A 144,179-nucleotide genomic window follows, 5' to 3' on the forward strand; every position below is an offset into this window, starting at 1 on the left:
AATAGACATTTACACACCGGTTTTGGAAAGTGAAATTTGCATAACTATACTGGATTTTAAAACAAAAAATATTTATCCTTGCTACGCGAAGAATGAATGTCCGCCAATACAGCAATACATCGGTATAAGAGAGAGCACGAAGATAAAACTCATAAAAAAGAAGACAGATACACTGTTCTGTGGCCGGTGTTGTGTGAAACAGATTCAGTCGGTTAATGACAGTGATGGGGGACGGAGTTATGAAATATTAGCGGCGTATTTATGAGTGTTGGAAGGCCACAGAAATGATAGGTTGATGATATTGCCTCTATAACCGGTAAAATATGGATGATGAAAGCGGGTGATAGGAAGGAATGAAGGTGTTTGGAAGAGACCTGCATCCAGCAGTGAAGAGAACAAGGCTGAAGAAGATTAATGATTCTTATTTCATTTTGCTTTAACAGGGCTAAATGATATGTTTATTGTTATAAATTGTGGAAAAGAATGTATTAAGCAGTACGTCTCCATGTTTTTTTTTTAAATGTCTGAACTTAAGAATATTCCGTCTTTTGCTTGTGGTAAAACGATTTTATATCGCGGCGCGCAAAGAAATTATTTACCACCGTCTTTTAAGAATTAAAAAGTTTTTTTGCCATATGCCGATATGCACGATATAATACATTTGAAATATAACGCATTCAAACTTCAACTCCTCTATAACTTATCACTTCTTCACTCGAGTCTCAAGTCTTCCTTAAACCCAAGTGGGCGAGGTTCATAATTTCTCGCCACTAAGACTAGCGACGTTGTAGTAAGAATGGTCGGGGAACCGCTCCAGCTCTATGTAGTCGGTCTCCGTCATCAGGAGCCTTTCGAGGAGCGACACGCACTCGCTGAAGGTGGGTCGCTGCGCCGGGTTCTTGTCCCAGCAGTAGAACATGATGTTGTATAGTTCCCTGCGACAGTGTTCCGGCTTCTCCAGGCGGTGACCGTCGCGAACCTGGAAGAGATTTTTTCAAATAAGTATGCATTAAAATATATATATTACGAATGTAACAACCATGGTCAGTTCATATGTTATATGCAATAACAAACGTAATGAACATTATCAGTTTGTATCTCAATTTGTTGCAACAGAGAGGGAAAACATTTTGAAAAGGGAATATGGAAGTCCAGGCATTTACAGAGTTTATTATCTATCATTGGCTGGTTAGAGTGACGTTTACGTAGGTGAATTGGTTCAGCCGGACGAATCTCACCCATATGATAAAGTTTTTAGCTATTTTACTTCACAAAAGTCAACAGATGGAACAGTTGAGGAAACGTGGATGTTCAAACATAGGCAAAATAGTTAATGTTACACAGTGTATAAAGTGGTTACTTAAACTAGCCAATGACAAGTCATGAGCCCTGTAAATGATAAGACTTCTATATTTCCTCCTAAAAATATTTTCCCTCTCGGTTACAACAAATTAAGATATGAATAACTCCCAAGGGAGGAAATCAAGCCAGTCTGCAAGCATTTGGACATACTCAAAACATTGTTCGATAATCAGTTTGTATTATTTTGAATTATGAAACTCAGTGATATTCATTTATTTGTTTAGCATAGCTAAGAATAAACATTTTATTTATTTACTTTTTGTACATGATGTTATTTGTACATTGGCGGGTTTATTGCCAAATGGTAATTTCTTCCAACCAACCAATAAAATAAAAGTGGTTAGGCCGATTGAAAATGTGTCACAGCGTAAATAAATTCCTATGCCTGTCTCCTTTTCTCTCGCCCACTTGAATCCTGTCCCTTTTGCACCTTTATAATAACTATGTGTTGATGATTTTGCCACCTGGGGTCAGTGTCCGATTTGACCGCGATCGAAGTGCATGTTCGGTTTGAAGTTTTGCCGCTCGCTCCGCCTTATCGCCGCCTCAGCTAAGTTTGGAGAAAACAAGAAAATCAACTAAAAAGGTCAGTCCATTCACTCCATTTCCTTGCATCCATTTGCGCTGTGACATTTGCAAAATTTTATATACCTACTGCCGAGAACCAGCTCACGCATCGTCAAAAAGTTTTATTTTTGTGCAAACAGGTCATCATACCTCCTTTAAGTTTTATTCAATACAATGATTATTTATCTGATAAATTATTAAATGAGCTTTCTTAAATATTCTGTATTGTCGATAATAAAGAAGAGACATATACTCGTATCTCAACAAAGATGAAGGAATAAGCATTGATAGTCTCAAGAATTGGTAAATGTTAACGTATTGCATGCTTTAAAACGTATTAGACAATGATTCCAAGCAAAATTTACTATGAAATACTACATAAAATATCTTTGTTTTTTAAAAATAAGATCTTAATAGTCTCAACATAAATAAAATAAACTTGGCTAGAAAATTACTTATTTTATTTCCGATCTAAAACCTTAAGATATTTTTCTATTAAAAAATTCTTTGATGTTTGAAGTATAAGGCACAATTATTAAGTCGGTACAGGTAACAAGTTAGTCATTCTTTGAAACTTTTCAATGAAATTTCGAAGATCACAGAAGAAAAACCTTTCAAAGGTGATTTTTATCGTTATTTTTAACCTTTATTGGGAAAATCGAGAATACTTCTAAAACAAATGAAATTATTGTTTAATTTATTGATTATTTTAAATTGATGAGCTTACATTTTTAACGTGAATTAAAATTACAATAAATTAAAAATTAGAAATTTACATTAAAAATAAAACAAAGCTTTACTTATTTCATTCACTCTTAACCACTCCTATTGGTGTACCTACACCGATGTTTGTCAACCTTTCCGTCGCGAAGCCTTACTGGGAGGATCGCAGTTACAAGCAATCCAAAAGAAAAAGGTCAGGGGTTTAGGTCCCACTCTACAGCAAAAATACACAAATTTCTGGGAGAAATCTGTACCTTTTTATTTTAAACAATTGGTCGAATCGTGGTTCCATTTTTGACACGCAAATAACACACGTTAGTTCAAATAAGTAGGATGTGAAGAATAGCACCAATAATTTCAAAGCTTCCCTCGCCAGCTCTGAATAATATTCTTTCTCTTTATCCAAAATACGTAAATCTTAAGTGAATTTCCTACGTTGCATTTGATTTCTCCATTAATTATAATATAATCTCAATATAAAGAAAAATAAATACGCTATCGTTGGAATTGCTTACATACGAGTAATATAATACATTTAAGGTACTGGAGGGTTGTTATTTTTTTTTATTGCAAAGGCGTCGCGTATTCAAAAACGTAAAAGAATACTGGCTTACACGTTTCAGTCTCAGTAATTGTAACCATTTTTCAAAGTTCAGTGGCCTTTAAATATGTGTAAAAAAAATACCCTTGAATTAGTTATTTTGTCAACCTTGTCTGGAATAAAACTGAGGATCTAATGAATGGTAAGTAAACAAACTAACCACTATACGACTAGTTAGACAATAACAGATTACATTAAAAATTAACTCAACTGTGTTCAGGACAAATGTTTCAAACCACAATTAATTACGGAAAAGCGGTTCCATTATTTTTAACGTCCTTTCAATATATTATGTAGGTCTTATACACATTTAAACTAGTTATACTTAAACCGTAAACACATATTATGAAGTATTGCCTTAAGGCGACTTTTCTATATCTACCGGTATTATAAGGGTGTTATAATCTATACAGCAACTCAATCGGAACAGGATAAGCTCATGAAAGCTCCAGTTCTCGCGTCTCTAAGCAAACTGAGTGCACGGTTACCGATGAAAAGATTACCAAGGGTTTTATTTTAATATCCCTGGGGAAATAATTGATGATGACATTATTAAAAATGCTCTCTCGGATATTGCCCGTCAAACTGGCGTTGAAGTAGCTAGCCTGATTGAAGGATGTTGACTTAGTCATCTAGCAGATCCTCGTACAGTTGCTGCCGAATTCCAAAGTACCTGCCAACGTGAGACATCATCTCGTTGCTCAAGCTTCCCTCTCCTTGGTAGTCTTCCGGGCAGACGGCAAACGGCCGGGATTTCGTGGGCAACGGTGTAGGGGATTTTAGAGCTGTCGATTAATGGAATTATTGACGTAATCTCTCCATAATCTATTTACTATGCAATGGGTATCGCAAATCCGTCTAACTTCTTGACTCCAGATTTTGCATCTTTTGGATTTCCCTGCGATTGCCTTTAGTACTTTCATCTCTGACGTTCTGAGCAGTTATTTGATTTTGCTATTTAGTTTTTCTACATGTTTTTTTTTATTTTTTCTCTATCTATCCTTGCCTTTGTTGTATACACCATGATTTGGTCTGACACGCGTTTTGTTTATCTGAATTAAGTTTCCAATATTCATGTGTTCATTCTACAATACGACATTTCTTAGGCATCCAGATGTTTACTAACTGAGATGGATATGTTCTCATCATCACTATGGCAGCATCATCTGCATGGCATGTGATGTTAATGACCTTATCTATCTTAGTGGATTCACAACTTTTTTATTCTTAAAAGCGTTTTTTCATGTATTTTTATTCTACTTGTGTAAGAAAAGGTTTAAGGCGTATATATTGTTGTTGTATATTTAGTTATAAAGGTGCTAAACTTGATCGTTTCTTTTTTGTTTTCAATATGTGTTATTTACGTCCCAAATTGAGTTGTTGTAACTCCTGGGAATGTAGTCCAACGTATTATACTTGTTAAATACTTTGTGTTATATGATTTATAAATAAAAAAATATAACTTTTTAAAAAAAAAAACTTTATGTAGACTGGGCTGTTTGTCGTGTACGTGACTTATTGGGACTCAAAATCTGTTCAAAGCGTCAAATGATTAGACACTATTTTTAGTTTTGCAAAGAAGCAAGTCGATGTTTCCACTGCACCACAAAAGGACACGATCGTGATGATTGTCATGAAAATAATGACGCCCCGATTTGTGCTAAATGCTTAAATCACCCAACTGGAGATAAGACTGTCCAGCATACAAAGCGAACTTACTAAGGGACTTAGCAACAATCGATTATGCTTGTTAAATTTGGTCAGCTGAACGTGGGCGTGCCTAAGCCGTTACCGCTGAAGTGAGAGAAGTTGCGGTTACTTATAAACTAGATTTGGTTATTTTAGAAGAACCATATGCATTTGGTGCGTCTATTAAAAGACTTAGCCCAAACGCGCGTTTTTTTAAATGCATTTCCGCCTCCTTAAACTTCACTTAAACCCTCCGTTAGTTTCGATTGCATTGTTTAATCAACTTATATAATATTTATTCTTTAACGATTTGCAGTCACAAACATTTTCTGTGGCCGAAATATCTCTCCGAGACATGTCTTATTATATTCTATCAGCATATTTTAAATACAGTGACCCCATTGCACCCTATCTGGACCAACAAAATATAATATTCATGGTTTTATCAGAGAAATCTATTATTTCCGTGCAAATATCAATGCAGAGTCCACCATTTGGAGCCCTAGAGTTGGCATGGATCTTAAATCGAAGCAAGGAGAAGTTTGTGAGTATATCATATTCCGATTCAACTTAAGCGTTTTAAATTACCCCCTTTGTCTTCTTACTTTCTCTTTTGCTATGGAATTGTCATATATTGGTATTACTCTGGTATCTGGAAATCTTCGCTCAAAATTATCTTACTGGGCTGTGTACGATAAAGTATCTTGCAATGATCACAACCAAATCACATTCGATTATTGCGACATTCCTAACACACCAATATCATTGAAATTTTGATCAAACCTGAAAACTGGTCAAATTTTGACGCCCAATTCAATTATCAATTCAAGAAATACCGTCATACATAACTCGCACAATAATTGATTGTGCATATGTTCAACTTCCCGAAGAACTTCCTTTTCTCCCGTGACCCGTCACAAATGGTGGAATTCCAATTTTTCAGCATTAAAAACTCTCAAAAGAGATCGACAAAACGGCTGTTATCATATAGCTTTGTTTTTACTTCATGCAAATTTTAGAATAACAGATTACAAACGCAAAATTGCAATAGATAAAACCAAAAGACTAAGTTGGCGCTATCTAGTAAATTAACTTTCCGAATCTGATCCCTGAGGTGTTCTATACAAATTAATTTTCAATAATAATTTGCAAGATAAGCCCATGAATGGGATTAAACATCTTTTGAACGGTATCATCACACTCACTACCGTGGACACGGCTTTAGCTCTGTTTGATGCATTTATCTCTACTCATGACATTGCTTCTGATTCTTTTCATCATAAACATATTAGATAACATGGATTAATAATTACATTAACTTTCGCATCACCACCTATCCCCGCATTAGAAGTTTGATATGTTGTCTCTAATCTTAATCTATATAAAGCATTTGATCTTGATCAAATTGCTCCTGCGCTTGTAAAAAGGTGCTGATCTTAAGCCCCATTTGAACTACTTACCATGTGTAATACTTGTCTTTCCGTAGGTGTCTTTCCAGATTGCAGGAAAACGGGATTGATTAAAATTATTCCTGAGTGCTACGATTGGCCAAGTACTGATGCTTAAGCATATAGACCAACAATATTTTGAGTTTGTCAAATTTTTTTTAGACAAGGACTGGATTCAACTCCCTGGGGAGCTGTTTATATTAACATATTATAACAGAGATGAAGAACATTTAAGAGAGAAGAACATTTTACGAATCTCACCCGCATAAATAAAGGTTTCAGCTCTTTAAATTCACAAACATCAACAGATGAAAGAATTGAAGGAATAAAGATGTTCAAATATAAGCAAAATGGTAATTGTTACACAGTGTGTAAAGTGGCCACTTAAACCAGCCATTGACAGGTCATAAACCCTGTAGATGCCTGGACTTCTATATTACCTTCTCTTAAATGTTCTTCATCTCTGTTGTAATATGTTCATATAGACCAATACTGGAAATACTAATATGTAACAGACTTGAGTCTCATTTAAATCCAACTCAACCAATAAGTGATAAGCAATTTGGGTTTAGATGCAATATTTATACCGAAGGTACCACCATTTCGATAAACAATTTTGTTTAAAACACAAACAAAAAATATATCCTTATTACGTGATATCTCAGATGCCTTAGATCATGCTTGGTGGCTGATGATTTTATCCAAGCTAATACTTTGACAAATACCTGCAAACTTATTTGAAATTATAATAAGCTATTTTTCAAATCAAAACTTTCTTTACCTCGGTGGTAGTACACTTTTATCACGCGAGATTTAATGTGGCTGTCTTCAAGGCTTTGTTTTGAGACCACAAACTTCCCCCTTCTTCATCATGTATGATTTTGGCGTTTGCCGATGAAAGATGTATTTTGATTGAAGAGAATAGCCGCCGGTCCCTAGAGGATGTCACAGCTAGTGCATTAAATAAAGAAGCCAAAGTTTTGCTCCTCAAAAACTCAATGTTCAGTATTAAGGTCAATCTTGTATGTCCTTCTTCTATCAAATTCCTAGGCACTTCTATTCGAGCTTCAAATTCGATTTAAAACCTCGGTATAATTCTTAAAAGAAATTTGTCTTTAATTTTCTTATAAAATATTCTGCATGCTAGGAAAGCTGTGAATTTAGGAAAGATGGCTGACAAAGTTGCACGCTTGGCCAGAGCCAGCTGGGGGTTGTCTTTTAAAACTTCAACGGTCTGTTATAAATCCATTTTCTTAGGCATCGTGTACTATGCAGCTAGCTGTTAGGCACACTGATGTGAGTTGCAATATTTTAGGCAAATTATTTCAAGCGAACAAAGGTAACCTCTCCCGCATATAGGGCATGCTCAACCGATGCACTCTCGGTTGAAATAGACGTGTTTCTTCTGGATCTGAAAGCACAGCGACGATACGCGAACTTCAACTTTCAAAAAAGTGTTTATTTATTATTGGCTGCGTCAGTCTACTTCCAAATGAAGGAACGTATCAATCGGATATAAAAACAATTGTCTTTAAATGCTCTTTTTGATGCTTGGCAATGACAATGGGAACCTTTCCCTTCTGGGAGGGTTACCTCTCTTTTTTTCCCTTTAATTCATTAGCGCTTAAGATCTTGTTGGGTTTTCTCCGATCACTGGACTACGCACTTTTTATCAGGTCGTGGTAAATTTAATGACAAATTATTTGTTTTTTATATTGATGATTCCTCTTCGTGCTGCTGCAGACATTCTAATCAATCTTCTGAACACATCTTGTGGTCTTGTTCTTTTACACTTATGATTACCGTACGGAGCCTTTTTGCTACTATCTGTGTCCCTGTTACAATTTTTTAATCATTTCGGAGAATTGATCATGTTCAATCAATTTAATCCCAGTCGGTAAAAAACTCACTTGCCACTTTTTTTTAATCCAACAAAGTGCATATTGTGTACTTCTGGACTTTATTTCTACACAAAAGTGCTAAGGCTATTATATTACAGAAGGCTCCTTTGAGCAGTTTTACTTGTTTGGCAACGAGCAACCTTTTCGTGTATGTGGGCACCTTCAAGGAGACTTATGTCCTCAAATGTGGTGTGCGGCATGTGATGGGCAAGTTCTATATCTACCGGATTTGAGACGTATACGTTTCTTTGACAGGACCCTAATTTACCTGTTTTTTTTTTATATTTCTTCCCTAATCCAGAAACATGAAATATTACCGTGTGAAACCACTTATCTCCGCTTGATTTCCTTATTCAGGATTTTTACCAGAGAGCATCCATAGAGTCGAATTCACTCGTCCAGGACAATAAAGAGAAAATAACATAACTGTATTTTAATATGTATCTTTACCTACATGAATAAATCAATTTAAAAAAGAAAATAATGTACTTAAATGTTTTGTTTACATAATTTAATTAATTTGAAATAGATAATGCAAACTAACCTACTTACGAACTTTCTGACAAACCGAATTCTTTCATCAATGAAAATTATCACCTTTTTTATATATTCGGCAACGAGACATATTAATATTGTATACATTTGTTATTACATTTATTAGGCAACAGAACCATCAACAAGTGTGTTAGTCAAGAAGGTAGGTTATGTTGTTATTTGAGATGATATTGCGTCTCTTAGATTAGTTCGTTGTTATGTATTATATTTACTAAATAAATAATATCCTACGTCTTATTGGCCACCGTAAAGTTTATGTTTGTTATATTACCATAAAGGAAACCTCGTTATAAGGGTGTATACTAGTGAAGAAAAATTTCTTTCTAAGGAAGTCGTTTTTAAGGTAGCTGTTAAGATTTATTAGGGAATACTTAAGATTGATGGTAGAAGAAAAAGGGCGGACAAATTTGTTTTATAAAAAAGTGTTTTCGCGTAACGTTTAAAAATTCACGATACTGCATGAAATATTTTTTTTTTAGTATTTTCAGTTTGTAAAAATCTTTGAAGCCATACAATAGATTCAACCCATCATTAGATTGACAAATATTTCGACAGAAATATGGAACCATCTAGGTGAAAATTTACAAAGGAAAAAATAAATAACATTATGGAATGGTAAATGTTTTACAGCGCGCAGAATGACAACAATTCAGTTAATTAAGGTTGTCAATCTTTTCAATGTTCCAGATTAGAGAAAATTGACTTATTCGCTTTCTTTCCATACTTTTAATTGTTTGTTATAAATCTTGATATTTTTATGTTTTTTCATTATAATATCACTTACTCACTGTTATTTGGCACATTTTTTGTTACTCTTTTTATACTATAGTGAGAAATTGTAACTCGTTAAAAACATATTTGAAAAATATTGCTTTCCCTTTAAAATGAATATTTTAATGAAAAAAATAAGTTTGAGAGTGATTCTTCATAATCAAAATACAACAATTTGTATAAAAGATTTAACATAAATGTACATAAATTATTTTAAAAACATATCCAAGAAATTAATTTCACATTACTTAGGTGCTATTATTATCAGAACTAAAACAACTTTTACGTTAGACAAGTTGTTCACCCTTTGCTCTGCTCAAAATTTGATTTACTTGACTACTCACCCCTTTTCAATAAAGGGGAAAAATTTATTTCCTATGTAAAATTTACTCTTCTGTTAAAATCCAAAAAATACCTTTTGATATTAAGATGGAAATGTACATAAATTCTTTGAAAAACATATCTAAGAAATTAATATCAAATTATAAAACTGGTAGCAGATGTAATATAATATATTTAAAACCAAAATCTTACTTTGAGAACTTACCCACCTTAACACGCTTAAAAAAAAGAGAAAGTACCTATTTTATTTTTTTTAAACCTGGAATTTAAATAAAATATTATTCAGAAATGTAAACAGATATGAATAACCCTTATGAAAATAAATATGAAAGCCTCAGTATTTACAAAGCTAATAACCTGTCATTGGCTGGTTCAAGTAGTTATTTTATACACTGTGTGACATTTTCCTGATGAATGAATTTAAACGTTCGCTCTTTCATACATTTTTAATTCTTACATTTGACGATTTGTAAGTATTTTTCTTCCCAAAATTTTAATAAATGTATCCCAGAGAGTTAAGCCCAATATGTCTGCGAATGTTTAAACATACTTAGAATTTTTTCGCTCAAATGTTATTATATATTATGATCGCTCGAATTAGATGAAGATTTAAGCTAATGATTTTTATTCTTTTAATTGCAAACATTCTAAAATCGAGTTATCAAATGGAGTTAGTAGAGCATCTGTTTTATTATAAGACATTTACAAAAAACGAAGTACAAAAAGGGACACCTTAACCATTTGCTCCCCGATGGTACAAATTTGTTCTGATGTAAATAACTTATAAATCTCTTACTTGAAAATGCATTTATTGTAAATCGCTGCTGGTATATAAGACATTTTCGAGTAGTTACGGCCATTTTGAAGAAATTATTCCAAAAAAATAACTCAAAAGGATAAGTTTTGCTTAGAGATGTCACCCATTTGGTTGTATAAAATAACTACTTCTTTACAAACTTCAATGTTAATATTATGATTAAAGATAAGTTAAATATTTATACTGCATCTAATTAAACATGACTTGTAAACTATTATTTTCAGAACAAAAATAACTTTTTCCTTAGACAAGTTGTTCATTTTTGTTCTGCTCGAAATTTAATTTACTTGACTACTCACCCTTTTTCAATAAAAGGTAAAAGTTTATTTTCTTGGTAAAATTTACTCTTCTGTAAATATCCAGAAAATACCTTTTTACATTATGATGGACCAAAGGTATTAAATTTTCAATAAAACCCGTTCTTACAGAATAAATACTTATTTTATATACCTATTTTATAAGCGTAAGGTCCTCTTAATGAGGTCGAAAATTCAGCGATTAACTGCTTAATGTTGAGAGAAAAACCACATTTCATGAAGGGTACTGTTTAATGCTTAGCATGGTGTATGGTGGTTATGTAAATCGATCGTCCAGTCAGACATTTTCTAAATTCAAGCTTAGAGAAACTGGGAAAATAACTACGTCGTCGTCTAAAATCTAATACTGTTGATTTGGGTGTAAATATTTTAATACAATTTTCTCAGCCGGTGTTTAGTAAATAAAAACATAAACAACATGTTTGTTTTAATAAAGGAACATGTTTTTAAATAAACCCAAGCAACATCGCCATTTAATTTGATAGATGTTTTTGTCATTAGATTTTTTTTGTCGCATTAAGCTGGATTGTGAATCAGAAAGAATAGACATTTTTTTACGTAAAACTAATTTTTAAACTTAAGATCGGTTCGAATGAACTTGTCTGATTTATCAAAGCAGGTTAAGGTCTTTTAAGTAGTTGAGAATAGTAGCATGCAAAGGGAGCTCGCAACCCGCCTAGGAATTGCTCTAGCAATTTTTAACGCGATGCGTTCTGTCTGAAACTCTAGTCTATACGCAGTCAAAACATAATGGTAGTTATTCAACTCTTTGACAATGACAGTACCAATATATGTGAATGAATTCCAGTACCTCACCAAAACTGAAAATCGTAAACTTTTGAGTTTTGAAAGTAAATGCTAGAGCAGAATTTCAGGTGGTTCGATTTCATTACTAAAATTTAAGTTCAAGAACGGACGCTGCAGCCTCCTGTAATGATCATTTTAAGAGCGCAGTGGTAGACCTGGCTTGGACGTGTACTGCGAATGCCTTGGCAGAGCCTTAACTTAAGTCACCTCTTCTTTACACCTACGGGCCCCGCCGTCTTGGAAAGCCGACAATTATGATCATTCGGCTTCATTTGGTGAAACTTAGGGAGGCGGGAAGAGCGTAGGAGCAGGTGAGAGTGATGGCTGGCAATAGGCTCTCCTGGACGCATTTTATAATGTCCACATGCCCCACTTAAGAGCAAATAGGGAAAAGAAGAAAAACGATGTCTTGTCGATGACTAATGGATCAGAGAACGAAGGATCAAACCCTGCTCCACCACACATTTTATAATTGCGAGTTGTTTACAATTCATTGAAAATACCCTTAAAACCGAAATATTTGCAAAAATCAGTAAATCATAAGAACGTAAATATTTGTTGAAAAATCAGCGTGGTTTAAATAAATATCGATGTGCATAGTAAAAAAGATATGCAAGCAGGTTTGAAAGACATCGGACCCGCCCGTCATAATAAAATCTACACATAAAAGTATTTAAAAAAAGTTTTACAAAAATATCTCACTTTTCTCATGACATCTCCTGCAGAAAGGCCAGGGTAAGGAGTTGACCCAAGGGTGACTACTTCCCAGATCAGAACTCCGAAACTCCATACATCCGACTTCACTGAGAAAATATCGTCGTACAAAGATTCAGGAGCCATCCATCTGAAATCGAAATGGTTGCATTATTTTCGTAATCACAGAAAGACTAGCTTAATCGCAATCAACCACGTCACGAGCAGACTCGATCGAAGAGCACATAGGATAATTGCCGTCATGCATATAAAAAAAAAATATATATTATATCGAGATATTGTCTCGTACTATTTATACAGTTTTTTCAATTGAAATCATAGTCGATTGATGCCTTTGATATTTATCCTGTGGACGCGAGTCGACAAATACTATTTATTTATTTGATTTTTTCATTTTATATTTACACACCCTACGGGCTTTTACATTTATTAGAAATACATTCAAGTGCAGCAGTGAAACATAAGTATGTACATTTAGTTAAAATTAAAAATAACATAAGAAAAACCAAAAGATACAATAATAAGTAAAAATAAGGAAATGTACCAACATAAGTATATGGGTATATAGAAAAATGTTTAATAAATTTACATACAAAACATACACACATATATAAACATGCATATGCATACATACTTCTTCCATAATAACACCCACTCACCCACCCTCTCACACACCTACACTAACACAAACACACTTTCATGTTTTGTACGAGTATTTAATGTATTTCTGTGGATATCTGTCATTGGTTTTATTATCTGTATATTTTATTCGTTTAATTATTTTACATGTATTACATATATACATACACATAAGTATTGACATTATTTAAAAGATGAAAACATTTTTCATGGATTTTACGTAATTTAATTTTTTAAAATTTTAAAAAGTTATCCATGTTTCGAAAATGATAACAATTTTCTAAAAAAAAGGTTCATCAAGTATGGTGGGTAACAGAGTCTCCAGCTTGAGCTCTTGTAGGATAGAAATAGTCCACCGTAAAATTTATGACCGGGCGATGTCGTGAAGCAACAGTCGCGATGAGAGTTTGACCAGGTTTGGTTGTTTTACTGCGAGCTTCTCCGTCATTGTTTCAAATTTTTACAGCATTTATGTACAGTCACAGTTAAGTCAGATCTCATGAAAATGTAGTGAATAACGTTGCTCTGGGTGATCTTTCATATCGGGTGTTGTTTGGCTGGAGCCCTTTTATCCAACCACTGCTATGAACGCTGACGGCTATCGTACAATAGAGTATTTGTTTAAATTTATAATTTTAGAGATCAAGCACTGATTTGAGTCTACTGAACACTTTATTTTATTTTTACAAATATAAAAAACTAAAATTTCGTGACAATTGCTTCGCCTTGTTAGGGCATTTTCAAACGAATGTGAAGATTATATGGATTGAATGTCCTTATATAGTTATATAATTCAAGGTACTTAAGTAGAAACATTCGTTTAAAAATGCCATAACAAGGCGAAACAATTGTCACGAAATTTTTGTTTTTACATTTTTTATATTTGTAAAAATAAAATAAAGTGTTCAGTAAACTCAAATCAGTGTTTGATTTCTAATATTATAAGTTTAAATATGGAGTTCTACAAAATAAACACCAAATCAATCAATGAGTTTTTATTTATTTGGATCTAAATTTGAAGCCCTCAGTATAGAAAATGACCAAACGACCCCATACCAATCTCCGAAAAATTTGGAATATCTGTAATTGCACTTTTCATTTTAAATATTTACAAAAAATATTTATCATTTGATAATATTTGGTGCTACTAACACATTGGACAATTAACCTAAAGGTTAACATAACAAAAAACGCTTTTAGTAATTAATATACAGTTGGACGCTTTTGACAGTATTTTTAACATTTGGCCATCTTTGATACTTAGGGCCTCATTTGTTGCAACAGAGAGGGAAAATATTTTGAGAAAGAAATATTAAAATCTAAGAATTTATAAGGCTTATGACCTGAGCTGTTTTATGTGGCCACTTAACACAATGTGTAACATTCACCATTTTGCCAAAGTTTGAACATCCAAATTTCCTCGATTTTTCCATCTGTTGACTTTTGTGAAGTAAAAGAGATTAAACCTTTATGAATGTTTTCCTTCTCTGTTGCAACCAATTAAGATCGAAATAACTCCGCAGGGAGGAAATCCAGTCTGACTAAAAACATTTGGACATATTCAAAACATTGTTGAATTAACTAACTGGTATAAGAAGTATAAAAATTATTTCCAGGCGTTGCCTAATAGGTGAATTTTCACCCACATGATAAAGGTTTTAGCTACTTTACTTAAAGCTATCTGATTGTTAGCAAATTATTTTAAAAAAATCATAGATTACAGTTCCTATATTATATTGTCGACTTTACAATGCTTATGTATTTAAGGCATAATTCAATAATTAATCAATTTGCAATTATAATAAGAGTGTACATGCAAAAACGTTTTTTCTACAAACCTGATGGGTAATCTGCCTTCACTTTTTCTCTCGTACACGTGTGATGTAATGACGTCTCTGGCAAAACCGAAGTCTGCCACCTTACACACGTGCTCATCTGTTATCAAAATATTTCTGGCAGCAAGGTCACGATGAATTATCTAAAAAAACAAATAATTAACATTAGATAATCAAATAAATAAGAACCGCTTGGATGATTTGTTTAAAGGAAGACAATAACATTTTTTAAATTTTACTCTTGTTTTTTTTACAATATACATAACAGGTTAAACAGAGTATTAAAATAATAAAGCATAATTACATAGCAAAGAACAAATACACAATTATAGTAAAACTAGTAAACAAAAAATCCCACAAAGGCATGGTCTGTTCGTGGGTAGACAAGAAAATGTTAATGAATTTTTGCTCCTATAATAAATAATGGAGAGTTACAATATTTTGTGTAACATAAGAAAGAGAAAATAAAACATTCTTTAAAAGATTTTTTTTTTTTAAACTGTAATTAAAAAAGGAAAACAAAAATATTTAAAAAAAAAACATAACAATATTCTTTATTATTAAAGGGCAACAAAATATATCATAGAAAATAAGAGTTCATATCTTTAGTTTGAATCCAGGATAGTGCGTGCCTTTTAAAAGAAGGAAAATTTTGAATGTTTGGAATCAATGAAATATTATCAGTAAAAAAAAAATTAAACATTTTTGGGCCTATAAAATATGCATGTCTCTCTCATAAAATTGTCATCATCATTCCATGTCCGCTCTCTAGTTGGAGCATATGGTAACCAAAGCTAAGTTTTTAGCTCTTATACATCCTCCTAAGTCAGGTTTGCATCCCATAGTTCTGACATAAACAGTTAACGAACAATTGTCACTAAAGTTAAATCAAATTATGTACAAAAATGTGTATATTAGTACAAAAAAATTTAAGTGTCTTTGTGTGTTAACTGTAATCAGTCAAGTGTATTTGTTTTTTAAATATGAATATTTATTTTTATGCAAAAAAATATATATTTTACTTTGATGAATGTTAACGTTCATGCAATATGTTTTGACATAATATAAGAGTTTAAAATTAATCAAATAAAAATAAAAATGTTTTTTACTTTGACTATTATTGTGAAGATGTGAAAATATTGATTTTAAAGCAGGATTAAATTTTATATAGGTTAATCCATCAAGCCAGACTGGCTTGGTGAGATTTTTGTTTTTACTAATAATATTTCTTGTTTCGTATCATTATTTATTCATTTGAATCTTGAAGTAAATATTATAAGTTCTTTGGCGGACTTGTTTCTAGAAGCAAAATCTTACTGCCAATCAAAAAGTATGTTGAGTAGTCAAAAGATGAATTGGTCAGAAATTTGTTCCTAAAAAATACATATTTTGAAAAATAGCTTAATTGATCTACCATCGTTATTGGAACAAGTGGCATTCAATGTTCCGATTCGCCGTTTGCAAATTAATAATATTATGTTCTTTGATCAGCACAGCACAAACTTTTTGCTTGCTGCTTCGGCTTGCATGCATCAATTTTCCGATTGTGTCGCATTGTTAACGCAATGCAAGATCTGGTGTTAGTCTTTCTATATTTAAACAATTACAAATCTAGACCACATCTTGTCTTGAGGTAGTAATTTTTTTTCCTAGCTTTGATCTGATATGTATATATTAACTTCCCATTATAATCAAAAAACTATTTGGTTCTGAAACAAAATATATCATGAATATATTTTAACAAAATTTAATTATTTACTTTTCAAAATTTGCTATAATCATCAAAAGTTATGATTTTTATGTGCTTACAATTATTCCAGGATTTATGTTTACTTTGTTACGAACCATTGTAATTTATTTTGAGGAAGGCTTTTGTTCAAATAAGACATCAAATAGGATACGGCATAATACCTGTGTTTATATACTTTTCATGGCATTTTGGTATTCCGGTACCCGACACAGGATAGTAAAATATTTATGCCAATTACTCCCTAACGGGCCAATAAGAAAGGAGATAAAAACAAGAGAAACACCTTCGAACTTATTATTTTCACGCAGCAATATTATTATTTCAAATTGTTTCAGGTAGGAATGTATTTTGATTGAACAATTTAATTGGTTTTTTTAAAACTCAATCAATTATTAAATTGACGGCTTAAAATTATTATCACCATCGTAATTTCTCTGAGGTGCATATGGTACTGAATTGGTGCTGCAATTGCAGGGTATCTTGATCATTTTTGTTACATTTTATGTAAGGTGACCAGTCTTATTTTATTTTATTAACACAAACGGCAAATCTACCTTTTACAAACATTTATAATACTTACATATTTGGCTTAATTTTTTTTTTTAAACGTAAATTTCTTAATACCCAAGATTTATTAAAAAAAATTAAACCTAAAAATTTTACAAGATTTATATTTAAAAAATTATACAGTATATTCAGCAGAAAGTTTAAATAATAAATCATTCTACAGTAATACAACAAAAAACTCATAAGTACTATTTCATACAGCTGGGCAAAGTGAACAAAAAATTGTATATATTATGAAATGCATGAATAAATAAGTATAATTACTATTCACCATCTTTGAAAAAGTTCAAAGGGTTTGTTCTATAAGAACAATACCCTACACTAAATATATCAGATACGTGGGAATAACTATTGCCGAGTTTATGAAGTCTATTTAATACGTCATAACAAGTATACACTGTCCGTGAATTGTTGCTACAAAGCGGTGGCACCTCTCTAGTCATTCTTCCAGGCACCCTGATGAGAGATAAGTAGATAGTTCAGGGCAATCCCATATTGAATTTACAATTTTCAATAAATTTAAAAGGTCTATAATTTTTCTTCTATCGTTAAGTTTTAACAAATTTAATGTTTATAGTAGTAAAAAATCGTAATTTAAAAATTTATGACTGATTCTAAGTTTAAAATTTATATACCGTAAGAATTTTTTTTTGACTCTTTCACGTAAATTACCGTGACATCATCGTACTATTTTGTTATTTGGTTGAGTAGAAATAAAAATAGATAATACTTCTATTTGTCACTTATTTTTTTTCTTATAACACACATACAAAGACATTGAAAGTTACGTAGAAATGGGCCAAATGTAAATCTTAACTTATAAATTAATGTAACCTCGTAGATAGTGGATTCGGTAATGCCGACAAAGGGGTATTTTGTGTTTATAAAGTGAAATATTTTTAGCTGCAAGGATTGTTACAAAAATTCTTGAGAATCTGCACATTCAAGTTGGTGGAATTTAGACAAGATGGTTTCCCTTATCAGGACAGATGTATATCTGGGAAAAATACCACCCTTATTTTATAGATTTAAAGTTGTGTGAAGCAAATAAGGTACAATATATATTCCATAATCAAATATCTTTATTTATTAGCCAAAAAGACCCATATTGAGATGCAATTTTAACATTTTCTAGTTGTCACAAAAGTGTGAAATGCACTTTAATTTGAAAAAAGACTATTCTTAAAGATGCAATAAACTTCACGGACTTGTAAAATCCTACAGAACAGTACGTTATCCTTTTTACCAAGTTGTTGTACACAATAATAATGGTATAATTGCGTGTATTTTGTACATTTATCTCCTCAATGAATTTAAAATTTTGAAATGTAAAATATCACTAAATGTAAATGTAAAATATCAACCCGAGTATAAACAGCATTCCTACGTTAATAAATTAGTATTACAGTACTATTATTTTCTTATTTTTCTCTTTATTTAAAATTTTTAATTTTAATTTTGATTTTTATTCTCATGTTTACCTTAACATACGAGTACATTAGAGTTAGATTTAAATTTATTTCAACAGAGGTGGAAAACACTTTTGAGAAGGGAATATGGAAGTTTAGGCATTTGCAGGGCTTATGACCTGTCATTAGCTGGTTTAAGTGTCCACTTTACCCACTGTGTAACATTCACCATTCTGCCCATGTTCGAACATCCACATTTTCTCAACTCTTCCATCTGTTTTCCAATTCAATTGAATGAACTACCTGGTAAAAGAAGAGGTATAAAAATTGGAAAATTGTTTTCAGGCGTTGTCAAGTAGGTGATTTGGTTCAACCGGATGAATCTCATAACTCGAATCTCCCACGTGATAAAGGTTTCAGCTCTATTACTTTGTTGATGTTCGAACATGGGCAAATTTCTCTCTGTTGAAATAAATTTACATATGAATGGTTACCAAGGGAGGAAATCCAGCCAGTCTGCAAGCAATTGGACATACTCAAACATTGTTGAATTAAAGTTAGAATTGATTTTTTTTCGATTTTGTTTATTTCAAAATTGCTTCACTATATTTATCTGTCTATACAATATGTGTGGATATATGTATGTATCATCTGTCATCGCTCTTATTTTCTTACCTCCTCTTTCACAGTAGTAGCCGCTCAATTGTGGAATAATCTACCCACTAATGTTAGAGACGCCCCTTCTTTATTTACATTTAAGTCAAGATTGAAATGTCACTATCTAAATATTTAAATTGTTCCTTTTTTCTTTTTTTTTCTTTTCCATCCTCTCTCCTCTTTTCATAGTATAGTGTTAATTTTTTAAAATATGTTTTTAATTTTGTTAATCTTTGTTTTTAATTTTTGTATAAAATTGTAAGATTTAATATGCCTATGTATAAATAATTTTCTCAAACTGAACGGTTTGGGTAGGTAGGAAGAAATTGCTTTAAGGCAATATGCCCGCCCTTATATGTATTTAAATATTGTTTATGTATATAAAGTGTATGCAAATATGTATGCATATATGTGTGTATGTATGTATGCATGAATATGTGTATGTATGTACGAATATATGTGTACATGTATGTATCAAATAAAATTTGTTTTACTTTTTTATATTTATTTTAAATTATATAACTTCAAATAAACAAAATAACTAAAACATTGCAAGCCACTTACTCTCCAAGCATAAGAGCTAGTCTCTTTTTTGGAAAGTTACAGTTCAAAGAATAACTAAATACATAAAAACAGGATTGTAATAGGAAAAAAAAAACAATATTTTAAGGAACAACGTTAATTTTAAGTGTAATCATACAATTAAATACTTGTATAAAAAAAAGTATTAAAATAGCATAAAACACTTCCAAAATAAAATTGACGATATTACTAAACTATCTTTATACTAAAATATTCACTGTGACCATTTTTTCTTAAGGTTTTACTAAATACATAATTTAAAACATTTAGAATCGTTTAGCAAACGTTTAAATTAGTCGGTTAATCTGATAAACTTGAATTAAATGATCACATTCAAGTGGGTTTTCATTAATAATTTAGAACTGCCTCAGCCAATATTAATTTAGGGTTTATTGCATAACTTGGGTAGTTGACTTAAAAGGGTTCTCTTAGGAGGAATACTGTTAGAGTGTTAATGAGGTGGCATCTACAGAGAGTTCACAAAAACGATACTTGAAAAATATTCGTTTTATGAAATAAGCGTTTCTAAACATTTTAGTAATCTTAACAACTTTTCTCCTTGAGGGTGAAATCCAGTTATTTATCAGTTAAAATTGTAAGTTTAGTACAAACATTATTTATGACAAGTACAAAAAAATTTTTTTTACTCGATTGTGTTTCATTAACATATTGTATTTCCGTATTGCAGGGGTAAACCGTGTATAAAAGCGATTATGCGCAATTTACTATTATATTTTACTAACCATAATAATGTTTTACTGTCACTTTATTTACAGAAAAACAAATAAATAATTACCATTTAATTTAAATCATTTCCACCGTTCGTATTTTGATCCTAATTTAAATATAAATATTAATAAAGCGCGCCCAGCGCCTGCGGTGTGCCTAGACACTAGCCGATTATTCCATCTTATTTTTCATACAAATAAGCATACTATATTTTGAATGTCTTAACCCCAGTGCTTGTTTTTTCTCCTAGATTAAACTTGTAGATCACACAAATTATTTGAAAATTCTTGATTTGGAAAACAGTATTTCAAACACTATTTTTTAAGGGATATTTTTTTTTGAGATGGTACTTTTGACATAAGACCATAATTACTTTCATGCGTCATATTGCAGAAAGTTTTTAGCACCATTAATTTTGAGAACAATTCGGCCAGTTGACATTACAATTGAATACCTAATATCGCGAATTGTCAATCCATCATTTAAATTCAATTATTTACATTTCATTAATTTATTCAATTGCATATTTCAAATATTCGTTTATGCCTAGCATAGAAACATTTATTTATTAGAAACACTTTTAACACTCTCGAAATTTTTTTAACAAAATTTATTTCTTTGATATTTTTGAGAAAATAACTAAAAAATTTAGCCGCCATGCATATGAGCTCTCTTTGTATAATTTTTAGGACTTTGAATAATCTCAATGTGTGTAAAGCTTGTACATCCGTACAGCGCTGCATTAAATAAATACTTCGCGACAACTCGCTACTAAAGTAAGAACTGTTTTTATTTCCCCTGAAAAATGTTAGTTTGGGATTTACGAGTTTTACACGTTTTGCCGACGGTATGTTCTTCATATTTATTTGCAGTATGCATAATATATCAAAATCAGCATTTTTCATTCAAGCTTATTTCCGTATGTTTTCATTTTAAGGAAGAATTTTAGAGTGCCTTGTAGTAAGCATGTTATGATTTTACCTGATATAATCCCCTATACCCAAAGAACTTTCGGGGGTGGAAAGGATTGAGCAGTTTTTTTATGGAAAAAGGGTAATATCGTGTTATCGAAGATTCCACATTTTATTTTATTAGGAAAGGTAAAGATTGCTTACGAAAATTGATTTGAATGATATTTAAGTTTAAAAACCAATGAAAATATTATTATTTTTTAAGGAAACAGCTGTTTTTAATTTTGTTAATATTTCGGGTTCGAATTTCATTTCCAGGTGAGTTATTAAGATTAAAAAATAACAACAGAGATTAGGAACATTTAAGAGACGCACGCATTTACATGGTTTATGACCTGTCATTGCCATCTAAACAACCACGTCTTAACAAAATGGTCCTCAAAGAAGTATATAAAATGGAAAATGGCTTTGCCTGATATGTAAAATAATTCAATCGAGTGAACGCAACAATAATGTTTGTTTTTTTTTTATGTTTTCAGGCGTTGCCTAGCAGGCAAATTGATTCTTTTAAGATATTTAATTGCAGAAAAATCCACTTTTTGAAATATAAACCTTGTATATTATAAGCAAGCAATAAAGCAACTCCCATATAAAAAAAAGTTAAATTGATTCAGCCAGTTGAATCTCACCCACATAATAAAGGTTTCAGCTCTTTTACTTCACAAAAGTCAACAGATGGAAGAGTTGAAAAAATTTGATGTTTAAACACTGACAAAATGATGAATGTTTCAATGTGTGTAAAGGATTTACTTAAACCCACCAATGTTATGTTGAAAGCCCTGTAAATGCTTATGCTTCCATATTTCTTATCTGAAATGTTCTCCATATTTGTTATATTTTTTTTAAACCCCCTTTGATGTTTGTAGGTTCTAATTATTTTTTTGTTTTTCATTTATTTTTGCACTGAAGCAGGCCAGAAGGCCCCATTTCAGTAGTGAGTTATAGCACAGAACGCCCAGGCTTGAGGATAATCTCATTTCATGTTTGTGATCTCACCGGGAATAAACCCAAAATCTTTCGGTTTCTACACCGCGGAGGCCACCAAATTAGTTGGATACAAAGTTATTATAAATTTGTTCGGTGAGGCCCTTTAAAAGGACATTATATTGCCGATTTTGGACCCCTCTGCGCACTCTGTAGCTACAAGATGTGTTAAAAATGTACATATTTTTATTCATTTGATTATAAAACAATTCACAAAAAAAACAAGTGAAGAAAAAGTTCATCAATTTTTATGTATTTATTTATTCATTCAAAATTATCAAAGTTAATCCTAATTTTTATTATTTTGTTTTTTTAATGTTTTATTTCTAGCCTTACTAGGGTATTACTACCTACGAAGACTGGCAAGTGTTTTGTTTATTTTAAAAATTTAACATTAAATATGTAGTTGGAAACGGGGAACTAGATTTCAAACCGCCTATGCGCTCTGTATTGGGATGTTTATTGTACAGTGCGCCTGAGCAATGACGCTATAAAAATTATTCAAAATAAAAACATTTAAAATGAGATTCACTCACCCCTTTAGCTGATAGGAACTCCATTCCTCTCGCAACTTGGTAGACGAAAGCTGTAAGGTCCCGTGACGTCAGAGTTTCACTTCCAGCATGCACGTTCCCGTAATGTCTCTCGGCCCGTGAAGCTCGCAAGAAGGCCTGCAGCTTACCCAAACTGATATACTCCATTATCACGAATATTGGATCCTGAAACGAGATCGGGATTCGTGAAATAATATAAAAATGCATTGACTCAGAAATAATGTACGATCATATCTTTGGCTTACAGTGGAATCACATCATGTCATTGTAAAATGAGTCGGAAGAGGTGACATTTTCAATATATTGAATGAGTGTTTTTCTTTTTTTACTTGAAGTTCCCGCTTTTCCCGAGCCCGATTTTCAAGTTCTTTTCTTCAAACTTCGTTATCATCATTCATTTATTCACCCCAAAAGGTGCATAGGGCGCTGAGTTTGTACCTCAAACGTTTTTTTAAAAAACATTATTCGCCCATAAGGCTTTTATAATACAAGTTTGCTTTTATATAATACAAAATAAGTGTAAATATTGAAGTTTCTCTCAATAACCCGGGAGCCTACTTGCAATAAATATATATTTTCTTTTGAAAAATTCAAACTAGAAATTATTTGTAATAGTTTGTAAAACAACAATGTTTGAAAAAATATGAATGGAAAGTTTTTTTTTCTTTACCCAAATATATAAACTTTGGTGGCCATTTTCAACGAGTTGTAAATAAATATCTATTATAAAATGGAAATCAAGTTGGGGGAAAGTGGGGTTTGAACCTCGGATCTCTGTTCCGTGAGTCCGCAACACTAGCTACGGGACCACAACCTGATTATGACATTTTAATTTACGTTTCAATCTCTAAAGGACATTTGTCGCAATACACTGACAGCCAGAATCGTAGCTATGGAAACGATTTACACAGAAATATTAGCTATGGAAATACGTTTATCTCTTTTTCACACGAATATTAGCGTGTGCATCATGATTTAATATCTCTGTTTTTTTCATTGTTAAGTGTAACGAAATATTCCATAAATCTGAGATAAGACTAGTAGAGAAGAATATACAACTAACCCTTCATGAACATGAGTAATGAAGTATTATTAAAATAATAGGTTTTTAAAAAAATATTCTAACAATTTTCCTGGAAATTAAAGACAAGATAACTAGTATTTTTATCTGTATTTTTTTATTTTCTTTTACTATATTTCAATTTCAAATTTAATTTATTGTTTAATAAAAAAATACTTTAATTCAAAACTAAGTTGAACTTTGTTATGCTAAAAGCAGCCAGTCCTCAATTTTGGAAAAAAATATGTATTGATGTTATCGGGTGAAGTAAGGTCAATTCTATGTTATGCTAAAATCCACCGTCGCAAGACCGCTTTCATACAAAAAAATTATCTATCACAGAAACGGCATTTCTCAATTTGCAGAAAACACCCACAGCATTAGAAAAATCTTAGGGTACTTTAAACTGATCAAATACATAATTAGATTCTTGTTTGTAATTTAAAAAAAACTGATGTATTAATTGTTCATCATTAGTCAAAGTCAAAAACATTCCAACTATTGTGTAGATTATTTTCACAAAGGTGCTATTATCTCATTTTCACTTTTCTATGGCTGGCTGCTTTCTGCAAATTTACGTTCAATTTTTCTTACGTTTTTGAATAGCAGACGTATTTTGGTTAAGTTTAATGAGATATAAATTCTCATAATCAGAGTCAAATTATTGCTCATTAAAAATATATATTTATACATGAGAAAAGCTAAACATGAAAGCTATGTGTCAAAAAAAGCATTATCGTTGTTTTAATCTTTGGCTCAGTCCTTAATATAATAATAATATTTGGCTGATTTAGATAGCGCCATTTTTGTAAAAAATCCCCTCAAGGGCGCTTTACAATTATATACCTAAACTTACATTCTAACTACACCAAAGTGATTAATTATATTTACAGATTTCAAATTGAGGGTATGATAGTCTAAAAAAGTGAAATTTTAGTTGGGATCTGAACTGTCCGGGACAGTCGATGATAAGTAAGTTTAAAGGCAATTGGTTCCAGGCAGAGGGGCCGGCAGCGGCAAAAACACGATCTCCAAATATAATGTTTGGGTAGCGCCGGATTTCGACAAGTTTTCCTCTTCCTGAATCAAATGCCGACCTAAGAGTACTTTAGTAATTCAGTCATTTAATATGTCTAGTAATTACTTACCTTTTCAGTGCAACAAGCCAGCAATCTGACGACGTTAGGATGAGGTTCCAACATTTTCATGACTTGAAGCTCAGAAAGGAGGTCGCTTCGCTCCTTTTCGTTCGCGTTTTCTTTCAAAGTCTTAACGGCAACAATGGATGGTCCAATTTTACCTGAAATTAGATTTAATGTATTTTGAAGCTAATTTCCTTATCGTAAAATTGAAATTAAAATATCGAAAAAAATTAACAACAGAAACATATCTCCGAACTTTGATCATTGTTGCGTCATTTAAGATTACTTACCACTAAAAGGTTACGAAGAAATAGGTGCAAACGTTTTTACTATCACTACGTTGCTTTTTTGAGTGATACCGTATGTGTTGAATTTGTTTCGACGTTTCGGCTACCATTGCAGGAGCCATTTTCAGGGTAAATTTTCAGAGTATTTTGTAGAAAAGGGTTTGTGTTTAAATACTTGTAATTTGTACCGTGTTGCAGTCGGCAATTGGCACATTTCTATTCGTTTTTGTAGTATGTAGTGCTGGGAACCAAATTGAGTTTAATTAAAGCCCGACGTCTTTGTTTATGATATTTGCGTGTATGAGTATTTCAATTGCCTCTTTTATTATTCGTGCACTGTAATTACTGGGCTTATATTAAATTTTTGGTTCCAGACACCGGGCATTTTTTCGGCTTCAAACCGAAAATTTTACCCCAGTTATCAAAGTGCATGACAATTAAAAGAGGCAATTAAAATACGCAACGGGCTTCAATTAAACTCAACAACTCAATTAAATTCCAACACTACACACTATAAAAACGAATAGAAATGTGCCGACTGCCGACTGCGACACGGTACAAATAACTAAAATTAAAAACATACTTTTTTCTACAAAACCCTCAGTTTACCCTGAAGATGGCTACTGCAATAGTAGCGTCGAAACAAATCCAACACACACGGTATCACCTAAAAAATGAACATATTGGTTGTGAATAAAGTTTTTACTATCATAATTACAATTTTTATTAAATATGTTAATAAAGTGTGTCCCACATAATTACTCAAATTAAAAAGTAAATTGTTACCTGAATACGTGTTCAGTAATACCCACGGTAAAAATAAAATTCATTGCTATCGTACGAGGAGAGGTGAATGACTTAAAAGCCCAAAATCAAGAATCATGGTAACTTAGAACATTATGTACCATAAAGGACCAATATTTTTTAATGAATTTCCGAACAAGATTGGGGAGTCTGGGTCCATCGCATCGTTTAGTGGGATGGCGATGGTTTTTGTTAAAAAATAAATATTCATAATAGTAGCTAGTGTCCTTAAAGTGAGTCTCAATTAATAACATTAGAAAATAATGAAGAAATTAATATTCGTTTTCTTGTACAACTTTCTTCAGAATGCAGATTTAAGTTTGCACAGAGGAATTCCTTAGATGTTGATCCAGGATCTTTCAATCTTCTAACCAAGGAACTTCAAAATATGAAATCACTGGTACAGTTTAATTCATTTCAATTCAATTTCAATTTATTTATTTTAAATATAACATTTACATTACAAAAATATATTCAATACGTACATATTATAAAAAAATTAAAAAAATACACGAAAGAGACTCATGTCAAAGTAGTCGAAGAATCCTGCTCCGGAAAACCCCTTCGGATACATGGAACAGATCAATATCTAGAGCGATGTTGTTCAGCATAGCGGTAGCCCTTTCAACAGGCATAACCATAGGCAGGTTGGTCCTGAATATCGGAATATGAAACAATCTATGCTGACGCTGTCTTATGTAATTATCAGGAACATACAAACCAATGTTCATCATAATTTCAGAATTATCGATCATACCGCGCAACAATCGATAAAAATGTGTAGTCAAATACATATTCCTTCTAGTCTCTAAACTGTTGAAGCCAAGCATACCCTGGAGAAACTCGGTCGGGTAGAGCCAAGGATAATACCCGCACTCTCTCATGTAGAGATATCTCAGAAACTTCTTTTGGATTTTCTCTATCATAAGAGAGTACTTCAGTTCATGTGGCCCCCAAATCATCGACCACTCTCGAGTCTACTTCGCACCAAGGAGTTGTAAAGAGTTCTCAGTACGCGGGTATTTTCGAAAACCCTGGCAGTACGCAGAACAAATCTTTAAAGTAGGTTTGAGATCTTGGATTAGCATAGAAGGAACAGATAGACACATTCATGAAAAAAAAAATGTATACTGCAAATAAATCATGTTTTCGTAATATCAGCATATGTTAATTTGGTCTTTCTTTTCTTTTCATGGTCATGTCATACCATATTTATATGCTATAAATTTTTTAACGTCTTTATGGTCATTTTATCTTAAAGCTTAATTTTAAGATGTAATTTTCTAAATGGCATTTTTGTAATTATATTTTTTTGTAAATAATAAATGTTTGGAAAAGTAAAGAAAACTGAATTATTTAAATTACATTATATTACTTACAGACAAAACTTCCAGTTCCGCGTAGACCTCCTGCTTTATAAATACATTTGGAATCAGTTCAGTTTTTTTAATGATTTAATTTTCATCTAATTGATGCTACATATTTAAATTAAGTATACTCTTACATTAAACTGTATATGTAAGTACGGTACAAAGTATTGTATTTTTCAACATCATTTTATTTGCTTATTCATTGAATGAGCTATGTCATATTTTTTAGTATCGTTTATTTTATATTAATTTATTAACAGTTCATTGTTTATCTTTTCGTTTTTTTTCTCAATGTACCATTTACAATTGAACGTAGTTATGCGAAACTGAGTTATATAAAACTGAAATAATGGCACGTTTGTGAAAATAGTGAATTATCAAATCTACACAACAGTTGGAATGTTTTTTACTTTGACAAACGATAAACAATAAATATATTAGTTTTTTTTATTTTACAAATGAGAATTTTGTTACGTATTTGACCAGTTTTAATGATTTTTTAAGTACCGTAAGATTTTTCTAGTACTATGGGTGTTTTATGCAAATTGAGAAATGCCATTTTGTGATCAACACTATTTTTAGAAGATGATTATTACAGTTTTTTGTATAAAAGCGCCCTGGCTGTTTTCAGCTGAATCACTTCACTTCATTACACCCGATTACGTAAATATCTCATTTTTTCAAAATTGTGGACTGGCTGCTTTCTGTATAACTACGTTCAATCATTATTCCTTCATTTTCTCTAACTCGTGGAATGCCCACGCAGCTCAATTGTGAAATCGTCTACCTGTTTACCTTCTGATCTCTGTTTAAATCATGCCTGAAGCAACACCTCCTTTATCTAGCTCAATATATCCTCTTTTTACTTTACATTTTTCCCTTTTCCTATTAAAAAATAAAATATCCATATTAATTCATTTCCAAACACGTATTTCTGGTTTTATTATTTTAATATTCTTTACGCGCATATGCACGTTTTGAAACTAAAATTATATAAATCAGTCATTTTATTATTATATTTATTATTATAGAATAAGCTCGTTAATGTACAAATATGTATTCACAAGAAATAAAAAAAATTAACTTTAAAATTGAAAAAGTTAATTTTGACGAAAAAACGCAAAAGATGCCGCGTTTATTAATTAAATAATTGAGTATGTATTTTTATTCCAATGTAAAAAAAATTATGTAAAAATCTATATTTAAATAGTAAACTAAGTCTTATAATACGCTTCTTTGTTGGTTTTATTTGAAATACTAACCATGATCCACATAATGAAGAACGCATAAGTTTCTTTAGTACGATAATGAGCATTTTCCAGCCAACGTATTACTAATAAGGTTGTGTACAATTAATCTGTACGGTTTGCGAGAAATAATAAAATAGTTAATTGCTTCAAATGGTTTCTGCATAATATATTCATGATTTTATCATAATATAACTCGTATTTAATATAGATTTACACAAGCTATTTTTAAATGGAGATACAGATGCTTAGAATATGGAAGTCCGGGTATTTGGATTGAACGTGTTGAGTGATTACTTCACATGCTGTATAAAATTCACCAATCTGCCTAAAATTCCATGTTCACGTATGCCACTTTTTGAAATTTGAAATTTAATATTCGCACGCGTGTTGATCTACTCTATAGAAAAAACAAGCTACATCTATTTAAGTAAATGGGATAAATTTCTTGTGTATCGAAAATTTGCTTTTTTCCAAAAAAGGTGTCGCTAGTTTTCTCTATACCTTTATTTTCTATAGTTGACCAACGCGCATGAGAATTCAATATTCAAACTAAGCATTAATAGAAAATCAAAAAATGTCTTACGTAGATATGGAAGTGGATTGTGTTTAAAGGGGATCACGTCTTTACACAGTATTTAATGAGACTTATCCCATCCGATGACAGATCCTAAGTTTTGTTAATGTCTAGACTTTTTAATTCTCAACAGTTTCATCATTATTTAAAAAGCATTGCGTTTTGTCCTAGGTTTGATTCCTGGTGGATTGGACGTTAAATATTGCTTTCAAAGGTGTTTAAAACTGCAATATTGCATTGTTACTGGACTGACACCTAAAATGCAAGACCGTTAACGTTACGTTTACCATTCACTACAATAAGAGTACTCATATAGCGCCGTATGCACCACTGGGTGCTAAAGAAGAAATAAAAAAATATAAATCTGGTGGCCTCCATGGTGTAGTGATCAAGACGCTTGACTCACACACGGAAGGTTCCAGGTTAAATTCCTGGCGAGAACGCAAATATTAAATATGATTTTTCTCAAGCCTGGGTGTTCTGTGATGTAATTCATTACTGTAATTGGGCCTCTTGGCGTGTTGTGGTGCAACATAAAACACAAAAATATCAAAATATAATATGACAGTAGAATTAAAATACGAGTTCTCATCATATTATCATAAAAATATAATAAATAACGAATACATGAAACATATTTTGTAAATATTTTATACAGCACATTAAATTTTATAAAAATTTTCCATATTGTTTTTATTAATACTATAAATTATTTTTATTTTTATACTGCCTTTATTAAATTGAACGTTTTTTCAAATATTATTATTTTAACTATCGTTTATGCATAGACCTGGAAGTTATTTTTGAAGCTAAACTAAAATTTCATGCACACATAGAAAAAATGCGTGCAAAATGTTGGGATTCGACAGCTTAAGTATTCTTGAATACTCGTTTTCTTAGGCTTCTTTATAACTCATTGGTGCGAAGCAAATTCAAGTGTGGATCTCTAATCTGGGTGCTCCACAAGTTAAAATGCTCTGTCATGGTGGAGATGGTTCAGAAGATTTCTGAAGTATCTTTACTTAAGGGAGTACGGATAGTATCCGTGGTTGCACCCGTCAGACTTCATACTGGGAAAGCTCAGCTACGGTAGTTTAGAAAAAATAAGAAATGAATGTTTGCTTTTGAATTTTTTCCAATTGATCCATGATATTACTGTCATTTTATGTGTAATAGAGAGTGTTTTTCTTTAAATTTTCAATAATTACCTTAGACATGGGTGGTTTAAGCTGTTGCAGGATCAGAACTGTTGCCAACGGTCATCCCAGTAGGAAGAACAATCTATTCACTCAACTCGCATTTCTTCTCATATTGACATATTTTATGTTACTAAAAGATTCAGAAAAAATAGCTTCCTTTTGCTCTAATTACTGGGTATATTTATATGACTTTTTTTCCACATTTAGTTGTATTTTTCTTTTCGCCTTGGACATATTTTTGTAATAAAGGTATATAGACGTATTAAATAGATAAATGGAAAATTGAAATTTATGGCCATAATTATTAATGAATACATACACAGTACCCGGTAGTTAAAAAAGTACATTAGACTTCAGAAAAAGACTCCCGTAATATAGATAAATGAAAAAAAAAGACGTTCTACAAAGCCAAAGATAGCCAATTAGACTGGCAGTTTTTTTTTAAGCCTGCTATATTTTATTGAATGCTGAGAACTGTACCTACATATTTTTAAAGATAAGCATATTATTTTTTGTTTAATTATGTAAAATAATTACTTAAACAAATCAAGCTATTTAAATTACTTATTTTTCATATTTCCTTTTAAAAAAAATTCCAATTAGTTGATTTATATAGCTTCTAGTTCGGTATTTTGGCTACTTGAATTATTCAATAATGTGTATAAATTCAATAAGAACCGCGTTAGAGCGTCGGCATCGCGACGCCCGAAGGATTTAATAAATAATGGCCCGTTGAAAAACAATATCCGTCTAGTAATTGCATTTCAGGATGCCATCTGTCGTTGAAACGATAAAATCGGAAATGTTTTTTGGTGTGTATCAAAATATTTTTCACATATTGTTTGAAAAAAAAGAGTTTTTTTTGATGATATATTTTATTTATTATTTTAAGAGAACACCAAACAAATATGCAAATGTTTGAATCAAATTATATAAGTTCAGTTCGTAAATTTAAAGTTCTGTTCGCCAAAAACAAAATGTTGAACAGAATGGTGATAACAGTATAGAAATTAACGCATCACTAATATTTGGATATCGGTATTGTGTTGATGGTCAGAAAAAATGTAATAAAAACGCATCACAACAGGCCAGAAAGCCCAATTATACATAGTAGTGAATCACATCATATGCTTGAGAAAAATTTCATTTACTTTTCATGTTCTTACTGAGAATCAAACCTGGAACCTTCCATGTATGAGTCAAGCATCCGAACAACTACACAATAAAGGCCGTCGTAGGTGTTTATAGAGACCATACGAATTTATCCGATTTTTGACAATTCAGACTGATATGGCATGTTACCTGCTCACAGAATGAAATTTGTAACATTTAAAAACAGATTTCTAATGGCTTTTTTAAAGTTAAAAGTTTTTTCATTTTTAAAGTGGGCAATAACACCGTCTTGTGGACGCTGAAGCCGTCGGGGAGGCGGTAGAAAGTCTAAAAAAAATTGAAGGCGTTGAGACGGTTTTAGAGAGGTGATGGCTGATAAAAAAAAGGCTTTCAACATGTACAAATTGGTCCCGGCCGGTTTGGCATTTTTTCATGTATTGGTTTCTTCCCCCTCCCCCCATGACAACAACAAATGCTTTATGATAAGCTTTGAAATATAATCTCTGAAAATAATTTCCATTCTCAAAGTAGGTGGAAAGTGGTGGGTGAAAGTTTGAGAACCTAACCTGTGTCTAAGAGCAGCTATACTCAACCTGAGGCCCGCCAAGCTTTTATGTACGGCCCGAAACGCATATATTATCAATAAAATTATTCCCTGAAAATGTTTTTTGCTGCTGTTCACGTTAATCGCATAATCGTATCTTTGTTTATCATCCTATCCCAAAATGAAGTATGCAAAAAACGTATACAGAAATCGACGTACCTAATCATACCTTCATAAAGTATTGATAGTGGCATGTAGCAATTATAATGAACCCAATTTATTTAAAATAATGAAAAGAAAATCTCAGTGTTAAAAATACAATATTTTTTAAATTAACGCTTGGATACAGCTTGTCCACTACATACCGCACACCGCATATGAGAACATAAGTCCTTGGCGGTGCCTACATACACGAAAAATTTGCTCGTTGCCAAACAAAAAAAGCTGCCTGAAGGAACTCTGTGTAATCTGGTAGCCTTGGTATCTTTCACTGAAAGAAGGTAATCTAGTAGTTCACAGTTTGTTCTTCATTGTATTGAGAAAAAAGGTAAGCGAATTTTCACTGAGTGGGATTGAATTGATTGGACATGATCAATTCGCCGAAATGATTATAAAACTTTTAAAAGGCCTTGAAATTATTTTTGGAAGCCCCCTGATCTGTATATCCGACAGGACCTATAACAGGGCCACGGAAAGTATATACGTAATTTTGAGTTTTATGTTTCTCGTTATTGTATTTTGTTGTAAAGCATAGACATGCGCATTGCATTGATTGGATGGAACCAATGCCTCCATAAAAATTCGACAGTTACACAATCAGTATCTTTTTATTTTTTATGTAATATAATCAGCTTTAAGTTAACTAATAATTTAAATAACTACAACAAATATTTTTTAATTAGTTTGTGGTTTTGATCGCGATATTAGATGGGTTTGATGCTCATGCGACAACTCTCCACACAGCCTTCTGACTGCGCAGTTATACACGGACTGGTGTAAAATATGCGCTCAATCTAATTCTGTAATATGGAACTGCGTAAGTGTTTTAGTTCCTTTAAGGCGGTCTTTCAGTAATGAATTTCACAAACGTATGCGCATGATATCTTTAACATATTCTATCTTAAAATTGTAATACCTAAATAAAAATGTTGATTTTCAATTGTTTACCGTTTATTGACTTATATATCTATTCTAAATAAGTATTTTTCTAACTTCTTCTAATTTTAAGATTATTTTAATACAACTTATACGCAAAAATGTACTCCTTTTCTCCACTGCAATACATGTATGTATTATTATGTATCCTCATATATTTTCTACTAATATGTAATGATTTTTTAAATGTTTTTTTTATTTAATTTTTATCTTTCTTTTTCTTCTTAATTCATTTTAATTTTTGCTCCTTTCTTTGTGTAAATGCATTTATGTCTTCATATTTAAAAATGCACTTCTGTTCTTTCCACTTTTATACTAATATGTAAGGATGATATTTTTGTTATTTTTCTTTTTCTTCTAAAAATCATTTATATATTTTTTGCTACTTCTTTGTAAAATGCATGTCTGTCTTAATTTGTATATATGTATGTAAAACATGTTAAAGCCTAAAAGGCGTTTAAATAAATAAATAAAATAAAATAAATAAAAATAAAATATTTGGAACCAATTCTAACATTCTAAATTCAGGTTTACTTTTCATATATTAGGACGGTTTTATAATAAATTTAGCACTTACATCGGTTGATAATATGGAATTATAATATAAAACTATATATTGCACTCTTTTACTCTGAAATCATAAGATAAACGTACGCTGCTGTTTATGTTTAAGCTGGTATTGGTTAGTTTGCTGATAATCGATAAGTATGACTATCATTTTATAGTTTCTTTTAATATTTTATATTATTATATTTCAATAATGTTTGAGCATGTCCAAATGCTTGCGACTGGCTGCATTTCCTCCCTAGGGAGTTATTTATATTTAAATTTATTTCAACAGAGAGGAAAAACATTTTGAGAAGGGAATATGGAAGTCTAGGCATTTACAGGGCTTATGACCTGTCATGGCTGGTTTACGTGGCCACTTTACACACTGTGTAACATTCACCATTCTGCCCATATTTGACACATCCACATTTCCTCAACTCTTCCATCTGTTGACTTTTGTAAAGTAAAATAAATAAAAGTTGTTATATTTGTTAATTTATCAAGTAGTGGTCGAGAAATGTCGAGATCCGTGATGTGTGTAAGACTGAGACATGCATTATCGACAGAATCAAGAAAGGGGTGCTGCGTTGGTTTGGACATGTAGAGCGAATGGACAGCGAAAGAACGGCTAAAAGGATCTACGATGCTAATGTTGATGGATGCAGAAAACGAGGAAGACCGAAAAAGACATGGCACGATCAAGTCCATCAAATACTTGAAGATGGACATGTCAAAAGTAGGAATAATCGGCGTGCGTGCATTTGAAGATGTATGAATGTAGAGGAAGTGAGGTCTGTATGCCAATATAGGGTGATATGGCGTTCTATCATCTCTGCCTACCCCTACAGTAAAACAGTGTGATGGTTTGTTTTTTTGTTTGTGTTATCAAGTAGTGGCGGCCTTATCTTGAATTAAACGGGTTATTACAAATACTGTTTTTCTATATATGTTTTTTTTTTATAAGTATAATGTTGCGGCCTACGTATCTTAGTAAACATATATATGTGGCCTGAAGAAAAAAACTAATGAATATGGCTGGTTTAGGGACTGCTGGATTGAAAAAGATATGTTTGATGAACGGTGCTTAAAAACACGTAGAATAAAGATTTTGATGAAAAGCGATAGTGAAAACATGACATTATTTAATTTTTTGAAACAAATTCCCCTTTCTTGAAAACCTTATTATAAATTCGGCTTATTATGGATAGCGTTTTTTTTTATTAAAAAAACCTCTTAAATAAGTATAAATAATAAAAAATTACAAAAAAATATGTTAGCAATACACTTTTTTTATCAATACGCCTAAGTATATTTTATGGTTCTTAACAAACTTACACAAATAGAAAGTTCCAGACTAGAAATAAAATGTTTAAAGTAATGTAACTTTTTCGTTAAAAAAACTACTTGATGTCGATCCAAATGAAAATATTATTTGACTATAGTTAAATGATTAAAACCCCATCAATGCATAGGGCAATGCATTAGGACTCCAATTGTAGCATATGTGGATAATTTTTATTACATGCAAGGTAAGGTAATCAGTCTTACGCGTCAGGTACCAGCCCTGGAACAACAAATCGTTGCAGAGTATAACCACTGTGTATACCAATATTTTACATGCAACCTGCCAGAAATTAAACCTCGGACCTCAATCATGGTGGGTTATTGAGTCGACCATACAGTCTACATTACTGGCGGGCTGAATTCCGCTCGATTTTATAAATAAAATTTTTTATAGAAGTCATCGAGTCTAAAACAATTTGTTTCACTGTAATGTTCCGGTTTTATTTCAGATATATAGTATAAATCACGCCAAATAATCGTAAATATTATTAATTATTGTTAGAATCCTTTCATTTTACATGTTGTTGACTCACCATCAATATCAGTGGCTTCACACCTCCATACTTGACCAAAAGCACCTTCTCCGAGGATATCGAAGACTTTCAGATGGTGACGAGGGAACTCCCACCTATCTGGCGGAGGCTTGGTATCCGCTATGCCTGATGAAATCTGGAAACAAAAAAAATATAAATATGTTTATTTAATTTCAGTTTTTTTTTTACAAAAAAGTTTAAATTTTTTTAGTTGGTGAACACAAAATATGTATTTCTCTGTAATTGTGCACCAATTTTAGTGTTTATCCATTATTGTAGTTGTTATAAATTGCGCATTGTAGTTATTCTGCTCTCATAGAGACATTTTGGATATTGACACTTTCAAAAGTGTGTACTTTGCTCTGTTTTAATCCACTGTAACCATTTGAATAGTTGGCTGGAGGGTTTTCCGGCATCCGTCTTAAAGTCTCTCATAATTTACAGAAATTATTATTAATAATAATAATATTCCGGCGCCCATCAACATATTCGTCAGAACAGTTGTTCCAATGCATGAAGGGGCTGGGTATGACACAGCTGTACCTAAAAGAAGCTCTTACACACATCTGGTCAAACAATAAGAACATATCTCAGCAAAATGTTCGTATGAAGTTTTCCCAGAGCACGAATTATGTCACACCCAAAACCCTTACAACCTTTGCTGAGTTACATATCTCCTTTATCGCACCCAAAGTTTTTAATATTTTGGAAAACCGTATTTAGCTCACAAGGATTAAAATAATTTTCCAGAGAGGAGTTAAGGAATTGATTTTCTTTTCCGGAACGGATTTAAGTGGGAAACTCCTAAATGGTTTTTCAAATCTATGATCTCCTTTATTTTTCCTTGCTTGTTTTTTATTAAATGTAAACCAAATGTTTCAGTTTTCTTTTTACCATATTGATGTGACATTCTTATTATTAGTGGTTGAAGTCAGTGCTATGCAGGCGCCTGACATCACTACGACCTGTAAAGGTCTATTGTGAAGGGTCCCCGTGAATAGTTCTCAGCCTTCAAACCCAGGTCTATAAAGAACCTGTCTACTGTGTGGAAGGCGAGAGTTTACATTTTGCTAAATCTCCCCCACCAAGCCCTGATCCGTGAAATATCGGGCTATTAGGAAGGGGGTAACCTCTTTAACACCCTTATTTTTAACCAGTGGTCCCCCGAGGATGACGCTCCTTTTATGTTGTAAAGCATCACATTCACATATAATGCGTATAGGTGTTTCCTAACCGGTACTGCAGAACGAACATCTAGATATTTCGGAAAGCTTCTCTTTAGCAAGGTGTTTGTTCAATATGCAGTGCCCTGTAAGGGCTTTAGTGATAACTTTTACTTGATTTCAGCTGAGCTTTATTAGGTCAAAAGCAAAACTTTGCGAGTACCCTTTATCAGTTCATTTGCATGGTGCTGACCAGCTGACTGATGTGACATATATATATTCATTGTTTTAAATTATTATTATATTTCTGATCCCATAAAACGTTTGTGGTTATATAGTCCTATGTCTGTGTCAACTAATTATTCGTTACAACTCAACACAAGGCCTTTGATCCCATGGAATTGGTACTTATCTCCCAAAAAATGTGCAATAAACCGTTTGTAAGTAAATAAATCAATATCTATTAAGACTTTTATCATTAGAGTAAAAAATATTTTTTTTGTATTTATTTTTTGCACCACAACAGGCCAGGAGGCCCAATTACAGTGGTAAATTACATCACAGGACACTCAGGCTTGAGAAAAATCACGATTATTTTTTTTCTGTTCTCACCGGGAGTCGAATCCGGAACCTTCCGTGTGTGAGTCAAGCGTCTTGACCACTACACTATGGAGGCCATTAACATTTTATTCCAGTAAAAATGTTAAATGGTTGAGAGCCTAATTCACAGTATAAATATTGAATTGTATTTTCATAAATAATACGGAAAAAACTTATTTACTAAAAAATATTGTTAACAGTGTGTAGAGTGGCCACTTAAACCAGCCAATGACAGGTCATCAGCCAGGTGAATTACACATTTCCTTCTCTAAAGTGCTGTCCATCTTTGTTGTAATACCTGTTTTTTTTTAATTGACACAAGTCAAAATAGGCAAATGGTAAGAAAGAAAAAAATAATCGATTTTTACCGAAAAAAATAATTTCAATATGATAATAAAATGAAATAACAAAAAAAATAATAAGACGCTACGACTTAAAAATAATTTTCTTGTTACGGTCTCAGCATTGGAGCATTTTTATAGCCAATTCGTGAACAAGGGCATGTGGATTTACCCTCTCGTTATTATATATTTTATTATGAGGATATCTATATTCGCTGGTTTCTAAAGAAATGTTCCCTTTTTTACTTCAAAATCATGTCTTTTAAGGTACCTAGAGAGAGGTTGTTTGTTATGTTGCACCTGAGCACTAATAATGGCACAAGTTGAAAATTGACATTTATGATGTGAATATGTAGAAATTTTTTGAATATAAATTTTCTATCCACAAAAGTAATAGCCTAATTCCAAAAAAATTAAATTATATAGGCTGAAAAGGAAAAATTGTAATGATCACTATTCGATCATTTAAAAAAAACACTGGTGCAATGATCATTAAATAGTATAAGATGATTATTTATAGATGACGCAAATGTGTAAATTTTAGGTAATGCGTTTGTTTTTCGAAAATACTTAATTTAATTTTAATTAATTTTTCGTAGTTTTTTATTTTATTTTATTTTATTCCAGTAAAATGGCGATATAGTGCAGAGCCGATTCTACCATTTAACATGAACATAATTAAAAATTCAAACAAAAATATAACAATAAATATAAATATAACAATAAACATAAATATAAACATTAAATAAAATGTTATATTTGCAACACTTATGGTGGTCTTAGCATATCGCGTCATCGCTCGAACAACGGTGAATGGATCCACCCTGCAATGGCTTGGAAAATTTCGTTATTAGAGCCTTTCAGGCGTTCCCATAGGCTCCAGGCTCTTTGGCGAAGTAGGGCAGCGAAGGTGTTTATTCGTCCAGCTGTAAACGTTTCAGAGGCACTGCAGTACCTAGGCAATCCGAATAATTGTCTGTATTAATTGTTATACGTGACCTTTAATTTATTCCATGCTGCTTGCGTATAGTTGTTCCATAGTTCCGCTGTATACATGGGCGTCAAATACCAACGATGTTTTAAGTAAGTCAAAAAGATTTTGGACAAACTGGATTTACACCCAAGCGAGTTATTAAGATACATGAATTGTCATTGGCCAGTTTAAGTGGCCAGTGTATACATTGTGTTACATTCACCATTCTGCCTTTATTCCTTAGATTCTTCAATCTGTTGATGTTTGTGAAGTTAATAAGCCGAAACCTTAGGTGATGCGGATAAGATTAATCTGACTAACAGTTCCCAAGAAAATTGACGATTCTTAGCTACAAAAATTTGGACAAACTCTTGAACATTAATTCATTGCACGTTAATCTTACAACAATACTATTGATTTATTCCACTTTATAAATCCTTAAGTAAGAATATGATAAAATGATCGTTATTTCTTCATATTCATTCATAATGTCAGAAATAGCAATGGAATAATTTCTAATTTTCAGAACAACAAAGCTAATCAAAATCTTTTCACATATTACAGATTAAATAATAATTATTTTAGCTTGAGCTTCGCTGAAAATATTAATACGCTCTGTTTCGACTCGGGGGTATAACGAATATAAAAATAATATTTTATCGTCTAAAATACATTAATAGTTTTATAACCATTTGCATAATTTTCATAACCTAAAGGCAAAACAACGAACGTTTTGTAAAAAAAATATTATTTATTGAATATTTGAATTACATTTAAAGAAAATATAAATCTTGGCTTAACGTTATGTAGATAAAAGATTTTGTACGCACAATAAAAACAGAAGAATTTCGGATTTCTTTAATGAAATGTATTATTTTGTTTGTTTGTTTTAACATTTACAAATTTAATTCAAGTTTATTTCTGCCTAGTAAAAAAAACTACTCTTAATAAGTATGCATGTACAATTTTGTCCAAATGTATTAGACACCCTCTAAATATTAAAAAAAAAATGACAACTGAGAAGGAGAACATTATAGAAAACAAAATGTGGATATGTACGCATTTCCAGAGCTTATGACCTGTTATTGGCTGGTTTAAGTGTCAATTTTAGAAATTTATTTTGCACTCACGATTTTTCCTATTTTTGAACATCAATATTTTTTTCATTCTTCCAGCTATTGATTTTAGCGAAGGTAAAGAGCTAAAACTTGTATTACTAATATACAAAGCAACGCCTGAAAACATAGGGCAAACTCAAAACACAATTTTGACTAATGATATTTGGACGAACTTAAAACCTATGCACCCCTTGGTGCGGATAGGAATGATGATGATTGTACATCTGTAGACGTATGATTATTTGTTAAATGGCAGAGCAAGTTGGAATGTAAATACCTATATTCTTCTTAAACACAGACAGACCCCGCGGTGCAGTCGGTCAGACGGCCAACTGTGAATTATTCCAAGAAAGGTTTTTTCTCAATTGGTCTGGGTGTTTTCCATAACTTCTTTCCATATCCTTTATTAACCACCTGCTGACAAACCTCTTAAATAGAGACTTAGAGGGTTATTCTTTAAAATATGTAAAAATATACTATATATCGTGGTTTTACAAGCAAAAGTGACCATTTGGAAAAATGACAAAATTGAGATTATTGACTTTTTAACATCGAATTAGAATATAATGCTTGACTGGTAAAAATATCAAGTCAATCCGACACTCCAAAAAACTTTAGTTTTAAAATATGTTACCATTTGATAGAAGCTCACAGATTTTTGTCAAGTAAAACTTACCAACACACATAGTCACTTTTATTAGTAAATTTAAGATCCAAAGAATTGACCAAGTAACAGTCAGTCAATTTTACTTATCGGTCGATGTCACCAGTGGAGAGTTGGTTAGAGTTATTAGTTAGTAGTTAGTAAGTTAGTTTACGTTTTGTATTTGACAGATATGGTTTTTTTTATGAAAAGTTAATTAAGTAAATTTATTCTTTATATTATTACGTAACACTTTTTAATTATTTGTTCCTTTTCATTTATTTTATATTTCTGTGTTTATTTTACTTTTATAAATGTTAAAAATTCCCAAAAACATAATTTATAGTTACAAAACAAAATACTAGCTCCCTCAATGAATGAAACAAAATTGATTATCTGCAAAATTTCATGGCAAATTTTACAGACAAAATTGACTAAGTTTTTCATTTTTGAAATTTATTTTAAAGTGATAATGTTTTTGAAATACGTTGATAATTTACATTAAAGTTGAAAATGACGTACATATAATGTAGAATTACCAATAACCTACTTGAAAAATTTGATCTTTGAGAAGCAACTGAACTCTAGAAAAACACTAAAATGGCTCTCCTGAACATGATTGATTTTGTTACTTGGTCAATTTTTCTTGTATGCCCATGGTATAAAGTATTCAATTTAGTAAAAAAAATTATTAGGTTGTAGTCCCATTGCAGATTTACAGATAAGAGGCTTGAGGTTCGATCCCCAGTCGACCCTTTACTTAATTTTAATTTTCTAATAGTGGGTTTTCTACAGCTCGTTGAAAATGAACCTAAAAAATTGAAATGTTTGAGTAAATCATAAAAAAGATAAAATAAAAAAGATTATATTTTTTTAAACACTGTTTTGCTCAGATCAAGTAAAAAATCATTACGCTTTCATCACGAACCGGTAATCTTAAGGAGACCGGAGAGTCAGCAAACTCGATAAGTAAAAGAAGCGATTTAGATTAACAAATATTTTGACAACATAGACAGAGACGCTGGGATGCGATTAAATCATCATGGTGCCCTTAAGATAATAAAGAACCGACATAAAAGCGTAGACTGTGAAACGACAGAGATTTCAGATAAACAAGCTGCATAAAGCCACGACTACGACACGGTATAAATTCTAGGTAGGTACGTACGTATACATTACAACTTTGTTTAACCAAACTTCAATCATCCGGATAGCCAAATATCCAGAGCGTTATCAGAAAATGAAAAATAAAGGAGAAATTTTTAATTTCAATTTAATTGTCCAATTATTAACTTTGCTAGACATTGTTAAGTAAGTTGTTAATGTGATTCCAATTAGCCCTTTTATTATATTTAAAACAATTAAATATGGCACCAATACTATGAACACAAATAATATTAATTCTGATAATTGATGCAATCCAAAACGTCAAAGAGTCTGCAAACGACACACTGCATAATAACGCAGAAAAATACACTGCGCATCTGAAATGCCGTGAAAATTTTCGAAACATAAGACTTCATTAAAAAATACATCAACCATGCTATCTTTTAAACACACGTGATGTCCGTCGAGTGCGCTTCTAACAACATTGCTTACCAGTATGGTGAGTAACGTAATACGCGCCGTTTGTTCCATAGGGCGTAAAACGTTCTGGTTTCAGATAATTCAAAATATACGTACTTTAAACCATTGTAGAGAACTTATCCGACGTCTCACGGAAAAATAATAACACCGTCATAACCTTAAATTCTTACGTATTTATATTTGATTATAAAAAAGGGGAAAAGCCATATTGACTTCTTAAATCCTAGAAAATCCTAAATGTGTTTTATCTATAACAAGACATTTATGACGTTTTTTATTATATTAAAAATATTTTCTTGTGATGTCTAGTTCCAATCAAAAAAGGATTTTGATTGACGAGCTCAAATCGCACTTTGCCCATTTTCCCACCGATCGCAATCCATTGAAATCCTTAATATTATAGATCTTAAAGCAAAGGCATGGAAACGACACATGTTGGCAGACAGGATGACAGAGGAAATAAGACTTTTATGTTATAATTTTCTTCTCATATTTTTTTATTGACAAACACGACCATGCGATACGAGATGAAATTTCCTTATCATAAAAATGGTAAAAACGATATGTTTTTGAGGGACTTAGTATTTTTTTGAATGAAAATTAAGATTTACCTTCTCATAAACATCGTAAACATTTAAATTTTAAGGGCCATTTGCAAAAATCGTTTTTATTAATATATTTAAAACGAATTAATTAAGGTTTTACTTTCATTTAACAAAGCAATTTTAAATTCACATTCTGTTCATAGGAATAGTATTTATTTATTTTTATTTGAGAAAAAATAACAGTTTTCACATACTTTGTATACAGAAAATAAGAATATATATAAATGAAAATTGTGAAAACAGTCAATATATGTTTTCCACTGTGGTGTGGGCTATTGATCAGTACATTATTGGTATTTAAAAAAAGCAATAGAGAAATGTTAGGCACTTAAAAGTTGCAAATAAAATAAAAATACATATATTTAAATATAGTAATAAAAATAAAGTTAATAGAAACAAGATAAATTTAAATTTAAAGAAAAGAAAAAAGTTAAATAGAATAAAGGTAAAAGGTTCAAAATATAATAAACATACGAGTAAATACATAATTACTGACATCGTATAACTAAATGGGTGTACTATCTATAAATAATCTTCTAAATTTCATATAGGAGAGATAAAAAATGTCTGCGTGACCATTGAAGAGAACAGTGTTATAATAATAACATGCTCTAAAAAAAATGAAAATATTTTTCACATCTTTTGAAAAGTTTGTCTTTTTGTTTGTTTTGTCTGGTAGTTTATTGAATAATTTTAGTCCCCAGTTTATTAGTCTCGATTATTCTTGTATCATTTTAGAATATTGTACGTGATATTGTTCGATATTCTTGTATTGTGCCGTGTTTATTACAATTGTTTTCAAGTTTTAGTTCTTTGTCTAAAATGACATGAGTAACTTATTTATGAATAAATTTAAATAATTCCAGATCAGTTACATTACAGTAGTCAGATAGTAAAAGGGACAATCCGTATTTAAAACTACCTTGGTTAAAATCTACAACCTAAAATATTTTTAGGTTTTGTACATTTTTTAATAGTTCTCTACGTTTTTAAACAATATCTCTTTTTTGTCTTTGTGTGGTTACTGAAGAATTTAAAAACTGTTTAAAAATCGAAAAAATTCCCATGGTTTTTTCTGCCATTTGATTACCGATCGAATTGTTAAGATTTTTAAAGAATTCTTTAGTTGGTGTTTGATGAAAGAGATCATATAGCAACTTCAATATTTCATTTTGCTGGCATTGGCCGAGAAGAAAAGCCTTTTACTTTGGTCACATATTCCGTAAAGAGAAATATGCCCTTCTCCAACTTAATGAAAGGAAAGATAGAAAGCAGGCAGGGTATGGAACGGAAAAGAGCATAATGGCTCAGAAATCTCAGACAGTGGTTCGGTGTGCCGGACGCAGCGGCGTTGATTAGACCTACCTAGAATTGTGATGTATTCAGAATGATGGACGCCAACCTCTGGTAGCAGCGACAAAAGAAGAAGAAGGCATTGTAGTGACAGTTTATGTCATTTTGGTTTCATTTTTCCATTGTTGTGGCAAAACAAATAACTCATTATTTAAAAATTTAAACCAAATTGTGGTATGGCGGGGTTTAGACTGAGGTTTGTGACTGAGGACTGTTTGAGAACAGCTGATTCGTAAGTCCGCGTCACCGATACCAAACCTTGAAAATATACCACAGTTGTTGCATAAAATCGAGTGGAGATAAATTCACTTTAAATTTTATGTTTGATGCGTTCGTCAACTATATATTGGTTTAAAGGTGGTTTTACGCTTCAATATTTCATTGTTGCTAGACTCCCACCTGTAGCGTCAAACTAATGATCGTGATACCCTACATTTGCTTTAACTCTTTAAAGACTGTGGTTAATAATTCATTTGCGCGCGGAGATGTAACATCGTGTAACCACTTGTAAAAGAGGGAATGTTCTAAAGTTCAGACATTTGTAAAAAAAAACCTGCAGACATACTGTTTCATAATTTTTATCCCATAATTTATGCAAATAAACATATAATTTACCCCTGTTATAGCAAAATAAATGAAAAATCATAATTACGCCGCTCATATTAGGCGCACGCGTACTCTATCACTGTCATCAACCGACTGAAGACTGAATATGTTTTACACAACACCCGCCAAAGAACAGCGTCTCTCTCTTCCTTGTTATGAGTTCTATCTTCGTGTTATCTTTTATGCAGATATGTTGCTGAATTAGCGGACATTTATTATTTGCGTAGCAAGGATAAGTATTTTTTGTATTTACATCCAGTGCAGTTATACAAGTTTTACCTTTCCATTTGAAGATTACAAAAAATACGAGTTCATCATTTCAAAAAATAAGAAAGACATATCAAGTCTTGTGTCCTTTGTTGACTAGTGTGACATCACAGCCACACAAAGGTTAAACCCTACGAACCATCGGGTGTGGGTGCTGGTATAATAATAATAAAAAGCAATCAAACATTATATGTGTCGTCAGTTCAAGACAATCGTCCAGGGTTCCGGTTATATTACACAAACAAAACGGTGTCCTTCATCCGCCCGTAACTCGTGTCCGTTCTCGTAAACGGATTTAATTTACTCATATAATAAGTTTTTTATTTTAATAGATACAAAAAAATAATACACTTCCAAAAAGTATACGGGATTTAACAAATTATTCCCATTATTATAGGGAAGTAAAAAGGTTTTTTATATTTATTTAGGTATATAACTAGAGTAAACACGAGCGTTCGAAATGTAATATTTCAACCTGCGGCCAGTTGGCATATGTTTAATAGAAGGGACTTTCATCTGTTGCGAGCATTATTTAATGACTTTTGATTTTTTTTCTCCTCGCAATTACTAAAATGCCTATAAATGCCCACATATCAATCTGGAAAAGACAGAAAAAGCGAGGGTTTAACCTTTCACCGGTAAGTAATGTTTTTATCTTAATCAATTATGCTTAAAATCGCTATGTTTATGTTGAAAAACGTTTTATAATTATATATTACCAGTATTTATTAGTCGTAAGCTATCTCCTGTCTCTGTCTTGCTCAGTTAGTCGGGCGTATAGTGAAACGATAAACATAAACAAAGGTGACGCGCATGCGGAAGGGAGCGACATACTGAATAGAATTTACAGTAAACCAATGTAAACATACTGCGCTTTTTACTGTATCACTTTTTTAGCTAGTCAAAGTCGACGTGACACGACGTGACGATAATAGCTCCCTTTGCTGGGCATTCCCTTTCCTTTGAGAACGACTATTTAGCTCGGATTTGTATGGAGTGTCATCTCTATAATATTATATCTCAATGTAAATAGGTAAAAATTTATGGTCACCCAGTATTATATACTTATTTTGCAACAACAATAATTTCTTTTGGTAAAAGCGCTATGAACCGTGTGAAATATTATTTGTGTTTTTACGTATTTTTAAATAAATAAAAAAAACACCTGAAATATATTCCTCCAGTAAGGAATAAAGTTAAACCAACTTATGTATTAGTGTTAACATAAGTTGAGTCCGCTTCTTTTCAATTTAAAAAATGAGCACTAATAGTATAACAAAATGGTAGAGGTTATTAACGTCACCCAAAAGATAATTTTCTGCTCTCCAAGATAGCGTCTTAGCGTTGCATATTTAATGTATTTGATTACGAGCCTTCAAATTAAAATGTCGAGTAGACGAATAGAAGCATTTTCGATACCTTCTTCTGTTTGCGTTTAATAGAGGATATAAAACTGCCGATGCTGCTCGAGGTATTTGTGCAGTGTACGGTTATGAGTAGGGCTACGAGTTGTCGACTAATTTTTGTATTTTTTGTGCCCTCTTTTTTTTAAATTAGTTTATTGTGTCTTCAAATAGTACAAATATAATACATAAATGTCTTAATATAAATTTATATCTAATAATCATAAATTATTTCATCTTGTTCTTTTTATTTGGAAAAAACGGTCGCATCTTGTGTTAACACCCAATAAATTTACATATCTATGAAGTACGAGTACTTATCATTCAAGGCCTCGTGGTGTAATCGTTAGCGCGTTTACCTGCGAAGCAAGAGGTCTCAGGTTCGATTGCTGACATGATTCATTTAAAATATTTATTTAAAAGGGTGTTTTAACACCAGAATATTTCAAAGTCCCTGGACATTGATACATGAAGCGTAAAACTGATCAGCTTATCTACGTGTAATAAAAAAAATATCAATATTCGCTGCGATTGGTGTACCGATGCAGTGCCCTATGCATCATTAGGTGTGGAAAGGGAATAATGAATGATGAATGACTTACTTTTGGCCATTACCTATTATTGATAGATCAATTTAATATTTAATAAGGTTTTTCAAATACATTACTTAATTATTTAAGTGAAATTTCTTTTGTGTTATTTTTTAACTTTCAATCGAAGAATCTTTTTTTAGATATTTTAAGTGAGATTTCACAATTTGTTTTTGCTGTAAAGAATGAAACGTTGCATTCAAATAAAACCAACTTCGTTTATGCTACGGATTTTAAACTGAAAGCCTTTTCAGAGCCTGAAAATCATCCGGTATTCAAAAGGTAAAAGCTTTATTTATAGATTGTGAAAAAACATACCGCTGAGCAAAGTACAAAAGCGTTATGATGCAGATTTCTTCGCCAGAACGGATTGGATTTGAAAAGACTTTCAGACAGTAAGCGATATTAAATGAAGGTGGGTATTATACGTGCATTTGCTACCGAAGCCAATATGGTAGGAAATCGATTTTCTTTGACTTAAGAAGCTGTCATGAAGTAGGCAGGCGAATAAAACCCTGAAATACTTAAGAAATGTGAGTAAAAAGACGTATTTAATTTTTTAATACAGTAGTTTTTTTAAGGTAAGGTTCTCAAAATTATGTAAATTAGAGGTAAGCGTCCTTGGTTAAAATAAATAACAGTAACTTTTCAAGGTTCGACAACCGAGAAGGTTTGTAGATAATATTTTTAAAATTATGTTCTCTTGACTCAGTAAAGACATTTGAGAATTGTTTAAAAATAACGATAGAGACGTTTTAAAGCAGAGTGAAACAATTGAAAAATATGTTAATTTTCAGAAAAAAAGTATTTGAACCTTTATGTAAAATAGTGGAAAATATTTAATTGGAAAGACGAAATATTTATTTAACGGTTTGTTTTATCACTTTCAAACGTACGCATGACTTTTATTCGTACTTAAAGTAATTGAACAGGCGATATTTAAAAAAAATATACATATATAATTCATGTTTAAAATTAAAACAAAATAACGTTTTTTTAATCACGTTTATCATTTTGTATTACCGGTCGGTTTAAGCTACATATACATACTTATTAAGGTATAACTTAATTTATTATATCTTAGTAAGAAAGCTTGCGTAGCTTCAAAACCGGTACGTTATAAAATGTAAGATTAGTAGTTAAAAACAAAGTTATTTTAATTCAATATTAATTATAATGAATTACTACGACGTTGGTGCTTCAAGTATAAATGTTATAATTTACATTTATTTAAAAAAAAATAGAAACAACATTTTCATCTGATTATAAACATTTGGAAAAGCAATAAAATATTTATTTGCTAAGGAGAGGGAAAACATTTTTTTGGGGAAAATATTTGAGTCCGGGCATTAAGATGATTATTGGGTAGTTTTAGATTTTAGTTTTTTTACTGAATGAAATTCTAGACTCTTACTTTCTATGTTTGAATGTCAACCTTTTCTAAACTCTTGATTTATTGTTTTCCGTGTTTTCGTGAAGTAAAAGAGCTGAAACCTTTTTTTTTCAAACCTGTGTCAGCTCTTTTGATTTACAAAGGTCGAAAGATAGAATAGTAGAATGGTGAATGGTACAACATGTCAAGATGCCACATAAATCAGCCAATGACAGTTTCCTATATGTTGCAATAAATTTCAATTATGATAACTTCCCAGAAAGTGATATTCAGCTATGTCTACAAACATTTGGACATCAAAATATTGATACTAAATTATTGGTAAAATAGTATTAATTTATTTATGTTTGAGGATTGCTGTTAGTATATTTTTAGGGATTTAAGATAAGTCTCAACCTGCAAGTTAGGCGTAGTCCGGCCCTGTGTCTCGTAACGGTTGGAGAATGCTCGCGGGACCCTCCAGCCCTGGATAGCCAGCCTAGGAGCATCCTGCAGGACTATTCCTCCGGTTGGATCCTTACTCTGGAAAGGATAGGGTAAATCAACACCTGAATAAGGATGGAAAAATAATATCTAAGAAGACGAAAACAATCTAAGTAAAGATGTATTATAATGCCAGGTGAAATATTTGACCTGTGCTTGGCCAGCTAAATACATAAATTGTTTGTGAAAAAGATTATTTTCCGAAAAATTAAGGATTTACTCCATTTTCAGTTTACGAAAAAAAAAACACATCATTTTCGGAAAATAATAATTTCGGGTATTTTTTAAAATTTACAATGAAGAATGTTTCTCTGAAGTGTCATGGTCTGGCCTTGAAACACGTATGTATTTAAAAACTAAGTTTTGTTGTCAGCTGATGAATATTAAGAAATATTTTCATTGTCAAACTACAAAGTGAGAATTTTGGTTGGAAGCTATCGGTTCTACGTGAATCGACAAAATTGCGAATATTTTAGTTCCTGAGAATATAAATTATCTAGATTTTTATCTTTAAAAAAAGCAAAAGCGAAACTAATAGATTGCCGAATTAAGCACTTTTTAAAATATTTTTACTACTTGGAACATTGGATGAATACAAATTTATTTATTTAAACACTTAACTGTACACTGTATTATTTATTTATTTTAGAAGTTTATTGCATAAACTAAGTATTCATATTTAACAAAAAAGAACTTACATTAAACTAGTGAATAGAAAATGAAAACAGAGTATTCTCTGTTTAGGAAATTCTCCATTTAAAACGGCTCAGCCTGTTTTAAGATAGGGATTTTTAATTTTTTTCGAAGAAAAGTTATAGAGCTTTAAAATTTATTTTAAATTGAAAATTTAATATAGGATTGCCCTGAACTATTATCTCTCATCAACTTCAGGGTGCCTGGAAGAATGACTAGACAGGTGCCACCGTTTTGTAGCAACAATTCACGGACAGTGTATACTTGTAATGCCGTTTTAAATAGACTTCATGAACTCGGCAATAGTTATTCTCACATATCTGATATTTATTTATTTATTTATTTCATTTTATTTGGGATTTTTACAGCTATTACATAAACAAAATAATTAGAAAAATCTTAAAAATACTAAAGCCAATTAAAAAAATCCACTGTAAATATAATGACACATAATATATAAGAAAAGAAGTTTAGTAATTGTATTTGTGTGACGTTTGTATTCATGTGTATGTGAATGTGTGTATGCGTGAATGAATGAGGGAGAGGATACATGTGCGTGTGGGAATGAAAGAGGGAGAGGGTGCGTTTGTATGGGTGCGTAAGTATGAAAATAATATATTTGCTTAAAACTTGTAAATTGTATTAAAAATGGTACAATAAAGAGCTTAGTAAAAAGTTAGAAACCTTTTTGTTAAAATTCAAATGACGAAATGATATAAATTGTTTTTTTTAATTTTTTTAAGTATGTTTAATTTCAAAACCGTATTCTGAAGAAAAAAAAAGCATTTTATTTTTTAAATTTAATTGATATATTTAGTGTAGGGTATTGTTCCTATAGAAAAAACCTTTTGAACTTTTTTGGTAATTATATTTATTAATTCATGCATTTCATATACAGTTTTTTGTTCACTTTGCCTAGTTGTGTGAAACAGTACTTATGATTTTCTTGTTGTTTTACTGTAGAGTGTTTTATTATTTGAACTTTTTACTAAATATGCTATATAATTTTTAGGTTATTTATTTAAATATATATCTTGTATAATTTTTGGTTTAATTTTTTTTTTTTTTGTAAATCTTGTTTTTGAAATTTATGTTTTTTAAAAAGAAAAAAAATGTTAAGCCAAATATGATAAAATTATCAATGTTTGTAAAAGGCAGATTTGCCGTTTAAGTTAATAAAATACTATAAAATAAATAAAATAAGTAATTCCATACTACTATAACAATAACAAAAAAAAAACTAAAACTACTTAGTTATAAATGTCTAGCTATGTAAGAATCAATATAAGAATGTAATAATCGTATTACACAAAAAAAAGTATATATTTGTGCCAAGAATATATATTACATAGAAATAAATAATATAGTGTAATAAATAATCAAAAAACAAGTATAAAGTAATGGAATATATGAAGATATAAATAATATGTCTACCAATTATATATTATATAAGTACTTTTTTTTAAAATTCAAATGCATTTTTCAAAAAAATCTCTCGCTTCACTATTTATAAGCGCAGTTATTTTTGTTTTAAAATTTGATTTTCATTTTGAGTCTTTCATATGGCATCAAATCACTAATTTTTTTTGAAGCAATTACATTATATTGCCTCTTACTAAAGGTGGTTTATATAATTGGGACAATACAGTTAATTTGTGTTGCTGAACGAGTGTTTATATTTTGTTGGGTTCTTTTGACCTCACTTAATTTATCATAAAATTTAAGCAGTAGGCATCTCACAAACAATTGTCTTACACCAAATATCTTAAACTCAGCAAATAAATCTTCCGTTAGATACTTCTAGAGTTTTTTGAAAATGATCTTCGTGATCCATTTTTGTGCTATTTTCACTGGTTTAAAGATTGAACGAGAGCAACCTCCCTAACCTTAATTGCAATATGATAGTTTGCTTTGGCAAAAAGCAAAATAAATTTGTCTCATAAATTGAGCATTCAAGATATTTCTTAGGTTTTTATAAATTTCCGCTGATTTCCGTATTTGCTTAGATATTTCTACTATTTGATCTTTTCAGCTTTGTTTAGAATCTATTATGACCATTAGGAATTTTATTGAATTTACTTGCCCTAAATTTTCACATTTGCACAAAGTATAATGATAGAGAAGCGTTCATTTTCTTTCCCGTTGTCTGTGGTTTCGTATCGTCTATTCCTGGGTCAATGTCTTAATCTATGGTCCCTCTGTCCGTTTCCGCCAATTTGGTATCCCGGTCATCCATGGATTTTGTTTTTTCATAAAGCTCATAATGCACCAGGTAGGTGTTACCTGGACTCCAGAAATCAATAGAAACATAATAAGAGTTTTAATGGTAGGTAAAACTCTAATATTATGTGTTCTGAATTGATTTCTGGAGTCCATATTATGAGAGATCTGTCTGTTATCTCTTGGTGACCGGGTGACGCCTTTATTTGATATTAACCGGTTGAAACAGGCTTGCTAGAGAGGAATCTTTTGAGACTGTATGATTTAGCAACTTTCTTTGATAATATTTTCTGAAGGTATTTTCAGTTTTCCAGTTTCCTCTCTCTAATATATGCACGAATGGATCTTGAGTGAAAAAAATTCAGGTTCTGTTTTTTTTGTGATACTGAAGCAGCTGATATTGATTTTTTAAATATTTAAGGTGATTAAATTATATATACACTTTACATATATATACATTAGGTCGGGCATATTGCCTTAAGACAATTTATGCTGACCTACCCAAACCGTTCAATTTTAGAAAATTCAGTAATAAATTAACATATTGTTGGTTTATTAATACTTACATAACACAACAAAATATTGATGAATATGTTTATTTTTTAAGAAGTAAAAATTGATTTAATATCTACATGAAGATTGAAGGGAGAAGAGAGGGAAGGAAAGAGGGAGGAAAAAGAAAAAACTTATAAATTCAGAAAATGACATTTCATACGTGATTCGAATTTTAATAAAGAAGGGGCGGGGCGTCTCTAATGTTAGTGGGTAGATTAGTCCACAATCGACCAGCTACTACTGTGAAAGAGAGGGCAAAAAAATAAATCGGTGAATAGGTATTGAAAAGACCCTGTCGTTATTAGAATGAAGAGTTGGCCCATGCAGTTATTGAGGTTGGAAGAGCTCTCTCAGATTTACAGGCCAAGTGGGATTATTTAAAATATTTTGAAGAATGAGAATGTTTTTTTTTGCCAGATACAAAGCTAGAGTAATTGCGTGCGATATTCGTTATGCAGTAGAATTTTTGCCAAGATTTTTTTATTTAAAATTGATATCACACATATTGCAAATGTCACAAATTAACAGATTGAGTACTTTGCGTCAAAAAAAATATCACTTTTGGAGAACAATCGGTTTCACGCGATTAAAAACTTTTGTTGTAACATACAATTCACTAAATGTAATGTTTTAATGTTTTTCTTCAAGATACGCATTCAATGTAAGTATTTTCGATTTTATTTATTTGAGATAAAATAGAGTAACTGCTACCTAGCGGCCTATCACAAATTTGAATCTCCTTTACTCCTTAATAACTATGCCAATGAGTGTTATTTTATATTTTTGTTTATATAAAAATATGTGTACATATTATAACTTTTTTATTTCAGAATTATTCATTCAGTCAATTTTATACTCTTTGTAACAACATAGTGGCATTATTTTACTTTTAAACCCTTTCAAAGAATGTTTTAACTGCTATTTTCTATTGTCTGTAAACTTTGTTATGTATAACATTAGCAAATTTGTATTGTTAAAGTCATCTAGGTGTTTAATATATAAAATTATATTATTGTACCAAATGTACCAAAGGGAAAAATTTGTCATTTCCAATTCTACATTATTTTATTTGGAAAAAAATAATTTAAAAAAAAAATGCAAATGTATGTTAAATATTGTTAAAATGCGATCTCTCAGGTGATTGCGTTGTCGAGATCTATCTTTCATGTATTGAAAGGCTGAAATAAGCATTGTCGACAAAAAAAAACGAATGGACGGTGAAAGAACGGCTAAAAAGATTTACAATGCGAATGTTGATGGATGCAGAAAACGAAGAAAACCGAGAAAGACATGATCAAATCCAACAAATAATTGAATTGTCGATGATAGACAATATGGACAAGACAAAAGTTGAAATAATCAGCGCGCGTGCAAGATATGATGCATGAGTGTAGAGAAAGCGAGGTTTTTTCCTAACTGTATACTCCTATGGGAAAACGGCGCGGCGTGATAGTAAGTTTGTTTATTTTTTACAAATGTCCGCTTCCCGCGCCCCATCCTTTATAAAAAAAGCATGTCACTCTCCCACACTCTTCAATAACAACATCAACAAACTATCACGCCATTTTTCCGTAAGGGTGGGTAGAGAAAATACAACGTCATTTCAATCTATCTTTGCACACAGATCTCGCTTCCTTTACATTCATACATCTTCTTATTATTCCGACTTTTGGTAAGTAAATTTTCAAATATTTGTTGGATTGGGTCATGTCATGTCTTTTTCGGTTTTCCACGCTTTCTGCATCCATCATTCGCGTAGTAAATCTTTTTGGCCGTCCTTTTGCTATCCACTCGCTCTACTTGTACAAACCAACGAAGCTGGTTTCATGATTTTGTCGAAAGTACTCATCTCAGCCTTACATAACGTACGGATCTCAACATTTGTGAATCTATCGTACATAGTTTTACCACATTTTTGCCTAAGATATCGCATTTTGACAGCATTCTGCCTATTTTTATACCTGTTTTTCCAAGTCCATACTTCGCTCCCATACATCAGGGTCAGCAAACTGGGTGCCTCTTACGACAAACGTTTATTTGGCAAGGTTGATTTAAGTGTACCGTTCACTCTGTTCCCGACACTCACCTTCCTTTCAATATCTTCCTTAGTCATTCTATACTAAATAAACATGCTTTTCAGAAATACAAACTCCTCTATCTGTTCCAGTACAACCCCATTCTAAAGATTTCACATCTAGTCATACTTTAATTTCGTTCAAAAACTATCACATTCGATATATCGACATTCATCAGCCTATTGCTCTTCTTGCATGCATCGTATACTTTTGTTTCCAAGAGTTGCAGGTAGAGTACCTCTTTGTTGTTAATAAGAAGCACGGCATCATCAGCATACAAAAGACAATTGACAATTAAATCACCCATGTTTGCTCCCATTCTTAAACCTTTCAGTTCTTTCATACAGTTATTGATATTTATTTATTTATTTGTTTTTCAAGAATTAACGGTACAAGTACCTTTTACATTATATACATACATTAGTATTTATAGTGGAGTAAATACAGTAACAACTTTATCAATGCTTACTAAGAAAGAACATAATTAAAATATTGATTCCACACTAAAATGTTTTACAAGTAATTGTTTATAAGCTGGAAATTTCAATAAAAATATGTCACCTAAATCCGAATGTTTATTACCCAGCGCATGTAGACGATTCAGTACTGAATTGCTAGAATAATTGAGATATGATTGTTGTAGTGATAAAGTTGAACTAGCCTTGTCACTCTAACTGGTACTTTAAAACCAATGAGGGCCAAAATTTCAGGGCCGTCCAATACTGAATTAACGATTTTAAATAGAACTTATAAATCATGAATAGCTCTCCTGTCCCTTAATTTAATCAAATTTAATATATTAAATAAATAATCATAGTTACGAAATTCATTACGTATTCCTAATTTAAAATTAACATATCTCAAAAACTTATTCTGAACTCTTTCTATGGTAATTTGGTGAGAGGCATAATAAGGGCTCCATGTTGTAGAATTATACTCCAAGATGCTTCTCACCAACGAGGTGTATAAAATTTTTAAAGTGTTTATATTTTTTAAGTCCTTAGTGATGCGCAAAATAAACCCAAGCGTCTTCAAAGATCTACTACTAATATCATTAATGTGACTGAAAAAAGACAATTTCTGATCAAAAATCACACCCAAATCCCGCATCTCAGCAACTGAATCCAATGCAGTGTTACCGATTGAGTAGTCAAATAAAATAGGATTTTTTATCCTGAAAAATCTCATGATATGGCATTTTTTTATATGCAATATATACATTAAACAGCCATGGTGACATCACACATTAAAAGAATGTAATATTTTCCTTCTTATTAATTAAATTGTGGTTCATTCAGCTCCACTAAATTTGTTTGTCAATTTTTAAAATGTGTAAATGGGAGCTAAACTTCTAACTGTCTATGCGTTCTGTAGCTTCAAGACGTCCTGTAATCTAGCTCCTAACTGTTATAATTTTTGATTGATCTTAATTGAAAACGAGGAACTTGAATCCCAACCGTCCATGCGCTCTGTAGCTGCAAGACGTACTGGGATATTTATGAATTGTACAGCGCCCTTGAGGTGATTTTCACAAAAATGGCGCTTTATAAATTATCCAACAATATAAGAATACATAACAAGGAAAAATAGGTAAAATATGTGTGTTTACTAACTTATCCTGGTATCAGTGACTGTAATAGAGGGGTTCAAACTGATGACTGAAAAAAATAAACCCCTAAAACTCAATTTAAAATTATAACTCAATGGGAATAAATATTGTTAATGAAATTAAATTTAGCTATGGAGGTAAATTAATAACGCTAACGATATTTGATGACGTCCATTTTCATATTCCATTCGCTTGAAAAACGTGCCTTTAATTAAGGCTTCCTTTTTGTAATATGTGATTATAACCTAACTAAAATGTATAATTTATTCCAATTTATTGACCATTAGCCGTGAATATTTTTTTCAACATGACTTGTATATTGTGAAAGGTATTCATAAAATTTGCTACTTTATACCAAAGAGATTTTTTATTATCTGTGACGTGAAATAAACGGAGAAATTAAAAAAAAAAAATTACCACGTCATTAAATAGAAGCAAATTATTTTCGGATTAAGTTCTTAAATAATTATTAAAATTAATTTGAACTGCCACTTATTTAAAATGCTGAGTTGTGAATTTTAGATTGCAGAATAGGGAAAAAATAATTCTTCAATCTACATTTTAAAAATTATATGTTTTTATAGATGTTGGTGAAAAAATGTCTCAAAATGGCCTAAAAGTATCAATAATGATGATCATTATCATCATTCCCTTTTCCGCACCAAATAGTGCATAAAAAACTGAATTTGTAAAACAAATACAGCGTATTTTGATCATTTGTTACTTGAAGGTAAGCTGATCAGTATTACGCTTTAGCTGTCAGTCCAGGAGAAATGAAATATTGTAGTTTGAAAAACGTCCACCTTGCTTGGAATCGAATCTAGGGCCTAAAGAATGGTAGGCGAGGCGAACGCACCAACCACTACCCAACAAAGCGGACTTACCAATACTCGCTTTTATTATTCAGAAGATGAATACACTTGTCGAGGGTTTTGGTTTTATTTCACCCACAGAACTTTATTCTTCATCTGCCTTGACAATGAAAAAAATAATTTCAGAAACATTTGGAACAATTTTCATAACAGAAAATACTACTTATTTATTTATTTCTGGCAAACGTTTTCTAATAACATTTATTATTTGAGCTTTTGCAAAATAAATATTAGATACTGACCAGTTTCAGAACAAAAATATTTCTTTGTTAAAGCTAGAACTTCACATTTTTGTTGGTCCATTAAATATAATTTAATATTTTAACACGAACTAAGAACGGAAATATAGTAATATTATTTGCCATAGTGAATCACAAAGTCAGTGCTTCAAATATTAATACATAATATTTTCTGACAAAGAAAATGTTAAATCCAAGATTTGCATTTGTAGATTCAATTGAAAATTCAAAATAAAAACATTCCCGTCAAGTATATGCCCCTATTATCCTATTAACATGGTATTCACGTAAATAGAATTAAAAATCCTAATTCTGATCTGATCTGATGGTCAATTAGTTGGTCTTGTAAAAAGGAGCTTTATTGTACGTCTGTTCTTGTTCTAGGCTATTTATCGGAATTGGAAGGAAATTGCTCAAACCATTTTTAAAGTAGTTAAGCCTTTGTCCTCCTCCATTGTGGAAATAATGTTAATTGATGTTTTCAATAAGCCTTAAAATAATTTAAATATCTATCTGGGTTTTTTATAATTCTTTTTTATCATATATAACAGTAATTACTTCTCCCTTCACTGTAACAAAACTTAATAAGATTTTCTTTCTTTTTAATATTTTGAGTTTGTCCGAATGTTTTTAGGCAAAAACTGCACCCCCGAATGAGTTATTCTTACTAACCTCACTAAAACTTCATAAGGATGGAAGAATTGAAAAAAACTATGTTTAAACAAGAAAAAAATATTAATGTTACACGCTGTATAAAACGGCCACTTAAACCAGCTAACGACAGGTCATAAGCCCCGTAAATGCTCAGAATGCCAAATTCCTTACGTGAAATGTTCTCTACCTCTGTTTTAGTACGTTAATATTTTAAACTTGTCCAAATGTTTGTAAATGAAGAACTTAAATCAACAGACCGAAAAAAAACCATTTATTTCTTTTTATTTATTCACATAATATTCATTTAACATTTACTGCGACACTAGTCCTGACTCCATGGAACCAAAGTCCTGTGTTAAGTTAGGACGTATAATTATTCTGTCCATGTGATGTCACTGAACTCCTCCTAAACAGTTTAACCGATTTGCGTGCAGTTTTTAGCAGAATGTAGATTTTTGCGCTGCGCGTGTTTGTAGATATTACATTTTCAAACTAATCTGTAAAAAAAGATAGGAGCATAAATATATGTTTTATCGACCTACCAGGGTTGCATTCAGCGAGATTGCATGTACTAAAAAAATGAGAAGATGTTATTGTTTTGCATGTAAAACGAGTTTGTATTTGAATGTTTACAAACGGCATTCGTTTTTTTGTGGATCTCAAGCAGATTATTAACTTTAATTTCTACCCATTTTTTTCTTTTTGGTTTTACTAAAATAATATTAATAGACGTACAATACATTTTTGAAAATCGCAACCCTAAATTAAGTCCACTCCTGTTGTTAACGTTTAAAAAAACAATTCTGAATTTAAATATGATTTATTTTAAGTTTTAAAATTCAACCATTAAAAAGTATCTAGGAGGGACCGGTTAAGACCACGGGTACAGTGGGATACGGGCACCTCACCCTGGAGATGAGAATTACTTGGTCACACATTGGTTAGTATAGAGTCAAGTAATCTTATATAGAATCGTGTAAATATTATATTAATTCTTACTAGGGAGACTATTAAGTTAATATAAACTCATTGTTTTAAATTGGTAAATCTAGGTTATGTAGGAGAGAGTTGTAAGGAATGTAGGTATATTGTTGGTAACAATAATATATTTACAATCGTCTGCATACCCACATAGCTTAGCAAGTCATTCTAGATTTGTCTCTCCTTGTAAACAGTCGGTCTCTAATCACAATAAAATAAGTATTTATAATCACAGTCAAATACATAAAGTCTTATTACTGATCTTCATATACCACCATTGGGTATAACACTACTTCAATTAAATATTTGAATATTAACAATTCATCACTTACAGAAAATTTATATCCCTGGCGGAATTGCACTTTTACTTTGTTTTGGGCAACAGAAAATCATACAATGACGAAACGAAAAGATTGAAATGTCATGTCAAAAATTAGACAAATTATTTTTTGTTTTGTTCACCATTTTGTGAAAGAGACCGAAATTATATTGGAATTGAATTTTTACAATCAATATAGTGCTAAGTTCCCGCAAACTAAGTTTTGTAAAATGTCTATTAAAAATAAACGTAATGATGGAATTTTTCAATATAAATTGATAAAAACACCATCCATGAATAATTAATTTTATATTTTCGTTTAGAATCACCTTAACTACTACCGTAAATAAATACCACGTAAGACTGCTTCTATGCACTTGTATGCGAGTTTAATGTACAGTGTACTAGATTATTTTTTTAAATTTTTTTTATATTTATATTTGGACCCCTGTATTTAGTAGCCTTACATGTCATGTACAAGGCGGTACTCGAAAAAATCGTTTTTGTTTGTCTTTGAAATGGGACGTTCGATCCCTGATTTTGGTTTATTACATTTAGGAGTCAAATCACCATTGTTGCAAAGTTCAAGAACAATGGCGCGTGATAACTACTTTTAACTGCAGTGTGGATATCTGTTAAGGATATTCCATCTTTCCTGCATTCTGCTCCAAGATCATGGCGTTGCAAACTGAAAAATGGGCACTGAAGTAACAAATGTTCGATACTCTGTGAAGAAATATCATTGCATAGACAAGAGTCATCATTCTTTAATTTAAACCCATATAGATAGTTTCTCATAGCTCCGTGTCCGGTAAAAATTTGGGTCGTTTCGAAAGTACTTTGGTGATAATGACGGAAGTTTGCTGCATCAGCCAGCGTTGGGAAAAACATTTAAGTGATTTTACCTGTAGAAGAAGCGCGGTAATGATCCTCCCAACGCTGCGCTGCTGCGTATTTTGTTTTATACAGCGTTTAGCAAAGCTAAGGGGAAATTCTGAGAAGAAATTCAAAATTTATTAAATAGGGGTGCAAACAATATAAATAAAACTGTAACCTTGTGGATTGATTTTGCACCTAGTGAACACTTTCCGAATATAGGGGAGTAGAAAACTTTACACCATGGAAACCTACCCAGACTTTATCAATAATAATTGGATGAGTTGGAAATAAAATAAAAAAACATAATTAATTTAATGCGAAAAGAAGGTATCTTCTTATAACATTCCATAAATGAACATAGTATATGAGATTACGATTATAATTTTAAAACGAACGTAGGCGCTTTGCGAAAATTAGAAAAAATCAGCGTTAAATTTGATTTTGAGAAGAAATTTTAATTACATTCCAAGATATTTACAAATGAATCCAAAAGTTAAAGTAACATTAAACGAATTTCCAGAGAACTTTTTTTTTCTAAAAATCCGGGTACTAAAATTTTACGTTTTATAATAAATTTGTTTGAAACGATTACCATCCCCGTACAATTGCGTTAAGGGTCGAAAATCATTCATTTAAGATTATTATTTTATTGACTCAGGCTGGACTTACATTCTTGAAGTTATTGCCATATTTTGGAGACGGGACAGATTTACAGCTTATTTTTAAATTGGTTAATACTCGTACATTTCTTAAAATACGAAAACCAATGAACCTTTAAAATAAATAGAACGTTAAAAACAAAAAAGAAAAAATGCGCCTGAATGTATACGTATATATTTTTTTTTATCAAATTGGCATTTATTTCATGAATTCATCATATTTGCGTATTTTCATTAAAATATTTATTGCAAAATATAATCATTTTTTATCAGTATTACAAATGTATTATTTTACACAATAAAGTACTCAAACAATCAATAAACTATCGCCGTATTTTTAAGATAGATTTTAGGTTTGTTACACTGATGACAATGTTTTTATTTACTAAATAACAAACTCGTTCACAGCTTCAAATACTTAGAAGTCCACATATCTGAGGATGAGCGCTTGCAACCCGTCTAGGAACTGCTAAAGCAACTTTTAACAGGATGCGTGTTGTCTGTAACTTTAGTATATAATCGGTCAAAACGAAATGCCAATTATTCAACTCTTGTATAATGCCAGTACTCCTATACAGGTGTGAATTTTTTCACCTTACCAAAGCTTAAAACACTAAACTTTTGAGTTTTGAGCCTTATGCACCACTGGGTGCAGAAATGGGAATAATGATGGTATCTATAGTTTATATTTGATTAAGGATATTTTTTTTATGTCTGGGTGTTTTACAATTTACCACTGCGAACAATACAATAATGGAATATATCGATACTAAAAATAGGTATCATACGATAAACGTAAATGAAATTTTAAAAAAAACAAACTATTTTTACAAGATTTAACTTTGTTAGTAATTAGAGGTGACGGCGCAAATGCACGGGTGTAATTGTTGTCACAACCTCGCCAAATTCATAACCCACCAACTGTTTTTCTATCCCGCTGTCAGTCCTTTGTCTGTTTTCGTCGATATACTATCGTTCATTCGCTCGGGCCAGTGCCAGGATTTTATCTTGTCTCAAAGCTCGTTGCCAGTATCTCATCAGTCCCAGTGTGTATTTTGTCTTAAAGCTCGTTGCCCATGGCCATCCGCGTACCGAATACCGTTGTCCAAATCAGCTATTAACATGTTCTATCAGAATCCAAATATAACGAAAGCGCTTATACTGCAGGAAGAAGCCAGGAACAGGTGAGTGGCTATTCTATCCTAACCCATCTTCCCTAGTCGAGTTTTTGACCAACGGCTAATACCGGTGTGACGTCACGCCATGCTGAAGAATTAATTTTAAAAATACAGCCACTACTCACGCATTTATTATTTAAAATCCGATGGGTCTTGCTTTCGGGGAAAACTCGGTTTTCTAAGTCTTTCCCCTCCAAAAAGGTTGAATTTGAAATATCAGCCGTCTAGTTCATTAGTGATTTCAATTCTGTGCTGAAGCGGATAAAGAATACAGTTGTGAGTGTGAAATTGAACCAGAACCCAGGATAAGCATTTTTAAACTAATGGTTACTCTCAGGTAAAAATCCTGAAAAAGGAAATTTAGTCGAAATAAGTTCACCTCGTTGTGTTATGGTTGGCAGGTTCTTCAGATTCTTTAGGCCTTGGGTTCGATACCTAACAGGGTGGATGTGAAATATTGGTTTCAAATGTGGTTTTTCGAATCCTTTACTTTCCGCGTAGCAAAAAAAAAGTATACAGTTAGTAATTCACGCAAAAATAAATCTCTCAATTAGTTATTTAGATATGCCTGACTAATAAACTGGACGATCGATATGTCCTTGAAGATTTTGAAGAACTTAAATTTCGTTGATAACAAAATTGTGAATGACGTTTTGTAAAAAAATATGTTGTATCCCTAAGTCTTAAACAAATTATAATTTCTTAGAGACAAAAGAACAAAATTATACTGAATTCAGTATTTTAAGAAATGATAAAAATTCTGTGTTTTAACCGGAAAAAATATTTTTTTATTCACAACGATAAAATGGGAATAAATGTTTTTCAAGAAAATAAATTACATCCATCTCTAAACGTACGCAGAGCAATAACTATTTCCGATCTCAATATCATAAGAATTTATTTGATATAGGTAGGTACTCAGTATATTTTTGGAAGTTTCATGTGTATAGAAAATTTATGAGTTTTGTGGATTCAGGTCAAAACACTAATTTTATTTCACTGTTTGAAAATAATGTTTGTTCTTGATTTTATAAAAATATAATCATAAAAATTGGGTTAAGTTTATATATTTATGAGATACAAAAATAAGGCTTATCATTTTTTTTTTTTTTCATTTTGTTTTTGTTTGTTTAAAATAACATTTTTACTAGTTTCTATGGCAAACGCGCATTTCCTGGTTAAAAGTACAAAAAAAAAACTAGAAATTCAAATCTGAATTTAGAGCAGCCGAAAAAGAAAAATTAAGGGGCCCTTTACATGTGGGCGAAGATAATAAATATGACAATATTATTTTGTCCCAATTCCGTGAACAGCCTCGACCGTGCGGGACAGAACGCTGGGACAATACAAAATTTCAGCCGTAGTTCACACTTGACCGTCGCGAAAATTAATATTAAACGGCGTTGATTACGAGCAAATTCATGAAAAATACTATTCGTTTTATTCCAATATGTATTTAAATTTTGTTAAAAAACGAACTAAATAATGGAAGAATTATGTTTTCTATCTCAATTTTCAACAAAAGAAATGTGCGGGGGCGACACGTTTACGACGTCCAAATCGCTATTGTCACCAGGTTCTTTCCATACGTACTCACAAATGCTATTATGTAGCTAACTAATACCGTGGAATGGCATTAAACCAAGAAGATTGCAAGTAGGTACGAGGCATAGTACGCAGTTCCGATAAAGGTTCACGGCTAAAATTCTTTCCCTTTTCCAAGACTACTCAGATAAATATAGCAGGAAATTGAGGAAATAAAATCCGCTTGTAAAATATTAACCTTGTTCATAATAAACAAGGTCAATAGTACTATAACTCTCATATTATGAAAAATAAAAAAATAGTAATTAACACAATATTGAATGCACTTATTTACCCTCGCTGAGTTAATTACATTTGATGAATAAAAATTATTATGGGTACATAAAAATATAAAATAATGATCAATCTAAAGACTTTTAAAAAAGGTACTAAAAGAATCCCCGTAGACTTTTCAAATACCATCACCATTATCATTCCATTTACGAATGTAATGGTAAATAGGGCTTTATATTATTTTGATTAAACAGCTATTCGGTAATTATCCGGTAGTAGCCCAATATTCGGCCGGATAACGGATAGTAGCTCAATATCCGGCAGATACCTTATATTCATTTAACTGAGAAAATTTCATAAAATTAACACCCCTAAATCGAATTTTTGATATCGACCCTCATTATTTAAAAGATAAAAATGTATGCCAGTGTTCACTGTATACTATAGAAAAGTAATTAAACCCGCAAATAAACAAAATATTATCAAAAATTATTTCTTAAATAAAAATATATTTACGTGACAAAAAAACAAAGCGAAGGGGGAGAAACTACCCAAAACCATTAAAATTACTTAAGTTATAATATTTTAAGCCATATTGATATGCAACTCATTGATCGATAAATGATCATTAATAATATCGTATAAACCGACTTTTTATTTCACCGATAATAAAATGTTTGTTTTTAACTATGAGAAAAACTTGAGCACCGGGGTATTTTCGTCGTTTTATTAGACACTGAGCCGGTTATACGGCTGTCCAGCTTATGATCTTGCCGGATATTTGGTATCCGGCTAAACTACTATCCGTTTCATCACAACATATTACTTTTAGAACCTGGCACCACGGCATGTCATGTCAACAATTTTTAGATATTAACATATTCTTTACACGTGAAACCGATTTGACTTCGATAAAATGTAGTAAAACATTTTTTATCATAATGGCTTCGATAATTAATATTTGCCAAAAACGCTATTAAACGGGAAATACATGTTATTGCCATGAGATGGGGTCTTCTATTTGTATGTTAAATACTTTTATAGAGACGGAGAACATTCAGTTGTCCAACTGGTCCAAGTATAAAAATTTAAAAACATGATTTAACGTTGCCTAGTATGCAGGAGAAAAAAGTCAGTAAAACGAATCTCACCTGCATTAATAAGGATTACAGCTTTTAAACTTCACAAAAATCAACAGATGGAAGAATTAAAAAAATATTATTGTTACATAGTGTGTAATGTGGCCATGTAAACCACCCAATGCCAGGTCATAAGCTGTTAACAAAAAGCAGACTGTACCAAAAAAAAGGAATTTCATTTAGTTTTGTAAAAGGTTGAAGAAAGGAAAAGAACATGGAATGGACCTACCTTTTATGCGATGTAAATGTTCTCCAATTTTGGGCACTAGATGATAAACGCACTATCAAATGTAACTATATTTACAACAACGCGCGTAGACTACAATAAATTTTATGCAATCTAATGTTATGTCAAAATGTTGTTTTGTTCCAAATCCAAATCTTTTGATTTTAAATATATTCTATCTTTATGTAAGGTAGGTACCACAAGGATAGGTCAGGAGAATGATGGGAACAACGGTAATCGGCCAGGAATAATATCGATAAATGCTGTTATATACTAAACATAAGCCTTGTCAATGCCTAGACCTTCATATTTCCTTCTCTAAAATGTTATTCATTTAAGAGTGAAATCTAGCCCTTTTCTGTAAAAATTTGGAATAACTTTTTTTCAAAAAATAAATAAACAGTCAAAGTGAAATCAATAAACTTGTATGTTTATTATTGCCTTCCGTATTAAAACAATTTGTATTTAAATACAAATGAATTATTTTTTTAATAACCCAATGTTAATGTGGTAGTGCCTGTCAGTGAACTAATTAAATACACAAATTTTATTGGTGTTAGTAGGCAAACTAGAACGCTCTCATAAAGCAGAGTTTATTAAATATTTTATTGGAATGTATAGGGCGTTCAAATGTTTAATGGCCTACCTACATGAATGTGTAAGTGCCTGTCGGTGAACAAAGTAAACGTACAAATTTTGTATATGTTACTATGCACACTAGAATATTTTATTTGTAAGCTTTCTGTCACACAGACATAAACAAACACTATTAAGGATTTTAAAAGATTGTACATAAATGATACTAAAAATCCCCTTTATTCCACATCAAACAGTATTTTTGCTAAATAAGTAAAAAAACAATCTTAAGTCGAAATTTCCCCAAATATTCATTCAATCATAATGCTGAATCTTCCAATTAAAATCTCTTCAGAAGGTTAAATATTCGAAAGAAATCCAATAAAGGGATTCCATAGGAAAAAATAATGATTTTTCTACGGTTCAACCTATCAGCGCATACTAGTTTTTTTAGGGCGCAAAACTTAATTTATACACAGCTTAATATTATTAATTGAATCGGCATTTACTTTTTAACACTTCATGATAAATTACTTTTAAAATGTTACATTGTTATAAGTGTCACACAATTTTATAATTTTACGAGAACACTATTACAGTTTTGGGGGGGAGAGCTCTCCCGAAACTGTATTAGTGTTTTTGTAAAATAAAAAATGTGAAAAACACTAATAACATTTTTTTATTTTCATAATTATTTATACACAGCTCATTTAGGTAGGGGGATTTTTTTATTGATTTCAATCACGAGTTGAAACGCGCTGAATTTTTTTTCACTGAATATAAAAAAACTGACACTTTTCTCTTATAAAACGCTTAAAAAAATAAAAACAAATAACATGAGCTTTTACGCAGTTAGTTCAACACAACTGTGATCCGCGATAGCGAAACTTCTGTGAATCGTAGCGCGTAGTGAAATAATAGCGATACGTTTTTACCCCGCAAATTTCGCTGCACTAAACTCATTTGTATTCAAAATGTCCTCCCAGTAAGACAAGTCTCTTTCCACATCTGCAGAAGAGGAATTGAACGTAGTTGTGCAGAAAGCAGCCAGCTATAGAAAAGTGAAACTGAGATAATAGCACCTTTGTGAAAAGAGTGAATAAACAAATCTCCACAATAGTTGGAATGTTTTTGACTTCAACAAATTAATGATAAACAAGAAATATATTAGTTTTTTTTTACTTTACAAACAAGAATTAAATCATGTATTTGACCAGTTTTAATGATTTTTAAATTTGTTAAGACTTTCTAGTGCTGTGGGTGTTTTTTGCTAATTGAGAAATACTGTTTTTGTGAATGATACCATTTTCAGAAGGTGATTAAAACAACGTTTTGTATGAAATCGGTCTGGCTGTTTTTAGCAGAATATAGAATTGACCTTACTGCGCCCAATAACATCGACATCTCATTTTTTTTTAAATTGAGGACTAGCCGCTTTCTGCATAACCACGTTCAATTATAACTGCTTGTACCTACTTTAAAAAAGTCGTAGAACAAGGGTTTATGAAATTTACCAAACACAAAGAATTTTCTAGAAAATAAGGTTTTATTTTTAGATTTTATTCCAAATTTTAATTTATCTAGTTACGATTTTCCTCTATGCTACATCTTTTTCATTTGTATTTTTGTAATCAGTTTAACGATTTAAATTTATTGGATTTCTGTAATATCTATGTCCGCCATCTTTATCGCAGCAAAATTCTGTCTTTCCGCACAAATACGTGATATCGCGATGAAACGCGAAATTGGAATGGTGTGACAATCAAACAAATTTCGCTGCTAAAAACGATATTTCGCAAATAGAGATGCAAACATAGGAAGTCGTAGAAAGTAAGAGCGAGATGCAACATACGGGATACCTTCTCATACATATTCTGGGACTGATTTGTCGTGGTTTTACTTTCGGGGATCGCAGCGGTGGTGAACTATAGGCGTTGTGTCAGCGTGGTATGAATGCCCATAGTAAAAATATAATGGTACATAGAGTACTGTATTGTTAATAAAACTGCAAGGATGTTTTATTGCATTAACGCATCAGTCTTGATCCCTTCAATATATATTTTATACAAATTATTATTTTTTTATTTTTTTTATTTAAATGAAAACATATTATACATAATTTTATAAAATATTCCCAAGGAGTTTTTTTGAAAACTCATTTAGGGACATGCAGATAACAATATTTATTTAAAGATGTTTTTATATTTTAAACTATAACATTACTTACAAAAGCAGAATGAAAATTATGATACTTTACAAATTAAAAGGGTATGAAAAATGTTTAAAAATAACAAAATACAAATAAAACCAAGTATGGAAATAAATTCAAAATGATGTATACATTAAACAATCTGGGAAAAAAAAAAAAAAAAGTTTTAAAATTACATGTATGTATATATACAAACTGAACTAGTACGAGAGTGCAAATGTTAAAAATTACAAGAAAAAAAAGTTTTTTTTTTTAATAAACAAAATATGCGCACCCAGTTCAGGTCAAAAAATATCAAAAACATAACAAAACTAATTAAACATAATACAAGCTAAAAAGTATAAAAAAAGACAAATAACATTTCAATAGTACTAAAAATTACATATACAAGCAAAAACGGTAAAATATTAAAAGTTATATGTTCAAGATGCTATTCTTGAACTCAAAGCTTGTTCGTAAATGGCAAATACAATGTGCTAAGACAATCATAAATATGTACGAAAATCTACATAATAATTTGGATTAACTTACCATTTTGGCTTTCTTGGCCTTAGATCTGGAGGGGCATATCTTTTTTCTGAACACCAACGCTATAACTCCAACGATGAAGAATATAGCGCAAACTGATGCCACTGGTACAATGGTTGCTGTGAGATCAGGAACAGACTTAACTGCTCCTTCTGTAGCGTTGACAATATTTGTTTTAGTATCTATTTCGTTTGTCAATAGGTCCATTTCTTTTTCGTTATTTGTTTTTTTCAAATCTGGACGAGTACCGGGTGGGTAATCGAATTTTGGTACGAGAGGATTTGTTGGTTGCAGTTGGGTTGTTTTGGTTACAATCTTTGTTTCGGTTTCATTGCTTATATCTAAATCGTCTTCGATGTATGTTTTAGTTTGAACTCTTCGGTTTTTGTTGTTGCTTTGGCTTGTTTGTTCATCTGGTCTGTAGTTGCTTACTGTAGGTTGGTTATATATGTTGAGGTTGGGTGGTATTAAGGGCAGTTGTGGCCTTTGGTTAAATCCTGGTAAGGATAGGAATGGAGGACGCACTCTAGGGGGACCGTTTGCAACTCCTCCTCCAGGGTAGTAGTGTTGTGACCCATCTCGTCCTGTTGCATTAACGATGTTAACCCATACTTCATTCTTTGCAGTAAGTTTCCCGTCTGTAACCGTAACGTAGAGGAATATATTCTGCCCAGCCTGAAATAACAATAACAATATTAAGCCTTTACGTTTACGGTACATTCATTTACAAACGACCATTAGATTTAAAAAAAAAATTATTCTGGCAACAAGAAACAAAGCTGGTTTATTTTCAATGTTAAATGAGTTTCCTACTTTTGAATTGATAGATTAATATCCTTCAAAATCAGTTGGACGATAAAAGTTGATTATTTGAACACATAAAACTGAGATGTATTTTGAGAAGAAAATTGAAAAAATTCCAATAACCTTGAGATCAAAAACTTAAAAACGGCACAATAACCAGAAATCAACGTTCTATTTTACAAAAAAAATAATGATCTAAAATGAAATATAAATGAGTGTTCATATAAAGGCTGAAATATGAAAATAATTTACTTTCTGTCACACATCGAGTAATGTGATCATTTAAACATGCGATTAACAAATTCTCAAGCCCGATAAATGCCATAACATACTCTATGCCATGGCTACTATATATTATCTTTTTGAAAAAAGCATCATTATCTTTTAATAAATCATTTTAATTTCTTATGCTGTCGATAAAAATATGTATGAGAAATTTTCATTCAAACCTTGTCTTTCAGGCTTTCATTCAGATACACGACTCCTGTTGTGTTATCGATAGTGAAGGGAAGCAAAGGTTGCCCAACGGGAGCTGGTCCATGATGCAGTGGCTCTAGGCCGAAGATGAGGGGATCTCTCTCCATGTCTTCAGCCCGGACCCTCGTCACCACAGCACCGACAGCTTCAGTCGAAGGTATTCTCCAGTTTCTGTCGAGCAGCATAACTGGTGGAGTGTTTTCGCTGCTCTGGGATGAAGCTGAAACGAGAAGAGGAAAAAATTTGATATGGTTTTAAATTTTTATTTTGTCCTAGTTTTAATTTGGTTATTTGAATTTCGTATTCTATATTTACAAATAAATGCATTTTAATTTAAATTACATGGGTTAAAAAAGTACGTGTAAAACGATACAATTTAAATAAATAAATATCATTTTATGACATTGTCCAAAGGCAATGTTTCTAATTTTTTGTATTTAAATCGACATCAATCAACTGTTTTTAGATAGATAAGGTATCTTAATTCAATGGGTTATGCTTCCACATTCCGCTATGTCTATAAATCTTGATAAACTCTCAAGGGGCTAAATTCAGTAGATACCTACTTCTTTACAAACATGTTTACATACTTTTAATATTGCTGGCATTAAGTTGGCAACTCCATTTTTAGTATTTCCGAATCTCAAAAAGATTTTCTATCTCTGTTGCTGCCTCTTGGTGTAATCGTTATCGCGTTAGGATACCGTGCATAAGGGTTCCGATTCCTGGCAAAATTAAGATGAACCGTTTTAGACCAAAATCAATTCCTGTGAACAAGTATACTTTTAGGAAAAAGTCATAAACCCTAAAAATTATAATTTTGAGTTAAATATGCCATTTAAAGCCTAAAACAACGTTGTTTAAAACATCACTAAGGTAACTGAGTTAAATGAATGGTGCTTTAATCCGAATTATTTGTTTTTTAGTAGGTGATTTTGTTTAATTATGGATTAAAACATAAAAAAATAACGTTTTGAAAAACATGTATTGTCATAAAAAAAAAATTGAACACAATACTTTAATCATTTAAAATATAATACTTGTATTTCTTTTCTTTTACTAACTGTTATCGGTTGTATTATCCAAATTATAAATCAGCAAAGGTCACTTGAACCAATTTTAGCCACCTTGTTTTATCAACCTTCCAGATATTTGAAAATTTCGAAAGAAAAAAGGTAAAAGAAAAAATAAATGGAATTCATTACAAAGACATGAATGAATTATGTTGTGTTCATAAAACCTCCAAAACGGAAAAATCTGATTTTTCCTTGGTCTCGTAACTTTCAAATATCGCCATTTCTCAAAACGATGTTTTTCGGATTAGTGACGTTTTCCGGAAAAATGACGTTATTAATTATGAATACAAGATATTAAATATAATTGATATTATATCAGTTTGTGAAGTTTTCTCGAAGAACTATGTTTTTAATTAAATCAATGTTGCTGTAAATTAACATGAGTTGTTGATAGTCTCAACCTTTTTTTCTCTACTCGATTAACATAAAAACTCTATCTTCCTCCTAATGGTTTATTTATGAAAAAGCTTTCGGCAGAATAATATAGGGCTGTCTTTAAAAATATATTCTTGGTATAAGAACCTGTTAAAGGTCATCACGTAGGTTAACTCCCATGTTGTGGGAAATTCCTTTGTGTGCCCTTGATCGTTTTTCTCATTTCGAAAACCCATGCCATGATTTTCTCTTACGCGATCGTGACGAAGACATTTATTATCAATTTTCAAAATAACAATGATTGTTATTTTGAACCGGATCGTGGTCCCGTGGTAGTATTGTGGACTCACTGATCAAAAGTCCTAGGTTCAAATCCCACTCCACCACAACTCGATTTCCATTTTCCAGCACAAGTTATTTACGGCTTTTAGAAAATAGTCAAAAAATTTAAATATTTGAGTAAATAGTTACAAATCAAGTATTTCTCCTTTTTTTAAAAAAAAAAAAACGTAATTACTATTTTTTGGAATTAAAAGAATCGTTTTCAACCCCCTTGCGAGAGCTTGCAAAAATAATAGTTCCATATGAAATGGAATGAAATAGAGTGGAATGAAATGGAATTGAATGTCTTTTCAATACTAATAATAATATTAATTAAATCTTATTATTAATGTTTTTATTTTAATGTGTTTTTTTTATCCAGCTTTGAATGATTACTGAAGCGGTTAAATCAACCCTAAATAAAAATCTTTTTTCTCTTCAATATTTTGAGTTTGTCCAAATTTTTATAGACAAGGACTGGATTCAACTCCCAGGGGAGCTGTTAATATAAACATATTACAATAGAGATGAAGAACATTTAAGAGAAGATAATATAGAAGTCTAGCCATCTAAAGGGCTTATGACCTGTCATTAGTCCATGAAGAAGTATAAAAATTGAAAAAATAATATTTTCTGGCGTTGCCTAGTATGTAACTGAAATAATTCTATTAGATGAATCTCACCCGCATAAATAAAGGTTTCAGATCTTTAACTTCACAAACATCAACAGATGAAAGAAATAAAGGAATATGGTTCAAATATGGGCAGAATGGTGAATGTTACACAGTGTGTAAAGTGACCACTTAAACCAGCCAATGACAGGTCATACGGCCTGAAGATGCCTAGACTTCTATATTACTTTTATTTAAATGTTCTTCATCTCTATTGTTATTTTTTTTTCTTCGTTCAGAAGATTACTATCAATATAAAAGAATTTATATAAAGAGATTGCTAGTTCTACTTCCATACCATTTTTTTCCTATTATACGTTTCAAAACTAAAATATAAATACTTCCTTTCATTTTACTGACTGTTCTGGAGAAATTTCATTTAGCAATAAACTTGCCAACGTGCAAATACAAATTCGAAAAAAAATATTTTTTAAATATTACGAGAAACGTGATTTTTAATCTATTAAATTGTTACCGTAGTTGAATTTAACTACATTTTCAACCGCAAATAATGTTTTTCAGCAAAATAATTAAGATACTTATAAATTTGAAGCTTTGTTCAAATTGCGAAGAAAGATAACAGAAAACGCCTTAGGATTTGTTATTTGAGGTTCAAGATTCATTACAATTACTATGAGAACCTTAATATTTTCTCCTTTCGTGTGAATACATAAAAGGAAGAATCCAGTCAGGCGATGAAAGGAATTTTAATAGAGAAAATACAGAGGGAAATTTTCGAATAATGTTTTTTATTATTATTTGAATATTCAAACGAGTTACTCATTAAAAACAGTTATTTTATCGAATATAAATCCATTATAATTTAAAAAATGAGTATAAAACTGATTTTAAAATAAATAAATGATACATTAATTAAAAATAACTTTTAAGTAAGCAAACGTACTTACATAAAAAAAAAACTCCATTTTCATCTTATTCACCTCATCTAAAAAATGTAACTACTATTGGAACTTTTTGAAACTTGCTTATGAATGTTTCCATTCTAATAAAAGTAATTTAATATACGGAAATAAATGTTTTCAAACATTAGCATCAGTTTTCACTTAAATCAACCGATGACAGGTTTTCAAAAGAGTTATTTATAAAGACAAACAAAAAAAAATATTTACAACCTGACTGATCCACAAATTAGCTACCGTTGAACCGTTTAACTTATCTGTTACTGGAGAAAATATAAACATACTCGTATTTCTTATATTGCAGAACAAAACTTTAAGAATTACTTGGAAAAAAACTGATTCACAAATGTCAAGTGAACATCAAAATAAGTTATTTATCTATTTATTTATTTATATTTGGAGAATTTAAATAGCGCCGTTTTTGTGAAAATCACCTCAAGGGCGCTGTACAATAAATAAATATCCCAGAACGTCTTGCAGCTACAGAGCGAATAAACGGCTAAGATTTTTGTTTCTCATCTGCAGTTATGATATATATGAGCTAGATTACACGTTTTGCAGCTACAAAGCGCATGGACAATAAGAAATCTAGCCCCTATTTACATTTCTGTTCTTTTATTTGACAATGGAGTTGAGAGTTTTAGAGATATTTTAAAAAATGAAATAAAAAACAAATTCATAAAAATATAAGTAATGAATTTAAAAAAATAATTTATGTTGTTTTGTTTCCATAACCTATTTATGAAACATATTTTCAAAACGTTCTTATTAAAAAATTCTCAAAAATCAAACTTTTATAATGTTTTTACGAATCAGCGGATATATTAATGATATAACATAAATGTGTAAAACTTTACGTAGTGTATTATTTTTTAATAAACAGGTATCTATCGTGTTTTTTTTCTGGAATGTTCTCATCTTGCGCGCTGAATGTTCAGTGTATTGAGAATATGTCTGTTAACCTAAACAGGTTTTACTAACCTGGTAACTACTCAACATGTATTGCCTTTTAGTGCGAGCAGTTTGCAATCTTCTCTACTCTTCTTCGGTCTATCTCAATTACTGAACAACTCGACAAGGTGACTTATTCAATTATTAACTACTCATGCCCACTGATCAAATTTAAAAAAAATATTTAGATAGATAAAACTATAATATATTTTGAAAAATGAAATTAAATTTATTTATTAGAAAAATTGGTTACTTTTAATTATTGTTGCATTTACTGTGAATTTTCCTAACAGGATATTACAAACATACTTAAAAAAACGTTCTGTGTTAGAGAAATCTTAGAACGCGTGGCAAAAGAGTTCTATTTCTTCCCGACAAACATTAGACAATGTTAGAAAGTATCAGGATCACAGAAGTCGCGGAGAGGTCTAGGAGGCAATATTCGCTCGGTTTGCGCCTGGTAACTCGTTGCCGCGAAAACTCGTATTCTATGCCCATAGACCAACACATGTGGAACACGCACACTCTCGCGAGTCTACCTTATTGGGGGGGGGGCGTATCGAACACCCATTCAGCCCTCTCTCGCCTTTGCGTGCCTCCTAGAAAGCGAGTGAGACAGATGAACATATCGTCTTCTGAACTGACTTCATTCGTCAAACAGGCGGCATTGACTGGATCCGGCGAAAACGTATGAAGTAAAAACCCACGTGCACAAAGTTTAGTCTACGGATAGGTACAGTTTTTCAATTATGTGAGAATGATGAACGTCTTTTTATACAGTGGCTTTGTTTAGTAAATTACTGACTTTAAAAATAGTTTTGTTATTCATGCAAACCGTGATAAGGTCACGTGATTTTTGTTCTCTTGAATATGACGCTTAGAGTCCAGTCAACAATCTGTATCTACATACAATCACTAACTTTCTATTAGACGTTCTAAGGAAATTAACCTGAAGACAGGTTTAATTCTAAAAGACTCAAAGACTATTTATTTATGTAACAGCCAAAGAATGTTATGGACAGCGGATTGACGATCTGCAATTTCAAGGTTTTATAATGATTGTATTGATCGAAACCGGTGGAAAATAATAAATTATACAGAAATTACCCAAGATTACATTACAAGATTAGATTACATTTTATACTAATATGGCATTAATTTTCTTTTACATTAAAAAAAAAACATTTTATTTTACTTTATTATTTAAGTAGGTACTTTAAAAGCAGGTACTTATTTGCATGTGATTTATTTCATAAAAATTATCAATGACGTACAATTAATATTTTATTGCTATAATTTATTTATTTACGGTTCCATGAACCTTTTACATAATTACAATAAAACCAGTGAAAAAAAAATACAAAAAAAATAGCATAATTTTTTTTAAAAAATAACATGGAAAAAAGTAAACAATATTGAATTGAATAAAAAAATATATTTGTAACAAACATAAATACTAACCTTTATAAAAGAAAGGTAAATTAATGAAAATAGCTGTTTTAATAAAGAGGAAGAGATTTTTTTTTAAAGTGCTTTCAAAGGAACGTTAAAAAATTTATAACATGGTATACTTGTATATTAATTTTAAATGATAACAATTTTTTAAAATAATTAAAAACACAAGAGTAAAGAGTTAAAACAAAAGTAAAGAACTAATCATTCCTTGAATTTTCAATTAAAATGATTTTTTAAAACACGCGACTTGATTATCAGTGGCGTGGTAAAAATCAAATTTAAATCATCACTGCATTGATTTGAAAGTCGCTGCATGCAAATAATTGGTGAATACAATAATTTCTTAGTACAATGATTATGTGGAATAATCTACTACTGTTAGAAACGCGCCCTTCTTTATTTACATCCAAATCACGATTGAAATGTCATAATCTAAATATTTGAGATTTTCACTTCCTCTCCTTCCCCATTCCCCTTTCCTCATAGAATAGTGTAATTTTTTTATTTGAATTCAGTTCTATTTCTTCTTCAAAGCAACCATTTTTTTATTGAAAATATTGTATTATACCTTCCCAGATACACAAATTCTTCCACCTGATTCAGAATATCTTCGTTCACTCTGATCTCAATTTTAGTTATATTTTCATCCCTTTCAAAAACCATAACCTTCGATTTATCAACATTCATAAGAAAATCGCTTTTCTTGCATACATCGTAGACTTTTGTTACCGTGAATTGCAGGTCTTCTTTTTTGCAAGCAAGAAGTACGGCATCATTAGCATACGAAAGACAGTTAAGTATGTTTACTAGGGATGGAAAGACTAAAAAAAAAGGAGTGTGAGTGCCGGGAACAGGGTGAACGGTGCACTGAAATCTACTTTGGCAAATAAATGTTTATCGCAGGCGGCAAAACAAGCAGTTCAAAATGGAGTTCTAGTGCAAACTCTAATGGGAGCGAAGTATGGAATCGGAAAAAAAAAATGAAAGATGGTTAAATGCTGTTGAAATGCGATCTCTCGGGTGAATGTGTGGTAAAACGATGCATGATAGGTACACAAACGTCGAGATCCGTGAACTGTGTAAGTCTGAGACATGCATTATCGACAGAATCAAGAAAGGGGTAGTACGAATGTTGATGGATGCAGAAAACGAAGAAGACCGAGAAAGACATGGTACATCAAGTCCATTAAATACTTGAAGATGGACAGGTCAAAAGTAGGAATAATCGGCGTAAGTGCATGAGAAGATGTATGAATGGAGACACGTAAAGGAAACGAGGTTTGTATGCAAAGACAGAGTGATATGGCGTTCTATCTTCTCTGCCTACCCCTACGGAGAAACGGTGTGATAGTTTGTTGTTTTTGTTGTTGTATTATACGTAATAAATGTACATATTTGCCATATTTATATGAATTAATAAATATAAAACGCCAGTATATACACAACAATCCACCATAATGTCAATAAGAACCTACTATCTTTTGAATTGAAACTGAGTTTTTTTTACAGTGTTTGCATTGTAAAAATGAGGACATATTTTAGTTTGAATAGTATATAAATGACCCTAAGTTTGTAGAAGAAATTAAAAAAAAAAATTGGTTAACATACTGGCGTTGATATTTATCAACTCATGTATTTTCTCAAACGATTTGGGTTGGTAGAAAGAAATTACTTTGAGGTGATTCTAAACCAAAATATTTAACAAATTATTCTTGCTTTTTTTGATGAAAAATTCCATTTTTCGTTTATTCTCAATAGAAATTTTACAAAACTTTTCTTGCGGAAACTTTACGCTGTATTGTTTATAACAAATGCTATGAAAATATAAATTATCAATGTTTGAGTACGTTTAAATGCTTGCAGACTAGCTGGATTTCCTCCCTAGGGAGTTATTCATATTTAAATTTATTTCAACAGAGAGGGAAAACATTTTTGAGAAGGGAATATGGAAGTCTAGGCATTTACAGGGCTTATGGCCTGTCATTGTCTGGTTTAAGTGGCCACTTTACACACTGTGTAACATTCACCATTTCAGGCGTTGCCTAGTAGGTGATTTGGTTCAGTCGGACGAATCTCACCCAAGAGATAAAGGTTTCAGTTCTTTTACTTCACAAAAGTCAACAGATGGAAGAGTTGAGGAAATGTAGATGTTCGAACATGGGCAGAATGGTGAATGTTATACAGTGTGTAAAGTGGCCACTTTAACCAGCCAATGGCAGATCATAAGCCCTATAAATGAGACTGACCTAGACTTCCATACTCCCTTTCTCAAAAATGTTTTCCCTCTCTGTTTAAATAAATTTGAATATAATTTAGGTTTTTTTCACAAAATGGTGTACAAAATAAAAAAATATTTATCTTTTCTTTTTTCAACATCATAATTTTTTTGGTTCAAATATGAATTTCGCCGATAGTTTATTTTGCGTTTAAGAATGGTCTTTACAAAAATTTATAAAATGTCTTCTTCCCTAACTAAACTGTGGTAGCACACATAAATATTGCGTGATTCTTAAAAGTTCCAACGAAAAAAAACGATAACTTTTTTGGAAGGAAAGCAGAAATTAAGGGGGTTAATTGAAAATAAAATATTCAAGATATTATTAAATAAACTGGTGTAAGGAGAAGTACATAAAAGTATTTTCAAGCGTTGTCTAATAACTAGAATAAATAAATCAGTCAGATGAGTCTGATCCACATCAATGAAGGTTTCAGCTCTTTTATTTCACAAAAAGCAACAGATTCTCTCAACAAGCTCAACAAGAACTGAGGTAATGTTGATGTTTAAACATAGGTTGAATGGTTAATATTACTCAGTGACTGAGTGTAATTTGGCCATAGAAACAAGCTAATGACCGGTGATAAGCTCTGTAAATGCCTTAACATTCATATTCCCTACCAAAAAATATTTTTCTCCTCTGTTGCAATACATTTCAATAACTTCAATTAGCCGATGACAGATCTAGAGCCCTATTCATGTCAACGTATCTAAATTCACTAATAATTATTTAACTATTTTTTTCTGAGTGATGAAAATAACAGTTTTGTATGTTAAATATAACCAAAACCCTGGTTTATGACTCAATGGCTAATTTTAGGTAAAAATCATGAATGAAGAAATTGAGTTCAGTTGTATCCGCCTCGTTGTGTCGTGGTAAGCACGTTCGCTTAATATTTTTGTTGTCCTGGGTTCGATTCCTGGCAGGGTGGACGTGAAAGTTGATTTTCTCTGTTATTAATTATGTATACTATTTTTTTACAATAAATTTAAGAAAAAAAAAAAAATTAAAAATAATTATAAAAAAATAGTTATTTAAAAAAATTTTTTTTTACCTGAAGCGTAGGATTAGTCCCCTTACTTTCATGTAACAGGTGATTAAAACACGTTTTATTTGGTTTTCAAATGAAGTTCCTTATGCATCACAGGGTGCGGAAAGAGAAATGATGATGATTTTTTTTATTTTTATATTTCTCTTTAAAAACAAAACTTTTATGCTTGTATTATTTTAATATTCATCCTTCCTTGTAAGTGTCTTAAAAAATTATTAATAAATTGGGGGAACCCGGGGTGGAATGGCGTAGCTATGTTTTAATTGCAATGTGTAAGAGTTTGAAAAAAAAGCACTATAATTTGACAATTTGTTCGTACATTAACTTATTTCTTTACAAATTAAACATAATTTAAATTTTCCTTAATGCATAATCAATATTAAAAAAAAACAATGTTTGTAAAATAGAGAAATTTTCCATCTCCCCCTTCCCAAAGCACATTATCCCAATAATAAAATAAATAATTAACTAAATCACAATACTGTGAATTTCTCGTGCATACCGATAAGATGGCGCCACGCCACTTATTTCTCAACGTTTAACTGCATCAACAGGTTGGTTCATAGCATTTGTATATCAGGACTGCCAGCTGGATTTAATTGTATTTGTTCTCACTACCAGCGGTTGAAAAAGTAACGACAAAGGCGTTTAACCGTAACAAACAAACTTGCTTCCGCATCAATTATTTATTAATATTATTTATTTATTAAACTTTTTGTGCATAATGTTATTTGTACGTAAGCGGGCTTATTACCAAACGGCAATTTCTTCCAACCACCCAATATTATCACAGGCTTAACGGGGTACCACCCCATTGTGCCTCACCTAATGTACCCCAAAAGTTGCGTTCTTCAAAACACTAGAATTATGGCCGTTTATATTGTTGGTCTTTATTTTATTTTATTTTTATTTTATTCCATTAGGGAATTCAACAGTTCTAAATACATATTTTTAGTAAACAAACAGATATAGTGTATAAACTCAGAACTAATAACAGATTTCCACATAGTATACAAAGTTAGTAAAGAAAATATATTACATATCAAATAAATACATACAATTTATACAAATAAAAATGTTATTTTCATGTACTCAATAATCAAAGATTTTTTAAATATTAATTTTAAGAACATTAAGTTACTGTAAATTGGGCGGGATAAGGACAAAAATGCTTGAAGAGAGGATAAAGAGGGGAGGGGAGATGTACATATTTATTATTATAATGTCTACTAAGTTACATAATACATTTTTAGTGTAAATTTTAAATCCGAGTTTAGTTATCACTTTACTTCTAGTTTGTCAAAAGCATGTTAAAATACACATGTAATAAAAATTTTCTAAAAAAAATACTGAACTGGTAATTTGTATTGGTGTAGCAGTTTGCCTACCACATACCGCACACCGCATCTGAGAACATAAGTCTCCTTGGCGGTGCCCACATACATGGAAAATTTGCTCCTTGTCAAACGAGAAAAGCTGCCCGAAGGAGTTTTCTAAAATCTGGTAGCCTTAGCATATTTGTGCTGAAAGAAAGTAATCCAGAAGTACATAATATGTACTTCATTGGATTGAGAAGAGAGGGAAGTGAATTCTTCACTGACTGGGATTAAATTGATTGGACATGATCAATTCGCCGAAATGATTACAAAACTTTTTAAAAGCCTTGAAATTCTTTTGAAAAGCCGCCAGATCTGTTTATCCAACAGGACCTATAACAAGGCCACGGATAGTAGCGAGAAGCACCATTCGGTAATTATAGAGAAGGGGAAAGGGACAAGACCACAGGATGTGTTCAAAAGATTGGTTAGGATATCCGCAGCCGCACGAAGGGGAGTCAACAATATTAAAAACAAATAATTTTTAATTGAATTAAATTTACCATAATCTAAAAAAACTGCGTAGTCCAGTGATCGGAGATAACCCAAAAAGATTCTAATCGCTGACGAATTGAAGGAAAAAAAAGAAAGCTAACCCTCCCTGAAGGGGAAGATTCCCATCGCGATTGCCAAGCATTAAGAAAAGCATTGAAAGAATTTTTTTTATATTCGATTGAGACATTCCTTCAGTTGGGAGTAGGCGGACGCTACCAATAACAAAGGAACACCTTATTTTTAGGTATCTTGGTGTAGCAGAGCAAACATTAGAATTTGCGAACTTTTACTCCGACGTTCGATGAAATCTTACATTTTTACATTTTTTTTTTACATTTTTTTTTGCACCACAACAGGCCAGGAGGCCTAATTACAGTAGTGAATCACATCACAAAGCACCCAGGCTTGAGAAAAATAACATTTTAATTTTTTTGTTTTCACCGGGAATCGAACCCGGAACCTTCCGTGCGTGAATCAAGCGTCTTGACCAAGCGCACTTTGACAATGGACAACGGCTGCTCCATATAGCATAACGTTGCGATCGGATCGAAGGTCACGCATATAGTTTTATACATAGCGTACCTAAGGACCCCTTCCCGTTCCGCCTCTGTACCCCGTTCTACCCTGAGTTCCCCTGCAAGTACCCGATAGTACAAATAAAGATACAAGGTCCATTACAATCCAAAGAAGCATGCAACACAAAATGTATAATTCAATGCCAGACGGAGTTGTTATTTTAATAAACTGGTAGCGTTGCGAAAAATTTGTTATTGTTATCGAATTATTTACAAAGGCGTGTAATCGTACTCGCTACTTTTAAACAAAGAAACAACTTACCGTTAAAAATATGCATCTGTAGTTTTCTTATTTTGTCAACTATAAACACATGGTGTTGTAAAATATTTACAATAGTATTCGAACAATAGATAGCCAATAGGACTTAAGATCAAACCGCATAACAGCTGTGCTACACTGCGTGGCACTCTGTAGAAAATTCTGTCGTGCAGGGCCGATGAAGTGCAGCGACGCCATAAAGCGCTTTGACTTTTAGGCTTTGTGACCCAGTATGCTGGTTTGTATTATCCCTTTAACACCTTTTTAAAAAAATGTGGTAACACTCGCTAACAACCTTTAATTTATTTGTTGATGCCTTCGCGTCATGGGTAAATTTTGACTTATTCTGGGCTGATAAAAACGAATATGACGAAAAAAATATCACCTCTTTTTTCTGTGATATACAATAGGTGGAAGAATTTCTAAAAAGTGTTATCTGTGTTATATTATTTTTTCATATTTAATTGTTTATTTATTTATTTGTGTTGCATTTTTGTTTCTGTTTTATATTATTTTGTTAACTTGCCAAACACAAGAGAATGACTCTTTTTAAAAAAATATATACATACATTGGTCGTAGGGAGTCAGAAAAGTTGATGCATGCCACGGATTGGAGATTTTTACTGGATGTCGAAAATAAAATGTAAAAATAAGGAATAATTTTAAATAATATATTTATAGAGGCAACCATGAAGTTTCGCATAAATAAATTGTCTATGTTTTTATGAATGTATGTATGTGTATGCGCATTGGTGTATGTATGTGTGTGTATATATGTGTATGTGTGTTTGTGTGTTTGTATATGTATCAAAATGTGTATACGGATAAGTTTATATTTTATTTGTCTGTGCTTTCTATTAATTTGTTAACTATTATCGTATTAGAATGTAATTGCCTAGCTTGGAACGGGGTATGTACCCTTGTTAGCTGGGCAAAGTGAACGTAAAATGGTTTTATGATAAAAGGTGTAAATAAATAAATATAAATATATTTCAACGAATTCATAAAACGAACGTTTGCCAGCAACATTGGAAAGTCATTTCTATTTTTTGCACCACAGTAACATTCTAAGAATTTAAAATCGAAAGGATAATGGCTGGTAGTTGGGTGTAAAGATAATCATGTGATGGTTTCATGAGATCTTTTTCATTTGGCTTGCCACTTGTAAGTCAATTCCGGTGTGCTTACACACAGACCAGCAGTAATCCGTAAATACTCCTTCATTCCAATGGCCCTGTTGCATTTCTATTACAGAAATATCCTAATCCAATAATTCTCAGTGTCATCACTGACAGCTCCACAACCAGGAGAAAAAAGTCCTAGTGGGAGTGGAGAAAATTGATTTAAAGGGACATGTTGCATCCGAGTTGATAGAATTTGCAGACGTACGGTTATCAACTGAGAGTAATTATCTTATGTTTAGTTACCAAAAATGAATAAATCTCCTTTTTAGACTTCCAAACTTTCCTTATCTCTCTATTCAAAAACAAAAAAAAATTCGTTGCTCAACAAAAATGCTTTCCTTAACGTTTTCATCACTTAATCCAGGAAATTTGTCTCATAAGTATCATTTTCATTTAACCCTGTTTTTCATGGTGGGGTGAAAAAATAACGTGTTTGCACGCAAGAAACGTGAGGCTCGGCAATAGGAAAAAAACACTTTTTTTACATGTATCATAGGATCTATGAAAAACTGTCAAGTAAAAAAAAAATTGCTACTTATCAGTAAAATACAACTTATTTTTAAATTTGTAATTTCGAATTCCTGCAAAAACGGTCCTTGCATTGGCCACGTCCCTAATATGTCACGATTTATGTTCATTATCAACTTTGTTCCAAACCATTAAATATTTTTTTTTTGCACCACAACAGGCCAGGAGGCCTAATTACAGTGGTGAATTACATCACAGAGCACCCAGGCTTGAGAAAAATCACATTTTAATTTTTGTGTTCTCACCGGGAATCGAACCCGGAACCTTCCGTGCGTGAGTCAAGCGTCTTGACCACTACACCACGGAGGCCGCACCGTATTTGTAGAACACCGTCATGAATCTTGACGTCACAACTATCAATGCCAAACATGTCGCGTTTTTCTAGTGACATTTTTTATATTTTTCTTTTTAAAGTTACAAATTAAAACAATTCTTTTCCACCGTATCCATATTGATTTTGAAAATACAATTAATTGTTTTAAATCTATTTTTTATATTTTTATCGGTTTCGGTGATATTTCCCTTTTACATTTTTCTCGCAACCGTTAAGATTTTTTGAAGGCTAGTTTTTTCGAATATAATGTGATTTCCTTTCTCCACTTTCAAACAAATGTATTTACATTAAAAGCGTCAATTTGTTGTGTATCCAAGTTGCATTCCTAAGAGTACGGCGATGATTTTGGATTTTGGTTTTCGTGTGGCGGCCATTTTTATTTTACTAGGGCCAAAAGTTTTCGCAGTTTTAAGGGTTTGTGGAAACTTGCATATCTCAGGCTCATATATATGTATAAAAGAAAAATATAAATGAAAAATGATTCCGTTTGAATATATAACAATAAAAGATAAACACACTTATAATGCGAATTTTTGTTACATAAAAAAATGGCTTCTGTGTACAAACTTGATAAATTTAGTAATGAAATATGTATCCTTCTAATGGTAGTAATGTAAATAAATTTCTATATATTTTGTTTGAAGATTCCAAGCCAGTCATAATTTTATAAAAATGTTTATTAGAAAAATCGTGGGATTGAAGTAAATTACATTATTTATTAAGATGTGTGTATATACAATGCAAGAACTGTATAAAAACGTTTCCTACTTAATTTACTTTAAAATTACGAAGATATTTTTTAAATGACCTTTAGAGGCCATTTTCTTTCTAGTTAAACTAGAGTTATGAATAAACCTTTTCTAATTAATAAAATAAAAAAATTCCATCAATTTTTGTTTGAAAATAAGATTGATAAATAAATGATTGGATATATATAACAATATGTATATATTGTGAACCTTAGAGGGTAAAACATGGAAATCCACTTTTCGTCCGTTTAAAGTTTAAAATGCAGTAACTATCACAATATGCTATTTTATTCGTAAATAAAACACCGAAGTCCACTTAATTTTTTTTTAATCTAAAGTCCTCTTCGTTTTAAGGTGATTCTTATTTTTAATATTTATATTATTTTTTGTTTTGTTTACCATTTTGTGAAAAGGACCTAAATTATATTGTTTTACTTATTTGTTACAATCAATAAAGTGTTGAGTTTCCGCAAACTAATTAAAAGCGCCACCTATTAATAATTAGTTTCACATTTCGTTTAGAATCACCTCAATGAAAAAAAATGGTAGTCCCAGATGCGTTTTTATAATATGTTTTCCAAATTATCAATTTTGTATATTAAATGTTATACCTACATATGTTTATTGAAATTATCTCATTTGGTTCAAACGTTATCATGTTTCGGTAAACGCAAAATCACGAAATCTTCTGCTCTAAACAATTTGTTAAATGTGACTCCTGCGGGTTATGCTTCAAGGTACAGCTATGTTTATTCAATCAAAATAGTTTTAGTGTAATGAAAAACATTCACAACTTGTCTTAAAAATCATTAGACCACGAAAATTCTCAGCAAAATAAAAGAACAATGCAAAAGTCAGCTGTTAAACATAAAAACAAACTTTTCTGTAGCATGCCGACTACCGACATGAGCGAAAAAAAAGAGACGTACTTAGAGATACCAGTAAATAAAAAAACAACTTGGTAGATTTTCATTTCGGTAAGTAAGTGAGAAAATAATCAAAACATTTTGTTCATATTTTTAAAATATACCTGGGCTTAAAGGGTTACGGAATTAATTAATTATTTGTCTTCAAAGATGGATGATAAATGTTACCAAATCATACTGATTACATAACCAGCCAATAAAACGTGACAAGCCCAGACTTTATTGTTTCTTACGACTTTTCAAGAGTTCTGCATTTATATTAAGATCTACTTTGGAAAACAAAAGTTTATCGCGGGAGGCAAAACTAGCAGTTCACAATGGAGTTCTAGTTCCAACTCTAATGTATGTGAGCTAAATATGAAACTAGAAAAATAATAATGAAAGTAGGTAAAATGCTCTCAAAATGCGATCCTTCAGGCATATGTGTGGTAAAACGATGTATAATAGGTGCACAAATGTCGAGATCCGTGAACTATTTAAGGCTGGGACGTGCATTATCGACAGAATCAAGAAACGGGTGCTGCTTTGGTTTGAACATGTAGAGCAAATGGATAGCGAAAAAAACGGCTAAAAAGATCTACGATGCAAATGTTGATGGATGCAGAAACCGAGGAAGACCGAGAAAAACATGGCACGAACAAGTCCATAAAATATTTGTAGATGGACATGGCTAGAGTAGGAATAATCGGCGTGCGTGCATGAGAAGATGTTTGAATGTAGAAGAAGCGAGATTTGTTTGTAAAGACAGGGTGGCATCTACAGGGCTTATGGCTTATGTCAATGGCTGATTTAAGTGGCCACTTTACACACTGTAACATTCACCATTCTGCCTATATTTGAACATCTATTTTCCTTCAATTCTCTCATCTGTTAATGTTTGTGAAGTCAAAGAGGTAAAACCTTTAATAATGCGGGTGAGATTCATCTAATTGAATTATTTCACCTACATACTAGGCAACGCCTGAAAATGTTATTTTTTAAATTTCTATACTTTTTCATGGACTAGGTGAATTTATCATGAATCTCACCCGCATAAATAAATGTTTCAGCTCTTTAACTTTACAAACATCAACAGGTGAAAGAATTGAAGGAATATAGATGTTAAAATATGGGCAGAATAGTGAATGTTACACAGTGTGTTAAGTGGCTACATAAACCAGCCATTGGCAGGTCATAAGCCCTGTAGATGCCTAGACTTCTATATTACCTTCTCTTAAATGTTTTTCATATCTCTTGTAATATGTTAATATAAACAGCTCCCCAGGGATTTGAATCCAGTCCTTTTCTACAAAAATTTAGACAAACTCAAAATATTGTTGTATGCTTTATATTTATTTGTTTTTTGTTGAATTCTTTACAGTAATATGTTAATATAAACAGCTCCCCAGGGAGTTGAATCCAGTCATTTTCTACAAAATATTGGACAAACTCAAAATATTGTTGAATGCTTTATATTTATATGTTTTTTAGAACGATATAGGGCAAAATAATAGACTGGCTATTCTATCAGGAGTTTATATATTTAAAAAAATATATTATTTGTAAATATAGATATATATAAAATAGATTTTATAATATTCTCATGGATGTTTATGTGTCTATATGTATGTTCATATGTATGTATGTATGTATGTGTTTATATGTGCATATATGTATGTGTGGATATGTATGTGTGCATGTACGGGTATAAATATGTATGGATATGGATGATGATGATATATAGATATAGACTTACATATAGATATAGATATAGATATGGATATGTTAAAAAATAATGTTTTTAATAAAATGCTTTTTGCCTATTAAATATGTACACACTTCTGTTTAAAATTTTGGTACTCCGGTTCTGTATTTATTTTTTATCTTAAAATTGCGTTATCATTCACTTATTTTTTGTTTTTTTTTACATCTTCTAAATATTTTTTTGAAAGCATAAATTACATGTCCTTTTTTTCGCTCCTTATATCTAAGTTAGTAGTCATTATTATTATATAACCATGTAGGACTATCATATGATTAATTGTAAAGGATCTTTACCGACAAGCCATATTCATTGGCTTGGTGAGTCCTGTAAAAAAATTTTTTTTTTTTAAATGTTTTAAAATAACTAAAATGTAATATTGTATGTAAATAAAAAATAAATAAATAAAATAAAAAAATAAAAAAAATATGAAAACTGGAATTATTTTAATGACTTCTTTATATTCTGCTAAAAAGAAACGCTTAGTTGCTTTCTTTCGTTTGCGGTCCAGGTTTTTCCTGAAAATAATAATTTGGTGCATGTGTGTGTCATCGATTTATGGACTCTATTTTTGATGATGGCACTTAGTTAATTTTTTTAATTTTTTTTTCGTGGATTACTTGTACATCCTTTTTGCGTGTTCGGGGTATTTCTGTGATTAATAAAGTAACTTGAATGTGTGTTTGCGTGTATACCCTGAGGAATCCTACGTTTGTAAATAATACCAGTGAGCATAATTGGTAGTACAGCGAGCAAATACGAGTCAGGTGGCAAATTTATATCCTTTGTAATTTGCACCCTAGGAGGGGGCTTACGTTCTAATAGTAATGGAATCGCGTAAGGTATGTAATATGTGCACATAAATATATTATATCTTAGAACCTCTACGCCATAAAATCTTTTACTACATACACAATACAATACACATTTATTATTTTTAATTATTTTCATAATTATTTTTAGTTTTTTTAATGTTTGTTAATTCATTTAATTTTTTGTACATTATTGTATTTGTATATTGGCGGGCTTATTGCCAAATGGCAATTTCTTCCAACCAACCTATAACATGAAAGTTTTATTTTTATAATTCAAGTTACAGAACATATTCAATAGAAAAAAAAAGATTAAAAAGCTAAAGATATACAAAAATAGAATTAAAGGTATTTGTTTATAAATAACCTTAAATCAAAACTATTACTCAATGGGAAAAAAAAGAGGAAAAAAAAGGATGAGAGATTAAGGAAGAGAAAGGAGATGTTTTTTCAGACGTGATTTAAACAGAGATAATGTAGTAACATCTTTGATGGTGGATGGGAGATGATTCCACAGTCGAGCCGCATGGACACTATATGAGTTAGAGAAGAAAGAAGAGTTGTGGATGGGTATTAAGAGAGTACCTTGAGAATTAGAACGATGAGGTAAACCATGAACTGATAATCGTTGAATTTTTTCACGCAGGTATATAGGAGTGTTAGGACTATGTAGTACATTGAACAGAAGTGAGAGGGAGTGATAGTCTCTCCGCTGTCTAATGTTGAGCCATTTCAGTTGCCTACGATATTAGTATATAACCATTTATCGACTTTCAATGTCTAACTGGTTCGAGACGTACCTGTCTCTACGTCATGACACTCACTACATCAACATGCAAATACAACAATTCACTGTCACCTTTACCTACACTGTAGTACACATTGTGTTAACAAAAAATACATAAATTACATGCAAAGTTACTCTCATTGTGTAATGTGGTACAGTCAATGCACCATAAATACTTATCTATCTTTTCATCGAAATTTCCCAATTATTTTATTTATATGAAAAATTGTTTAATCTATGGCTTATTTACATTGTGTAAAGCCATACAGCCAACACATATATTATAAGCGTATATTTTTCCAACAAAATAACCTTATTATTTTCTTGTATTTTCTTAATATATTATTGTTTATTTTGGTTTATAAATATTTACTGCCTTTATAATACGAGTACATGGAAATAGAGAGAGAAGTGAGGAATGTAGGTAGTCCTATATTTAAAAAAAAATGTAAAATGTTACGTACCTATTTAAAACTTTACGATCTCTTTTCCCTTTCAAATAAACATACATTTTGTTTTTATTCAATATTTTTTTGAAAGTATTATTTTATTCCCGCTCCGTCTATATCCATTATAAATATACTATTGATAATCTGAAATTGATTTTATTTTGAAAAGTTGTTCTCTTATACATCATGCAATATTAAATACTGTTTGATTTGAAGAATAGTAAGTTAATAAATAGATTACGTATTTACAAAACTTTCTAATTTTCTAACTGGCGTAATTGATAATATTAATAATAAGTTTACCGTACCGTTTTTAACTGCATGTTTACCGCATTGGAAAATTCACATTCGCGTAAACTGTAAATATGCCGTATAAATTATTGTAATAAATGTCCAAAATAGGTATTTGAAGAACACAAAAGTTTAAGTAGATACTAATGCCATTTTCGATTTTAATTTTTCAATTTATTTAATACGTTCATGTGTATGACAAATATATTATCCTAGGCATTTTTTTAAATGTTGTTTTTTAAAACTTTTTTGACAAAGTAATTTTATCTGAGATGCATGATGTTGAAATAAAAAGAGCCACGTATATGACAATTAGTCAAAATCAAAAAATTTCAGGTATTTGAAACTCACGACCCTTTCGATGACTTGGTTCAGGTCAGGGGATTTTAGGCATCGTGGCAAAAAGTGTTTCACAGTACATGGGTTTTGGCCGTATTGATTTTTAAAACCATGCCTGCGGAGTACCTATTTAGGCTTTCTACAGTGGCCTTAAGACCCGTGACTGAATCGTCAGTTATAACCGCATCATCGGCATACTCTAGCTCTTAGAATTTACGGGAGGAGGAGACGAATATTCCTCGATCAAGTGCAATTGACTTCCTAAGTATAAAGTCTATAAGGATTATATTAAGACTTCCATTTTCCTTTTTTTCAATGTTTTCCCTCTCTGTTGCAATAAATTTAAAAAATATATTTTTATAAGATAAATAAAAATATTTGTGCTTTTATTTAGAAAAACCTACCATTTGTACGCCTTATGCCACCTTCAACTCCCTTTTAGTTTTATTTGCATTAACTTAAATTTATTTTATTTTCTAGAAGATTAACGCTCTCGATGATCACACTTTCTTTAATTTGTTTGGCCACGAAACGAATTTGTCTTAAGAAACAACTTTACAGTTACCGGAATGGCACTTCGTAATCAAATAAATAACTTACTTAAACTTAACCAAGCAGCTTGTCTTCGACTGACAGCACAGTTGTACGAAGAAATGATACTGAAAAATAAATATAAAATAAATTTGCCAGATTTTAGGCTAAGTTTTTTTTGTTAGTTTATTTTTATCTAGTGCTTATTACTGACCTGCTAAATTTTTAATTTATTTTGTTACGTATTTTTTAAGGTGTTAATTTCACAAATTTCCAGTTTATGTTTATAATAACTTATTTTTAAATCTCGGAATTTTCGTGAAAACAATTTCTGGATTGAAAACATCTTTGTTTTCTTTTTAGCGAATTATTTGACCGACAAACATGTTATGCTTCGTGTTTTCTACTAAAAATTATGTCACACTTGTATAAGTTATTCTCTTAAATCAAGTTTTGGCAGTCAACAACTGCAAAATAAATGCTTGTTTCAGATCACAAGACATATCTGTTTAAAAATAGATCAATTTTTACACTTCCATTTCTATCACAATAATAAATGTTCATGACGGAAAAATCTTTTCTTATTAAGTAAATATATAACAAAAGTAAATCATTTATAAAAACTTTTTAATTTCCAGCTGGAAATTAGAACCTCGCGGGTGTAAAAATAAACTAAGATATAATAAATATTAAAATTTATAGTTGCAGCACTAACTTTGTGGTTATTCATTACACTTTGTTTTTACCCACGTCTTTTTTTTCTTCTATCGACTGGTTTCAAAACTATACAAGCTTTATTATTTATTTATTTATTTTTACATAAACGGCATAAATTGCCTTTAGCATATATTGAACGTAAATATGAAGAAAAAAAATAAAATATTTAAATACATAACAAAAAATGATAAAATTGCATAACTATAACAATGGAAATATAACGAGTGAAAAGGGCACTGCATTGGTAGACCAATTGCAGCGTATCTTGATAATTTATGTAACACAAAGGTAACATGATGAGAATTACGCTTCAGGTGCCAGTCCAGGGACTATGAAACATTCTAGATTATAATAATAAAAATCTTACTGTATTGCAATAAAAATTGAGAAATTACAAAAAAAAGACTTGAAACATGTACAGTAAAATTACAACGAAAAAACATAAAAAAGAACAATCAAATATTATGATATAAAAACAATATTTTTAAAGAAATGTATTTTTAGCAGCCATGTCAAAAATAGAACCCGAGTCCTTTTGCATGCTAGGCAAACGCGATGACCACTTCACCACGAGCCTAACAAAGGTAAACTTACTGATAAATTCTATCTTATTTTATTTTTCAGTGATTCCTAAAAATTACATCTATACATATGGAGCCAATAAGTCCAGTCTTTTTATCACGTTGTTTTTAAGATGAGAAGTGTAAAGTTTACAAAAAAAAGTGGTTTAAAATAAACCAGTTTTATATTTATTTTGTTAGAATGAGAATTCTTTCACTTAAAAGAATTTTACATCGTAAAACGTTTTAATGAAATGTATAAATAAATTATTCAATTAATGAAAGCGTAATTCGAATTACCATAATAAACACGAAACGATTTTGAAGAGAAAATTATTTCTAATTTGATCACGTAGTAAAATTTCCCGAACTTAACATAAAAAAAAAAGTTAAATATTTTACATATAAAAAAGTTGAATTATGATTTTCAAAAAAACGTGCTGGCATTGTAATATACTCACCCCAAAATTTAGCGAACATTGTCAATTTGATAAAACTGAAAATATTGAATGCGGGAATTATTAAAGTTGTTCGTATACTATAAAATTCTAATTGTGTGGATTGATGAGCGTCAGACGTAATCACATAAAAACAAAAATATTTATTATTTTGACGAAAAAACGCGCCGGCCGACAGCGTCCCATATTATTTGTTTTATTCACAACTCCTTTATTTTTTTATTTCATGATATTCGGCCAATCCGATGACTGGAGATCGGATAAGCGGAGTTTCACTGTATGCATGTGTATATTGTATATAGATATGTGTTTATTGTATACATACAAAAAAATGTATTTTTAATGTTTTCAATATTTTTTTGTTAATAATAAATATAGTAACATAAAATGTAAATGCTTTTTTTTCTATTACAATCTACTTTTATTTTATGTATTTTTATATTTTATCTTATTTACATATTTTTGTCAAAAACTTTGCCCAGTTTACAAGGGTAAGGTTACGAATCCCGTTTCAAGCCGGACAATTACATTTTATTACTTAATCATTGACCTATTAATTAATTTATTTATTTTAAATGAAGAAGAGACAATGGTTTTGGGTTCGATTCCTAATGAAAACTCAAAAATTAAAAAGATTTTTCTCAAGCCCGGGCGTACTGTGCTGTAATTCACTATTATAACTAGGCCTCAAGTCCTGGTGTGGTGCAAATAAAATGATTTAAAAAATAATAATAAAACAGAAATTTGCTAAAATACATATTTGTAAAAAAATATAGGGGAATCTTTTTGCTTAGTAAGTATTGTTTTTTTTAAATTAGGTACATCATCATCATCAAATCTTAATCCAGACCTGATGGTGCATAGGATACTGCATTGGAAAAACACAATCATTGTATCTCGGTCATGTGTTACAGAAACGTGAAATATTGCAGTGTAAAATCGACCTATATTTTTATTTATTTTATCATATAATACAAAGTATTTGATAAAGTACAATACAAATTAATTACTTTTTCAGCAGTTACTCTAACGCATTTTGGGACGTAAACAATATTTTCATTTTTTGAAAAACACGAATTCAGAAAAATAAAATAAAACATAAGGACGACGACCTGACGAATCCTGTAGACATAGAACAGTTGGTAGACATCGTTGAAAAAATATGGGTGTTTAAATTGCCACTTAAACCAGCCAATGAAAAGTCATTAGCCTTGGAGATGCCTAGACTTCTGTACTCCTTTATCTAAAATATTATTCATTTCTGTTGTAAATATGTAAATTAAAACAAAAAAAAAATAAATGCATACGGCAAACAAATCATGTTTTCGTAATATCAACATGTGTTTATTTGGTTTTTCTTTTATTTTTCTTTTCTTTTCTTTTCATGTTCATATCATACCATATATATATATGATATAAACTTTGTAATATTCAAAAAAGGAATGGCCCCCGCTCAGCGCTGAAGTATTTGTGGGCATTTTTTCCAATTCATGTTATAGCTTAATTTTAAGATGTTTTTTTTTTCAATGTATATTTATATGTAAATATAAATATAATGTAAATATAAATGTGTAATATATACTGTATATTTATATGTATTACATGTAAGGATTCAGCTATTTAACTTCAAAAAGATAAACATTGAGACAATGACGCGTTTTAAAGGTCTTGTAGCCTTTTCTCAGATCTGCACATTACAAAAACATTTTTTAGCTTTTTTAAACAAAATGTTTTATTTTTTTCACGAATTCTTTGATACTGCTTTCGTTGCTCCTATCGCCGTCAGAGCAACTTTAGAATATAAAGTCAATTTGTGCGTCACCCCTAATCTAATTTTCCCAATTATGACGGTGACAGGGTATGTTAGTTCACTAGCTTGTTAGTAAACCGGAATAAACAAATCTTATCGGTAGAACCAGAAACCGTCACCGCCCCTCCACCGACCAAATAATTCAAACTTATTAAATATAAAGATTAACGTTTGGAAGAATTGAAGGAACAAAGATGTTTGAACATAAGCAAAATAGTGAATATTATACCGTGTGAAATGTGGCCACTTAACCCAGTCAATGACAAATCGTTAGCCTTGTAAATGTCTAGACTTTCGTATACCCGTCTTGAAAAAATAACTTTTTTATATGTTAACTTAATCATAAGACAGATCCACATTTCTTTGTTAAGGAAGTTATCCATATCTAATTGAAAATTTGTCAATCTTATTTAATTCCCTTAATATAATAATCTAGTATTTGTATACAAACATAAAGACAAACACAAGTATCGAAACGTAATTTTTTTTCTACTCGTGATGTTTGAGAGTGCTGTGTTTTAAAAACTAACAACCATCTTTAAAGTTTGTCAATATGTGTATTATAATTTATCTTAATTAATTAACAGGTTTATACGTAATACCTTGACAACTAATGGCAATGATGAGTCCGGTAGTTAATGATTAATTCTTCTTATTTTATTAATTACGAGATAAAACAGGCAATGCTTTGCTTTTACTAGATTTGAATACATACTCGTTTGTATTAACACAATAGAAAGTTTGATATCATTTATTGTATTTAGTAAAAATTAGATATGTGTGTATACATAATTATTTTCGTATTTCAGATAAAATAAATTGTGACGATATGTGGTGATGGGGTATTTTGATAAATGGGTATTTGAGTTTGTCCAGATTTTCGTAGACAAGAACTGGTTCAATCCCTTAGAGAGCTGATAATATAACCATATTAGAACAGAAACTACAGGGCTAATGACCTGTCATTAGCTGGTTTATGTGGCCATTTTACACACAGGGTAACATTCACCATTCTGTCTATATTTGAACATCTATATTTCTTCAATTCATTTATTTGTTGGGGTTTGTAAAGTTAAAAAACGATTTTTCAGGCGTTATAATCATTCGATCAGATGAATCTCACCCGCATCAGTAAAGGTTTTGGCTCTTAATAGATGGAAGACTTGAAGGAATATATATTCGAATATAGTCACCATATGTATACATTTGAATAAAGGTAGATGGTGAATGTTACACAGTATGTAATGTGACCATTTAAGCCAGCCAATAACAAGTCGTAGATGCGTCGACTTCCATATTCGTTTCTCTAGAATATTATAAATTTCTGTTGTGATATGATAACTAATTTCCCCCTATTACCAACCGAGCCAACATAGCTTGTATGTAATATTATAAACACAAGTAATAGTTTTTAACTTAGTGCTCATCTTTAAGTCATCGATGATGTTACAACTTTTTTATGTTTGTTTAGGTACCCGAATGTATTTAACAAGTCTACCAATGTCTTCTCACCCTCACACACACAAACACACACACACACACACACACCTTCACACACACCTTCACACACACCTTCACACACACACACCTTCACACACACACACACACACACACACATACACACACACACACACACACACACACACACCCTTACATGTGTAAGGGTCATAGTCAATTGATCGATGACACGCACACGAGCTAAATTATTTCACCTGAAATATGGAGCAACGTTCGATGAAGCAAGTCGTAATTTTATATTGAATCCAATACATAGTCTGAATGATAAACAGTCATTCACATCAAATGTCAGTTAACATATTTATTTATTTATTCATATTTTTCGCTTATAAACAATAATTAATAATATAAATAATGTGACCTCACTGGGGTTTTCCGTGCCGAAGACACTTAATCTTATACTTTTTTGAAATTACAAATTGCTTTTAGAATAAACAAAGAAGACTTACTTAAAAAACAAAGATAATTAACAAATATACAGACAGTTTTAAAAACAAGGTATTTATGTACATCTATATTATTTATATTACAAAACACACAATGAAAATAACAAAAACCTAACATAAGCTATACAGTTGTGGAGCAGCTGATTCAATACTGGTATGGGTGAATGAGACAATCCATTTTATTTATATAGCCTTTTAAAACATTTTCTCGTTACTAATTGTTTTAATCGATAGTGGAAGTTTTTAATTGAGTAATACTCAAAATCCCTTTGTCCGAAAGTGGTTTTAGTTTCTATTTGTTTAAGCTGTCTTTGTGTTGAGGATCTAGTGATAATATTATTTGTATGTGATGTATTGTGTGGGTTATGTCTTTAATTTGAGTAAGAGTAGTTTTTGAATATATAAGTTAGTATTGATTTAGCGTATACTTGTTTTGGTGTCATAAGTTGTCATTTATGAAATATTTCTTCAGTAGATGTCTGTATCGGGACTCTGGAGCATTATTTTAATTATTGATTTTTGTGCAACAAATACACTATTTAAAACTGTGTCACTCGCACCACCTCAACCGATTATACCGTATTCCAAAATTGATTGGCACAATTCAAAATAAATCTTTTAAAGTTCCTGTACAATAATTATATTTCGAATTGTTTTGAATATATACGTTAGTCCCTTAAGTTTATTAGTAATATTTTCAATCAGCTATAAGCAATAATTGCAGTATATTCACGCCATGGAGACATGAAGAACTGAGGAACGTGGCCTATAAATAGATCAAAGGGGTTGGTAATGCCGAGCCATCTCAATCAAGTTAGTTTAAGTAAGTCAACCCAACCGAGTATTTTTGTATTCGTTTATTTTTTCATTCACATATTATTTACAAAGAGACAAAAATACGCTTTAAAAAAATACATCTAAAAATTAAGCCATAACATGAATTGTAAAAAATGCCCACAAAAACTTCAGCGTCTGAGCGTGGGCCATTCCTTTTTTAATTATTAAAAAGTCAATAGCATATATTATAAATGGTATGACATGGACACGAAAAAAAGGAAAAGAAAAAGGAAAGAAAAACAAAATTAACACAAGTGAAATGAAAACATGATTTATTTTCAGAATGCATTTATTTTTAATTTTAATAAATTTTTTGAAGAATGTGTCTGTTTCTATTTACTATATACTTGTGAATATCTTTTATTGGTTTTATTGCATGTTTTTTATTTTATACTATTTAAAATGTATTTTCCGTGTTACTGTTGATATCCTTAGTAAAAAATATTTTTAAAACACCTTAATACCAAAACGTTAACATTGCAAAAAAAAATTTGCGTTACTTTTATTTCCTTATTTATTTTTTAGGTCACGATTTTTGCCAGTATGGAAAAAAAAACAGTTGGATTGAAATATTTTGTACATCTTGTCATTTCCGGTTATCATGAAAAAACGTTTAATTGTAAACAAGTTTTGCAAATTTTTCGAATATGTTTTTATACGGGAGGTTTCAGCACTATTGACCTTGTATAGTGCAAGGTATATTCAGAAAGTGAATTTTATCTATCATCTTTGTACATGCATCTGTGAAGCTCAAAAGTTGATTGAAATAGTTTGATTAGATAAAATTAGTTTAGAAATATGATACAATTTTTCAAATATGTATAAGTATACGTAGCTTATGTTTGTGTGGATGCTTGAGATATTAATTATTATTTATGACATGTTTCATGCTTCAAAACGTTTGGGTAATCATTGATTGAACAAGAGGACGCAACAAAATAAATACAACAAATTAGTAAATGGCGTATTCTTCATTGTGTTACAACTAATTAATTAATAATTCATAGCATCTTTATCGTACACTGCACAAATATTGTGAGTAGTTTTGGCAGTTTTACTGTTTTCTTTATTATTACTTATTATTATTACTCATTTTCGCCTACTTGATATTCCATTTTGAAGGCTTGATAAAAAAAAAAATATATGTAAAGTAAAAGCTATCACAATGTCTTCTAGAGCAGATTTTTTTTTCGAATGAATTTCGGTGTGTGTATTATGGAAGTAGATTTTTTTTTTCAATAACAAATTATGTAAATGATGGTACTACTTGCGAACCCGGCAAAATCCATCTTTCTTTATTTTGAGCAAATCTCAAAAAACTGATACAATACTTAACTTTTTTTAAACTTAAATATTTTATTATTATCTGTAAATATTTTATACGGTAGCAGTAGTGACATAAGCATGATTATGTGTTTAATGTAGATGTGAGAAATAAATATGATTTTATTCATTAACAACTTTGCAATACTCAAGTAGAGGTTGCCATGTTTGCAACAAAGCCTATAATTTAAAAGTCAAGTCTTACAAAATTGTATTCTGAATAAGTTTCAATTAATATCTCACTTTTTTAAATTTTGAATTTTGCCGGGTAGTACCCTCAATTGTTATTGAGGCTCAGCTTTCGTTTGTTTGACTTTCGCGAGTCGTTGAACACATCTTATATTTGGAAAAAATACTAATTACTTTTTCTTATGAAGAATTTTGGGCTACTCTTGTGTTGCATTTGAAAGTAAATAAAAGCCACCCTTAGTTTGAGCAAATCTCAAAAAAAAAATTATAGTGAATCCTTAAAATTTATTTTATCTTTCAAATTTTTACAACGAGTATTACCACTTTACGTTTTGTATAAAAAAAGATAAAATAATTATTATTATGTTAACACACAAAAGTGAAATATTAAATTTGATTTTGGAGATTGCTTACTTTTCAATATTCATGTTGAGTTCGCCATGTTCGCAATGAACCCAATAATTCGAAAGTCAGATTCTCACAACGTCGCTTCAGTTCGTTGTTGTTCAACAGACCAAAACACAAATCTGCAGAAATAGGCATTTTAAGTTTTTTTTTAAGAACTGGGTATAAATAATGTCCACAACTTAAGACAGAAGTCGTTAAAAAACCCCTTAAGCAATTTTAAAAAAAATAATGTTTTCATTTCAATTTTATAAAGACTCTCAAAACTCTTTTCACTTATCTTACTTTCGTTGAAAATGGTCTGGTGGACAAAAACGACAATGAGAGCCGTATTTTAAACTGAAAATGTTACATTTAATATAAAAAAATGTATTCTGAATAAGTTTCAATTCATATCTCACTTTTTTTTAGATTTTGCCGGATTTGCAAGTAATGATGTAGAATGTCGAGAGCTACGTAGCGGAGTAACAAATTTTATTTCAGATCAAAAAAAATCATATATCTATAGTATATGCAACAATAACTAAAACTGAAAAATATTTATTTCTTTATTTATATTTTTTAACATAAACAGCAAAATCGCTTCGTACAAAACTTATAATAAAAACATTTTTTTTAAACACTTTTACGAAAAATTATGAGAAACAAAAATAAAACCTAAAAATTAAACAGTAAAAGTTAAAATCAAATAAAATAATGAAGCCTCAAATTTTAAGAATTAGAGGGTTAGTAATAAAATATATAAAATAAATAATACGTATTAATTGCCTTTGTATTATATACGGGGTTTTAAAGGGATAAATATAACATGAAAATAATAAAGCAATGTTTCATATAACAATTATATTTCCATTCACTATCTTTGAAAAAGTTCAATAGGTTTGATCTAGAAGAAAAATATCCTACACTAAATATATCCGATACGTGGAAATCTATTGCCAAGATCTTGAAGTCTATTTAAGACAGCATTACACGTATACACTGTCCGTGAATTATTGTTATAAAACGGTGGTACCTATCTAGGTTTTAATAATTCTTCTAGACTCTCTGAAGTTGATGAGAGATAACAGTTCTGGGCAATCCCATATTGAATTAACAATTTTGAATAAGTTTAAAAAGTCAATAAATTTTCTTCTTTCGTTAAGTTTCAACACATTTAATGTTTTTAATAAAAAAACGTTATTCAAAAGTTTATCACTAATTCCAAGTATAAAATTTACTCACCTACCTAAAAAATTTTTTTGGACCCTTTCCAGAGAACTTTTTGTCAATTGTAGCAAGGAGTCCATATTGTAGAGTTTTACTCTAACTGACTTTTCAATAATAAAATATACCCGTTCTTACATCAATTTCAAAGTACCTATGTTTTTGAGTTCCTTAGTCACACGTAACATGAAACCTAACATTTTCAGTGATTTACGGGTTATATTGTAAATGTGACTAATACAGAGTATATTGTTAGAGAGAGATAGAGTTAATAGATAAATATTTTTTATTATGCAAACATTGTATATTATCTTATTACATGCGATTTTTCTAAAAATGGCCAAAAAATAGTATTTTTATCATTGGATCTAAGGTCTAAGTTATTTATCGCTTCGGCGAGCCGAATGCCGTTCGTGGAAACACGGATGCAGCCGACCGTCTGCAGCACTAAGATCCGGTTTATCCAAAGTGAAAGTTCTGGCGTTTCGTTGTTCTAGGAAACGCGTCAGCAAGAAGTGGGACACGAGTCCGTCGATACCTCTCGCGTTATGCAACCCGGGTATTTCTCCAAGCTTCGGTTGTTCGTTAGCTCAACTGGGAATTTTTTCGACGGCTGTGACGTCAATAAAATTCACTATGAACTTAACGATGTAAATAGATCTTGTAAACAAATCTGATCACAAAGACGCGGATAGAAAAACAGGTTTGAAAAATATTTTTTTACACGGAAAATTGATTAAATATACATAATTAATTCTTATGTATGTCTAGTGGTACATTTATGTACATTATTTATATGTAATAAGTTTTAATTTATTTGACATATTATTTTGTAATCAATCTTTATAAGATAAAAACTTTTACTTAATATTTCATATAACTTACATTGATTTAATTAAGTTACACACTAATTTTATATAATTTATGAAAGATGGTGGAGTTCTATAATTTATTGAGAATATGTATAAAGAATTGTGACTGGTGGAACAAAGCTTGACCGGTGGTATTTCTAAACCGTAAATATGCATGAAATAATAGTTTCCATAGACAAAAAAATCATTATTTTGGATTTATAATAAATATTTTTGTATAGATTTGCGAAAAAAAACCTCAGTGCGATTATTGAATTAGGGATTAAAAATAAAAATACAAAATGTACGTCATTTTCACACATTACATACAATGTCCTGGGACCACTTTTTTTTCAGCATTTATAAAATAAATTCCACTTATTTAAACATTTTTTTTCGCAAATGATTTTCTCGGTTTTGTTTGCAAAAGAAACATTATTATTTGACAAAGTATATAAAGGTTTTGCAAGCATTTTTTCGGTAACACAAATCATTCTACATAATATAGTAATAAAGAGGTAATAGTTTGTAGCACCTTGACAAAGAAATAAAACCTGTTTGAATTACCATAACTAGCCGGCAATAGTTTTTTTGTGATTTAAAACATCGATAAATGAAAAAAAATACCCAAAACGTATTAAATATCTCCAAATGTTTGTAAACAGATGAAATTTCTCTCCTTAGGGAGTTATTATGATATAAATTTATTGTAACAGCGAGGTAAAACATTATTGAGGAGGAAATATGGAAATCTAGGCATAACAGGGCTTGTGATATGTCATTGGATGGTTAAAGTGGCAACTTTACTCGGCGGGTAATTCACCATTTTTAATTTAATTTTAATTTTAATTTTTAATTTTATTTTTTAATTTTATTTTTGCACCACAACAGGCCAGGAGGCCCAATTACAGTGGTGAATTACATCACAGAACACCCAGGCTTGAGAAAAATCACATTTAATTTTTGTGTTCTCACCGGGAATCGAACCCGGAACCTTCCGTGTGTGAGTCAAGCGTCTTGACCACTGCACCGCGAAGGCCGCCAACCATTCTACCTATGTTCAAAAAACAATAAAAGTTTTAACTCTTTTTTCTTGCAAAAGTCAACCGGTGGATGCGTTGAGAGTATGCGTATGTTTAAACATAGCGAATGGTGAATATTACCCTGTATGTAAAGTGGCTACGTAAAACAGTCAGTGATAGGTCATAAGCACTGTAAATGCCTAGACTTGAATATTTCCCTCTCAAAAATGTTTTTTCCTTCTTTGGCAATAATTTCAGAAATATTTATAACAATTTTCTAGAATTATTAAATTTGGTTTTTGAAATATTCTGTTAATTAATTAATTTATTTATATATACACCCAATGGGCATTTTTAAGGACATATTTTTGCATGGAAACTTAATATAAAGGAAAGTAGAAAGACACAATGGAATATTGCAGACTTTGTGAGAGTGGAAGCGGGGGAGAGGTATTTATAATTGAATTTGATTCAGTGATCGTTCGAAAGAAGACAACTTGTTACCAAAAAAATCCAGACTGGTTTGTTTGTTGGCAGACTGAAGAATTCTGGGCATAGATGAATAAAAACTATTAGTTCTCAGGTTATCGGTATGTAAGAGTAAGTTTTGTCTGAGGTTTCTAGTTGGGATATTTAATTTTATTGAGCTTAGTAGTTCAGGCGCATCAAAATTTAATTGAGAATTTTCAATAGGACTAGAAGGTCGGACTTATCTCGACGGTCTTAAAGAGAAGGTATATTTAAGCTAGTTTCTAACTCATTATACGTATATTGGTTTCTGAATAAGCCTCCAGCCTACTTTTCTTGAAAATCGAAGTTATTGTTGCTGATTCATTATTCTTGATGTGAACATCATAATATGGAGACCAGGATAACAAAGGACTACTTCTAGGTGCGGGCAAACTAGGAAACACAGGGGAGTTTTAAAGGTATTGATACTTCTGAACTCAGTTGTGCTTCTGTTGATAAATCCAAGGAATTTTAAGGACTTATTGATAACATGTTCAATATTGATTGTAAAATAAAGTTTAGTGTCGATGATAATATTTCATTGTTCAACGAGTAGTCATATATGATTGGATTCTCCAGACAAAACATATTATTTCTTTGCACTTATTTAAGTTGAGATGTAGATTCTTGGATGAGCACCAGGTACTAAAAGACAATAAATCAGATTGTAGTAGTTAACCATCAGAGGGGCTGTCAATCTGTTTAAGAATCTTAGAGTCGTCAGCAAACAGTCAAATTGATGAAGTAAGAAAATCATTTTTTTAGATCATTGATGAATATATTGAATAGCAATGGAGCAAGGTAATTGACCCTGTGGTACACCCGAAGATACATTAATGCTGTTTGAGATGGAATTATTTACTCTTACAAACTAGTTCTTTTCACTGAGATATGACTTAAAAAACGATAAAAATGGGTTACGAATTCTAAACGTATAAATAATGAACTAATATTGTAATTTTTTGATCGTGGGATCCTACCGGTAATTATTGAATAAGTTAAAATGAAACCATTTGTGTATTTTTTATGGTAAAACACGTAGGTTGCCTTGAAAATCGAAAATAACAAAGAGATTAAGAATCATCCGCCTCTCATCTTCCGCGTGGTTACATTTTGTACAAAACATTAAAGTTCAAGGGTAAATATTTCTAAATCAAAAGCAAATACTAACAAGGTTACAATACAAATCATCATTACATCTTAAAATAAATATAGATATATTTTTTTTTCCATAATTAATACTTATTTATAATAAAAAGAATGTGACCTCACTGGGATTACCCGTGCTAAGGACACTTAACAAGACACTTTTTATTTATTTTTACATGTGAGAATATACAAAAAAGAATCAATATACAGATAGAAATAACAATATATTCGTGCATTTTTAAAAACTAAGTATTTATGTTTGCATAATTTTTTTTTATAATTTATTATTTTTATTGTAAAACTCACAATAAAAAAACGAAAACAAGACGTAAGCTATACGTTAGAGTAAAGTTTACGTTTTGTTTTCTCTATTTGGAGCAGATGATTTAATATTGGTTTGGGCAAATGAGATAATCCATTTTACTTCTACCTAGCTCCACTATCCACTTTTTTAAAGCCTTTTTTAAATATTTTCTCCAATTGTTTTAATGCACAGTGAAAGTCGTTTATAGATTTTACTTGCAAAATACTCGATGTATACTCGTAAATAATTTTAATCCCTTCTGTTATTAATCGAATATCTTGATAATCTTTTTATCTACAAATATTTTTTTTAAATACAAGAGAAGACCCTTTTAATTTTTATAATAATTGTAGGTTTTTAAATTTATAAATATTTAAGTGTATTATACCCAGAAAAAGCTTTAAAGTAAAATTTAAGGTCTTATTTTCGGCAATGTGGTCTCACTTTTCTTCATATGAAAGAATTCCCGTATATTCTCCTCTGATCATAAACTACACACAGCACTAGAGCATTTTTTGTTTTTTTACAAACTACAGATAATATCTGTAGTTTGTAAAAATCTATCATTAAAAATATAACGTATTTAGGTCTGTTATAGCAATATAAATTTAGAAAATCATTTTTACTCCGGTTATCTAAGTAACGTGTACCCCTGCTAACTTTTAATAACGACTGATTGAACAAATTTCTTCTTTTGTTTTGTATATTTCACACAAACACCAGCCATATAATAGCATCTCTGTAATATTTGTACAGTAGTTTTTTTACAGTAAAACAGATTTATGACGGTTTTGACATCACTTTCATTAGTATAATTATTTTCTTTTTTATTTTCTTTTATTCAGGAAACATACAATACAACTAGATGGTTTTAATGTTTAAAAAATCAAACTTATCTCTAATGGACCAGTGAAGTTTCCATATTACAAAACATGCCAAGGTTATCAATTAACCATTTTTATTTTTTAAGTTCAATTATATTATAAGGGGAAAAAATATATGAAAGTAGTTTTTTTTTAAAATCTAAGAAAAAAGGGTATTTTAACAGTTTCAAGTTTTAAAAATACTAACTAAAAGTGATTAAAAAGCATGAATCAAACCGTATTCTTCGGATAGCAAGGATAAATACTTTTTGATTTTAAAATCCTTCATATTTATACAAATTTTCCTCTCTGAATCCCACGCAAGAATGTCTATTTGAATATTACAAAAAATACAACTTTATAAATTAAATAAATAAGAGAGATATATCATGTCTTGTATACCATGTAGCCTCGTGTTACAGCTAGCTACATGAGAGTTAGTATCAAAAAAAAATTAGATCTCCTCACTGATCGCATTTCTTAATATACCCAACAAAAAAGTGGTTTGAAAAACATACAATTTTAGGTCTTTTTTTATTGATGGTTAAAACATTATCGAAGCGAAAATAATTCACATTTCTTTTGGGGTAAAATCTTTACAACTGTAAATAGAAAATAATAAAAAAAAAATTCTATTTTCCAACCATTTTTTTCCAAAAAGGTTTAGAAAGATTCGTATATTTAGAGAAAACACCTTGTAAAGAACATTATTATATTTTGACAGAATACGCAATATCATTAACGTGTAGACTTTTTCTTTATTTTAAAATACTTGTATTATGTATTGTAAAAATATTTTATGAAGTATTAATCGCGTTAGTAGAACGGAAATAAACAAAACGGTTCAAACGAAATGTGATTTAAATTAATAAATACGTTTTGCCGAGTTAGTTTCAAACGGACATTCCGTTAAAAAATCAGTAAAACATCATAATTATGGTGAATTAAAAAACTTTTCTTTGTATCTATTTAATTACAGAATATTAAATAACGATTTTGTCTCTGTAGAACAGTTGTATAATGCCACATGCCACATGTACTATATATGTTTGTCTATAGCACATTTACTATGTTGCGGCGTTAGATTTATTTGCTACCTACTGGGCCCTGGTTCAGATGTTGTAATTATCCTACTGTTGGTACCATATTTTTATCTCCGGTCCTAATAACAATCGAACTGTCACCGAGTATGCATGTGATTTCATATTCCCAGCTCGATCGCAAATAATTTGTTTTAGCGATGTTAATGCATATCGTTTTATCGCATAATAATAAAAAAAAAAACAACAAGTGCCAATCCTTCCTTACCACAGAATTTAATCCTGCTTGCCACGAGAGAAGTTTCTAGCAATAAGGTGCTAAGAACCCCAGTACAAGGTGGGCAATTGCATTTATTTGTATCCTTAGGGTTCAGTGACAAAGAATGTAAAGATTACGCAAAAACGCGAACCAGTTATTCGAGCGTCTATGAGTTTTTGGCCAGTAGCATGAACAGATAGTGTACTATTTCTAAGTATAAATGACAATAATTTCAGTAAGATTCATTTGGTTTGGCTCATATGTTCATATTCATTGGTTTATTCCTCTGTTCTGTTTGTTATTAAAAAGAACACATTGGTTCACAGAAAAGTGATACCATGGTAGGACACACATATTAGTGGTACAAGGCTTGACCCTGCTCTACTACAACTTCTTCTGCTCTTGCTCTCAACTTGATTTAGGGATGCGTATTTTTTGTAACATATAATACGTTTTTATATGAATTTATAACCAAAAATAAAAAACCCATTTTTTATCGGTGAATTATTTACAACTTGGCTCCGAGAGTTGAAATATTTGTGTTAAACCAAAAATTATCTCTGTCCTTGCGGATGAAAAATACAGTTCTGTGCGTGAAATAGAATCGGAACTTTGATGAGTGCTTTCAACTTCTGACTGAGAAAATCAAGTGAAGATAAATCAGATTCGTTGCACCACTTGGTTTGGAAACGGAGATTATGATGGTTATGAAATGCTGTGAACCTATTTCTTTTTAGTATTTTCATTTATTTCCATTGTAGATAGATCAATTGAAAATCTTATCTATAGGTACGTTTTATTAGAAATTAAATTATATGTTGATATTATTCTGCTGAATGTTAAAAAAAAGTATAATTAAGATTGTAAAAAGATTCTAGATATGCAAGAAAAGAAATCAATTTGCCGTTGACACAACTCATCAGAAGAATGTATATCTGTTGAATAAATAAATTGCAAGGGGGCCTTTGAAATACAATATGTCGTGCTGTATTCAATGCTTCCCCACAGCGACCGTCTATAGTAATCATTGAACTACATACTGTCAAGTACGGTTAGTATAAAGAACTGAAAGAACTTTATCCTCTTAAATTTAATCTTTTTTTTTTTTTATGTTATTGAAATAAACGTCACTTAGTTGCCTTTTACATATTAGTTGCAAATACAATAATACACATATATTTAAGTCGAGTTCAGTTATAAAATTAAAAGTGAAATATAGTTTTAAAAATATATATACTTACAGTTATCAGCATATTAAGAAGTTTGAAAAGATAAACAGTATAAAATTTATATAAACAGTTTTAAACATATTGTCAAAATTTGGCAGTAGAAATGTTTCAAACATATAAAAAACCTTGTTTGTCATAATTTGAAAAGTATACTATTTGAAACTTAGGTAAGCTGTGTACTTTTTTTTAAATAACCTGGAATAAATGCTTTTATTAAACTTCTTCAATATTACATATAAAAGTAAGTCAATGTCCTATTTTTTGCACATCTGTCGTTGTTCTACGATACCGACAAAACGTATAAACTATAGTCCCTTGAACGGGCAATTTTGCTTTTATAGGATGTCAGGTTTTTTTTTTAATATGCAAATAATTTCTGAAATAAAAAGCAAAGATCTTATTTCAAATATGTCAATTCATATGTTAGATTATGTTCTTGTTTAGAGGTATTTAAAAATAATAATGATTTTGTTCCAGATTAAAAGTAGGTATGTTTATTACTGAATATCTAAAACTTATTCGGTTTAATTTTTAAATCACTTATATATTACATTATAATATTACAACTTTATTTTTTTATTAATTTAATCATGTTTCACGAAGTAAAAGACAAAAAGCCGAAATAACTTTATGAATTTTTTTTTTAATCAAAAAATAATTAATATAATCATTTTTATTAAAAATTTGCATTATCATTCATTTTACAAAAATTATGTATCATTTTTGATTAATATTCTGTTGTTGATAGTTATATTTTTAACGACTTTTGAAAAGTTTGTTTGAGTCTTTTGTTAAGTTTTGTCTGGTAGTTTATTATATAATTTCATTCCCTGATTTATTAGTCTCGATTGTCCTTGTCTTGTTTTGGAATGTTGTATGTCGTATTTTTCTGATTCTGGTATTATGTCCATGTTTATTTTTTTTTAAATCCAGTTTTAGTTCTTTGTCTGAAATAATATCAGTGGCTAACTTATGAATAATTTTTTAAGATTCTAGTTGAAAAAGTTCATTCACATTTAATTGTGTAGTTATTTTTTTAAGTTCTTTAGTTGGTGTTAGATGACGGAGGTCATATACTAGCTTCAATATTTTATTTTGCTGTCGTTGTAGTCTGTTTATGTCATCTTGGTTTCCTGTTCCCCATAGTTGTTGGATAAAACATATTTTACATTAGAAATTGGCTTCATACATAAGATTTTTTTCCGTTTTGGAACAAAATTTTTGATTTAAAAAAAAAAGACTCGATAACGTTGCTATTTTGTAACTTCAATTATAGATGTTAGCCGTCCATGTCAATTATCTGTCTATTGTTAGTCCTAAATATTTAATATGTTCAATTTCAATCAGTCGATCTTTGTTTATGTAATCATCTATTTTATGACATTATTTTCTAGATTAAAAATTTATACATAACTTTTTTTTATTCAGTGTAATTGGGTTTGTATTTGTCCATTTAGACAACATAGTCAGGTCTTCGTTTATGTATTTGATAGTAAATGCGTCAGTTTGATTTTTGTAAAATAGTCCTATATCTGTATTATTTCTAATTATTTTTCCTTTAAAATTGTACAGTACAATAATCAATTAACAATTCAACTTTTACATTTTATCATTTGCACTTTCGTTTCAGTAATTTAAAATTAAATATATTTTGAAAAAAATATATATTACGCTACCTTCCAATCCTTATATCGAAAAAATAAATAGCAAAATCCAACTTAATTCTAACTTTTGTTTATATCAGCCTCAAATGTTTAAATAAAATAATATTACAGGATGCAATATTTATAAAATAATACAAGAAATAAGAAATTTGAGAATAAAAATACAATAATCAGCTTAAAAATTTATTTAATGTCAACTTAATAAAATATTACTTTTTATTTTTTAATGTATTTCAATGTCGTGTATCCTTGCTTTTGCCATAGTACAAAAGAACAACTAAATGAACAATGTTCATTCTGAATGCCAGCAACTTAAGATTTATAGAGCGATAAAACTGTCGTACTTACTTCTGTTTATGTAATGGGTAACAGGATATAAAACTACTTGTCTTTAATCATAACCAAATAAATTAGATGACAAAGGTATTTGAAATAATACAAATTTTAAACTTCTGCAATCTATGAGTGCTACATTATAAAATTATAATATACCTTTTCCGGCCGAAAACTAAATTTATCAATATTTCGTTTATAAAATAATATATGTATTTGTAAAGAGCGCATTCAAATCACTAACAACTTCGTTTTAAATATTTGGTGGGTTCAAATAATGCTTTAAAAAGAACGCTTGTATTGGTTAATTTGGTAAGCCGACTGATCATTTCGAATGTTGTTGTTCTGCCTTGCAACATGTTCATTTCTTTCAAAAGTGTCGTAGGTATATCGTGAATTATTGTATTATTCCCTTTCAAATGTTTTCCACTGAAGTTGAGATATTTATTTTACTGTGTATCCCTTTACCTTTGTACTTTGTGAATTTTTCCACACTTTCTCTTTTCAAAATAGATGGTACAGAAATTCCATTATGATTTCAGTCAAAAACTTATGTATACTCATTCATAAGCATTTAGGGTGGCACGATCGAGTTAACGAAGTCAGTCGTTAACTTTATAGCAGTTTGCACTCACTTAAAAGATTACAGAATTTCTTGCCAATTAATGCAAACATTAGTCCAGAGCTTACTTCTTCCACTCCTTGATTATGCGGATGTATGTTATCCAGATGCTAACTCTGAATTACTTGATAAGTTAGAACGATTTGGAATATCCAGTGACTGGTTTCATCGCTTTCGCGACATCTTCGAGACCAGTCTCGTATCACTCGTCTTTTATTTATATAATAAAATACGACATTTTATTGTAATATTTACCCTATTCTTGCAAAACTCATGTCCCTCCCTTCACCCCCTCATTCCTCACCCCTTCATTAAAAAAATCACTGTAAATCTAATAAACATAATACACAAGAAAAGATAATTGTTTGAATGCGATGTTTTTTATGTGTGTGTGTGTGTGTATGAATGTGTGTGTATTTATATCAAACAAGGTTTAAGAGAGAGCTTGGCAAGAGGTTTGATTTTATTTATTTAAAAAAACTGTCTTTACCTACTTTCAAAACCTTTTAAAAAATGCTTTTGCTATGTAATGTTATGATTGTATTTTTGAAACGTATGGTAATTTTCGAAACCTTGTTCTAAAAAAAAAAGATCATTTTATTTTTAAATTTTATTGACACACATTGAATTAATAATGTGCAACAAGTCCCATATAATACAGTAGGTAGGTAACCATTGTTTTGTGATTGTGTACACATACGAGTATATAATAACACTTAGTACGTCAGTTTTCACGTAATATAATTAGTTCAGTTTTTTTACAATATCATAGTCCAAACATCTATTTGAATTGATTATGCATACGACTTCATAATTTTTTCCTTCATTGTTTCCGAACAAAACATTTTGAAGAATTTATACAACCTCAATTTGTATCCTTGTGAAAGACTTTTGCATTGAATACAAGGTAAAAAAATAATTTTGAATTAATCATAATTCTACTTCATAAATAAATAAATTAACATAATTAAAAGGGTCTACATACAAGTACTTACTCATTACTCATTAGACCGACTTTGGATGTTTATTTGAATATATATATGAATATAATCGTATATGGATTGATATATGTTCAGTAATGAACTAATTACTTTAAGGGCCTAATAAACTTGGTATAAAATTACGCCTAGGCATAGTGGTAAAATAAGGATAGGGATACTATGATTTTTCTACCAATGTAATTAGGATGGTATTTCACTGTGCCTAGACGAAACTTTATGCCAAATTTATAAGTAAGGCCCAATATTAAGAAATTTGATTTGTAACATACTTTAAAGAAAAATAGTCGAAATGTTTAGAATATGCAGTGTTAAGAATCTTAAATGGTAAAGAAATTCTGATACGTTTCATTACAATCAAATATTTTTTAAGAAACTTAATATGTAGAAACATTACAATTAAGTTCTGATTAAGTCAAACATCGGAATACGGGTGATTCATATCACATTTACTCCAAATTAACAGTGGAAACTCTCCAATCTATACAAAATAACACAAGGACACATCATAGACGATGACATTTCCCTGACAGTAGTAACTGATTTCTACAATTACAACACGAGAAGATCACAACTCTACCACACGAAGAGCAAAAACAAGAACATGTTAATCCCGACTTACGAATAATGGACTAAAAATGTACACACAATATCAACACAGAAATTTAAAAAAGAACTAAAATCTGATAAAAATCAACTGACCTACCTGATGATGTACAATTCTAAACCCTAAAGTTCCTTACGGTATAATAAATATTTTTAAATATTAAAAAATATTAATTAATATCGAAATGCTACTTTTATCTAAACATAATTCCTGCAATTTGTAAATATTTTCGAAATTTCAATAATTTTACTGATTTAATAAAATCGTTTATTAACTTCTTCTATGGCTTTAATATAGCATTTTTATATTAATTAATTATTATTATAAAGTGTTGTAACCTTAATTTATGAACAATTCATTTCAAATAATATTTTAACCTCATAATCTGTAAAGAAAAAAAAATTGGATAGAAAAAATGTTTTCTTGTGGGCGGTAAAAAATTGAGCATTTCATTGTAAGGCGAAGTTTCTTGAAAATGCATAAAAAAAATTGAATGAAAATGAACAACTTTGAACGACGTTACTAGTACTTCCAAATCAACCAAAGATGGATGTCTTTGAATCACAAACTGTTGTGATAGATTTGCGGTTTACGGGAAGCCAACCTTTTAATCAGCAGAACTCACCAAAGAGATCTTCTGGCGTCACAGGCGGAGTCATTTCAAAATCAAAAAACTTCTATGTGAAAATAAAACAGTGAAATTTATGTCATCAAGTGGTTTTTTTTTATACTTCTAGCCATCATCGTTATTTTGTTATACGTTTTCTCCTCGACAAAAAGTACTAGGCGCACATAACTATCGAAGCGGTATTTCCCGCAGTAGACAAATGTGTTCCCGCCTAAACGTACGAAAACCGGTCGAACTTACATAACCAACACTAGCAAAACATCACAAACACGACAGTGTGTGTAAACCAATGCTGGCGTCGTCATACTTACCTGGAGTCGTTTCTGTACTCCTGGTAGCTTTGACTTGTATTGTGAGGGAGTCCCGCCTGAGTAAGCGCACTCACTCACATTATGGAAGACTGACGACGTATATGTCGTAATATTTAAAAAGTCGAGTTAAAATGCTTTTTTATGTTGGTAAAACGCTTCGTTAAAAACTTCGTTTGTTTAAATGACAGCCGGTGTCATAGCTTCTAGCGATAATATAACTGAAGAAAGCTGACATAACGAACTTAAGTCTTAAAAATGAAATGAAAAATTTGATCGCGGAAACGCTTCTTGGATTAATATTTTCCAGAAAAACGCATGAAACCTTTAAAAAACCTTCACGAAAACTTTGACAAGAGATATTCCTGTATATTTATAAAATTGTATTGTTATGTCCGTTTTTTTTAGGAACATACAATGTGACCTAAATGAGTTGAAAGTTGACACTTTGATTAGAATGCATAATATTTTTACGAGAAATTCTGTTCTGCAAATTTTTACTGAACAGTGATACCAAAACACGAAATTTGAAGTAAATTTAACATGGCTAGTTATACTTTTATATTTTAATAATTCTTAATACCTTTCACGTTTTGTACAATCAATGTTTTGCCTATGGGTAAACATATTGTATTGTGATTTTTATCAGCATGGCATTCGTAAAATACATAACATGATAATATTATCTAACAGTAAGTTATAAACATAACATAGGTTATTGTTATACGAAGCAAATGAATGACAAACGTTTAATTTACATAACATGAATTTTTATTGAAATTTAGAATAGTATCAACAAATATAATTCTTTAATTTAAACCTACCATGCAAGAGGTCTCGGGTTTGATTCCCAGCGTGGTTGACATGAAATGCCTATAATATTACTCTAGAATGATTGATTGCGTTTGTCCCTAATACTCGTTAACAGGAATTTGAGCCTTATTATCGTGGTATCAACGCAAAATCAGGGTCATTTTCGTGTATTAAAATTTAAAATTCAAAAACAATAACAATTGTCTCTCCATTTCTCTATTAATATTTACCAATTTTTTTGAAAAATATACCATGAGAATATATTTCTTCAACTATTGTTATCACAAAAATATTTCCGTATAAATTGTTTTCTTTTAATAAGCCACGAGAATTATTCAATATTATCATAAAAACATGACATCTAAATTATCATTTTGAAAAGCCGTGAGAATATTCTTACATCCCTTTAAATTTATAACGACAAAATTCCAAGAACTTAGGGAACATATTAATGTATAGATTAGCTTCAATTAAGTGTTTGTTAACATTGAGAAAATAATTAAGTCGTATCCTTAATAACATATTTCGTTTTAATTATTATTAAAGATAACTTATAGCGCCAAGATTAATGAATATTAATTATAATTTGTAGAATGGCTTACTAATATAGAGTATCCAAGATACTAATCAACCCTTAATAGGACACCTAGAAGTAGTACATACATTGACCACTAGAATTGAGGTATTTATTATTAAATATTTCGTATTAATAATAAGTCTTATTTCATAAAAGTATCAGAGAGATTAGTCTTCAACACAGCTTTTTAAAATGCAAAAGATTTATTATCTTAAAAATGAACATATTTTTTTACGTGTGGAAGACGCTATCAACCAAAATAATTATCCCATGAAGGGTTAACAAAGACCCTTAGAGGGGATCAACGATTAAACAAGGCAATGAGGACAGATTTATTAAGGCCTCTGGGGCCAGTTAAATACGCCTTGGAGAGACGAATTTAATAGCATATAACGATTGGCGATAGCGGTTATTATTTTAAATTACAGATTCTTCGCAATAAAAATTTAACCGCTTACTAACCGAACTTTTTGTGTAGATATTTAAAACATGTTTGTATTAATATAACTAAAACATGTAGGGCAGATTTAATGAGGCCAAGAGGATAGATTCATTAAGTCCGAATAAATGAGGCCTAAACGGCCAAATAAACTGGCCTGTAACAGTTGGCCACAGCTGGCTTGTCATCTTTTTTAATCATGTTTAAAAAAAAAAAAATTAATCGCGTGTTAATGCATTTTTTAAGTAGGAATTTAAAATTAAAGAAGAAGAATAGAAATTAATTTGTTGTAGCATTATTTCGAGTGAGATAGTAATAGCAAATAAAATAGAGGCCCGAAGGTATGATATTTCTATGTAATCGATATTCTTATCAACTGAGGTGCAAAGAGCTGAAATCTGAAGCCCGAAAGGCTGATTACATGAGACCCGAAGGGCCAAATTCTCTATGATGTAACAGTATGTTTTTATACTAATTTTTTTCTTTGTCCCTGGGCTGGCGCCTGTAGTGTAGACTAATCATCTTTCCTTCATGTAAGAAAAACGATCAAGGTACGCTACGATTGGTGTACCAATGCAGTGCCGTATGCACCATTAGATGCAAAATATGAATGATGATGATGATGCTGATTTCTAAATATTAGTGTTCTTATTTTTAGAAACAGGTTCCTTACCTCTAGCTTGCTCCAAACGCAATTTTGTTTTTAAAACTTTTAGCGTTCATAAAATAAGGCAGTGATTATTTCAGTGTAAATTATTTTAATGAATCCTTTAATTAAAAAAATTATGTTTTTGTAAATAAACTAAAAAAGGTTTGGCCAAAATGTGAAATTTGTTTAATATTTGTACTTTTATACAATTATATTTAATAACACATTGTAAATCTTTTTTTTACTACTTTCTTTACGATCGCATTTAAAAAATATTTTTACATTTATAGGCTTAATATTAAGCATGTTTAAAGAAAAATATCATCTATTTCTTATTACATTCTGTTTTTAATTATAACTGCTTCTTATGAAGTTTATTTATTTATTGAATAACTAAATGAAATCAGTCAATAATTTGCATTTTGATTAAAAAAACATTTTTGATGTGACAATTTGAAGAAAGTTCAGGATTTTTTACAACGGAAATATTCACCATGAAATTATCAGCGGTACAGTATATAAAATGAAATATCGTCATCACCATTTCCCTGTCTGCATCTAGTGGTGCATAGAGCACTACATTGGTGCTCCAATTACGGTGTATCTTGATCGTTTTAGTTACATTAAAAGTGAGGTAATCAGTTTCACGCTTTATGTGCCAGTCTGAGATCAATTAAGTAATGTAGTGTAAAACCAATATTTCACATCTCTTTTGCAAGAAATCGAACCATGGACATCAAGCATGGTAAGTAAATGCGTCAACAACTACCCTACGAGGCGGGCTTATCACGACTCGATTATCTTTTTCTTAGGATTTATACCTAAGAGTGACCATCGAGTATAAAATCTGACTCTATTTTACACACATAACTGTTTTACCTCCTGGCTTCCAGAACCAACCAGCCTCTGTGTATGCCGTTTGGAAGACCAGTCAGGCAGCTGAACATCATCACTTTGGAGATCAACATTTAAGAGGCAAATATTCTTGCTAATAGAAAGTGTAATACCATTAAGTCTTCATTGTTTATTCTCACATGTAAAAATATTAAAAAATATATTAAAAATATATTTTAATGTCCTCGACACGGGTAACTCCATTAAGATCATATTATTTTTATTATTAATCTTTTTTTATAATAGAAAAAATAAAAAAATTACAATTACAATAATAATAAAATAAATAAAATTATTTTAAAAAACAAATAAATAAAATAAATTACATAAATAAAAAAAGAAAATAAATCAAATAAACAATATAAATCATATGAATAAAATTAATAAAATTAGTCAAATGAATGTAATGTTTGTTTTCCGCGTATCTTTGTTTGTAAATAAATATTATTTTCTTTTAAATGCCAAAGAAATTTTATTAGTACGTACCTCTTTACATTTTCTCAAAGTATTATTCATTTTTTTAACTTTTAAAAAAATGTGCTACTAAATTCGTTTACACGTGGTGATGTAACATCATTCAACCTCAAACAAAAGACAGAGAATTATAAAGTACAAACATTTGAAAGAAAAAAAAACATACATTAATACTACTAATCGATTCTATTTCCATTATTAATAAAAAAATATAATTTAGTTAAGACGTGTTGTTGTGATATAATTTAACTATTTTTAAGTAGATAAAAATCTTGAGCAATGTAAATTATTTAAAAAAAAAAAATGGCTACTTGATTTGGGTCCCGAGAACTGTCTTGAAATGGTCACCCCACCAAAGCAGTAGACTTGTTTAAATAAAATTATTTTTGCATTTCATGTTTGTATTTGTACCCACACAGTGTCTCGATGAATATATGTCATATATATTTGGCATTTGTGCGGATGTTAGGCCACCGGGAACTTACTGATGTAAAGGAGCCTACGACGCGACAGTAGCTTGTTTTTGTCTGCATAGTAGTAAAATATGTGAGCTGTACTAATAATATTATTTTGTTTTTTCTTACTATTATTTATGTATTACTGTGAAGATTTAAGCATAAATATGAATAACTTTATTTACATTTTTTAGACATCATAAGTATATATTAAATCATGTAAATCAATGCCTTGACACGGGTTGAGCCCAACGAGGTATTCATATGTTTTTAAAAAAATAAATGAATCAAAAAGAAAATAAAAAACAAACACCGTTTATATAACTAGCGCACACTCCCGTTTACTGCCAATAACCAACTGGTTTTTGACTCTTTTACAAAAACATTGGACACAAAACAGCGTCTCTGTCTTCCTTGTTATAAGTTCTATGCTCGTGTTCTTTCTTATACAGTTAAACAGATGTATTGGCATAATTTTTATTCGTATAATTGTTCTTCAGATCGCATATTATATTAAATTTATATCCAGCATATTTATTCAAATGTTATTTTCCCAGTTCCGTGGGAAAAAATCCATTTGAAGAAAAAATACAACTTCATCTAATAAATAAATAGGATATATACGAGTATATCAAGTCTTGTATCCTATGTAGACTTGTGTTTTACCACAGACACACAAGAGTTAATAAAATAAATATTGAATTACATAACCCTTAACGTATTTGGATTATACACAGAAAGCCACTTGAAGGAACCAGGTAGAATAAAGCGCATAAACATTTTTAGTTACCCAAACTTAATCTAAATTTTCATACAAAATGTCTGTCAAGTTGGTGCTATGGAAACCTTAATAGATATTCAAATTACTGTGCCCGGTTTTGCGTGAAATGCCAACCTTTTTATCGTGCGTTCACAGAATTCTAGAAAAAGATTTTAGGGATATCGCGCACAATATTTTGTTCTTCCATAAATTCTTTTCGACTTGTGCTCATAAAGAAAAAAAGAAAATATTGCTGTGAAAAGAAAAAAACATGTAAACACTGTAAAAAGCATTTTGTTTTGTAATACAATGTTAAGAGCACAGAATATAAAGAGTGAATGATTGAACTTTAAAGATGGACATTTATTAATTGTAATTAATCTGGTTACCAACACCTTTTTTTATTTTATTTTATTTATTGCCATTTTTTTACTGTTTTACGATAGGTATACATAAGAAACAAATACAAAATACACTATTACATAAAAACAAGAAAATCCCACAAAGGCATGGCCTGTGTGTAGGTATGCGTTTTATTTTAAATTTCAATAAAGGCTACTGTGAGTGGTGAGTTTGTGTTTTTTATGGAAGGCTTATGTCGGATAATCGCATTCTTACATATACCGTACAGGAATTTTTAAAAATCATTTTGTTTGTGAACGACGGCTCTTTTTACACCATCATGTGTTTATTTTACAAGCCCGTTAAGCGCCATGCTACAGGTTTAACATAAAGTTACAAAGTTTACGCAGGAATTTCAGGAATTTGCTTTTACAATCTGAAAATTGAAAGAGTTCGATGAAAGTAAAATTCTGAAATTGAAAACGTCAATAAAATCACAATTTTTGAAAGCACTTTCTGTTTTCCTTGCAACGCCATAACATTTTTTAAAAACTACTGAATTTTTTTATGAAAAAATAAACAACCCGTTTTCAAAAAATCTAAATAAATTTCTTTAACATTCTAATAATGCTGAAAAAATACTAACTGCATATTTATTAGTAATTCTTTACTTAAAATAAAATAAATAAAACAACTTTGTTTTTATCCACTAATTTTGTATTATTTGTTTTTTTCCAAAGCAAACAAGCTCCTTCGTCAAGTTAAATTATTATGAAAATAAAACTTTATTATCAGTGTTACACAATTTTATTATTTTACAAGAACACAACTACAGTTTCGGGAGAGCACTCCTCCCATCGACGGGTTATATTCGTCAAGGTTTACGTAACTAATGCATTAATTCCTATTTTATTTTTTCATATTTAAAAAATGTATTTTAATGACTAAAACAAAGAAACAAAATCTGTTAGATCGAATCTTTTGAATACAAAGTATACTCGTAATTCACGAGTTTTATATAATAGATCATTGACAGGCGCCGTAGCGCAGTTAGTTAAACGGACAACTGTGAAACTGGCGTCGTGAGTTCGACTCCCGCCTGTTGCAAGAAAAATGCAAGAAATCTTTTTTTCTTAATTGTTCTGTGTGTTGTTTTGTATTTTCTTCTGACAAAACTCTTAAAATGAGAGAAAAAAGCATTCATCTAATACGGCGTATGCAAGGATGCTTAAAACAAAGTAGCGTGTTAAATTTAATACTTACTATATCATACTATTTTTTAAGCCCTTTGCCAAGACATAATGTGTTTATTCAGGTGTTTATTTTTTAAACAACTAGTAATTATTCAACGGATTCAAAATGCTTAAATATTTTTTTTTAAATTTTATAAATTTAGATTTTTTTGGCATGTTTCTTCTGATCTGAGTCAAGTATAATTGATAAGATTAAAAAAGAGTCTCTGAGATGGTCTAGTCGTGTAGAAAAAATGGACGCCGAAAAAATGGTGAAACAAATATACTCGTATATGGCGAAAATGAACGGTAACGTGAGACGAGGACGACCAAAAAAGACTTGTATCGTAAAAGTACTATATTTTACTATACCTTCATACTACTCGATATTGATTGCGATACTTAGGGCCTTTTATTTATTATTTTAATAGCATATCTCTTTAATTTTACAATCCTTCACAGTGGTTTTAATCAATAAAGGTACTTTAATTTATTGTGTAGATTTTTTTAATTTTTTTATTTTATTTAAATCTTAAAGTAGGGCACACATATCATACATATTGTTATGTGTGTTCTAATAATAACATTGCAAATATATTTAAATTATAAATTGTTTATCACATATGTCTTGACCATTATTTTTAATTTTGATATGTTTTTTTCTTCATAAATATTTTTTTTCATTTCGTAATACTTTTTAATTGCTTTAAATAAAATTGAATTTTGTGACTTTGCCTTTTTCCTAAATGGAAGTCTAATTTTGTTATTTTCTCTAGTATTGTGATCGTATTCATGCTGGTTCCGATCAATTTTTTTCCAAAATTCTGTTTTTTTATTAGAGTTTATAATTTTATGAACAAATATCATTGTATTGCAAAATATTCTTTGTTTATATGTTAATAATTTCATTTCATTTACCATCGACTTTACCCTCGTATATCTGTTTTTTTTTCAAAATGATTCTAAAGGCTTTATTTTGTAATACAGTTAGTTTATTTATGTTTTCTTTGTTGGATAAAAATAAAATGCTACTACAGTAGTTAACGTGTGGTTCAATAATTGCTTTGTAAATAGTTTTGCAGGAGTCCTTATCAATAAATCTTCTGATCCTTCCCAAAATTGATATTTTTTTTGCAATCTTATTTATTACCATCTTAGCGTTTTGGTGAAATGTAAGTTTTGAATCCAACATTACACCTAAATATTTAATTTCAGTGACTTCATTAAGTTTTTCATGTTCTATTACAATTGATGGTGTAATTTCTATTCTTTTGTTTCCTATATTCATATATTTAGTTTTGTTAACATTTAATTTTAATTTATTGATTTTTAGCCACAGTGATACACTATTAAGATCATGATTTAGTCTGTCCATAATTGTTTTATAATTTTCTCCCGATATATATATTAAGGCATCGTCTGCAAAGAGTCTTATTTTTGAATATTTTAATGTTTCCACAATATCATTTATGTATATAATAAACAAAACCGGTCCGAGAACCGATCCTTGTGGTACTCCCAATGAAATTTTGAGGGGCTTGGAAATTTCATCATTCACCTATTTTTAGATAAAATTGGATATTGTTATTGTTTGTGGTGAAATATAAGTACCGTTAATGTCGCAATTACTAGTTATTATTTGAGATAGTTCCTTAAATGTAAAGTAATATTAACACATTTTCATAATACTCTTCCATTATCATCATTCCATTTCCGCACCTAATGGTGCATAAGGCACTGCATTGGTACACAATTTGCAGCGTATCTTGGTCATTTTTTTGTTGCATGAAGGAAACACGATCAGTCTTACGCTTCAGAAACCAGTCTAAAGACTATGAAATATGATAGTGTGATGTGGAAACACCATTTTAAATAAATATTTCAAATCAACCATGCCGGGAATCGAACCCGAGACCTCTTGCATGGTAGGCAAACGCGCTGACTACGACACCACGAGGCCGACAAATGTAAACAACATTTGGAATTTGTTTATTATTTTTGCCGAAAGCCGAGTGAACGCGGTTGAAATGCGATCTCTTAGACAAAGAACCGGTTAAAGATTTTTTTTAATTATTTTTTTATTATCGAACACTGACACGTTTTAATATATAACGCTATTAAATGTACGACTATTGTTCTCGTCTACCAGCCCACAGGACTGAACGTTCCAAATTCTAGAACTTTTGTGCGACTATTCACTAATAGACTGAATTCCCGAGCGGTTTTTGTGCCGAATTAGCAAAAATTGTTCACTTTTCCCCTGGCTTGTGCATTTGCATTAAAAAATACTTGAATCACCCGATTTCACGAATGTGCTGATCATGAAAACATTTTAGATTGGTATATATTACAGTGGACATAGATAATATATCTGAGAATGGATTATGAAAATCTAGTCGTGAACAGGGCTTATGACCCGTCATTTTTTGGTTGAAGTCATAAAATAACACGTTCTGTTACATTGATTGCTTGTTTTGAATTTTTAAAAATTATTTCTATTAAAAGAACCCAAGTTCCAACTCCATGGAACTAATAAAGTCCTGTGTTGATTTGGGACAAATGAAGTACTGTACATCAAAACATTATTCAAAAATAATACAAAACAGCCATATAAGATAACATAAACAAATATTTAAAAAAAGAAAAAATTAGCAATAATATTTATAAATTCGATTTGCATGAAACAACATCACCAATTTTAATCGTTGGAATATCATCAAGGAGGTTCAAACTCAAATCGCTTCGCATTGAACTGAAAGTCTGAGAATATTAGACTTTTCATTAAGTATAATGGAACTAACGTTGTGATCATTTTCACATGAATAAAAAGGACCTAGCGAAAGGATTTCACATTTATTGATAAGATGGTTTTGACAGGCCTAAGTCAATACAGCAACATTAAAAATGAAATCGGAAGGATCCTTGATCTTAAAATATGCAACACAGATTTTAAAATATTGCATTCATATACCTCGTTAGTAGCGGAGGACAGTCATCACCCCACAATTAGTGAACTCAAGAAAACAGTAACGAATTGGTTCGTCGATCAATCGCACACAGTGTTTTAGTATTACAAAGCGGATTACTGTGCTAAAATACTACGCCTTTCTCACATAAATTGGTCTACTAAATTATGCTCTGCAAACGAGGATGACTTGTTTTAATAATGCACTTTATGAAGCAAATGACAAATCTCTTCTTTAAACTATGAGTAAAAACACTTTACTTGGTACATTTCTTTCCTTATAAGTATATTTAATAAAAAAAGTTTGATCCATAAAAATGGGAAGAAATAACCCGTATTGTGGATTATTTATTTATTTAATTTCTGGACATAATTTGTATTAGACACTTAGCGAGACAAAATGATGGCAGGTGGACACCTAGAATAATTAAATAGAGACCATGGGCAAACAAAAGAAGTGTTGGAAGGCCACATAAAATATGGGTCGACAGCATTTCCTCTATTTCCGGTAAAATGTGGATGGTGAAAGCGGGTGATAGGAAGGAATGGAGACGTTTGGAAGAGGCTTTTATCCAGCAGTGGAGAGAAAAGGGCTGAAGAAGAAGAAGAAGAAGAAGAAGAAGAAGAAGAAGAATTTATATTGATCATTTACGAGTTTATTGCAAAAGGGCAATTTCTTCTAACTTACCAATAATATACAAATATTATTTATATCACTTAAGTTTCAAAACGTTTTTAATAAATAATCAAATTATTTAAAAAAACTAAAGATAAACAAAAATAGAATAAATATTATTTGTTTATAAATGAACTTAAAAAAATTCAATTACTGATTGAAAAAAGGAATAAAAAAAAAGACGAAAGGAGGATAGATTAATGAAGAAAAAGGATAGCTTTTTTTTTAAATTGATTAAAATGGAAATACTCTAAAAGCATCTTTGATATTGGATGGGAGATGATTCGAGTCGAGCCACGTGGACACTTTATGAGTTCGAGAAGAATGATTATCAAAAGTTTAAAGTATTTAGATCAAGACAAAAGATAATTAAAGGAATATAATATGGAAACTATTTAGATCGAGACAAAAGACAATTGAATGAATCTACTATTGAAATTACACGAGACTACAAATTTAAGTTAAATCTAATAAAGATATTGAAAGCATTTTTGGTGCCAGCCTGCCTAAGCACCAATTATTACGGATACGGAAACAGGATAACAAAAATAAGTAAAAATACAGAAACAAATAGGAGAAACACATAAATAACTCTCATAATAGGTACATTCGAATTGAATAAGGCATGCGTGTTGCATTAAAATTGATTATGTTTTTCCTCATCTAATATTATGATTTAGTTATTTTACTTTCTCTTGGATTTATAACTCATTACACAAGCCTACAAAAACAAAAACAACCAGTTTGCGAACAAAACAATTAAAGAAGTTTGAAAAACTAATGCAGGAAAGGGGTTGGATGAATGACTGAAAAATGGTAACTAGGATCTACTTTAAGTGCACTATTAAATATTTTAAGTAATATATAAATGAATTATAACTGCATCATTTAAAGGGAAATTTATTATATGTATATGCTGACGACATTGGACTATTTTATAAAAACCAAATTGACGTACTAAGGAAACAATGACATAAACAAAGACTTAATCATATTAACTAAATGAATAAACACAAACTTACTTACACTAAATATAAAAAAAAAAAATTCTATCCATTTTAAATCTAAAAAAAAATACATAAAATATATGCTTATATTTACGATGAACGACTTATTGAAATTTAACATGTTAAATTCTCAGGACCAACAATAGACAAACAATGGATATGGACAATTCATATCAATAATTAAATTAGTAAAGTGGTGACATTATCGAGTCTTTTTTTCAAAATCAAAAATTTTCTTTCCAAAACGGAAAACAATGTAATGTTTGAAGTCTATATAAAAACTTAGATATGTTTTTTGCGATAACTATAGAGGACAGGGAATCAAAATGAAATAAAAAGACTACGAAGACAGCAAAATAAAATATTTAAGTTAATAAATGACCTCTTTTATCTAACAGCAACTAAAGAACTCCTTAAACAAACTAAAAAATAAATATAACTGATTTCTTTAAACTAGAATACTTAAAATTTATTCATGAATTAGCCACTGATGTGATCAAAGACGAAGAACTAATACTTGAAAAAAATATGAGTGAACATAGACACAATACGAGAAAATCAGAACAATATCATATACAACATTCTAAAACAACACAAAGAAAGTCGAGACTCTTAAACCAGGAACTGAAATTATACAATAAACTACCAGAAAAAACTTAACAAAAGACCCAGATAACCTTTACAAAAGATGTTAAAAATATTATCATTGACAAAATAATATGAATTCAATAAAGAAAAAATATTTTGTTGGATAAATGTATTCCGTAAGGGTTTATAAATAAATAAACTTCAAATAACAGAAAGGTAGTGTCACTTCGGGAGTTTCTTTAAAGTGTAAGTTATGATGAAGGTTCTTAAGTCTTACAGCTGTTTTTTTTAAAGATATCTACCATTAGGTAGTATTGATCGGCATGGTTAGTTTATATTTAAATGAAGGGTGCATGGCAGAAACGGCTCATCAACAGATAATTCACTTTGCGAGAGAGCAAAAGAAAAAGAAAAATCTTTTTTGTGGGATACTAGATTCAAACATTTAATAAAATAGGTATTTGAAGAGTGAAAAAAATGTTTAGAAAAAGACGAACAAAATCGTCCATGTTAAATAATATTAAAAACTACCTCCTTTAACAAACAAAAAACCGTATTTAAGCAATTATCGCATTTCCGACTGGGTTTTTACCAGCCGTGACTTCATATGTTTTCTCACAATTTTATAATGACAAGAAGCTGCATTTTGTCAGTTTTAAGTATCCTATTCTATTGAACTCATTTGAAATTTAAAAAATTCATCAAAATCTTAAAAAACGTAAAAAATGCAATTGGCCTACTTTTGGTGTGTTCCTTTCAAATATATAAATATTATAAACTATCTGAATTTAAATAACACAAAATAAATAATAAATCCAGTTTTGTTTTTTATCAAATTCAACTCATATTTAAAACAATTTTCCAGTAAGGCTTAATTCGATGGCGGAATACAAAATGGATGTAACTCGAAACATACATTATGAGCAATGCAGTCTCGATTAATAATAAGGTATGCATATTTCTCTCCATAAGCGACATGATGGACGAACGTCGCTTCCCGCCAATGGCAGACTTTCTCTAGCCGCCGACCAATGAAAACAAAACAAAGTAGGTGACCTTGTGGCGGTCAGCGAATCACACGTCACCACAGTTCTCTTCTTGAAATGCTTCGCTTTCACAAACGCTGAGATCGTTTTTAGAGCATTATCCAAACTGACGGTTTGCTTAATAACATTTCGTAAGTTTCTTTTTTATGTGAAATTATTATTATTGATCCATTATTAACTAGTTTACGTTTAGCAGAATCCGTACTTTCTTTTTACTTTCATACAAGAACAACTTAAAACCACTTGATTTTCATACACTTACTAACTAAATAAAAAACTAAATAATTATTAATACGAATATTTCTTAAATAAAGAAAACAAAACAGTATTTCATGTTAATGTACCCGAAGCGTAAGACACTTTACCTTGATGTAATAGATGATCGATGTACGCTGCATTTAGTGTACTTATCAGTGCGAACGGTGATTTCGTTTACAGGTAAGCTACAAAATTTGTACTTATTTATCAAAAACATACAAAAATTAAAATACAAATTATCAAGTCTTACTGAACTGCATAAAATATAGTTCGTCAGCAGGTGCTATTAATTAAGTTCCGATATACATTAACAAAATATTATGTCTTAAATTATATGGATAAAAACTCTTATGACTGGTGGGAAAAAAAATATGTACCCCCGTGTGTATTAAAAATATGTAACAAGTAGAAAAATAAAAATTTGTCCAAATAAAAAAGAAAAACGCCAAAAAATTTCAATGTAATAAAACCACGTTCTTAAAGCCAAAATAGCACATAATAATGTATGTTAGTAATATCCCTATAAATTGCTATTTTTTGTGGTTTTCTGTGATTCATCAAAATCTTTCATCTATAAAATCAACCCGAACGACGATTATTATTAACTTTGCGACATACTATATGCAGTAATCTGGAAGCTTACTTAAGGGGGAAATAACCGCAAATGGTTAAAGATATTGAAAATACATCGTACTTATTTGTATGAAGAAATAAGCTGGAACAATCAGCTAGTTTTTTGGCGCACTGCTGATATTAAGCGCTCGTTATTAATATTTTTATTCATTTTTTGGTAGAAAAAACAAACGGTGGAAATGATTTATAAAAAGTTGTAATAACCTGTTCCATTCGTTTTTGATATTATTATAAAATACATTATTTACTGCCCTAGAACGGGGAAGCTATTCTTAGTTAGGCAGTTTAGATGAACCACCAGCAAAAATAAAATAAAAAATTGTATACTTTTACAACTTAATTAATTATTCGTATAAATAATTCATTGTAAATTGCTGTAGTCAATATGTAAAAAAATAAATAAACATGCAAAAATTAAGAGAAAACATTCTCAACAGTTTCACTAGATACAAAAATACCTGTCCTAAAGCAACATACGTATATTAAATAAATATACTCTTTAATTGTAATATATTATAATTAACATCATAATTTTCATTCCCTTTCCACACCTAATGGTGCATAGGGCAGTGCATTGGTACACCAATCGCAGCGTATCTTGATCATTTTTGTTACACGACGGTGATATGATCAGTCTAACGCCTCAATTATCAGTCCAGGGACTATGATATATTCTAGATTATAATTATAAGAATCTTACTATATTGTAATAAAAATTAAGAAAATACAAGAAAATACTTTATTTATTTTATCATAAATGTGTTATAAAATACTTTATTGCACATTAATGATAAAATTTAAAAATGAACAACAAATACAAAAATTAAAAAATAACAATCGGAAGAATGAAATTAAATTTAAATCACTAAATAATAGAAAATTGGCAACTAACCATCTGAATTCCGAAAATTAAAATTAGGTAAGGAAAATCTTCTAAAATATGCCTCTGTGGTCTGGTACCCATTATATGTCAATCGCATAAATCATATTGAATCAGTCCACTATAGCTTGCTTTGAAAAATATTGTGGATGATTGGACTAGAGAGACGAAATTATTCTTATATAGAGTCCATATTAAATATTTCTAGTCTACAAAAACAAAGAACTAATATTGAATCCATATATATGTTGGGCATACTTAATAGTAAAATCGATGTTCCATCGTTACTGTGACAAATAAAATTCCATATTCCGACTCGTAGGTAAAGAAATAATGAAGTACTGTTCATAAATCACCATAGAACAAACTATGGGCTTAATTCTCCAATGACCCGTCTTCGTCGTTTTGCCGTGGTTAAAGTTTACAGCGATTTCAACGAGCGCTCAATAAATAGTCCAGATCTTGTCTTGATGTTTCTTATACTTCTTTTTTTTTTTCTTGTTTATGTTTTTAACTATTCTTTTATTGTTATATGAAAACCCTTTTAATTGTAGAAATGGACGATGCCCGTTAATAAATAAATAAAATAAAATGTTTTATAACGTTATTATTCTATTCGTTTTGTTACGCACTCAGAACTGTATCCTTAATCCGTGCGGACACAGAGAGATCCTTTAAATAATTTAAGCTTCTTAAAAACTATTTCAGTCTGAAGATGTTGCAAAAACGATGAAACTGGTTATGGGTCTATCAAACTAAGTAAATTCAAGTGTTAACCTGTCAGTAATAAAAATAAATCCACGAATAATCTGTATTTTATCACTGTAAAATGTATCTATGGGCGTTCAAAATTAAATGAATAATATAAGTGGTGTAGGTAATTATCAAACCACAAAAAGAGTGCACATTTGAATATTTTATCATGAACTATTTAACTATTCAGATAACATCGCAGCATGTTTTAATAATTAACATTAATTTATTACCGTTTCCCACAGTTAGAAAAAGCATTCTGAAAAGAAAGTGATCAAATCCGTATTTTTAAATTGCAATGAACTTTCATCAAGAAATTTTAGTAAACTATTTAAATGTTTGAAACATATGAACATACAATTGATTATCAATAATTAAAATAATAGCAACGCAGAATCAAATTCTACGTTTCGATTGAAATATTTATGCATTCCGATCGTATGAATACGATAATTAATTTTGCATTCCGGTGGTTCCAAGTCGCGTTTCACTTTTTTTTATAATACGCGTTGACACAAGCGACGCCATTATGAAATTGGCAAAATACAATACCAGTCTGTGTGACGTCACCGTGGAAATTTTGCACACCCACACCTACATTAATGACGAAGCGTGTTTGCGAATATATTAAAAATTAATTTTATTGGAGCGACTGTTACTAAACCAACAAGAAAATTAGCAGAATAACCAACGCGTCTTGAAATATGTAAGTATTATTTTCAAATAATATCCTACACAGAAAATACATTATTATTTTTATTTTCAAGGTCAGTAGGAATGTGTCAGATCACGTTTGGCTGTACTCGGGATCGCATAATTTTTTTAAAACCCAATTAGGGATGTTGGATTGTTGTCAATTTGAATAATTTCTTATCGGATTGCTATTGTATAGCATCAAAAATAAAAACGAGTCCGTTTTTTTGATTTGTTGACTATAGTTAGTAGTTTTAAGATCTTTCATGTTTATATTTTTGTAATTCCTTTCAGGTTAATAAGTTCAATTTCCAATAGCGTACATTGAAGAACAGTTACATATACGTTAAATAATAAAGAACTGTTACATAACAACGAACCAAAAAACGCTAAAAATAAATTTACTCATTGAATTTCTACTCTTTACTTCATTGTGTATTGAATTTAAAACTTATTTTAATGAATTTGTAAAGTTAAAACATAAAAAACCAAATCTTGTGCATTTTGACTTGTTTCGGCAGAAAATGGAACCGAAGACTGAATTCGGTTTCGGCTTTGACATATCTTATTTCAGTCGGTCGCTACGGATAGGTTTCCTTGTGTTAAAATCAAATCAAGATTTAAAAATAGCAAAATTGTTATCCGTTTATTGTACTTTTTTCTTAAATGTAAAATGCCATCAAATTACTGAAAAAATCGTAATAAATGTTATTCACTATCACATTTATAATGTTTATATAGTCAGCGTCTCGGGTTTGATTCCGGACATGGTTAACATGAAGTATTTATTTTATTTTTTGAAATATCTTTAACAATGTGGCACTATGTGCACAACATTAAACATATATAAATAAAAATAGAATTAAAAGTTTTAAATTTTAAGTTTTAAGTTTTATTAAAATCAAAGAAATATTTCATGGCCCTTGGACTGGCACCTGAAGCATAAGACTGATCATCTTACATTAATATAACAAAAAAAACATGATACGCTACGTATGTATGTATCAATTAATTGCTCGTTCCGTCTCAACACAGGACTTTTAGTCCCATGGAGTTGGGACTTATGTCTCAAATAATGTACAATGAACTCATGTACGTCAATAAATAATAAACAAATTGCTGTAACAAAGAAATTCTCTATGCACCATTAGGTGTGGTAATTGAATAATGATGATGATAATATTATTAAACAACAAGTAATAAAAAGTGTTACAATATTGATTAGTATAATTTATTACTATTTCGGACAGTTAAAATACTGTTAAAAAAAATACATATTTAAATTTAGGACTGTGTTTGAAACCGTGTTTAAAAAATGAGAAAAAGAGGTTCCCATGAATTTTTGTTTTGGGTTGTGTGGTAGCCTGTCCTGTCCGTGATCAGGCTCTCTATAATAATGGTCAGATGATCGAGAAAGCCGACAGCTTTAAATACTTGGAAGTTTACATAACTTTGGATGGAAGCATGCACAAAGAGCTCGCAACTCCCTTAGGAATCGCTGGAGCAACTTTTAACTTGATACGTGTTGTCTGAAGCTCTAGTCTTCACTCGGTCGAAACAAAATACTGATTATTCAACTCTCGTTTAATTCTAGTACTCCTATCTTGGCACCTTACCAAAGCTCAAAACACCAAAGTTTAGAGCCGAAGTGCTTGAGGAGAATATTAGAAAAAAGTTGGTTCGATTTCATAACTAACATTGAAGTCTGAGAACAGACGCAGTAGCCTCATATAACAAGCCTTTGCGGATGAGGTGGTAGAACTGTCTTAGACACGTGCTGCGCATGCAAGAAAACCTAAATTCTTAGTTTTAATTTGAATGAGACTACCGAACTTCCGGTACTTATAACTAAAATATTTTCCATGCCTATGATTTCAGAAGAACGCAGAATACTGGCTTTGAGCTCACTCATATGCTTACAAGCCATGGTGGATTCATGAACTACCTGCATCATTTTAAGCTCCGCGAGATCGACAACTGCCCATGCGACGGTAAAACTCCTCAAGATGTCCTTCACAAGTTGATGCATTGCTCCCTTTTAGCTTTCAAAGACAACAGCTGGAGGCGCAATGCAGAAGCCTGGGTGGAGATTTATGCGACATCCCATCGGTGATAGGTAATAAAGAACTCACACGAGAGATAGTATCATACATGGCCAATTTAGTGCAGGCAATTGGTAAAATAAACCAAAGTAGGGAACAAAATGCCGAACACTCCTCTAGTGGAACGGAAGGCTTGTTGACTACTGCTAACAGGCCGGCTTCTCCTGAAGAGTTATAAGTGGTTTTCTCTCCACATGAGCAAATGCTGAGAAGTTTCTGAATGGCCCACAATAGTATATCCTTCTTGATTCCAACAATTCAGATAAATTTAATTGGAGAAAAATTCTTTTTTTGAAATATAAACCTTGTTTATTATAAGCAAGGTAAATAATAAAGCAACTCTCATATTAAAAAGATAATTTTAAAAATCTAAATTTCCTATTCTTTACACCTACGGGCTACCACCATCCTAGAAGGCCATCGATGACGATCTTTTGGCTTTATTCAGCGGAACTAAGGAATGCGAATTGACGTGGGAGGAGGTTAGAGTGCTGGAAGGCGACAGGGTCCCCTGGCGTCTGGGGATGTCCACAAGCTTCGCTTAGGAGCGAATGTGAAAAAAAAGAAAAACAAGAAAAAAAACTCTTTACATCATCAAGATTTATTTTGTTAATAATATTCTCAAATATTGATAAAATAAATATACAACAACTTTATTTTTAGTCACTAATTTTTTATTTCTTCTATCAACCGGTTATAAGCTACTCAAGTTTTTTTTATCGAGGTATACTTAACTTATGAATTTTATCCTATTTTATTTTTACAGTGGTTACTAAATATTGTTGAATAAATATACATTAAAATATATGTAGCAAATAAATCAAGTATTTTTTGTCATGTTGTTCTTATCAAGATGAAAAGCGTTAAGTGAGATGGGTACGATATTTAAAACTAGGCAAGATTGGACTAAAGTTATTTGACTTAAACATTTATTTTTTAATATCGGAAACCTTTAAAGTCTTCCTTAAGTTAATTGATAATGAAGCATATTTTTATAAAATAAATAAAAGAACTTTGTTTTTAATCACTAATTTAAAAAAAAAAATTCCACCGACCGGTTTCAAAGCAAACAAGCTTTTTCGATTTAATATACATTGGAAAAACTAAAAGAAACTTTTATATTATAGTAAAAGGACACTTAAGGTGCTTAAATAATAAGAATATTTCTGAATTCGCAAACCATCTGATGGAAAAAAATCATAACTTCAATAAAGATACTGGATTAAAAGTACTTTATGTTGAAAATATAATATTAAAATTAGACAATTTCAAAATCTAAGAAATAAAAAAGCGATTCGTAATAAGAAAAAAATAATTAACAACCAAATAAACAATATTTATTTTAGTCCTCTCCTGTCTAGCTTTGAAAATATTGATATTAAATTACCACCCTTGTAAGGAAAAAAAGACTCGATTTATTGCGTCCACGTGTAGTATTTAGTTGACATTAAAAAAAATAGGAAACAATTCATTCTTTACTTAAACCTTGACAAAGAAGCTTGTTTGCTTTGAAACCGGTCGGAGGAAAAAAAAAAAAGTGGTTAAAAACAAAGTTGTTTTTATTTATTTTATTAAAATGAATAACCACAAAGTTAGTGCTTCAAATTTAAAATTTAAAAACATATTTTCTATTATTTGAACAGATAAAACAATTCAGATCTAAAAGTGTTTACTGATTATATAATTAGTAAGCAAACAAATCTCAGTATTTCAATAACTTATCTACGCCTTAAACTATATCGAGTCAAATCCATTAAGTTAAACGCTCCTAAGATTGACATAAGAATTTTTTTGGTTTATGTAAGATTTGTCTCTTAAGACAAACAACAAGTTAATGTCAAGGTAATACTGAATAATCTTCAATTTGTTAAAACAAACATAAAATACCTCAATCCAGGAATATAAAACCATAGTTTATTAATCGTTTTAGATGTTATGAAACTATCGCTGTGCAAAAATGTCATGTAGTTGAAATAAAAAGTAAGAAGAGATTTAAATAAAATGACAATAAATTGAATAATCACTAATAAAATTTTCAATAAGCCCAACTTATGTTTGTTAACAAACCCTAGATGACATTTATTGCAACAGAGTATTAGAACATTTTTGAGAAGGGAATATGGATGTTTAGTAATTTAACGAGCTTATAACTTGTCATTAGCTGGTTCAAGTAAATCACTTTACAAACTAATAAAATGAATATAAAACAAATTTGCTTTTAACAACCTATTTTTGTTTGTGTCTTCCAAACGATTTTAAAGTTACACTAGCTCTTTTTATCAAAGCACAATAAACTAATTAATTATTTCTTATTTTATTTAACAGTGATTAAATATAACATGAAACATGTGGAATAAATAAGCCAAGCCTTTTTGTCATGTTTTTATCTAAAAATTTGTCATGTTAGATTTAATATTAAGTTATTACTATTTAAATAAAAAAAGAAGAGAATTTATTTGTTTATCATACTTTGATAAATAAGCTTGAGTAGCTAAGAAACTGGTAGATAGAAAAAATAAGCGGTTAAAAAAAAAGGTTGTTCATAATTATTTTATTATAATGGATAACCACAAAGTTGGTGCTTCAAATGTATAAAAAAGGCGTCATATACCTTACAAACCACTTAAAAATTATCATTCTGCTTATGTTTGATATCCATATTTCCTTAAATCTTCAATTTATTGACTTTTTTAAACTAAAAAAGCAACTAATACCTTTATTCCTCTCCTACATCAATAAAGGATTCAGTTTTTTTACTAAACAAATAGTTAATAGTGGTCTTATTCTGTCACTTATTCGTTTCGAAAATTTTATAAATTCATTCATATCGTTTGTATTATTTCAAATAAATAAATTGAATTGAATCGTATGAGAAGGAACGAGAGCAAAATACAATTTTGATTGAGTTAGAGTGACATGGACACGACAAACGAACACACTTACGAAATGAAATTGTTACAGAATAAGATTGCATATTGGAAGGGAATGTAAAAGTCTAGGCATTTACAGAGCTTATGACCTGTCCTTAACTAGTTGAAGTGGCCACTTTACACACTGTAACACTTACCAGTTTGCCTATGTTTGAACATCTATATTCCTTCAATTCTTCCATCTGTGGATCTTAGACTTTCATACTAGGCAACGGCTGAAGGTATTTTTTTATTTTTTATACTTCTTCGACCAGCAAGTTTTATCTACAATATTTTGATATCCAAACTTTTGTAGACACTGCATTCAACCCCTTTAGGAGTAATTGATATTTATATATTACAACAGAGATGAGTAACATTTTGTAGAAGGGAATATATTAGTCTAGGCATTTATTGGGATTATGACCTGTTTTAATATATTAAAATTATTAACTCCTAAGGGGGTTCAATGCAGATCATGATTACAAAATATTTGGATTAACTTAAAATATTGTGATAAAACCAGCTGGTTGCCTAGTACGTAGGTGAAATAATTCGGTCAGAATGTAACATTCACCATTCTGCCTATATTTGAGCATATATGTTCCTTCAATTCTTCTATCTGTTGACATTTGTGTTGTGTTAATATTTACAGCTCCCTAGGGGGTTAAATCCAGTCCTTATCTACAAACATTTGGACAAACTCAAAAAGGTGTTGATATATCCACCTGATCCAATAAGAAGTATTGAAATTTAAAAATATTTGGCTGCGTTGCCTAGTATGTATGTGAAATAATTCAATCATATGAATCTCACCCTCACCAATAAAGATTTCAACTCTTTTACTTCACAAAGATCAACAGGTGAGAAAATGAAAGAAATACGGATATTTAAACATAGGCAGAATGGTAAATGTTACAGTGTGTAAAGTGGCCACTTAAACTAGTCAACAGGTCATAAGCTCTGTAAACGCCTTGACTTTCTTATTCTCTTCTATAAAATCTGTGTTGATAAGGTTAAGGGAAAAGTCAACGAATATACCTAAATGTTATTAAATATTTGTATTTAACCACTTACCGACTTTTCTTAGTCTACCGGTTTTGAGATGTACCCGTCTCTTCGTCAAGACACCAATTCAACCAACATGCAAAACCCACTATACACCTTCACCATAGTTGTTGCACAAAAATATAAAACCAACACGACATGCACTTTAATAAGCACATGCACTGATTAGGACAAATATGCACTGATTAAATTATGAAAATATAATATTTTTTGAGGATTGAAGAAAAAAGTAGAGGGGATGGAGGGAAGGGATAAGCTTAGTAGGTTTTATAAGGTGACCATTACAGTGGAACATCGTATTTTTTTATTTTTTATTTTTATTTTCTTTTATTTAGGAAACATACAGTACAGTTACAAAGTTAAATATTTTACACGATTAGACTTAACTCCAATAGACCAGTGAAATTTCCGTATTATAAAGCAATTATATGTAAGGTTAATTATGAAAGTATAAAAAAGAGAAGGAAAAAGAAAAAGAAAAATGAAATGATGTAATAACTTATATGTAAATATAAGTTATTACATCATTACAATGAAATTCCATCAAGAATTATCAATAAATAATTTAAATGACATAAATGAAAGTTGTTTAAAAATTAAAATTTAAGTAAAAAAAAATACTTTAAAGTTTGTAGTTTGTAGTGAGTATTTACAAATGGAAATAATATTAAAAATGAAGAAAATTTGTAAGAGTAATTTAAAATTAAGAATTGAAATAAAGAATTAAAAACATGCTCAGATGTAAAAAGTAAATAAAATAGTAATAACATTTAAAAAATAAAAAACATAAATATACACATACATATTTTAAGGGATTCAAAGAAACGATGAGAAGAATCTTTAAGTGAAATATAAGACAATAAATTTAAGTCAATTTAAAAAACATCTTCAAAATTAATGACACATTATAGTAAGAGCAGCAATATATTGATTTTATATACATATATAATATAAGTAATTAAAAGTAGTTCGTATGTTGGTTTGCATGTTGGTTTAATTGGTGTCCTGACAAACAGACGGGTACGTCTCGAAACCGGGTAAACAAAGAAAAGACGGTAAGTGGCTATACACAAATATTTAATAATATTAAGTTAAATGTTTGACCACAAAGTTAATGCTTTAAATATTAAGAATATACCTACTTTAAAATATTCGTTGACTTAACTCACTTTACCTTATCAACACAATAATGTTCTTCTTGTCGTAATATAGTAGTATTATTTTTAGTTAAAGTGGCCGATAATGCAGCAATGTTGCATAGTCTTTCAGTTATATTTTGTGCACATTTTTTTAATAGACGTGTACTGGGATGATCCATTCAAGGTTGACCTCTTTTTTGCCACTCGATTGCTCGCTAGATTTAAATTCAACAATAGAGACGTCAGAAGCTTGGCCTTTCCCATACTTATTTAATAAGCCTTTGACAGATGATGATGCCACAAGTGGCCTTATTATGTCACTCACTAAAATAATAGCAGTCATGAAAAGTCATTGTATTATTCTGACATGGGCTAAGTGCATTGTTTTTTTTATAATAAAAAGATTTTTTTAATTCAAGAAACATTTTTTTTTCAATTGGTTTGGGTGTCGAGGTATATTTTTTACGCTACATCTTTTCATCTACATCTCTTGTTTCTCACCTCACAATCATCTCAAACAGAGGCTCGACAGTTCAATGACGATGAAGATCGATGCCTTTAACATGTGGTGCTATGGGAGGATATTGACAATCTCATGTGTGAACAGAGTCGTTCTATGATGGATGAAAAAAGATGAAGAGGTACTGAAGACCATTAAAGAAAAATACGATGAAGATATAACATTAAAAAGTATGAACATCGTTTTGAGTATGTCCAAATGTTTGTAGATAGTCTGGATTTTCTCCCTAGGGAGTAATTTAGATTTAAATTTGTCGCAGCAGAGAGGGCAAATGATACGGGAATATGGAACTTAAAGAAATGTGGATGTTTAAACAAAGGCAGAATGGTGAATACTTTACAGTGGGTAAAGTGATCACCCTTACCAGCCAACGATTGGTCATAAACCCTGTAAATGTCTAGATTTCTATATTTTTATTTAACTTTTTGTAAATAATGTTAATTTTACATTGGCGGGCTTATTGCCAAATGGCAATTTCTTCCAACCAACCTATAAAATAAAAGTTTTATTTTTATAATTCAAGTTACAGAACATATTCAATAGAAAAAAAAAAAGTTAAAAATATATAAAAATAGAAATAAACGTATTTGTTTATAAATAACCTTAAATCAAAACTATTACTCAATGGGGAAAAGGAAAAAAGCGGAAAGAGGAAAAAGGAAAGGAGGAGAGATTAAGGAAGAGAAAGGAGGTGTTTCTTCAGACGTGATTTAAACAGAGATAATGTAGTAACATCTTTGATGGTGGATGGGAGATGATTCCACAGTTGAGCCGCATGGACACTATATGAGTTAGAGAAGAAAGAGGAATTGTGTATGGGTATTAAGAGAGTGCCTTGAGAATGAGAACGAAGAATTAAACCATGAACTGATAAGCGTTGAAATTTTTCACACAGGTTTATAGGAGCGTTAGGACTATGAAGTACATTGAACAGAAGTGAGAGGGAGTGATAGTCTCTCCGCTGTCTAATTTTGAGCTATTTCAGTTGCCTACGATAGTCAAAAATGTGGTCATATTTCCTAAGACCAAAAATGTACCTTATGCATGTATTCTGAATTCCCTTCTCAAAAATATTTTTTCTTTCTGTTGCAACAAATTTAGATTAAAAATGGTGTTTGTCTGTCCATCACAAGAACTTGTACAAAACGGTAATGAGATGCAACGTGAAATTTAGACACGTAATCCCACTCGTTGATGCAATTTTAGATCAACTGTGCTAATTTGAATCAAAAAAATTGCCTTCCTTCTTCAGTTTAAATCAAACACTAATTTTACATAAGGACAATATGATACAGATTCATTATTTGAATTTGTTTCCATGAAGTTTTTTGTTGAAATCATGATTGAAAAAAGCGAATTTCAATAGATTATTTTTTGAATGAATAGCATAAACTTAATTATGATTTCCTTTTTTTATCAACAAAACAATTATGTTCTAATGCAAAATCGTTTTTTTTTAAATTTATTATATCTATCGTACTCTTCCCGTAACTTTTATTGAAATTTAAAATAAAATGTGTTTATTTTATTTATTCCACATATATAATTTTTTTTTTCTATATGAATACCTCACTGGGCATACTCACAGGCCATGCGTTTTGGTTTGTTTGTGTTTATGTAATGATGTTTTTTTTATTTGTTACTTATCTATACCTATTGTAAAATGCAAAAAATATATATAAAAAATAAAAATAAAACATAATAATTATGTGTCGTAGCGGCGTGAAATTTAGAATCAACATTTAAAAAGCAATTTCTAGATATATTTATACAGCAAAATATTTTTTGGCCTTCCTCGGTATAATATTAAACTCATTTACAGTACATTGTAGTGACGGGAAATTAAACAATATTTAAAATGGCCTTTAAAGATCAACCGTGTCGTTTTTAAACTAAATTTTCCTGACCTTCTTAGGTATAATGTTATTTTCACTAACGTTAAGGCTTTAACTACACGATATTAATGAAATTTCAAGAATTACCTGCTCTTCTGGGCTAAAATTACATAAAAAGACACTGGGAAGAATAAAATGGACTAGAATGTTTTTTGAACAAATAAAAGTTGTGTTTGAATCGACCCAAGTGAAGCCGGGTTATACCTCTTTTTTAATATTTTTAACAACACAACGATTAAAATTAATGTATTGTTTACAGTCTGGCTGTAAACCAAAGATAAAATCTCAAGCATTGTAGGAAAAGATGCTAACTTAAATACCACGAAGCTGACACCAGAAACATTTCAATTTTCATTTCGTTTGGCACTTATCCGTTTCTGTCGAGATATATAATAAAATAACACCTTAAACTAACGTCCAACCGTTCAAACCTCACGAGACATAATCTGACTTAAACTTAACGCAAACGGGTTTTTAAAATTATAGTAGTGAAAAATATTCGTAGCAATGATTCAAAATATTGAATTAACCAAAATTAATTATACACATCTCTATGTTAGCTTAGGTACATTTATTCAAGCAGATTCATAAGACTCTATTCCGTCAAAGCGAACTTTGCCGAAAAAGGGTCCGAAGTCTAGATTATTGATTATATTCCAGCCGTTCCAAGAATTTCATTACGAAACTTTAACCCTTCGATTCTCCATATGTAGACACCAATATCTAAACATATAACAATCGATGTTATGTTTAAATAATTATCACAGCTACGTTTTTCTAATAGTTACCTAAATTTTCTAAATGTAACCTATCTCTCGTTAAAATTAATGTAAGTTCTGACAATATTTTGAGTGTGTTAAAATCATTGCAGACGAAATTTGGATTTTGACACCGCCTACCTAAAGATCGATAGGCACCGATTCACGGGTCGCTGGTTAAAGATTGCAATTACTTACACAACTAATAAGCAGTTGCGCGGGGCAGAGATTCACAAATTGAAATAAATGCCATTGGAAATTGAATATAAATATTTTTTTCTTAGACGCGGTAAAAATTGGTGCATTTAAATGTAACGCGAAATTTCTTGAAAATCTTTATATATTTAATTCGTCTGATGTCACTGAACTCCTAAACGACTTAACTGATTTACGTACGGTTATCTGAGAAATATAGATTTTTGCGCTGTGCGTGTTCGTAGATGTTAAAATCTTCAATTTAAGGTGTTAAAAAGAAGTAAAGAGCATAAATGTTTTATTTATCAATCTACCAGGGTTGCATTCGAGGAGAATGCATTGACTATTTTTTTTTAATATTTTTTTTTTCTGTATAAATTCTTAAATTCCTTATAATTTCTATATATTTATTTCTTTTTATTGGATTTTTGGTAATACTAAAATAATATTAAATTCAATACATTTTTTAATTCTTATTCCCACATGGCGGCCTCCGTGGTGTAGTGGTCAAGATGCTTGACTCATGCACGGAAGGTTCCGGGTTCGATTCCCGGTGAGAACACAAAAATTAAAAATGTGATTTTTCTCAAGCCTGGGTGCTCTGTGATGTAATTCACCACTTTAATTAGGCCTCCTGGCCTGTTGTGGTGCAAAAAAAAAAATGTTTTAACATTTCAATTAATAATTGCCACAAGGGTTTTCTGTACCAATTTCGAAGTATAAGAACTAGACGTGTGAATCGAAAAAAATAAGTACACACCTCTGTTGGTGAGAAGACTGGAGATAGACGTTTGCAAAAAGAATGCCATATTCAAAAAAAAAATTATGTTATGTTTTGGAATTCAACCATAAACAAGTCTCTACTTAAATTTAATATTTGAATATTAACAATTTTAAGTTTTGGAATTTAATCACAAACAAGTACTTAGGTACCTACTTATAAACAAAAAGTATTTTTCCAAGGCAAGCCAACGTTTGGGCAGGACAACGTCTGTCGGGTCAGCTAGTGAAGGTTAAAATTAATAAAAATGGTTGTAATAAAAATGAACTACTTCGAAATGTCACAGGTTCTTGTGAACAATAGCAAATCGATTTTAGATAGCTTTGTCGTGTGATGTGATAGATTTCCGGTCTCCGGGTAGCAATTTTTTCAACGTTTCGCATATTTGAACAGCTACGGGGTTCCAATTTAAAATGTAAGCACAACCCAACGACGACAACTCGTGACGCAACGAACGGAGTAATTTCAAAATAACAAAACTTTAAAAAATAATGTGATAAAACAATACATAAAAATATTATTTTCCGATTCGGGCTTGGTTTGTAGTCTATTAATAATATATTTATTTTTCAACCATTGAAATTCTTCATTTGCAAGCGAAAAACCAACGCGCTTGTGAAATATATGTCTAAACCAAAAAGATATTTAAACAAAAAAGGAAAAATGGTAAAGGTCAATAAATTACTCAAAAACTTACCGGCATTTTTACACAATGTCCAAAAATATATTACCGGACCCCGATTACAATAAAAAGTTAATTAAAAAAGAAAATCTATTTCCTATACGAAAATGTATGGAAATTCAAGGTATCTTCATCATATATCTGTTCTTAAACAAGTTTTAAAAAAAGAAATATACTATTTTTCATACGTAGATTTTCATTTTACCTTATGGACAATTATAAAAAATAAATTTTCCAATATTATACCGGCCCTTTATATTTTTTTATCTTTAATAATATTTTATTGATCTTAAAGTTTCTTTTACTGTGGTCAGAATAAGGTTTAAATCACTAATCACCTAATGTAATGCTTGAAATTGTTAGATCGGGAAATACTATTCTTGCAATGTTTACAAAACGTTATCACAGTATTGGTTAATTCTAATAAAAAATCGGACTTAAGCCACAGAAGCATGATAATTGAAGTATTTCACGATGAGGATTAATCCCAGGGCTTACGAAAGATTAATAAAAACGTTTCCCTGATTGTTGGTATGAGATATCCAATTGTAACGCCATTGGTTAAGACTATTCGGTTTAAGATGACGTCACTGATGCTGTTAATTAAAATGTTGACACATATTTTATCAGAGCAATAGAAACTGAAAATTCGCATTGGTTTTTAGAAACTTTACGACCACAACCAACATGTTATTTCCTCGGATGGGCCACTAAACTAGTCTATCCTGACAGTCGTTCTTGTTGAAATTCATATTAATTTTAATTCATTTATTCATAAATATTGAATCTTAAAAAGTCAATAAAATTAACTTCGCATATAAAAAAAATAAATGTTAATATAATAGAAATATCGAGAAACCATATCTCAATTATCATTTCAATTATGTTTTTAAAAATACATAATTTTTCTATTGATTTCAATGATCCTCGATCATTTTGTTGATTTTAATGATACATTTATTTTGTTAATTTAATTGTGTATGAATCCAAATTTGTATAATTTATATTTTAATATTTATATCTAATTATCTTTTTTACATTCTTTAGAATTGTATGATTTATTACTTATACCTTGTTTTTCTGGATTGTTATTCTATTGCATCACATGTCATTATAATTTAATATAATTAATTATCCTTTTTATTGTTAATTATTATGGCTTGATCCAGGCACAGCCTAAAAAGCTTTAAAAGGTTTGTTAATGTTTAAACGAGTGTAATTTTGAATGAATAAATAAATAAAATAAACGGTATTTTGGTAAAATCTTAGAAAAGCAAGTGAGTGAGTCTTGCATCGAAAAACTTCCTCAGAGACGTGAAAAATATCAAAAGCAATATTGTTTAACATAGAGATAGTCCTTCCAACAGGCGTAGCCTGTAATTCATACATTTTGACAATATCCCAATCGGTTATTAACTTTTGACAAGACCAGACTTGAGATTTTCGTTCATCTGATGATGCCTTATGTTTCTTGGTCGTTATCGTCCTACGTCTCTATTCATTCTCCCCATATATATATGTGCCATAAATCTTTCATGATTCTTCGTTTCTACATGAACAAACCATCTAAATAAATTTTATTTTATTTTATTGTAATAAACGGCACTTAGTGCCTTTTACATATTAGTTACAAATACAGTTATATAAACATACATGTAAGTAAAATTATAAGCTATACAGAGAATTTAAAACAATAATATTTATTTACAAATTAATAAAGTCTAAAAAGATAGACTATAAAAAAAAAATATTACCAGTTATAAAATTATTGATAAAAATGATAATTTGTACTTGTTTATGGTTGAATTTCAAAACATAAAATAAATATGTTTTGGAATATAACATTCTTTTTGCAAACGTAAAACTCCGGTCTTCTCACCAACACAGGGTTCTACTTATGTAGAAATACGATTTTTAAAAATGTATTGAATCTAATATTATTTGAGTATTGCCAAAAATCCAATAAGAGAAATAAATTGAAATGAAATTATAAATAATTTAAGAAAATAATCTGATTTAGATCCATAAAAAATGAATGCTGTTTGTATACATTCAAAAACAAACTTTTTTTATACACTAATAAACGACATCTTTCCATTTTTTTGCAAATGCATTCTCCTCGAATGCAACCCTGGTAGATCGACGAATAAAACATTTATGCTCCTTTTTTATTTTTTACATATTACATTGAAGATATTATTAACTATGAACACGCACAGCGCAAAGATCTATATTTCTCTGAAAACCGCTTGTAAATCGAAAATGCCGTTTAGGAGGAGTTCAGTGATATCACACGTACAGAGGAATCATACATATAAAGATTGACTTCTAGAAATGCATTTTAATATTTATTTTTTTTATATTTATTATGTAATATTATAAATATTGCTGCCTATTTTATTTTATTAGAAAAATCATCAGTTCAACATGTAAATAGTTAAGAATTTGAAAAATATTTCATGGGCTTTAAACCAATAACAAGTTTCCACAAATTATACAATGTACATAAACAAATACGATAAAATACATAATTGATCCTTCTCATCCCTCATAATTTTAATTAGTAAATTATACCTTAATATGGAAGCTTATGTAGCTTCGAAACAAATCAGGAGAGCATAATTTTGATTTGTGAGAAAATCTCGAAGTGTTACTAATCTTACGTTTCCAAAACAAAATGCGTTTTGAATGCGTAATCTAACTGACGTAAGGTTAAAATACAAAGTGTTAGAAAAGCATAGTCGTTCAATGCAATTCTAAGACAAATCTATTAAATATTCACCTGGCGTTTGAAATTGGCTATAATCCAGAGCTTAGAATTGAAATTGAATTGCACATAACTGCATTGAATGTTACTGAATTCGTGAAATTTCTAGCCCTAACTAAAGCGTCTTGAAGAAGCGTTTCGCAATTCTTTCTAAATGAAATAAATCAATGCTAAGATAGAAACATTGAGTTTAATAGAAATCAAATTATCAAGAGATAACTGAATCTTAGGTTAACGTTCAATAAGAAAGTCCAGTGTTACGGGAAATAAGATATAAAAAATGTTTTTTTTATAAGTGGTAGATATTTAAGCATTTAATTGTAAAGCGTAGTTTCTCAAACATGCATGAAATAAATAATAAAAATGAACTTCTTCAAAACGTCACGGTATTCATTTTTTTTATTTATTGGTTTATTTTTCCATACATATATTTAAATAGAATTTTAATTAAAAAAATAAACTTTAAAAGAATACATCTTAAAATTAAGCTGAAACATAAATTGGAAAAAATGCCCACAAAGACTTCAGCGTCTGAGCGTGGGCCATTCCTTTTTCAAATATTAATAAGTTTGTAGCATATAAATATGGTATGACGTGAACACGTGCTTACAATAACCAATCAATTATAGCTGGTTAAGCCGATAATTTGTTTCTATGTATTTTAGCCAGAATAATCATATGTAAGTAGGTACTAGATAATTTTGGTTTTGTGAGGTTGCTACGCCTTATGGGGCATTTTTGGTTTGGCTTCACTGCTTGGCCCGCGCGCTGTCTCTTCGCTTTTTTGACTGAATGTTACGCACGCCTTTTTGAATGACAAAAGTATTTCGCTTTTTTCGCCGTGAAGGTTA

General features: G+C 30.5%; 1 protein-coding gene across 1 annotated transcript; it reads right to left on the reverse strand.

Moving 5' to 3' along the window:
* Nucleotides 1-546: 546 nt before the first annotated feature.
* Nucleotides 547-71,367, reverse strand: Cad96Ca (tyrosine kinase receptor Cad96Ca). Its single transcript, XM_088228030.1, has 9 exons — nucleotides 70,023-71,367; nucleotides 68,773-69,444; nucleotides 49,254-49,379; nucleotides 36,216-36,351; nucleotides 25,500-25,651; nucleotides 23,274-23,456; nucleotides 15,092-15,231; nucleotides 12,603-12,744; nucleotides 547-979 (listed from the first exon to the last, which is right to left on the reverse strand). The coding sequence occupies exons 1-9, from the start codon at nucleotides 70,233-70,235 to the stop codon at nucleotides 755-757; spliced, it is 1,989 nt and encodes a 662-aa protein (XP_088084156.1). The 5' UTR covers nucleotides 70,236-71,367; the 3' UTR covers nucleotides 547-754.
* Between the last annotated feature and the right edge of the window lie 72,812 nt (nucleotides 71,368-144,179).

The sequence above is a fragment of the Micrasema longulum genome, unplaced genomic scaffold (assembly GCF_059751315.1).
Source record: "Micrasema longulum isolate JH-2025_06_02 unplaced genomic scaffold, ASM5975131v1 h1tg000557l, whole genome shotgun sequence".
Lineage (NCBI taxonomy): Eukaryota > Metazoa > Arthropoda > Insecta > Trichoptera > Brachycentridae > Micrasema > Micrasema longulum.

Coding starts and splice junctions, on each gene's coding strand:
- Cad96Ca (XM_088228030.1), bottom strand. CDS start 70,235: ATGCTGCTCGACAGAAACTGGAGAATACCTTCGACTGAAGCTGTCGGT. Junction 25,652..36,215: donor TGAAGCCACTGATATTGATG/GTGAGTCAACAA, acceptor ATCTAATTTCAG/GTAAAATTGGACCATCCATT. Junction 12,745..15,091: donor GAAGGCAGATTACCCATCAG/GTTTGTAGAAAA, acceptor TTTCGATTTCAG/ATGGATGGCTCCTGAATCTT.